Source organism: Mytilus galloprovincialis, chromosome 5 (assembly GCF_965363235.1).
Source record: "Mytilus galloprovincialis chromosome 5, xbMytGall1.hap1.1, whole genome shotgun sequence".
NCBI lineage: Eukaryota > Metazoa > Mollusca > Bivalvia > Mytilida > Mytilidae > Mytilus > Mytilus galloprovincialis.
The window spans coordinates 37,754,819-37,898,997 of record NC_134842.1 but is presented as its reverse complement, the minus strand read 5'-3'; the positions used below and the strand labels follow the sequence as shown (position 1 = coordinate 37,898,997).

Sequence of the window (144,179 nt, the reverse complement as noted above, 5' to 3'; positions counted from 1 at the left end):
ATTCTATATTGAGATTTAACAATCTTTACTGACGAAGACAGCAGTAATTGTCTTGGCACATTTCAATATGTATTATAACTTCCTCAAAGTGGTAAGCATACATACTTCTTGCGAATTTCGGGTAAAAAATTGTTTGAGGTAAAATAAAATATTATCGAATAGATCATAAATGAAAAAAAAACAAGAATGTGTCCATAGTACACGGATGCCCCACTCGTTCTATCTTTTTTCATGTTCAATACTTTAATTTGATTTTAAAATTAGAAAGATCATATCATATAGGGAACATGTGTTCTAAGTTTCAAGTTGATTGGACTTCAACTTCATCAAAAACTACCTTGACCAAAAACTTTAACCTGAAAAACATACGGACGCAAGGACGAACGAACGCACAGAGCATAAAACATAATGCCCCTCTACTATCGTAGGTTGGGCATAAAGAATATACCAGTAAAGCAGACTGCCGATTAAAATTTTCCATTTAAGAAAACATTTGGCAATAAAAGAAATTAAGAATATAAGTTATAGAATAAGTCCGATTTACTGTCTATTCCTGGGATTTACTTGAGAAGAGGCCTATTATCTACTAGGAATTTACACTTATTTGAAAGTTTGCTTACTTGACATCCACCTTAATTAGTAAGAACAAATCTTCAGATGTTATAAAGAATTTATATAACATTTTGTAACATTTTGTAACGCTTTCATTACATTGCTGTACCCAATAATTCGCGATCAAAATTAATCTGACCATCTAATCACATAAGGAAGTATTTTGTAATAGAACAATAATTAAAATAAAAAAATCTTGAACACATTTCATCTAGATTTATGTTTTAATTCGTTGAATACACACGTTTTTCTTGTAATGGGATTGAAAAGTTGATGTTTTTTTAAGTGGTATTTTTATTGATAGATCAAATTTATAGTATTTATGCAAATTAATTGGAAAATGTGTGTGTTTCGTTTGATAAATCTTCAGTTGAGAATCATCAGATAAAAATGAATTGGTACAACAAAAATGAATTTTCAGAATGTAATACTATAGTCCAGGTTACTTATGTAATTAGGGTATGCTCTCATTTTTAAAGCATACAAAAATAAGTATAACACATAAAACTACATAAAAGCTTCATTTCTCATAAGGAAAATGAAGTACATGTGAAATGAAACATACATTTATAAAGTTTACTAAATGATACGTAATTTGCAAAAGACATACCTCCAATAACCACGTGACATATTAGAGCTTCGAAATCCAAGTTGCTTTGCACCTCATTAATAGCCGAAATTTCTTCTGTTGTTTCTGCATTCTTAATTGCAATAAGAGTTTCAGATTTTCTGACATTCCACGGAGTCTTTAAATTTGTCATATGCTCAGTTGCTTTTTCAATGGAGCCGTTTTCAAGTGTCAAAACAGTAACGTCTGGACTGCTTTTCTACGATAAAAGATATATCAAAAAAACATTGTCAAAGTCAATTTCCCGAATTGTGTCTCATTATCAAACGAGTTATCGTCAGGTTTAAACCTTATGACAACATTAATAAAATATGCTTCTAACTTACAAAAATTCTTACTTACATCAGTGATACCATATGAGGCTCTTACTTTACAACTTTGTCTTAAAATTAAGAATAAAATGGGTAATGTGTCAAAGTGACAACTACTAGAAAAAAAGAAGTCGCACTAACATCCGATACATATAAATAGATTAAAAACTATCCTGGTTCCCGGTAGTACGTTCCAGGTAGTAGCTATTAGCCATACTCCCTCATACTGAATATTGCGATCGGTAACCAGTCTAACTGAAAACATAAAAAACTAAACAATGCCAGAAGCTCCTTACTTGAGACACGTGCGAAAATACGGCGAGGTATAACAAAATTTTGTGGAATCTCAGAAAAAATCATGAAAAAAGGTCCGAGTCAAAATTCATAATACTAATATGTCATAGAAGGAACTAAGTAAAATAACAATGATTTATAGACTAACAAGGACTACTAGCAGTTACGTGCATGCCAGCTCCAGACCTCAATTAGACAGAGTTACAGATTATGCCTTCATCATAAAAAAAATCAAGCTCAATCCCTCCTGTTATGGGTTGAGAATCGAACCATCATAAAATTAAGGAAAAAACTTAACCAACGTCGAACTGGTTTCAGAATAAAAGTGTTCATTTCTGATGCAAAACACCTATGAGAAGATCAATATTAATTCCAAACTACACCATCTTTAATGATCTGCTTACAATATCGTGTCTATTTCCTTCTGAATAAGTCTGTTTAAAGGTTTGGTTAGATTTTTCGGTGAATGACGGCATGTGTGTGCTTTGTATAGAATATTACCATAAAGTTTTGATGAAAAATACCTATAATATAAGATGTCTGCATGTTGACTTATATTTACGAATGATGCCTTTGTGACGTCCCGATGATAAAATAAAGTAAATGTTTTGACTTGTTTTTGATATCGAAAACCCTTATGTTATAATTTGTCAGTAAAACAGAGATTTCTTTTTTAACCCTCTTGTTGCCAGGTGTTTTTCAGGGTTGCATTTCATGTGCCAGAAAATACGAACGCTCGACGTTTGTGATGTGAAATGCCAAACAATGACGTCATTCGATATATGATGTCAAGCAATAATGACCGTGACATTGAAAATCATTGTAGAAACACTTTTTAATTTTCGGTTTTTCATTTTTAAAGAGGTACAATATTTATCAAGTTTATAGTTTTAAAATACGCCAGACTCGCGTTTCGTCTACATAAGACTCTTCAGTGAGGCTCAGATCAATATAGTTATAAAGCCAAACAAATAGAAAGTTGAAGGGCATTGGGGACCCAAAATTCAAAAAGGTTGTGCCAAATACGGCTAACATAATCTATTCCTGGAATAAAATAATCCTTAGATTTTCGAAAAATTCAAAGTATTGTAACAGGAAATTTTAAAATTGACCATATATTTGATATTCATGTCAACACTGATATGCTGAATATTGGGCTGGTTATACCCTGGGGGACGAAACGTCCACCAGCAGTGGCATTGTCCCAGTGGTGTAAATCGTTATCAAAGGTACCAGGATTACAATTTAATACGCCAGACGCGCGTTTTGTCTACATAAGACTCATCAGTTACGCAATAATACAGCAATGATGAGAAGTTTGCATAAATTAAAAAAGTCGTGTATTCCTGAAAAATGCATCAACCAAAATCATGTTGTTGCCAGAATTTCGTACCTTCAATCGAATAATCGGTAGTAATAAACTACTAGCACTAACTAATACGTCTTCATTCAATCCTCCATTACGCAAGGATATAATTACTGGTAAAACTTTCTCATGTAACACATCTGCAATGAAAAAGGGTTTGTAATTATAATACAATCATATGAAAATTTAAAGTTATTTTCAATGTTAACTTAAAAAACTGTTGCACAATTGTTGCATGAATAAGCCAGAAATGTTTCTGATCCTAAAGTGGTAGTTTGTATGGCTAATGTGCGGGGATCATGATTGTATATTAGATAAACTGAAACCGTTTCGTAATAAGAAAAAAAAGAAATCATGATAAGAAACGAAGCCCTGGAAAATGACTTGAATATATATACAATCTTAATACAGGCGCTGCTCAAAATTGCTACATAAAAATTGAAAGTTCATAATTAGGAAGCTGAAAGGATCTCTTTTGCTCCATATTGGTTCTATTGGAATACTTACATTCTGCCATTCTAATGAAGTATTTGATTTCAGTTTCTTCTGTGTTTGTATCCCCTCTTTCGAAAATTCGAAATCCTTTCTTCACCAATTCCTTATATTGATAAAAACAAACATATAAGATAATTTTTTTTATATCAAACACTATTAAACAAAACATTTTGATGGGAAGGCAAAACATTATGTTAAAAATTTGAGAATAAGAAATAAAACGCACTCGACAATACAGAACAGAAAACAATAAATGTAGAAAAGAATGCAAAAAAAGACGAAATAAAACACACACACAAACAGCTAAAACTTTGAGCATGGCAACGTATAACAAACATTCTGTATGTATGTGCCTGTCAAGAGCTTATAATTCAGTGGTTGTCGTTTTTTTATGTGTTACATATTTGTTTTCCGTTCACTTTTTGTACATTAATAAGGTCATTAGTTTTCTTGTTTGAAATGTTTTACATTGTCATTTCAGGGCCTTTTATAGCTGACTAAGCGGCATGGCTTTTGCTAATTGTTGAAGGCCGAACGGTGACTTATAGTTGTGTCATTTTGGTCTCTTTTGAAGAGTTGTCTCATTGGCAATAATACCCATCTTCTTTTTGTAATAAAAACGCGTAAGTGATATGATGACAGAGAGTGTTATCAAACATGTTTTTCACCATTAGTTTCTTTGATTTTTAATTAGAAAAAGAGTAAAACAAACTGTGATACCAATTTTCATGGACACGTGTTTAGAATAACCGCCATTATCGATTCATAAAGTGTGCAAAAAAAACCCAACTAAGACGTAAAATATATTTAACCAATGCTTCCTGACGATGGTGAAACTCTACCTTTCGTAACATGGCATAGACAGATCAGGAATGTTCACCATGCGAATTAGAGTAAGTAATGAACCATGTTATATCAATTGCATATGAACACACATTTTGAGGAAGTTTCCTTTCAAAATATGAATATGAATTAAATATGCAAAGTAACATTGTCCGGCGGGTTTAAAGAAAGTCTGTATATAAAAACAACTCGTTTGCTATTTAAAACATGAACTACATATGTACAGTTACCTTGATTGTATGATCACTAGTGGTAGGGTGAATGCATACAACACTCGAAGAACCTTGCAGAAACAGTACCTTCTTTTCGATGACATGGCATGGTATTTTTGTCCTTTCTGTAAGATGATCGTCGAAGAATCGTATCAAAATATTTCATTGATCTGATATAACAGTATCTTCATTTTTCATAGTTAAAATCGTTTTTGAAAAAACAAAGGGGTCAGGTCCAAAAGTGGACTATAAAAATTTATAAGTCGAAGGAAAACAGAAATATCTGTGAATGTGACGGAACGTTATAACATGTAAATGTAACGAAATTGAGGAGCATCTGTAAATGTGATGGAATTAATAACGTATGTAAATGTAATGTAAGAGCGACAATAATATAACGTTCAAGTTCACTGCATCAAACATTTATATTAACAAACAATCTGAGTTCAAAGCTGACATTGGGAACAAAATGTTTTCATTTATCTTTTACCGGGTTTGTATGAACATGAGCAACACGACGGGTGCCACATGTAGAGCAGAATCTGCTTACCCTTCCGGAGCACCTTATATCACCCCCAGGTTCGTGTTGCTCAGTCTTTAGTTTCCCTACGTTGTTTCCTGTGTACTGTTATATGTCTGTTTGTCTTTTTCATTTTAGCCATGGCGTTGTCAGTTTATTTTCGATTTATGAGTCTGACTGTTCCTCTGGTATCTTTCGCTCCTCTTTTATGTCTACTAGTATTACAGTTTTGTCATTTTACTCTTGGAACAGGGTTTTACTTCATATTTATAATAGAGTTAAACTTTTGGAGTATTGTACAGTAGAGAAGTCTATATTTCATGTTAGAAAACAAGTTCATCTTGAGTCGATAATCTTTTTGTAACAAAATCAACAGTCTGAGCAATGGATTCAGTGAGAAGATATCATATATCGAAACGATATAAACAAGTATGTATGCTCATTTTCTTAAATCAAGTCAAGTTCTTTCCAATTCGTTTTATTGATTTAATTGCAATACGTGCGCATTTCAACCATAACCTTTTATAATTCTGTGTTTATTGAGGTCAAAATATGTAAAAGTTCCCTGACGAGTTATTTGAGAGTTGTTAAAAACAACAAAAAGTACAAATTAAAGCCAGAGCGCGAAAATGAATTGAGACACATTCCTCAATTTTGATTATATTAAAATAAATATGTGCATTTTAAAGCCTGAAACAATATAGTGAATTTTGTTAAGTGTTTTTTTTTTTAATAGTATGTCTTTTTTTATCAAATTTGAATCAGTCTCAAAAAATTGGAGTTGTGAACAAATTATTATATCAGACTAATTATCGTTAATGTAAAATGTTAAACATATAATGACTTACTAAAGCTCCAAACAGTTATTATAATTATGGCGTTGCTTTATTATTTAGTACGGGTTGGTGTCTGTTTCTACATAACATAATATCTGTACCAAGTCAGAAATGTGACAGTTATTATCCATTCGTATGATGTGTTTGAGCCTTTGATTTTGCCTTTTGATAACGGACTTTCCAGTTGGAATTTTTCTTCTGAGTTCGGTACTATTGTTATTTTAATTATTGCTCAGTTTTTATAACTCTGTGCTGCATTTGTTTTATTGTTGTGTGACCTTTTTGTCATTTTTCATTCTTTTTTAGCTATGACATTGTAAGTTTGTTTTCGACTTTGGATGTCAATTTAGTATCTGTCGTTTCTCTTTCGTTAATGTTAAAGAAAACGGAATCATATTAAGAAAACATGAGTATAGTCTAGATACAAGAACATGAATTCTTGTAAAACGTCTTGCATGACATAGAGCAGAAATAAGAGTTATAGACACAAAATACCTGTATGCATATTGCAACTTTATATTATGTAAGAGATTTAAAAATACCTACTTGAATATTCAAAGACGTCATCTATCAGTTGACATCTGTCGTCTTTGTAATCTGTGTTTTGTTTATTTGCAAAAATGAGGTACAGCACAGGTTTATATGATTGTTTCTGTTCCTTATCGATATTATACCGAATGTTCACCTGAATCTATAAAATTTAATTTGTATCTTAATTAAACGTTTAAAATCACCTCTAATAATGTAAGTCACATTCGTGAAAAGGAGGAGGGATTGTAGTAACGACATTAAGAACATATCCGCTATCATCTGAAACGGATATTCCATTATTTTGAACTAACTTCGACATTTGTAACTTTTAGTTTAATAGATTTTTTGTGAACAGCAATCGTCTATTTAACTAATTGACTTTCGAATAATATATAATAGAGCCGTTTTCTAAGTTGGTACATACCTTCGTTAGCTAAGAGCATGAAGAGGCTATTCTAAAATGTCACTTTCCTAATTATGTACTCCATTTGAAAAAGTAAAACTCACAAAATTGATTAATCCAAGATGCAGTAAGCTATAGATGTATTTAAAACAGTTCCATAGTGACTGAATTGAAACTACCAAGGCAAAAAATAGTTGAACTCTTGTGGAGAGTTGTCTCATTGGTAATCATACCACATCTTCTTTTTTATATTCATAGCGACTTATATCCAGTGCGGATACGGACCACGAACAGACAATTTTTTTTTTTTTGTGGGGGAGGGGATTTCTGTTTATATCGTTAAAAAATAGGGACGAAAGATACCAGAGGGATAGTCAATATATGTATGAAATTGTATATTTTTTTTCTTTTAATCAAAAAGCTTACAGTGAACATACAAATATCAATTACCTTTTGTTTTGTATTGTTGTGGCTGAAATCAACGTCAAGGTGGCCTAGAGTATCTATTTAAATAATCATAATCAAATGTATTTAAAAGCTATCAAAGTACATATTTGATAGTCAAGTATATTATGGTACGGTCAGTCACGCCACACTTTATTGTATGAGAGTTTATCGATCGTTGATGAGCGTTTTGAACACTTAAAGGTTAAATATGTTTCGAATACCTATATATGTATTCGACTCAAATCGAGTCCAATAAGATACATCTTGATAAATATGCTTGTTCGAAGACCCTTTTGCTCTTTGCGTCAACTAATTGTGCTATTTTACTACCGTCACATTTCTGTACCTTCTGACAGAATTTTTCCTTCAATGGTTAACACTCAGATTAATGGGGAGAAAAAGGACAAAATTTAATATTCCCTGTTTTCCTACTTCTCTTTTACTGATTTTAATTTTAGAATTTGGCATGAGGTCGGACAATACTGAACAAGAACTTAAGCATATACAAGTTGAACCATTGCATGCAGAGAAGTATTTAAACTGTTGTTGAAAGGTTTGGCAATACGGTATTATTTTCTGTTATTCATATATCAAGTATATAATTATCTCATTTACTTTTATAAGAATCGCGCAACAAATCTTTATATAGTAGTATGATATAAAATACCAATGTCTATTAATCTCTATTGGTCTTTCATAAATTTGACCGGGAATTTTTTTTTAACATAATACAGATGCGAGAACTTACTTTTCGATGGGACTTTCAAAAGGAATCATATGTTTAATGTCAAATATTAAGATGTAACTTATTCTTTAATGGTATTTCCAACTTTTCCTTCAATTTTAGCGGTTATACATACAATTTCTATCAATAGTCTGGTGTAGGTCCATAGTGTTATGTTTTGAGGATTCATTGTTAATTTATTTTAGTATAGTCATAACTTTGTATTCTAAGTACATTGTTTGATTGGTAAATTATGGTTACCTTTTCCAAGTATCGGGAGATGTTCAGGATAAAATTGCCGTGCTACTGTGCTCTCGCATTGTAGTTCCAGTATATTGTGTTTACTTGTTTTGTGATTGGCTGACCATTGCACTTGAATTTCGTCATCTTGCATTGCTAGTACTACGCCTAGAATTGAAACATCATTTAGGTAATATTAACAGTAAAACGAGAATGGTGCTTTGTTTTTTTACATCAAGAAATGCAGTGAAAATTTTATCATCAAAATATAATATCGAATGGTTAAATCAACAACGCCTCATGTTATACATAATTTACCTAAATTAAACTTTTATAGCATGTTAAGGTGAAAGAACAGTCAATCTGATTTGATTAACGGGAAAATTTTGCATTCAACTGAAAATCGAAGAAAAAAGCATATTTATCTCTTTATAGTTGTGAAATATTACTGCTTAATTTGAATAGGACGAAAAATGTAAAAAGAATATAAAATGGAAAACAATCGAACTTCCAAGTTCATATTTCTTACAAAAGCTTTCCCTTTTCGGATATATCTTCGATTTCGACATTTTTGTTATACGTTAATGCACACAATTGCAATTCAAAATGGTATTCTAGAGGGAACAAATACCAACAAACTTATAAGAACGGTGGTGAACTTTTTTTTATTATTTTGTTTTATATTATACATGTTTTAGCAAGTTATTGGCAGTTTTTAAGGAAACAAAATTAAACATTTGATTAAGTAATCAATTGTAATCTATACATACAAATGTCGTTTGTTTATGTCTTACATATTTGTTTTTCGTTTATTTTTTTAAATAAATAAGGCCGTTAGTTTTCTCGTTTGAATTATTTTATATTGTCACTTCTGGGCCTTTTATAGCTGACTATGCGGTATGGGCTTTGCTCATTGTTGAAGGTCTTACAATGACCTATAGTCGTTAATTTTTGTGTCATGTTGGTCTCTTGTGGACAGTTGTGTCATTGGCTATCATACCACATCTTCTTTTTTTTATATTAAAGTAATCAAATGACAATCGACTGCACAAAAATACTGCAAGTTTTTGATTTATAATAATCACCTTCTGTGTTCATTCATACTACACGTATCTTTGTAAAACAATTTAATATCCAAAAAGTAAAATCACCAAAAAAAAATGCGAGGATAATTCAAAACGGAAAGTCCCCAATCAATTGACAAAATCAAACTGCCAATTACATCAAACGAAGGGATAACAACTGTCATATTCACGAATTTGTACGGGCATTTTCCTATGTAGAAAATGGTGGATTTATTGATTATCAAAAGCACCAGGCTTAATTTAATACACAAGACGCGCGTTCCGTCTACATTACACTAATCAGTAACGCTCATATAAAAATAAATAGAAATCCAAACAAGTACACCAGTGAAGGGCATTCCAAGTATTAAACTGTTTTAAAGCTAGATAAAAACCTCTCACTTGTATGAAAGTCGTATCAAATTTCTTTTTATCGACAACGATGTGTGAACAAAACAAACAGACAAAATAGGCATAACTGTCACAAATAGGGGTATAATAGCAACACCATATATACTGAAACCTAGAGTGATCATGCATTATCAAATTCATAAAAGTTCTATGATACGAAAATTATTATAGATGAATCATTGTTAGAATTGCGACATCGTAAAGATTTTTCACACATGACTGATTTAATATTTTGAATTTTCCTTTTTTTTGGTATTTTACCTTTTATAGAATTAAATCATTTTCTAAAAAAAAATACACAAGAGAAATAAAGATCGAATTCAAAAACAAAACCTGGCAATCATTCCGTAACTGTGTTACCTCTTTTTCTGTTATCTTTCCGAAGCGACACTTCTGCATTCTCTTGAATACCCCATGCAAATGCATAGCCTGTCAATTTTACATCCATCCGTGCTGTCATTTCTTTACTGAAACGCAAAGAAAATAAAATTCTTATGAAATTCGCTTATGTCTTCATGATTTTGTAGTATTAATTCATAAACAAAACAAACAAATGTCTACAAAACACTTTAAACGGGAAACTAATGATCTCAAGTTATACAACAATTTAGAGTGACCTTAGTTTTCTAGAAAGTGTCAGGAGATTCTTCTCTAAAAGAAGGTTGATAAAGTAAATAAAAAATATGCATATACTTTTGCAGTTACATACAGCGGATAACTCGACAAAAAAATCTTTTTAACAGTATGCTTCTTTTCGAAAATAGTATATTTAACTTTAACTAGACTATTGAGTTTGTCAACTCTGTGCTCTTGGTTTATGAGGCATTAATAAGCCCGGTACCTTTAATAACTATTAAAATTATATTAAATGCGTTCAGAAGTCTTGAATTACTTAAGTACGTTTGGGTGACACAAAATGTATGCCAACAAAAGCAAAGCATTACCCTTTCGAATCCTCACTTTGAATGCGACTGAAAATGTGACTGACATTGTGTTCATCAGCCATATAGCAGACTGAACAAAGGTCGTAGCTGTCACAGCGAAGACATTTCCATCGTATGCCACGCAGAGAATACGCATAACATTCATCACATGTTACGTTAATATGCTTCACTCCTGAAACAAACAGTTAATTAAATTAAAGAAATATATACATTATCCAATAGGCATATATTATGAAGATAAACTAGAGAGAACCTTTTAACACAAGTATTGCGTTTATTTTGCAAAATTTGCTGGTTTTTAACTTCATACACATCATATTATTACACAAGATATCCCTTTGTCTGTGTTTTTTTTTTTTTTTTTTTTTTTTTGTCAAATAAGAATGATATAAAAGAAAATAAAGAATATGTGTCATCCACCTACGACACAAAATCAGTATATAGACAGCAAAATATAACAAGGAGCAAAGATTATTTTTTAAAAGGTTCGGGGGTGTAAAATGTTGATAAAATTCACCTTGCATTTGTTCTTTTTTAAAGTTTATGGTGTTTGCTGCTTTCCTTTGACTGATCAATTTTAATTCCCCTGGAATCTTTCTTTTTTATCTTTATCTGACCTGCCACAAAAGGATATATCTTCCAGATATGTTGAACACAACGCTTTATAAAACGGTTTATAAAATCTAATGTATATAGTTCACATTTTAAAATACGTTAAACAGTATAACTATTCATTACCCGATGGCGCATTGTCATATAAGCGAAGGTCAAGCGGGTTAACTTTTTCTTCAGTCTTGTCCCATTTAACTTGAACTTTTTTCGTGGATTGGTTTATGTTGACTATTGTACCGAAAGGTACTTCTTCTCGAGTTGTCTGTGTCTTTTTAACTACTCTAGAACCTTTTTCTATTTTATCTATAAATTAAAACAAATATTATAAGATGTCACATATGTAGAAGCGGACCGAAAGATACCAGAGGGACAATCAAACTCATAGATGGAAAATAAACTGACAACGCCATGGCTAATATAGAAAAAGACAAAGACAAACTGACAAATCACAGTACACAGACACATCATAGAAAACTAAATACTTAGCAACACGTACTTTACCAAAAACTGGGGGATCTCAGGTGCTCCGGGAGTTTAAGCAGATCCAGCTCCACATTTGGCACCCGTCGTGTTGCTCATGTTATCACAAACCTGGTTAATGTAAGTGGTCTAATAAGATACGTCTCATTCGTCAAAAGGGAAGGGGATTGTAGTTATAACATAAGGAACATAGTATCCGATATCGTCTGTGTAACAGTTATTCCTATCAATTGGGAGATATATACTCCGAATGCAGGCGCTGCCGAAATATTGCTACATATATAGGAATGAAATATTCACATTTGGAAAGCTGAAATCATCTCTTTTGTCGTAAAGTTGTGTTTTCAACCGACCCTCATTGTCAATTTCTAGATGTTACTCAAGATATGACGCAGACTAAACTGTATCTGTTGAATCCTTTATTTCAAGTTCGATGATATAGATACGTTCAACAACATAGTCACCAAAACTTGAGTTATTTAGTGAGGGAAGTTCGGAACATCATCTATATAGTTAGGTCATCCCTCTTGACATGTATACAAAAATGCATAAATTAGGGGCTCATTTTTTAATCGTAAACGATAGTCAATACAGTTCTAATCTTTATTGCGTTCATTAGAGTACCTCAATGACATGAAATATATATATTTTTCGTTTACGTATTTAAAATCTCTCCATATATGCAGCTCTATATTTACATCCACAAATATTCGTAGATAAAATAACTTTAAATCATTTCAGAATTTACTTCGTTTAAATATATTGTGACGGCAAGTTGAATGTTGTTATAGTCATACAATATAAAAAAAAACAGTTACTTAGGTGTTTCGCATATTTAAGAATTAATTGATAGTTTAATGAATATACATATTACCAATATTGGTACTGATATTTGATATATATGGGCGTCTCGCGTACCATAAAGGCAACAGTAGAATACTGACTTTCAATAATCATAAATCCATAGAGCGGAAACAAATCCGGGTCAAAAACTAAAACCGAGGGAAACACATTCTTTATAAGAGTAAAACAACAGAACAGTAGAAACACTGAACTTCAACAAAAACAAACGCCTATATACATGAAAACGAGCTAGTTGAAATCAACTGCTATATTCTTGACTTGAAACAGAACATTTTAAGAAAAAAAACATGACTCATCAAAAGCAGCTTATTAATTCATGTTTACGCTTGCCCAAATACTATAACACTTAAATAGAATGATTTTAAGCTGTGAAATAAATTCGGTGGCTTGTAGTGAGACAGATCCTCATATATATGAATATGTTGAATTGTATGCTGAAGTTTTCCAAAAATGAAGTCATCTTTTTTCCATTCCATTGTTTAAAACATATGAATAGCAGACAGGTAACAGTAAAAAAAATAATTATTGGTATATACCTGTTACATGTGTTAGATAATTGCCGACTAAACGTAGTTTATAAAGCTGCACTTTTTCTACATGTTGCTTGTCCCATCGAACACGAGCTGTTTGTCTTGTTATGTTGACCTTAACTATTGTACCTACATAACTTTTGTCTTCAGATGTCCATGCTATTTTAACTATTCTTGAACCTTCTTCTTTTTCTCTATCAAGTAAACAATTATTCTTAAATGCTAAAGTTGAGTGTAAGTAAAACTGTGAGAGTTTGTTTCTTGACTTTTAAAGTTTATTAATAAGTTATTCCATTCCCATTTGTGCCAAGTGGGAGCCAAATAAATTTCAATCTAAACTAATACAAAATATACTTTTTTTTCAAACAAACATTATGTTTTGACTAGCTGCTACGTTTTCTAATTTTAGGTAGACGTCTTTAACCATTTGATTAGTGACACGACTTGCGGTATTCCCGGCAAAGTTCATTATAGAAATACAGAGTAAAGTTTCTTATTGAAACAGAAAAAAACTAATTCAATTGAATTGCAGTTTAAACGAGCAGTGGCAACATAAATTCTACCTAATGAAACACACAAAAAATGTATAATTAGTTATCAAAGGTACCAGGATTATAATTTAGTACGCCAGACGCGCGTTTCGTCTACATAAGACTCATCAGTGACGCTCATATCAAAATATTTATAAAGCCAAACAGTACAAAGTTGAAGAGCATTGAGGATCCAAAATTCCAAAAAGTTGTGCCAAATACGGCTAAGGTAACCTATGCCTGGGATAAGAAAATCCTTAGTTTTTCGAAAAATTCAAACTTTTGTAAACAGGAAATTTTTAAAATGACCACATTATTGATATTCATGTCAACACCGAAGTGTTGACTACTGGGCTGGTGATACCCTCGGGGACGAAACGTCCACCAGCAGTGGCATCGACCCAGTGGTGTAAATAGTTATCAAAGGTACCAGGATTATAATTTAGTACGCCAGACGCGCGTTTCGTTTGCCAATAAGCTACAGTTTGACAATTACGACCACCAAATTTGGTTAAAAAAGGATAATTTCTTCGTAGTCAATTGTTATATTGTTTACAGACTATCAATATCAATATGAAACACATATGTACGTATTTGAACTAAACCATGACAAATTTGATCAACACCATGACAAATCTCTAACCACTTCACTAAACCTGGTCAATCGCCTAACCAAAACAAATCAATTTCAATATTTTAGTTATCCTGTGTTAATTTTTTAAAAAGAACAATTTCTATTTAGACTATTTGATTTCTATTTCTTAATTTGAAAATATTGGAAGCAATCGTTCCTCGAACCTAACTAAACTATGACCTACTTAACCAAACTATGGCTAAATCAAAATGTACTAAACGCTCCTCGATATGACGACGTCACTACCCGTGATAAATAGTCATTGTCAATTAGACGACATAATGTTCATTGTTATACGCAGACTTAATTATATATTTTTTCATTTTGATCTTTTCGCAAAACTAGAAATCATCATTTTCTCTGAATAACAAATATACAAAAGCCACAATCAAAACATAAATAATTTAGATGAGTAATACCTGTTGGCGCATGGTTGATTAGACTCTAAACGTATATCATGAAGATTAACTTTTTCTTCAATCTGGTCCCATTGGACATACACTTCTCTTCTTAATGTCTTCACCATAGTTATTGTGCCTAAAGGCATTTCTTCTTTGGGAATCCATGATTTTTTTACTACTCTTGAACCTTGTCTTATTTTTTCTATGAATTAAAACATCCGAAAAAGTCAAATATAACCATGTAAAGTTGTATTATGTCAAAGTACAACCGTTTGTTCCTGAAACGTTTTGGCTTAAATATACACACATGATAAAGTATCGTCATGTAACTTCGAAATAAAAGATGGAATTCAATTATAAGTTTACACGAATACAAAATATACTGTGAAAATTTAGTTTTTTTTAGTTTTTTTTTCTTTCAAAGAGTAGATAGGATATATGAGAACGATTTGACAAAAAGAAATCAAATGATAACAAACATTAGCTGAATATACTACAATACGTAAAGTAAAACAACTCTCACCAGTGGCACTTAATTCATAACAATATACTTTTTTTGTAGATGACTAAAATTACAGCCCAAAAAAGTGTGGGTAGATATCACAAATGTGAAAGGGATGTTAAAGTTACCAACTTATATCATAATTTGAATTTGGCCAAGTGACCTTGCAGTGTTTTATAGAGACAAAATAATCGAAAACTGTAAGTGCTAGTTACAACTTTCCTACATTTTATAATTGGTGTAATGTTTATCCTTGGCCATGGATTCTATCTCAAAAAGGATTCTACAGTGATCCAAAGTCCTTAAAGGGGCACTAGCTACGAGATATACAAAAATCTAATATATTATTTTTATTGCTCAATCATTAATCAAATGCAAATAGTGAAATAATGATTCGCTTTTAGCAGCCAGTATTGTTCAATTTTGTCAAAATAAGACATAAAAACATTGATTATGAATTATTAACTTGCAAGTAAATAATTCGACCTCATTAAATCCGTACTCATGTGAACTTCAATTTACCCCCTTAGCTTTGGATGGATAACACGTGAATTGTATGTGTAAAGTTATTTAAAGAAAAAGAATGTTAACATTGAAAGTGAAACAAACGATGATAATATTTATTCTTCATCTATAATATGACATCAAATAGACCTACAAATATCCAACAGCACGCATTTGCTTAATCTATTTATATCTATATTGATGTTTACATCGATTATATGGTCATCGGATTACTGAAAAGATCAACTCGATAGTTAATTGGATGGCGTATAGACTATAATACACACAAAACGCAATCTAATTAAAAACCGATCTCTCATCGCTCCTGTTTCTGATATGTCGCGTGGGAGATCTAACGAAACCGGCTTTGAGGTCACATGTGAGTGAACTAAAAGTCATGAATTTATAAAGATATGCAAATGAGTTGACGACCTATTAATCAGCCAATCAAAAAAGTTTATGAATTATTATGACTGACGATTTCGTCGTAAATAAAATGAGTTACATCCCTTTGCCTTACGTTAAACTTCCAAGATCGTGGAAGACTCAATTTCATTGGTCGAAAAGGACACACCTACGAGGTCACTCACATGTGACCTCAAAGCGGGATTCGTTAGATCTCCCACGCGACATATCAGAAACAGGAGCGATGAGAGATCGGTTTTTAATTAGATTGCACAAAACGAAGCTACATATTGTCATGCCCGTGCCCTGTTAATTGTTTATTTCAGACTTTTAATAGTTTGGATAAATGCATCACATTGTTATAAATTAGATATGAAAATTTGATTACAATCGGTGAACAATAATTTGACAGCTAGTGCCCCTTTACGTTTTCATTCAGTATTACAATTTTCAAAATGTTAAACCTATTGACAAAGTTACAGCTCCTTGTATACGTGAAAACTCTCTGTTTGATATGTAGAACTTCTTTGTATGTTCTTTCTGAAAGGGTACGAATTAGTATTTTGTTTTACCATAAACCAAAGTATTTGAAATCCAAAACTAATTCAAATTTGAAGACCGATCAAACCAGAATGAACATATAGAGTAGTAAAAGACAGACAACGAATAAGAGTGTTGTGAATTAGTTATAGTTACTTTATACTCTTTTATTTGTTTAACGTTTTACCGCCATTTACGTAACAATAGGCCCGCAACGTCGTCACTTGCCGACGTCTCACTAGTAAAGCTTACGAACATTGAAGACGCTTTTGTGTTTACTAATATCGATACGTCCAAAACATTGGTGCCGTGACAAAAACAGAAGAATACGAAAGATGAGTACCGCGAAGATGAAGACCAGACGAGCTGGACATCGGGAAGTTCTTACAAAGTTACTGAAGAAAGTGGAACCGAGTTCCGAGGAACTTTTGCAGGAATATGACGTTAGTGAACTTTCAACCATTCGAGGACTTATTGTGAAGAAGCAGGAAACGATCGATCAACTGAACGAGAAGATTGTGGAGGAACTATCGGAAGAGGAAGTGAGCGAAGAAATAGAGGAAGCCGACAGATACACATATGACATAGAAATGAGTGTAACTAAACTTTCAAAAATCATTAAGGAATCGGAAATCACAGTCAAACAGTCAAGTAAGTCATTGCTAAACCCAAATGCATACGAGTTTATTAATTACACAAATCATCAAGAAAGTCAGCCACAGCCCAGTTTCATGCACGCAAATACATCAGCGTCCGTTTTTTCAAACTCCAGCATGTACCACAAACTTCCCAAATTAAATTTACCAACGTTCGGTGGGAATATGTTAGAATGGCAACCTTTTTGGGATTCGTTTAGTGCTGCCATCCATGATAACCTGTCTTTAAACGATGTACAGAAATTTAATTATTTGAAATCTCAACTGTTCGGAGAAGCCACCCAATGCATAGCAGGTCTACAAATAACTAACACAAATTACGGACAAGCATTACATGTACTGAAACAAAGATTCGGTCAACCACATAAGATAGTACAAACATACATGCAGAGTTTAATCAGCCTTCCTAGTCCAACGTCAAATATTACACATTTGAAAAAATTCTACGACAGTATGGAAAACTACATCCGTGGCCTTGAAAGTATAGGGGAGTCTCACGAGTCGTTCGGGAGCCTTTTAGTGCCCATAATATTAAATAAATTACCTGGGAATATACGAGAAAACATGGTACGTGCCCACGGAGGCGACCACTGGAACTTGCCGTCGTTACGGCAAGCTATTCAACATGAGATAACGATTAAGGAAGCGGGTCAGTCGGTAAACGGTGATGATATAGAGCCAAATTACACACCCACATCAGCATTCTTTACGGGTACAAATCGCAACTACGCAAATCAGAAAGGGAAAAGAGACATAACCAAGAAACCGTGCATCTTTTGTCAAGGAGTTCACGCCCCATTAGCTTGTAAAACTGTTACGGAAATTGAAGCTCGAAAACGCATTGTTAAGGAGAAACAGGCATGTTTCAATTGCTTAGGAAATCACAGAGTTGCCGATTGCAAATCCGATAAAACGTGTAAAAACTGTAATAAACGACACCATACTAGCATTTGTTCAAAGAATGAAACACACTTGTATACCAAGTCTAAAGATAGCATTACATCAAAACCAGATACCGATGCCGCAGTCGCAAGCATGCATTCATCAATATCATCGGTTAGATCGCAGGTATTGTTGAAAACCGCGATAGCACCTATCACGTATGACAAGACACATTTTAACACCGCCAATATACTATTCGACGAAGGAGCCCAGCGAAGCTTTATCACTCAAGAGATGGCCGATTTATTGAACCTGAGACCACACAGGAAAGAAGCGATAACGATATCCGGTTTCGGTGAATCCAACAAGAAGGTTAGAAATTTACAAATTGCTACTATCTATATAAAAGGTCTGACGAATACACTTATCCCTATTGAAGTTCTTATAGTACCACAGATTGCTTATCCGATACATACTTACGCAAGGAACCAGTCGAGTTTTCAGCATTTAAATGGATTGAAGTTAGCCCACCCAGCTTTACAGGACGAGGATTTTGATATATCAGTCTTAGTTGGCGCCGATTATTATTGGGATATAGTTGGAGACAGAGTAATTAGAGGTTCCGGACCAACCGCTGTACAGTCCAAAGTTGGATACTTGCTATCAGGACCTATACAATTGAACACTAACAGTAATAATCAATCAACGTCATCGATTATGAACATGTTGACCCCACACAAACTAGAAGAATGTGAAATACATAAATTTTGGGAAATCGAATCCATAGGAACAGAAACAGACAGCGAAGTGAAAGCGAAAACAGACTTACAAGAAATGACCACTTACCAAGAGAATAACATTCATTTGAAAGACAATAGGTACATCGCCAAGTTTCCATGGAAACCAGAACATCTGGAGTTGCCTAGCAACGAGATGATCGTCAGAAAGAGAGCATACAACGTAATAAACCGACTTGCTAAAGAACCAGAGATGCTTAAGATATACGGTAACATAATCAACGACCAAGAAAATCGAGGTTTTATAGAGAAGGTTGAGACCCCGGATGAGACTACTAATCGAATACATTATATTCCGCACCACCCAGTGAAAAAAGATTCATCGACTACACCGATACGTATAGTATATGATTGCAGTTGTCGTCAAGATTCAGAATCACCCAGCTTAAATGATTGTCTTTCTTCTACACCGCCGCAGCTTAATAAGCTAACAGATATACTTACAAGATTCCGCTACGGGAAATACGCCTTAACAACGGATATTGAGAAAGCATTCCTCCAGATTGGACTAGACGAAGAAGACCGCGATTCCACCCGATTTTTCTTGCTTAGAGATCCAAGCAACCCCAAGAGTGAACTTGAGACTTACAGATTCAAGGTAATTTTATTCGGAGCGACATGTTCGCCATTTATTCTTAACGCTACATTATTGAAACATTTATCAACGGTTAAAAGTGCTACTGCTGAAATACTTAAGCGTGATTTGTATGTAGACAACGTACTTACAAGTGTTAATACGGAAGAAGCCGCCTTAAATTTCTTTGAAGAATCTAGAGAACTCATGACAAATGCAGGATTTAATTTGAGAACATGGAAGTCAAATAGCAATCAACTTAGCAACGAAGCTACAAAGGCAAACGTACTTGATACGGATAGCGAGACGAAAATTCTTGGAATGCGTTGGGATGCGAAGTCAGACATATTGACATTTGCGAAATTAAATGAAGATCGTATAGATATTGATAATTCACAAGCGACAAAGAGAGAAATATTGAGTAAATCATCGTCAATTTACGACCCACTCGGAATTCTTGGACCAGTGACCGTAAGAGCTAAGCTACTGGTACAAACATTATGGAAAGAAGGATATGATTGGGACCAGGTGTTGCCTAGCAACATAGTTAAATCATGGTATGAAATTTTAGATGACATCCGAAATGTAACAGTTAATACGAAAATCGCACGACATTATTTCAACGATCAAAATGAGAACAAAAGCAACGAGAAAATCACATTACATGTCTTTGTTGATGCCAGCCAACGCGCTTATGGAGCCAGTGCCTACTTATGTAAAGGAAACACTTCTTCTCTTGTAATTGCAAAAAACCGGATCGCTCCGCTCACCAAAATGACATTACCAAAGCTTGAATTGATGGCTGCAGTAATAGGAGCTCGAATGGAGTGACAGTCAGATCGTTCTGCACTGGATTTCGTCTTTAAAATCATTTGGAAGATTTGTTCAGAATCGTGTGTTAGAAATTAAAGAAACGACACAAAATTACGACTGGAAATACGTACCAACAGAATCAAATCCAGCCGAACTTCAAACTCGAGGAATATCATCAATGCAATTCAAAGAATCGACTTTGTGGATACAAGGACCATCATGGATATCAGATGAGAACAGTTGGCCTACATGGACCCCACAAGTTAAACAAGAGACTCTTTTGTTAACGACAACAGATGACAACGAAAAGATGAAACCGTGTGTATTAAATGGAATTTCGAAAATAATCGACCTATCAAGATTCTCGTCATTGAAGAAGTTACTACGAGTTACATGCTACGTGTTTAAATTTGTGAATATATGTAAAAGTAAGCGACCGTATAATTTGAGGAAATATGCTAGACACGGAAAAGATATTACGAAAGATGAAATCGACCGCGCAATTTGTACATGGATTACAGATATTCAAAATGAAAAATTCAGTAATGAAAAGCAGCAACTCGCAAACCCGTCACATGACAAGAATCTACCGTTAGTAAGACAACTGCGCTTGTTCATAGATACAGAAGGTGTCATTCGATGCGCCGGGCGCATACACAATTCACAGTTAGACGACTCCGCGAAGTTTCCAGTGTTACTACCGAAGAAGAATCAATTTACGGACTTAGTTATATTGAACGCGCACCTGCAGATGTTACATTCTGGTGCTGGACAGACAATTACGCAAATCCGCCAATCATATTGGATACCTTCCATTAGACAATGCGTTAACCACATCGTACAGAAATGTGTAAAGTGCCGAAAAGTGACCGGGAAAGCATTTCCACAGCAAATTTCGCCTCCGCTACCAAAGGATAGAGTCACCGATATGATACCGTTTACGACAACTGGTGTTGATTTCGCTGGACCATTATTCGTTAAAGATAATGGACTTGTTACAAAATCGTATATTTGCCTATTCACATGTGCTTGTATTCGTGCCGTACACCTTGAACTTGTTACAGATATGACAATCGAATCATTCAAATTAGCGTTTAGACGATTCGTTAGTAGGAGAGGAATTCCGAGTACTGTGTATTCCGATAATGCACCAACCTTTGTTTCCGCCTCACATGACATTCCGAAGGAAATGAACATTCAAATTAATTGGAAATTTATCCCGAAAGCAGCACCGTGGTACGGCGGATGGTGGGAGAGACTAGTTGGAATTACGAAAACAACATTGAAAAAAGTGCTTGGAAAATCACAAGTAAATTCTGACGTATTACGAACAACTTTGATAGAAATTGAACGTGTAATCAACGATCGTCCGATTACATATGTGTCGTCCGACATCCGAGATCCAGAGCCGCTAACGCCGTCACATCTACTGCAGGGAAGAAGATTATCGCAAGACAACAATTCTGATTCAGAGGACAATAATTTTAATTTAGATTTCACAGAGGCAAACAAACGTTTTAATCATAAAGTAACTTTGATTGATCACTTTGCAAAACGATGGAGAATGGAATACCTCACCGGATTAAGAGAATTTCATCGCGTCCCCGGAGACCAAAGCGCACATCTGAAAATCGGTTCCGTCGTACAAATCATGGACAATTCACCGAGAATGATGTGGAAACTAGCAGTTATTGAAGATTTAATCACCGGGAATGATGGAGTAGTGAGAGCAGTGAAACTTCGGACATCAAATGGACTGATTACCACGAGACCAATTGTGAAACTGGTGCCATTGGAAATATGAACTTTAATTGTTTAAAGTGTTTTTTCAATACCCTTTTTATGACCAATACATGAACAGTAATTGCATTTTGCGGCCCCCAGAATGTTGTGAATTAGTTATAGTTACTTTATACTCTTTTATTTGTTTAACGTTTTACCGCCATTTACGTAACAATAGGCCCGCAACGTCGTCACTTGCCGACGTCTCACTAGTAAAGCTTACGAACATTGAAGACGCTTTTGTGTTTACTAATATCGATACGTCCAAAACAAAGAGCTTTGCAAGAGGAGCTACATAATCCTTAACATGAAATAATTTCTTAAATTTTGAAACATCACATTTGAATAACATGTAATCGTGTTTTCATATCCCACTTAATTACCATAGACAAACTGGCTTTGCATTCCTCTATACTGGTCAAAACAACTCACCAAATATACAAGGCTTATCATAAGTCTTTTTGCTTTTCGTCTTAACGCTTATCATCGATGACACTTGAATCGGAACTCAATCTGATTAAAATACAGATTCTAAGTGTATGCTTTGAATACAAGAATCGATCTTACAACGATCTAAACGAATATTCTGTTAAAAAACTTTCGGGATCCTATGATTTTGACCCAGACAGAACCCGCTTTGATAAAAAACTAACAAGTTCTCAATTCGTTTTAATCCTTATTAGTACTGCTATTTTTTATATTTTATATAACCTGATGAAAAGGCAGACCTTCATATTTATTGAATTGTATACTTTACCGTAATAATATAGAATACGCGAAATCATCTATTTCATTTAAGCTCTCTGTTTTACAGCAACGACGAGTTTGCAATCGAAATAGAAAATTAAAGGAAAAAAAGTGCATACTTATTGGCGCATTGTCTAATAAACGTAGGTTAACGTTTTTTCCGTCCTGCATGTCGCTTACTGTACTGCTGGATACGATAGTTCGTGACATCAAAACTACTCCTGCACTCTTTTCTATAAAATAATACTATCATCAGGAAATGCGTAATATAAATTATGTAAAAACAAATCAAACATGCAATTTTATTAAAATGCAGATAAAAAAGACATGTAATTTGAAAATTAAAATTTCATCACTAATTTAAAATATGCTAAAAATATAATTTATGTTTGGATTCATCTGTGTTTGATGACGTATAAAGATTTGATAAAATAGATAGTTATGATATTTTATTTTGTCAAAGATGATTCCACCACAAATCAATCAACATTTTTTTTTTTTTTTTTTTTTAATAATTATTCAGTTTATTGCACTATTGGTTGTTAACAAATACCCTAAAAGGTACAACTATCCCAGATAGGTTTATCCCTGTGTGTGAATTATCAAATGAACCAGGGGATTCACAAGATAAACTTATTATAAGTGGTTAATATATTATTACAATCTATATAGTTTACAAAAACTGCATAGCAATAAAATCCGGAAAACATACGTTCTCTCTGTTTACGTTTTTCTACTTATTTTAATTGTATATCACGTGGTATAGATGTTTATTATGTATCTTGAACACGTGCGTTTTATTCATTCTTGTATGTTGGAATATTCTTAATTAATTTGGTAAGTTTTAAATTTAATGAAATAACTGTTTTGTATTCTTTAACGATTACTTGAATGCGCTACAGAATACTGAGAAACTTGATGCATTAGCCTATTATGAGTATCAAACATTGATGACATTCTGATGGTATAAAGTTAACATGTTCAAAACATGGACATGATGGATAAAGAATGAGACTTTTTTTATACTTTGTATAAAGTATTGACAATCGTTTCGTGTAAACAGAGAAACAGTATACATAAAACATAAATGAAAAACATAATATTGCTCTGCGAGTACATGGAGTATAATGTCTTAACTTTCACATAAACAGACACACACACATGTGCCTACACACAAACTTGGTCACAAAACTAGCACACACACACACACTCTCTGTCACACAACTACTCAATCATAAGTACTTGTACGCCTCAGCTATTTAATTACATTGTGGTGAATTATATATATTTAAATGTTTCTTTCAAAAATTTACTACATTTTCTTTCTAAGAGTATACTATTTTCATACCATTCTAAGAATTCTAATTTAAAAACCCTGTATACATCTATGTACTTGTGTTTTAACTCTGATGCATAATTGCTTTTGTAAACAGCAAATAAAACAATTGTTAACAACACATTAATATCAAAATATGAACTGTCATGAATTTTGTATCCAAGTATTAAATTTTGCATTGATAAAATATGTGTACCTATTTTTATTTTATCTAGTAATGACCCAACTTTAATCCAAAATTCTTGTAAAAATTCACACTCTTTGAAAAAATGATTATAATTGTCTACTTGGTGACATATATGACATTGATTATCCTTCATTATTTTCCATTGATAAAGCAGTTGCTTACATAGCAATATATAATTGATCAATTTCCACCTAAACATTTTTAGTTTGTTATCAATTAACTGGTGAAATGTAAAGTTTAATATATCATGTAATTGATTTGAGGAATTTAGATTGAAATTTTTTTTCCATTTTATGAAACCAATAGGTGTGTCACTCTCTATACCTTTGATATAATTATACATATCTTTAGGTTTTAATTTTTTAATGCAAATTGATTTGGCTTTGTTTTTTGTTTCTAAGTAAAGATTTCTATCTATTTGAACTTTAGTTGAAATTGATTGATTTGATTTTAACATGAGTTTCCATTCCTTTTTAATTGCAGATTTCAGTTTAGAAAGTTCTGCTATCCAGTTTGATTTTTCTTTCAATTTATTTAAGATTACTTTTTGGGAGATATTTCCTTGTTTATCTATGATATCATTAATAAAAAGAATGTCACTTTCTATCCAGTTTGGAAAAACAAGACTTTTACCATTTAATTTAATTGATTGATTACCCCAAATAAATTGCTGTCTTATACATTTGAAATTTAACCCCTTGCTTATCTTTGAACTATTATGTACTTTATACCAACTTTTTAAAATTTCAAAATAAAATTCTGGCATAATTTTTTTTTAAATTTGGTATGTCATATATATTTTCAGGGTTCATGTTAAATAGAGCAAAGTTTGCTCCAAATTTGTTAAAGTAATATAAGGGTATAACCTTCCAATTTGAAAATTCTTCTGTTGTTAACCTTTTAACCCAAGATATATAGATTGATGTTATATAACTATCTATATCAATCATTTTTAAACCTCCATCCTGATAATCATTACATAGAGTAGATCTCTTGATTTTCTCATTTTTGTTTTGCCATATATAGTTAAATATTAATTTTTTAAATTGTGTTAGAAAGTCTCTCGATAAATTAGTTACTGATGCTAAAAAGGTTACGTTTGGTATAATTAATGTTTTTATTACTGTTATTCGTCCAATCATTGTAAGCTTTCTTTTCTTCCAATTTGAAATTGCTTTTTCTGACTTCCTCAAAATATTTTCTGTGTTTAATTTCTGGCATTCAATTTTATTAGTTCCAAAATATACACCTAAACTTTTAATGGGGCTTTTATTCCAACTAATGTTTTCATATTTATCTTTAGAATGTTTTAATTTACCTAGCCATATTCCTTCAGTTTTTGACTTATTAAGTTTTAGACCAGAAAGAGTTCCAAATTCTTCAATTAAATTTAATGCCAGGCTTATTTCTTGTTTTGATTTAAGAAAGAGAGTAGTATCATCTGCAAGTTGTGATATTTTAAGACTATGTGTTTTAGAATCAAGTTTGATTTGAAATCCTTTAATACCTGTATCTTGTCTTATTCTACATGCCAGAATCTCTACAGCTATAACAAAAAATATCGAACTCAAGGGACACCCTTGTCTAATACCACGAAAAATGCTATAGGTTTCAGAAATCCACCCATTATTTAGCATACAACCTTTGACACCATTATATAAAGTTTTAACCCATTTAATAAACGACTGCGGGAGACCAAATTTTAAAAGAGCTTCATACATAAATGACCATTCTAACGAGTCAAAAGCTTTTGAAAAATCTATAAATAACAAAGCACCATCTATATTTAAATCAGCTCTGTACCAACAAAAATTTCATTCTTGTATTTTTTTTTAATTAATTGTTGTATGGATAACTGAACATTACTGCTCAACAAAGAGAGTATAGCTATAAGATGCATATGAGAGATTACATTGAATGTAACAAGATAAGATTTAGCACAACAATAAAGTCAAACTAACTATAACTTTGTACTTATCGTTTTCAAAAAAGAGACACCAGGAAAACAATGTCCTACAGCCAAGCCAAAGTTATAGCAGTTATATAATATAATACCTATATGTCCCAAAACGGTTGTGCACAAGGTAATTGTTTGTTTTTTTAATTTTTTTTCTACATTTTTTAGACATCATTTTAAGAAACAAAGTACAGCATTAGAAGTAAATTTCAATTTTGTATACCTTATGCTGACCTTTGGAAAATAAAAAAAACAAACTTCGTAATATTTACTGTTCATTAAATTAATGACAGAATGCCAAGAGAACAATATAAACCATAGAAGAGACACCATGATGGCGAAATAAACAAATAAAAAGTTGTATAAAACATTAGAGGTGCAAATCACTTCGCAGATAACCAAAGAAAACTATAGATTTAGCATCAAGTAACAAACACGAAACTGTGGTTAACACGGGTGCTTCGGAATGGTCAATACATGTAGGTCCTGCTACTGTTGAAATCTGATATAAACATAGTTCATGATAAAAAGTTAAACAATCTAATTGGTGAATACCTGTTGCTGCAACTAAGCGTAGATCAAGCAGGTTCACTTTTTCTTCAATTTTGTCCCATTGAACATGGACTTCATTTCCTGATCTCTTCACCTTGACTATTGTGCCTAACTGCATATCTTCCTTTGGTGACCATGATGTTTTTACAACTCGTGATTTCGGTTTGATTTTTTCTATAAATGTAAGAAGTTATTCAAATATTCCAATCTTAATTGCAAATATTGTAAACATTTATGTGTTGTTTTTTTTTTTTTGTGTTGTCTTTTTTCTAAGTTGGATACTTTGAAGATATAAATTTTGTGTTAAAATGCGTTTTTCTCTCTAATTAAATAAGTCGATTTTCAGACAAACTTTTAACTTCTTTTCCTTGTAATCTGCAAAAAAAATGCACAAGACAATAGGAAATTCAGAGGAGAGCATGAAAATGTAACGCAATGAATGATTTTGGCCAATAAAGTACTGACATCCCACACGTTAGTAACATAACAATAATCAACAGGTCAAGAAAAGGATCAACCTGATAAGAATTTAAAAATGTTAAACACATGCAATGCCCTGACATATGTTTTTAATCTTAAACGGTACCAGTAACGAAAATAATTCGACAAATTCAAAAACTTGAATTTTGGTAACTTTATATTGAACAGACATGTTATAATTCTGTATTTTGAGACATTCATGATGATTAATTTGATAAAAATCTGATTTCCCCATAGTTCTGCTTTTTTTTTAAATTTAGCAAATATTTATTTAAAGTGATCATGTTAAATTTTACAGAAAAGAAGGTTTTTAATCGATGTCATAGCTGTGTAAGCATAATCTAATCTTATAAACGTTTTAAAGTTTAAAAAAAACACAAAACAAAACACAAAAAAACCGCATCGAATGTCATCTCCATTTCTATATATAAAGTGTACGCTAAACTATTCTGAAAATATGTATAGCCTCAAAGGTTTTGATAACACTCTTTTTAATTTATGATTTTTAGAATTCAAAAACAATCCTTTATTTGTATATATGAATACAAACATTAATTACAAAGACACTTACCTCCAGCATAGCGATCAGTAATTCGTTCACCAGCAAAAGTTAAAAAATGTGATAAATAACCCTGGACTCGTGGTTTATCTTGAATCTCTGTCTATCAAAATATTAACTTCAATTTACATTATTTTCCGATTATCTTAACCATTGCATGCATTAATTTTGAAATATATTAACGTAAATTAAACAGCATTACACAATATCTCTTAACTACCTAACCGTCTTCCCATTCTCAATTCTATTTATGTGCCTGTCCAAAGTCTAGTGTCTGTAATAAAGTGTGTGTAGTTGGTTCAATAATGTCTGTCATATTAGTTCGCTAAGTGAACTTGGTGTACCTATTTGTTATAATTTGCTATCAATGAGCCGATGGCAAGAGCGATAAATCTTTTATATCGAATATTTGAGTCAATTGTTGTTTGCTAGTAGTTTTATTTTGTGTGTTTCGAACTTATCTATTGAGTTAATTAAGCCGTTCACAACTATTTTTAACGATTTATTGTGCTTTCTGAGATTCTGGAAGGATTGAACGCTCAAAACATATATAAAAAATTCCATATTCCTTAAATGCCTACTAAAAGCCAGGAGCTTGTATTGCAGTAGTTTTTGTTGGTTCATGCTACTCAAATATGTTCACAACTTGGCTGTTTTTCGTTATTGAAATGAATATAAATTTTGTAATTTTCTCGTTGCATTTATTTACGTGTTTTTAAAAAATGTGGTGTCTAATTAAGCAAACAATTTTGGTTTATGTAATATTTTCAAGCTGTTCGGTGCACCACATATATTGATCTGGTGTACAATAATTCACCATTTGCAAAATTTACTTTGTATAATGAAAACATCAAAAACGCAATAAGTTGCACACATATATATTTGCAACAGTGTCAAAAGCACAATTCTATAAGAGCTAGTTTATAATTATTTGTACAGTAAGACGTTGTATAAATAATCCTGTCCATGAACAAATCTTAGCAAAACCTACTAAAATTAGTGTCTATATCGAGTTTCTTTAATTATTTTCAATGTTTGAATTCTTTATTAACCAAATGTTTAACAAGATATAGGTACATCGCTGTGTATACGTTATTTGCAATTCTATGTGCATTTAAATGTTTGTCTTAAATTACAGGCTTAGTTTGTTATTGCTTTTCCATGTTTGTTTATGCACGAATGGTGATTCATAAATATATTACATGTTTAGCTTATATATATATTCATTTTAAATTATGCATATTATCTTTAACTGTTATGATTTGACCTTTTCTCGGTAGATTATTCTGTGGTTTATTATTAACTTTTAAACATCTATTTATTTGAAAGGATTTTTTGGAAAGTTATCAATATGTGTCTACCGTGTACCGTATCAAATGCAGTTAAATTTTGGGGGCACTACACCTGGTGAATCTGTAAAAACCTTATTATTTTATGTCCTTTCTTATTTAATTATACTGTTGTCGTTTACTGTGGTTGGTCAAGTACTCCTTACTGTTCTTGTGCTTCCGATAAATAATTATAGGCGGTCTGGGAAATAGGTCTCTAGAAATTGAGTCATTTTCAATCAACTGCCAATCCTTTCTCATTTGTCTTCCCAATTGTTTGAACGATCTTTTATTTCTATAGTCTTTCCTGTACAATTTATTTTATTGTGTAATGGTGTTTGCTGACTCTGTGTGTGGTCATACGAATATAAAATTCTCTATCGTGATTTTAGTAAACACAGGTGTGAATTGATATGCTTGTGAAGATAAGATTCAGATTGATATTGAGTTACTGATAATCTCTCATATATACTGAATTTCTATAAAATATTAATCAATCTCCTTTTTAGGAATTTTTTCCCCATTGCGAAAAAGGTTTTATCACAGATGACATCTATCGGTTTGTCTATTTTGTATATTATGATTGTAAATCAATCTCCTTTTCTAGAAGTTTTTTTTTCTACTAGCGAAAAAAGCAGTCTCATGATATCTTTAAAAATGTCAATCTCCTTTTGGAGGCAAACACATATATGCATATAACTTATACATATCGAGACCTGGAAAGTAGTTATATAATCTATACTAGAACACACCCGTGATTTCGCGGGTCTGTGACTGAATTAAAGTATATAACTATGCGTAAGCCTTATTTTAGTATTGGTATTGTCATCTCATAAAGTCATGCCGATTATAAGATGCACAGTTTTCTCTGCTTTCAACATCTTTCTGTTTGAACCCGTCGACCTGGAACTTATCAATTATTGGTATCATTATTTATTTGGAAAACAAAAGGGCCTGGAAAGGAGTATTTTTTAATCCACATCAATGTCCTTTATGAGTTATAAATAGAGTTGAATTCTTCAATTTGCTGTTTAACGTCATTCCGGCTAACAAATTGAAAACTGTTACGTACCTATACGCCTTATTTTAAGTCCAGACTTTTTATTAATCGTATTGTCATCTTAGAAAGTCATACTGATTAAAATACTACGATCGGGAACAATGTGACAATGATTGAATTAAGTAGTGTCAACCCTGTGATTACGACCCGTGTATATATCAAAATCCTAAATACAGCGTTTGGTGGTGCGCCTGTCAGATGCGGAACGTACAGATAAGGTAATAGGTAACAGGTGAATATACTATTGGTATCGGTATCGGATTCGACCCGGAACTTCTTAATTATTGGCAATATTAATTATGTGGAAAACAAAAGGGTCTGGAGTGGTGTAATTTTTAATCAACAGCATTGTACTATATTAGTTATATATAAAGTTGAATTCTTTGATTCATCGTTTTAACGTGATGAAGGCTGACAAATTGGACCTCGTTATTTTAGTATTATAGATACGGACACGAAATAACATCTCTTATAAACAATGATATTCGAAAGTTTTGCAGTTATTGGTTCATGGACATGATTATTTTTAAAACCTGGATACGATTATGTATGAAATTGGCTTTATTGCTTTTATTTAAATAAACTTTAGCTCAAGCAATGCTATTCAGATTGATACATGCATAGACCGAGTTAAACATGTATATATTTTATTCATATTATGTTACCAAGTATTAAGCTCTAAGAAGAATAAGTAAAGAAACTTAACAAAAATGGATGAAATGATGAACTCGAAAAGAAGTTCAAGGACATACAATATAGAAATTAACATACAGATATAAGGTCATATGTATAGTCGTCTTGTTCTTTTTTGACTGGCTGTGCTTGCAAGATGTCGTCAAACCCGCTTGTTCTCGATGTTTCACCAAGAGAAATATTTGATGTCTCCGTTTTAAAATCATCTTTTGAACTCGAAACTGCTGTCATACCTATAAATTGAATAATCTTTATTCTATTTGAATGTTTCACAAGTACAATATAATCATAGTTAAAAATAAAAGTAATTTGAAACGTAACAACCTGTGTGATACATATATGTGACATATCCAAATCATTAAAATCTTAATAATAATGTTGATCTTTTTAAAGACAATATATTCACAGGTCGTTATTCAAATGAACTTGATTATTATAATAGTAGTACATGTATATGTCTAGATTATGGTAGATTAACTTTTAAAAAGGACACATTATCGTAATTCCATTACCTCAGAGTTGTCGACAGGGTAAAAATCATATTTTTAATTATATACACTTCCTTATATTTGTCATATCCAAGTGACAAGGAACACACTTAGAAAGCCATATATAATTTCAGGTGGACAATATGTGTTGTTTACATAATAAATTATGTATTATTTAGTTATTGTTTATTTTTAACTTCAATAAAAATGCAAGTAGGAATCATCTAAGATTACTACCGAGACTAGACTTTTTTCAAAGATTTCTGTCGTGAATAGTATTTCGGTTTAAGTCAACATTGGACAATGCAGAAGAAACTTAAAAAAATTGACATCATAATTACATTTAGACCAATCAATCGCCATGAGCAGAAATCTCACAAGCGAGAAGAAAGATTTTTCTCACACCGATCAAGAACTGTGAAATTAGCACAACAGTTAGAGAAAGCATTCTTCATATTGACAACTATTCTTATAGATGACCATTTATTTTTGTCTTTCAATAATTTTAGATCTTATCATTTGTGTACTAGTGTCAATTTAAACTTAACCAGTAATGCTGGTCTGACCAGCTTTTAACGACGGAGCAATAAATTATTAAAACGTTTTCTGGTCCATTTTCAGACTGCGGTAAATTCAGTACTGTTTGCTTACGGTGAACGAAGTTCTGTCCTGTCTGTTTTATAAAAAAATGGCAAAGTTGTTATTGTTTACCTATTGTCCGTAAAGCTTCAGAACAGTACATGATTATCTTCAAACAAAATGTCGGATGTGAAACGTGAATATTTTTGCATGCGACATTTAAATTGTTTGAATTTAATTAAAATATGTTCATTAAATTATCAAATTATGTAATTGCGACACATATTTCTGTGTCTCCGTGTTAACAATTTATTAAAAATCATAACATATACAATAAATAGTCTTTGTTTAAAGAGAGAAAACGAAAATTTGTAGTTAGTGTTGTAATCTATTTTTATATTATTCGTTGAGTAGAAGATAGACAACAACTTCACAATTAAATCTTAGATTTTGATCATAAAAAAGTAGTTATTCATAAACAATTGTTTTACGAATTAATAGCATTCTTTAGCAAGGTAAATGTTAGGAATCGTTTCACAAAAATTCGCATGTGTTAATCTTTTGAAACGAACAGTTTAGTTTGTTTGTCCAAAGGATTAAATTGTTCAGCAAACCAAATTTTTAGTAAATGTCTAAAATTCGATCCCATTTATCTTAAAATTTAGCATATACAGGTATTCTCTGTATTATATATTTGAACTGACTAGGTGAACATAGCTTGTATGAAAATTGTTGAAAGTGAATAAATCATCGTGGGAACAAATCTGTACCGTATGCCCTTAAATTCCCTCAATAAAAGTTTACCTTAGATGGGTTTGGGTATTTTTTATGTTGTTTTGATCAAAAAGCTTTTCAACTGTTTCGATTCTTATACACCCTTGGATTTCAAATATTTGGCTTTGATCATTCCTGATGCCTGTTCATCCATTTAAGCGCTTCAAATGTATATAATTTATAATGTGTTGCTTAAGCAAACAGGAAAATTTCATTTAGAAAAAAGGTATTAAAACCAGCTACCAAGATCAGTGTAATGCAGAAATTTTACGTTTGATATAAAAAAAAAAATATGCAACGATTATTTTAAAAATACATTAAAAGTCTCATTATTAAATAGATTATCTAATAAATATCAACCTTGTAAATCGATTCGAAAATGTAAACCAGTTGAGCACATGACTGACTCTTCCTATATTATGTCATAATGGGGTGCTGTATTTAAAGGTTTTATCAGTTATGCACACAATGGCAATATGACGGTTAATTGTAAAGTTGTTTTCTACATTCTACTGACCGAATAATATAGATATAAATAGCACTATGCATTGTAGCTATTAACATTTTCAGGTTCACGAACAAACATGTCAGAAAGTGATAAAGATCTATTCTGTCTAGCTTTTCTTTTCAAACGTTTACTGGTATGCCTTAAATATGCAAAATGCTTTTGGAAAAATAATTTAAAACATTATATCGGTTATCAACTATTTAGTTGATAAAAAAAACATCTATTTAAAGTTTTGAGTATCATATTAAAACTGCTTTTCTTATCTAACTATTTAATCTACAGTATAGAAAATATTTTTATTTTGAAAAGGATGCAACATTTAAATGATATGATTAATGGTACGATATTAAATATGATTATGTATATTTTCGCGTGACACTATAAGAAACTATTCATTTACTTCTTACTGACGCTGGATTGATTTCGTTTTTTTGTTATGTTTTGTACGGGAAACTGTCATAGAAGACAGTACAGTGTCATTGAAAATGAAACTGAAGCTTCATTTACTGCATAATTTACCATTTTACCATTATAGCATAAAGCTTTTAGATAAAATAAATTTATTGAGAAATTTGATTTCATCACAACAAGATATCAACGGACAGATCTTCAAACAAGTCTGATCATAACGTGACATGTCTTTTGTAGACAAAACGCGCATCTAGCGTAAATTCAAATTTAATCCTAGTGTCTATGATGAGTATATTTACAGGACAGGTCAGAAGGCAAACATATTGACAGATGTATATGATATAGTATCTTAATTTTAACTTCATTTCAACTGCTCTGCAACATTCCTAAGAAATTGATGCCTGAATCCGGCATTTGTTGTGTAAAATTAACGGATTGAGCTAATACTTTTCAGCTGTTGTGATTTATTTAACATAATTGATAAGTTATTATGATATCAAAATGACTTATCTATAACCAAAAAACTTTTTGTTTATATTTTTACCACAACAACATGTTTATCATTATCGTCGCAATGCAATGCGCATTCAGGTTGCATTTCTGTAAATATAGACAATGCAATTTATCAAAGGAACTTCCTTTGCGGCTAAACCTGTGTCACTTTTAAGTTTTGTAAAAAAATATATCCTAAAATGGAAAATTGATAGACAATACTACTTTATCAAAAGGTCATAGCATAGGACTTTGAGGCATATTATCAACATGTAAATGCCCGAACGTGTTAGAGTTTAAACTTTAACTAGATATCTCTACTAACCTACTGGTCAACTTCAGAATTTCAATTTTCACCACAATAATTTTTCTAATAATGGTAATATTCTCACTTTATTTCTCTATGAGATGAAACATACAGTACGTAAATAAAGCAAATTATTTATGAGTATTATATGTCTCCACAAAAGAGGCGTGGTTTGTGATATTTACAAAATGCAACATTCCAATCCTTTAAATGTCTTTCTGTTTACATTATTGTCGTTTGCTCAAAAAGTAGAAACAAATAATTCACGTATTCAAAAAAGCATAACTCTAAGACAGGTTGATACGTAAAAATTAAGAACACTTATTTTAGTTACAAAAGCATTAGTGCACCTTCTGTTAGACTTCTTACAGCAACCAAACTGTCTAACAGTTAAAGACTTTGCATAAAGCTGTATTACATTGTACTATTCATTTGTATAAGGTCGATTTCTACCCGACGCAACTCTTATCTCATATCTATAAACCATATATGAGTTGATTTATACTTTGAATATTTCCACAACTGTCACTTCCTTGATGATGCAGAATTCATTATTTTCACAGATCTTTGAGTTCGGGTAATATTCAGTTAAAATGAAAGTATATCACTACAAATTATGAATAAGACCCAGGTTCACAATTTACTCTGCCCTATTTACCTGATGCAGAGCACGCCTGCATCACTTGTGCATACTGAACCATTAACGATCAACAAAATTGATTGATATTTGGATTTTTTAGCTGATATGTACAAATCAGTATATTAAGTTAATATTGCTTTTCGAACAGGGCCATTACGGCTTTTTAGAATAAATTATGAACTAATTCACTTCTGTTACATTGTTAAACCGTATTGACCCGATTGCTATTTCGGGACGTTCACTTCCGGTTAAACTTAAGAATGCCTAACTTTACTCTGGACGTTTACAATATTCATATCATACATTTCAATATTTTGTGATTTTAAATAAAATAAGAAAATATTATTCGACGATTTGAAACGGATTTAAGAGAATTTCATTTGATTAATCCTACTTTACACTTTCTAGATAAAATGAACTGAAATAGCACATATAAAGTACTTGGAGGAGAAATTGGAAATTTCATAGTGCAAGGTAACTGCAAAAAGTTTAAAACTCCATTTTCTATATCTTTTAAATTCTCGGTCATTTGTTTGGGCCCTCTATTCGATAACTCGGTGCCAATCCTGTGAACCTCGAATGTATATCTGGCCAATTACAGAAACAGCATGTTAAAATCACTATATTACCTGCTAGGGAATGCCATGAATATTGTATGTCAAGCATGATGTATTTACATTTTATAAGCAAGCATACATGTACTTATATAACTCCCGTTGTGTGCGTTTGCGTTTGTTCTGTTCGCTAGGTTTAAATGTCTCTTCTTGATTAATTTGTTGTTAACTGTCATCTAGGTTTCGATATAATTGGTTTATAACTTAGATATATAATAGTGTTATTTACTGGCTGTTTCTGTATTATTGTTTCTAGTATAGATTCAATTGAAGCTATAATATCCCCAAGAACCGACGAGATGACGTGAAATACAGCTGAACAAATAACTATAGAAGGGTCAATAAAGAAACAGCTAGTCTAACCCTTCGTACTCACTTGTAATCTTATCGATAGATACATTGTTGGTACAGGAAATTACTTTGAACTTCACCTTTTCTAGTCACAGTGAATTGTTTTTTCAATATTGATAATTTATTTTAGGCACTTCAATTATACCTATGCAATTCATATTATCTAGCACCAATAGTTATTACCTTAGAAGAATAATGAGAATACCCTCGTAACGTATGCATTCTTGTGTTTTTAAATGACGCAAAAGAAACAATGTTGATCAATTTAAAATTCTACTCAGGAAGGTTGTGGAATGTTTTCCCTTCAAATCAAAAACGGATCATTATGATTTAAGTCGTGTCATTTGTAACTAAAAACTGTGTCCGATTTTTTTTATTTAAATTTCAAATAAGTTTTTCCTCGTTATGGATCAATTTTAACTCGTGCATGATTCATATCAACAGGGCGATATCATTTGTACTGAACATGCTGATGTTTCTGTATTTATCTGATTTTTTCATTCACTTTTTAAAATATTATGTTTGTATTGATGTTCTTAGATATAAAATGAATATATTTGAAATACACTTACTGTTTAGAAATCAGTATTCCAATCCGACGAATGGTAATTTTGATGTTGTCTTTTATTCAATTCAAAATTTAAATGTTAGGTAAAATCGTAATGTAACATATTTAAATATTGAATTGACAGATTTTTTTCTCCAAACCATGTGACATATTCAACCTTACCGTATGGGTAAAAACATAATATGCACTTTCTACTTCTTATTGCATTATGAAGTTGGTTGTGTGTTAAACATAAAATCAGATATGATATCAATAGGAATCACTATCCATTTAAACATTCAAGTAACGGAGTAATTCATTGACAAGGCCTTTATATTAAGTGTATAACCAACATCAGGTTTAATATTTGATATTTTAAAAGGACAGATGAAAATGTTTTGCCAGTTCCAGGGAGACAAACAATCTTATAGCCAATGAATTAAAAAGAATATAATAAGGACCCTATGTGCAACTCAGAGTAAAAACATATCTTAACTACGTGCAATAATGATTGTACACAAAATTCTCAGTTTAAACACACCTCTACAAAAACGACCTGAATTACGTGTACTGCGGAGATGCAATTGTTACCAGAAGAAATATTATATACCCTCTAACATAGGGACTGAAGTATGTATGTGACAGAGGGGACATTTCTATGTCCGTTTATTGTCTCCCAAAACCGCCAACTCAAAGCTCTTCGATTTTCCTCATTCATTGCTGAAACTTAAATTTAACGTTTACAGCACTAAGAAATGATGATTTTGATTTTGCCTAATTACTTTACATCTGACACAAATGTTTAAGTCTTTCAAAAACGTTAAAATGTCTTATCATCACTTTATGAACAAGACTAATTGTTTCAGCTGAAAAATACAACAAACATACGCAGCATTTAAATTCACATATTTTGGTATTCAATTTGTACTAATCAATATCTCTGCGATGGATATAAAGGGGGTGATATTTTTTAGGTTTCAGTTAGGTAAATCCAGTAGAAATAAAAGCAGTGAAATTGAGTTAAACCAGTAGAATCATTTTAGTGAATCCAATATAGTATCAAGTTATCTTTTCATTATGTTATGACAGGTTAAAAGATATATCAATGTATGATTAAGTAATATAAGGTAGAACATGATTTTATGACACATTTAATTGTTTTCCACATCCATCTATGTACTGAACTTTTTTTTAATTTCTGGATACAACTTTTTTTTTGTTACTTAAATTAGCGTTTATCATTTATTATTTACTTGCGTGCGTCCCGTTACTTATTTGTTTTAACCGTATATCATGCATGGCCGTCTGATCTGACTGAAATATTTGCTACTAAACCTATATTGATGGAAGTTTGTGTTTCCAAACATTTCATTTTCATGTACTCATGTTATCCAGTCAAAAGTTTGTATGAGTAATCGGTGAATTTGAGCTAAAAGCTATCTTAAATATAGTCTTAACATACCAATGTATTACAGCATTGATCATTCTAATTAATTTTAAGCAAATATGTGTTGCGTCAATTAAGTGAGATGAATTAACTTTTCTTGGTGTAAAAACACAACTTTTTGGTCACTTTTCATGTAAATTAAAAACAGTTATGCTCAATAAAGGTTCATAATGGCTACTTTTCAGTCTGAAAATAGACTGAACGAATCTTCATTGACTGCTTATTAACTATATTGATAATACTATAAGGGCTACGAAAAAAATCATTAATAAAACAAAAACACATAACATAAGTTCAATCTATTTAAACCAAAGAGGGCGTTTAGAAACACAACTTAAACTGAAATAAAAGAGCTTCTCAAGATAGTTTTCACTTTATATTTCAAAATGACTTGAGGGAATTGTGTTTCATTGTGAATATATGAAAAAGTCGATCAGAAGAAATGAAAAATTGGAACCCTTTACAATACCAGCTGTTTACTATTGAATCATCAATTCTTTAAATTAAGGTAATATGGTGTCGATCAAAACATCAAGCCTTCAGATAAAATCATCTTCAATATATTAGTTTTCGGAATCAATGTGGTTTATCACAACGTAAGACTTTTCATGACCTTAAACAGGTATTTTATATTCACTATCACCATTCTTGAAGAAGAAGTACTGTTCATGAAGAGGATGAATTTGATCTTTAATTAAGCAAAGAAGAAGCGTTTTCAAGCGAAGAAAAATAAAAAGTTTTTTGTATTTATGCAAAATTGTAAAGATTGTTATTTAAGACTTTGCAGTATACCGATCAAATGTTTAAAAATGCACAATTGTTTAGTAGCAATAAACAAACAAACTCTGTCAATTGGAAATGCTTTGATACTATATTTGCCCTTGAATTTTTACTAGATAACATTTTTGTTCGCTTTGGGGATTCCGTATATCGTCAGGTTATCGGAATTCCAATGGGGATTAACTGTGCACCACTTATTGCAGACCTGTTCTTGTATTGCTATGAGTAACAATTTATACAAAAGAATCAGCAAAGACCTATAAAAACAACATCTGATACACAAATTAAATAATACTTTTAGATATTTGGATGATGTTTATTAAACCAAGAGTTCCAAATGGTGAAGTTGAAATCATCCCTTCGTAAATTTTACGGACGCCATCACGAGTTGGTTGACCGTTATGGAATAACCGTATCACAAATGATATCGGATATGTTCCTTACGTCGTAACTACAATCCCCTTCCCTTTCCTGAATGTGACCTACCGAATTAGACTATTTACCGGATTTGTTATCACATAAGCAATACGACGGGTGCCGCATGTGGAGCAGGATCTGCTTACCCTTCCGGAGCACCTGAGATCACCCCTAGTTTTTTGGTGGGGTTCGTGTTGTTTATTCTTTAGTTTTCTATGTTGTGTCGTGTGTGCTGTTGTTTGTTTGTCTTTTTCATTTTTAGCCATGGCGTTGTCAGTTTGTTTTAGATTTATGAGTTTGACTGTCCCTTTGGTATCTTTCGTCCCTCTTTTGGCTATCAAAAATGACGACTTCAGCATGTATACTAAAGAAATGTATCCTGTTGAACTTACTTTAAATAAAGCTAATACTAACAATGACCACTGCCCTTTCCTCGATCTTGATTATATCTTTATCATTAACGGAAAGCTTAACACTAAAATTTATGATAAAAGAGATGATTTTTCATTTTCCTATCGTTAATTATCCATTTTTAGAAGGTGAAGTTCCCTTGTCACCATCTTACGGTGTTTACATATCTCAACTTGTACGATTAGCTCGTGTATGTAACAATGTTTTAGATTTTAACGAGAGAAACTTATGTATAACTGAAAAATTATTATACCAAGGTTTTCGATATCACAAACATTTACTAAATGTCATCATCGGTATAAGGACATCATTCGTAAATATAGCTCAACATGCAGACTTTTTATACGTTCAGGTATTTCACATCCATTTTTTTTTTATGGAAATATTCTTTATATAGCACAAAAATGTCAGTATTCCCCTCAGAAGCTAACAAAACCTTTAAATAGACTATTAAAGAAAAGATATAGTTAAGATACTGTTGTCAGGTCATTAAAGATTGTATATTTTGGCGTTAATATTGATTCACTTAAAGGGTCTTTGCATCGGAACTAAATACTTATCAAAGGTACCAGGATTATAATTTAATACGCCAGACGCGCGTTTCGTTTACATAAGACTCATCAGTGACGCTCAGATCAAAACAGTTAAAAAGCAAAACAAATACAAAGTTAAAGAGCATTGAGGACCCAAAATTCCAAAATGTTATTCAAAATACGGCTAAGGTAATCTACTCCTGGGGGTAAGAAAATCCTTAGTTTTTTCGAAAAATTCAAAGTTTTGTAAACAGGAAATTTATAAAAATGACCATATACTAGTAATTGATATTCATGTCAACACCCAAGTGCTGACTACTGGGCTGGTGATACTCTCGGGGACGAAACGTCCACCAGCAGTGGCATCGACCCAGTGGTGTAAATAGTTATCTAAGGTACTAAACACATTTTTTTTAAAAACAGTTGTTGGCATGACGCGGGGTTATGTTCTTCTCATATATGTTATGATGGTATGATACTAAACCCCTAACGGGAAGGATTTGCCTGATATTCATATGATGAAGACATAATCTTTCAGGTTAATGAGAGTCTTGAGCTGGCATGTCAGTTAACTGCTAGTAGTCTGTTGTTATTTATTGTCATTTTGTTTATTTTCTTTGGTTACATTTTCTGACATCAGACTCGGACTTCTCTTGAACTGAATTTTAATGTGCGTACTGTTATGCGTTTACTTTTCTACATTGGCTAGAGATATAGGGGGAGGGTGGAGATCTCATAAACATGTTAAACCCCAACGCATTTTTGCGCCTGTCCCAAGTCAGGAGCCTCTGGCCTTTGTTAGTCTTGTACTATTTTTCATTTAAGTTTCGTGTGTACAATTTGGAGTTAAGTATGGCGTTCATTATCACTTAACTAGAATATCTATTTATTTAGGGTCTAGCTGAAGGACGCCATCGGGTGCGGGAATTTCTCGCTACATTGAAGACCTGTTGGTGACCTTCTGCTGTTGTCTGTTCTATGGTCGGGTTGTTGTCTCTTTGACACATTCCCCATTTCCATTCTCAATTTTACATATGAATAACAATAATGGATGAATTTCTCTATAATTAGCAATAGATTAATAGGAAGAATGGTTGTATGAACTGTTTTAGAAAGAAATTATGTCGATTGTCAATTGTCAATTGGGTTTATAGCGTTAATTATTGTAATGATCTACAAATTGACCCCCCCCTTTTTATTACAAGAGGTTGTGCAAGTTATTAACTTTGCCCATTACTTATACCAAAGTAACATATGTTATAGGTAATGGTATAGTTCATTTACATAAATATTTGGTATATGAGATTGGTAAATGTAAGCACATGTGGAGGAGTCAACATACATTTTGTGTACGAAGTGGGACATCTGGTTTTAGAGGATTTCTTTCGTTTAAGCACATGGCAGCTGTTTCTGAGGTTATGCGTCGGTCGGACTTCTTTTGGTCTTACTTTTTTAGCATGTCAACATTTCATTTTTGTTTCAAATTGTTGTCTTATCGGTCAATGTTTACAAACTCCTGATGTACAAAATTCCATAGAGGATGTGTATTCGAAAGTTGACTTTGCGCATGTGCGTACTTGGATGAAAAAAGAAGGAAACTTTCAGAGGCTCGATATGGGTAAATTTATCCTGATTCTATATTTGGTAATAGTTTTCAATGAAATAAAGTTTATTTGAGGTTTATTTAACGGAAGCTGAATAATATTGATAGTACAAAGAAGTAACATGTTGTTGGGATGCAAATACGAGATTCTTATCGTTACCTAAGAGATGGCGAATTTCGCGCCACTCTTAGCTGTAACTATGGGGACACCATAGGGATAGCTTAATTTTAGCAATTGATATAGCTACATAGCGTCGTCATATAAAAACAAGACCGTTTGGCTTATTCGGGGTTCTGGGATTCGACAGTCAAAGAGGAAAGGACATACGGAAAAAAATACAGATATTCACAAAAAGAAAAGGTACAGAGAAAATTTATTTTATTTAATATAAAAGCAAGATACATGTATATTATATAGCTTATTTAAGCTTTACAATTACTTTACTGAGGTGATTCTCATAATTCGTTGCAAATATTAAGGAGAAACAAGCTATTCAGGACGAAATATTTATAATTTCAACATTAAAGTGAATTCTAGTCGGACATAATTCCGAAAAGAGAACAGTTGCCTATATCCATATACGGGGTTAATCCCGATATATTGATTTGGTATAAGGCTCGAATATTTGGTAAAAGGCAGAGTAACCCGTTTGAAAAGATTGGTCTATGAAGTTAAAGTAAAGAAAAAGACAACTAAAGAACAAATCAACTTTATTGTAACTCTTGGAAATCCTGTCAAAAAAATAGCATTAGAAGTTCAATAAATCATTTATTGTATACATGTATTACATTATTCCTCGATTTGATTAACGTATATTTTCCCCATCCCATGAACAAAAACGTCATTTTTATTAGTAGAGTTAAATGTATCACGTACACGCTACCCAAACCCGTGACATTATAATGGCTTTCGATCATTTGACCTAAGAACAACATGACTTCAATTTTTGTCTTGTGATTTTTCAAGGTTGATGAAGCTTAAGTATTTGATGTTTAAGGTCACATATCTTATTCTTATTAACTTTCTCAAATACATCGCACCATTGTTTCTACTAGTATTATTCTTATTTATATTATTGTCTATTTAAATTTTATCATAACACTTAACATTTACATGTAGCTTTATATCATATTCAATAGATGACCTAAATATATTCTCTTACACATTTTATATTTATGAAATATTTTAGAATGTGATAGACAGTTGTAGATTTAATCGACTCATGCGGTCTTTTTGTGATAACTTTATTTTAACAATACTGCGGTGTCAAATATAACTTAATCTTTACAATCTGTATAAGTTTGCAAGGTTTTGCAACATAAGACAAACAATTTAAATATCTTTAAACTTTATACTATTTTAGAAGTCACTTTAGACATCTACATTTTTTAGCTATTAGGAGTCATGGTTAAAATAATATTTTTTTTATTTAGAGTGATTCAGGATCTGTATAACAAAGTTACAGAAATTAACCATAATATATGTTTCATGTGCTTTGAAGTTATTTTTGTGAAGGGGAATTAGGGGAGGAGTTCATTGTAAATATTCTTATATAAAGACGTCATGAATGCACTAAGTACTGTAAACATTTCAGTTTTGATTAAATAATTCATTTATGTTTGAATTTCCTAATATGAAAATTGCCTAAACCACATATATTTTAGTTTTCTTTTTTGTTCTGGTCTTATCTATTCGGTGAATGATATGATAATTACATAATAGTTCTTGAAAAACTTGTCATTATCGTGATATATGGACTGCCCACAGGAACCATGTTTTTAGAAATTATATTAAATTCAAAATGTCCAAAGCAAACTTGAGTAGCTGTGCGATTTCTATGCCAAAGATTGATGAGTAGTCGTAGTAATACTGCCATTCATTTTAATGCAATTTTTCAGTATATGAATACTGAATCAAGGTCTCTATAATTTTATAATTTACGAAAACATATGGCAAGCAATTCAACAACTTAAATATTATTTTGAAAACAGGAAAATGTTTTATTAAAGAGACATCTCTCTAAACAGAGAAACCACGCCCCAACGGTCATTAACAGACGGAAACTATGCCCACCGGTCATTATCATGTAAAAATCCGTTAACGACCAGTTTTCTGGACCGTTTTTTTCTGTTAACGACCGATGGAATTTATTACCAAAGAATAATGTGGTCCCTTTTTATCCAATAAGAGAAGCTTATTCTTAACCGATATGAAATAAAACACAATATTACTTAATCTATAACTTCACCATTTGGGACTCTTGGTTAAATAGCTTCCTTGTGAGCAGCAATCCTCTATCAAAGAAATCAGGATAGGTTATAAAAGAGGGACGAAAGAAACCAAAGGGACAGTCAAACTCACAAATCCAAAACAAACTGACAACGCCATGGCTAAAAATGAAAAAGACAAACAGAAAAACAATAGTAAACATGACACAACATAGAAAACTAAAGAATAAACAACACGAACCCCACCAAAAACTAGGGGTGATCTCAGGAAAATTTTATAATGTATGCGATGTTTAATACATTGACTACGGTTTACGTTTACGTTTACCATGAGACCTTTTATTTATAAGACGTTTATCGACAATATTAATGACATCAATAGAAAGTTAAGTTATGTTCCCCTGTCCTAATATTTGTCATTAAGACCGAGAAGAAGGTTTGATGTATTTCTATCCAAAATAATTGCTGAACTTCACGGGATATTTTACATTGCTTCTGGGATAGTCCTGGCTGTTTCTGAACGGTTTCAAGTGATTGCAATTTTATTAATTGTAAATTGTGATAATGCTAATCCAAATGTTGGTAAATCAAACTTTATCTTTTTTAGGTTCAAGAAAGCGGTGAAGATGTTCTTGATTTCTTCTGTAATTACCTCGTCTCGTCTATCCCACAAGTTACTTCTTATATAAGGTTGAAAAATGTTCATGTTATGTCACATAAAAAGAGATTTAAACAGCTCTTCCGTTCACTGTTGACATTACAGTTTTTTGTGAAGTTAATCTAAACAGGTTAGCCACATTTTGCCATAGGATGGAAAAAATTTGTAGATATCCACGTGCGATCAAGCAACCGTACAAGCAGCTACGTAACTAGTATCAGAAAACACCAGCACTTGACGAAACAATAAACAGCTTAAAAAAATTCTGTTTAACTCTTCTGTTGCTTAATTTTAGCTCAAATGTGAGTTAACTTTAAATCTAATTTCAGTCTGATCTCTATTAACAAGTATAAATTACAGGTTATTAACAGTTTTATGTTACCAATGACTGTACATATTGAAACTATGCATCTTGGCACCTCAGCTAATTTCAGCGCTGTTAATTGTGTAAAGTTATTAAAAGTATCAATCAATGATATAAGTGTAAATTAAAATTGAGAAATCATACACACCTTAAACTTAATTGAACTATTCTACATATTGTACTGGTTAGACAGTAGATTTGCCTATGCTAATTTGAAACACATGCTTGTAATGCATGGGTTTGTTCAAAGATGGATATTTCGCAGTTTCTAGTTAATTTTTACCTACTCGAAGTTCATCATCTAAGTAATATATAATATCAACGTCATTTCCACGCCAATATTTTCGATTGGTTGTTAAAATGATAAAATGATAAACGAAACGGCAACATAGTAAAGCAGTCAAATGTATGTTCCATCATAATCCTGAATATATTTGTTGATTAATACATACACCATAAACATGATAAAGGAAATGTCCAGACTAATAATAAAATGCATATTTATAGCAACCTTTTTTTTTTAATAATTTCACATTCCAAACTTAAAATTTTTATCCTTCAATTAACAAATTCATTTCACTTAAACCTAATATCAAAATGTTTTGCCTGAACTTTGAACAACAACACTTAGTTGATTGATATTAAACATGTTCAACGGTTTAAATGGAATTTCAATAACACCTACGAAATTCAGTTATTCTCAAAGTGCATCACCTTCATATTTTCAATTTTAATGATTATTTTTAGATTTGTTATTCTAAAATTCTCAAATGTAGAAGTTTCCTAAAATGAAAACACGGAACCACTGAAGAGGTTATATTAAATTCGACAGTGATCAAACTTGGTGCAGTTGTAATAGATGCCATCAGATAAGGTTTCCATTATCCGCTGGTCCAAATGAAGGGCTACTGTAGATTTCGTGATGTTGTGAATTAAAAACTGAAACAGTAAGAGCAGCGGTTTTATAAGGAAGAGATAGTTTCCTCTCCTGAAAACTCATGATAGCACGGGTTGTTTGCTAAACTTGTGCGTTTCTGGTTTTTGGATCGGCCGCAAGACGGTTTTTAAGCTTACGGAATACTTTTTGTTCGATGCGGATGAGTTTATTCTGCTTCTTAACGTTGAGGATAGCACCGAATAGAAATTTACGACCTGCTGTATCTTCTGTCGGGTTTCACATCAACCACTTAACAAGGTCGCTCATGATATCACATACAATTGAAACTATACTGTTTTTTTTCATCTTAAAGATTGACTGAAACTTCTTGCCTAAGTTTAGTTGCAACATTCCAATAATAAATGCCTTTTTATTTGGCTATAGGAAATGTACAAGTCTTTTCGTCAATCTATGTCTTAATCCCAATGAGGTATACACCAAGTCGCTATCAACAGTGTGAAGAATTAACCACAGACAACGTATTCATGGTTGGAATCAATTGATTTCCCGCAGTCAAAAATGCCACAATAACGAAATGCTGCTTTATCACCATAGAAAAACTTCAAATAACCTGAATTACTCAAACAAACCCCTTAAATTATAGGTTTACCATAATGCTTGTCACGAGTCTGATGAGCTGCATACACTCATTTAATCCACATTATACATCGTCGAATCATGACAAACATTAACACAAACCATGTGTTTAGTAAAACCAAAAACACGTGTTTCTGGTGTTCATTTTTTTTATATAAATAAGGCCGTTGGTTTTCTCGTGTGAATTGTTTTACATTGTCATATCGGGGCCTTTTATAGCTGACTAAGCGATATGGGCTTTGCTCATTGTTGAAGGCCGTACGATGACCTATAGTTGTCAATGTCTGCGTCATTTTGGTCTCTTGATGACAGTCTCATTGGTAATCATACCGCATCTTCTTTTTTATAATCACAAAACAGTTACTTCACCAAGTGATCCATTTCTTTGATAAACATTTTTCTAATGACTAGTATAAGAAAACGAAAATTTTGGCTTTTTTTTTTTTGGACTATGGTTTTATTTTCGATCTATGATTTTGACTGTCCCTTTGGTATCTTTCGCCCCTCTTTTACTTGACATTTTTTAGCTTTGAACAAATACAGTTTATACATTTATGTTAACTAATATGTACATGTATATAACAAGTAAATGAAAACAAAAAATACTCCTAGCTGGATGGATACTCAAATACTCCATTAGTCGATGACATCCTTATGATAAAAATACATTGAAGAAATATGTATCGAGATCACATTATTTTAAACAAAACTTTATCAATCGATGAGAATTCACAATTCCTCTACACTACAGTAACACACAAAAACAAACAAAAACAAATCAAAACTAAACTAAACAAAGCCGCCTCCTCCCCCGCCACCTTTTTCAATAAAACAACTAAGATAATTAAAAAAAAAAAACAGTTTATTGTACAAAAATCATTAAATGTAAGACACATGATTTAAAATGAAAACACATTACATATATAAATGCAGACATATTTTACATATAAATTGATCATGTATAACGTGACATAATGTCTGAACAAATTGTTTTTATTTCTTCTTTGTCATTATCTCCTCTTTAAATCTTCTTGATCTACAGAAACATTGTTTTCATTATCATCATTACTATTGTTATATTATAGTACTATTTGACATCTTTTTTAAATGTTTATAGAAAGTGACTTTGTAGATTGGTACTATAAGGATGACGCTGTTCAAATCACTTTTAAAAATATTGTGGTCCTTTACGGATATACTGCTGTTATCGAAGCAAAGACTGATATAATCAATTGTTTGTGGTTTATTTAAATGATATTTCTGTATTCTTGTATTTCGGTTTAGTAAAAGTGTTTTGTCTGTGTGCCTTTTTGTGTTTCGTTCTTTCATATGATTCGGCCCTTATTACTTATACATCCCGTCATTGTGCTATTGTGTCAAGGTAAATGTTTGTTTATATATCTGTTTGTTTTTTAGTGATTGAGATAATACAACAACGTTGACTGCGGTACCTTATTGACAATCAAGGTTTTTTTATATTTTATTTTAGAATTCAATTAAAAACAAAGAAATCCTTTTTTTTGCAAATTTAACTAAACATACTCACTGAAATATTATTTAGAATCATTAACATCTATCTTATCTGAAAATGAAAAAAATTACTTCGAATTTCTTACCTTAAAACATTAAAAATACTTAAAATGCTGATTCCATGTTGCTTTTTGATTTGATAACCTATTATCGTTTAACCATTTTGTGCATTGGATTTCCAGTCATGCTACCTTTCTTCAATACACATTATAAACGCTTTCTTCAAGATATAAATATCAGATATAATTTACAAACCTTTTACTGATTTTAACTTCTTTAATTCATTTATGAAGTTTGAATCTAGAAATCCTAGTTTGAGAAATAAATTATGAAAACACACATTTAAAGCTACCAATTAAAGTCAATATAATATTATTCATAAAATGAATAACTTTAAACTGCAATGTAAACAACCTTAGACTTTATCCATATAGAATATATCTTTCGACGTGTGATGTGTTTCATTAACGGCTGAATATAGGCAAATTACATGATGTATAGTGTTTGTTAACCACATACGCTGGGTTCATTATCATGAAGGATAACAGTGTCTTACTTTTACAATTGCGTTGATGCAGGCTGGCCTTCTTGTTCATTGTTGTGCTTGAACTGTGCCTTTATCTGTAGCAATACATTGATGTCTTTCATAAATAATATTTTAGAAACAATCATAATTTGAAAGTCGCTATTAATATTGATATTATATGAAATATCGGGTGCTGATATTAAATGTAAATGACAAGCGTCAATTGATTAAGTAGCTTGTGTGTGTTTACCCTTTAAAAAGAAATATCAATCAGAGTAATGCAGATTTTGATATATGTAAATTTTTAAAAAAAAACAGATAAATACATGAATTTTAATTTATAAATGGTGGTAACTTCTCAACAATTTGAAAATGAAATATAAAGAAATATGGTTCTCTTTTTAAACTTTTTTTCAAAATGTCCGATGTTATCGACGCGTGACTGTTTGTAATTTAAAGGTAGTACAATGCGTATTTCATGATAACTTTCTGTCTATATATGTAACATTGCTTATGTCAGTGTGATATCAGACAATTGTGCAAATCTTAGTGCATCATTTTACGGAGTATATATCTCCCAAATGATACGATATTCCCGGGCTTGTATTTCCTATCATGATTTCCTTGATAGAAGGTTACTGCTCACAAGGACGCTATTAAACCAGGAGTTCTAAATGGTGAAGTTGAAATCATTCCTCCGTAAATTTTACAGACGCCATAAGGAGTTGGTTGACCCTTTGGAATAACTGTTTAGCATATGATATAGGATATGTTCCTCATGTCGTAAGTACAACCCCTTCCCTTTCCATAAATTTGACCTACCGAATAAGACTATTTACCGGGGTTGAAATAACATGAGCAACACAACGGGTGCCACATATTAAACATGATCTACTAACCCATCATGATCACCTGAGATCTACCCCATTTAATGGTGAGAAACGTATTGCTCAGTCTTTAGTTTTCTATGTTCTATGTTTCTATGGTGTGTCCTGTGTCTGTTTGTCTTTTTCATTTTAAGCCATGGCGTTGTCAATTTATCTTCGATCTATAAGTTTGATTGTCTCTATGGTATCTTTCGCTCCTCTTTTAGGGGCTATGTACATGTTTGTTACAAAAATATTTTAGATGGCAAGTTTATTTATGCTGTTTTTCTAGAATTCATGAATTTGAAAGTTGAATAAAGTCGATTTGATAATACAGTTTAACATTGTTCCTAGGATTTATCAAATAGTGCCGATTTTACTTCGAAGTTTCTTAATAACTTAGTTGAAGATATTGTGGCAGAAAATTTTGGTCATAGAGACAAAATAAACAACAATACGTCCCGTACGGCCTTCAACAACGAACAAAGCCCATACCACATAGTCAGCTATAAAAGTCCCGAAATGACAAATGTAAAATATTTCAAACGAGAAAACTAACGGCATAACAAATGTACAAGAAAATAACGAAAAACAAATATGTAACACATCAATAAACGACAACCACTAAATTACAGGCTCTGACTTGGGATGGGCACATGTATACAGAATGTGGCGGGGTTAAACATTCGGGATCCCAACCCTCCTTTAACATGGGATAGTGGTTTACCATTACAACATAAGAAAATTTCGAACTAAATTAAAAATACTCCGGTTATATTAATAACAAATGCTTGACTAATGTTATTATTTGTATGCGTGCTTGCAAGAAGATAACAAACCATAGATTTTATCTCTTTCAAATTGTCGTGGTTTATCTTCAATATCTCATTTTTGATCGTCTTCAACATGTCTTCTTTCATCGTCTTTAACATCTTTTCATTAAAAAAAAATACAATGACTTTTTTAATTAAACATATGCAAGTAGTTCTCTTAATGTACAAATGTCAAACAACAAACTAACATGTCTTCAATAACAAAGTAAAACATACAATACAATTAAAAGCATCGTAACAACTTTCTTTATTTTTTATAGGTTAGACCGTTGGGTTTCCCGTTTGAATGGTTCTACGCTAGTAATTGTATTGGGCCCTTAATAGCTTACTGTTCGGTGTGAGACAAGGCTCCGTGCTGGAGACCGTACCCTGACCTATAATTATTTACTTTTATAAATTGTGACTTGGATAGAGAGTTGTCTCATTTGCACTAATACCACATGTTACTATATCTATATAGCATAGTTGTCTGTTTTATAGTTGAGAGAAAGAATAATTTCCAACACTAAATTGTTGTTCTTGTATTTTTTCATTTGTTTTGGCAGGAATTTAATGATGGAATGATCTTAAATACTTCATTGAATAATTAAAGAAATGAATGAATAATTTGAAACCAATTACACCAATAAACTGAATAAAAAAACAAACTTAATTAAAAACCAATTGTTCAGAGAACAATTGAAGGTCTTTCCACCAGTCAATATCTATTTTGTTATCAAAATATTAAAAATCAGTTTTAAATGTCATTTCCTATGGCTTTATGGTGTATAAATATGAATTTAAAGCAAAGGTCAAAACCTAGAATCTGCAAATTACCTATGACCTTGACCTCAATTTCAAGGTCATAAACCAAGGATCTCAAATCAAAAGACCCTAGGTCTTTATAATGTATGGTAAATGAGTTATATCACTTTACGCATAATTCTAAATATAAGATGGGCGAAAACTCCTATTTATTGTTTACGCACCCTGTCAACCAAAATTGATAAGTAACGGCATGTCTCAACTTACAATTTAGTGAAAATAAGATGTTGATATGTTATAAGGTTTTGAAAACTAGTAAAAATAAGCCAAAATAAAAAATTTAGAATATGACCTTGACCTTTAACCTTGACCTTATTATTTTTTTTTTTTTGGACCAAGGATCTCAAATCAAAAGACCCTAGGTCTCTATCACTTATGGTTTACCAGTTAGAAATGCATTTCACTTATATCAAATACAAAAGGGGGAATAACTCTCATATGGAGTCTCCAGATAGCTTCGGTCAAAACTAAACGCCTAATCCTGAAGATGTAACGAGCAATTTGGTAAAATAAATTTGTCGTAATCTTTTACGGTTGCGAAGGAGTAGTGGCCACAAGAAAAACAGTGTTTGGGGAGATAACTCTTACAACGTAAAGTATTTGGTTAAGCGGTTGTCAGTTTTTAAAGCACATAAACTTTATGATATCATATTTTAAATATCTAAGCGACATCTTGTGAAACAACAATACTACGAAAGAAAAAAATTAGGCGGAAGAAAAAAAAAAATAATTAAAAACCAATTGTTCAGAGAACAATTGAAGGTCTTTCCACAAGTTAAGATCTATTTTGATATTAAAATATTAAAAATCAGTCCAAAATGTCAGTTTCTATGGCTTTATTGTGTTTAAATATGAATTTAAAGCAAAGGTCAAAATCTAGAACGTCCTATTAACCTTTGACCTTGACCTCAATTTCAAAGTCACAAGCTAAGGACGTCGAATCAAAAGACCATAGGTCTTAAATATGTATGGTTAATGAGTAATATCACTTTACGCATAATTCTAAATATAGGAGGGGCGAAAACTCCCATTTATTGTCTACGCAACCTTTTAACCAAAATTTATAAGTTACTACATGTCCCAACTAACAATTTTTTAAAAACAATTTGTCGATATCTTATAAGATTAATGAAAATGAGTGAAAATAAGCCAAAATCAAATTTCAAATATGACCTTGACCTTTGACCTTGACCTTAATTTTCATTTTTTTTTAACCAAGGACCTCAAATCTAAAGACCCTAGGTCTCTGTTACTTATGGTTTACCATTTAGAAATGCATATCACTTACTTCAAATGAAAAAGGGGAATAACTCTCATATGGAGTCTCCGTAAAGCTTCGGTCCAAATGAATATCCTAATCCTTAAGATGTAACGAGCAATTTGGTAAAATAAATTTGTCGTCATCTTTTATGGTTGCGAAGGAGTAGTGGCCACAAGAAAAACAGTGTTTGGGGAGATAACTCTTACAACGTAAAGTATTTGGTTACGCAGTGGTCAGTTTTAAAAGCGCATATACTTTACGATATCATATTCCAAATATCTAAGCGACATCTTTTGAAACATCAACAATACGCAAGAAAAAAATTAGGCGGAAGAATAAAAAAAAAAAATAATAATTAAAATGTCAATTGTTCTTGAACAATTGAGAGGTCTTTCCTTTTCGAAATGTAAGGTACATGTTCTAATAGGCGTAGAATGCATTGAAAAGTTCTCAAACACACACAAAACCGTTAAAAAATGACAAAAACAACAAATTCGATAATTTGGACATGACCTTGGCTTTTGACCTTGTAACCTTTGTGAAGGTCATTGGTCAACAATGTCATTGTAAAAGACCCCATGGGTCTAGGACTTTTCGTTCAAGGGTTAAAGCTAATTTTACCTTTTCAGAAACCGTTAACGGGGGTTATGCCCCTTAAGAATATTTCAAATCCTTTTGGTCAAAATGTAAAAAAGTTGTTCCTCAGTCACTTAAACATTTTTCACTGTTTACTATTTCTGTAAGAGTAACCGTTTTTGAGATATCGACTAACAAGTTGAAAGGTCAAAGGTCAAGGTCAACCTTAAAAACATTTAAAACACACTAAAAATCATCAAAATAAGGTCAAAAACACATAATTCGCTATCTGGGACATGACCTTGACCTTTGACCTTGTGACCTTTGTCAAGGTCATTAGTCCCCAATGTCATTGCTGAAGACCCCATGGGTCTAGGACCTTTGGTTATGTAGTAAAAGCTGATTTTGTCTGTTCAGAAACCTAAATCAGGGGTTATGCCCCTTACAGAAAGGTCAAATTTCTTCGGTCAAAATGTAACAAAGTTGCGCCATAATGACCCAAACATTTTCCACTATTTAAAATTTCTGTAAGTATAATGGTTTCTGAGATTATCCCATAACAAGGTGTAAGGTCAAAGGTCAAGGTCAACATACAAATTTGACCTTGAGGTATTTTTCAAAGATACATGAATTGATGATGATTGGTGAAGATCCTAGGTGTCTACGACTTACGGTTTCTGAGTTTTGGTGGCCAACCGACACCGGTTAATTTTCAGAGGGGCATAACCCTACCAATGAGTCGTTGAATCCTTTCGATCCAAATGTAACGAAGAACCGGGGTCTGGTCCTGAACAAATTTCACCCTTCGGTTTTTTTCTACCTATTACGGTTACGGTGTTGGAACGATAACAAGGTTTTTGGGTTTCGGAGGGATTACTCCGAACCGACAAAATATTTCGACTCACAGGGTGAGTTCCGGATAGGTATTCATGACACAGATACAAAGTGTGAATATGAAAGCGACACGTCTTACGGTTAACGCGGATAAATTTGTCAAAGTTTGGCGGAAGAATAATAATAATAATTAAAATGTCAATTGTTCTTGAACAATTGAGAGGTCTTTCCTTTTGTAATGTAAAATACATGTTCCAATAGACGTCGAATGTACTGAAAAGCTTTAAAATACACTGAAAATCCTTTAAATTAGGTCAAAAATACATAATTCGCTATATAGGACATGACCTTGACCTTTGACCTTGTGACCTTTGTCAAGGTTATTAGTCCCCAATGTCATTGTAAAAGACCCCATGGGTCTAGGACTTTTTGTTCAAGAGTTTAGGCTAATTTTACCTTTTCAGAAACCGTTAACGGGGGTTATGCCCCTTAAGAATATGTCAAATACTTTCGGTCAAAATGTAAAAAAGATGTGCCTCAGTCACCTAAACATTTTTCACTGTTTATTATTTCTGTAAGTACAATCGTTTTTGAGATATCGACTAAAAAGTGGTAAGGTCAAAGTTCAAGGTCAACCTTAAAAAGCTTTAAAACACACTGAAAATGTTTAAAACACACTGAAAATCCTTTAAATTAGGTCAGAAACACATAATTCGCTATATAGGACATGACCTTGACCTTTGACCTTTTGACCTTTGTCAAGGTCATTAGTCCCCAATGTCATTGCTGAAGACCCCATGGGTCTAGGACCTTTGGTTATATAGTAAAAGCTGATTTTGTCTTTTCAGAAACCTAAATCAGGGGTTATGCCCCTTACAGAAAGGTCAAACCTCTTTGGTCAAAATGTAACAAAGTTGCGCCTAAATAACCCAAACATTTTCCACTATTCAAAACTTCTGTAAGTATAATGGTTTCTGAGATTATCCCATAACAAGGTGTTAGGTCAAAGGTCAAGGTCAACATACACATTTGACCTTGAGGTATTTTTCAAAGTCACATGAATTGATGATGAATGGTGAAGATCCTAGGTGTCTACGACTTACGGTTTCTGAGTTTTGGTGGCCAACCGACACCGGTTAATTTTCATAGGGGCATAACCCTACCAATGAGTCGTTGAATCTTTTCGATCCAAATGTAACGAAGAACCGGGGTCTGGTCCTGAACAAATTTCACCCTTTGTTTTTTTTCTACCTATTACGGTTACGGTGTTGGAACGATAACAAGGTTTTGGGGTTTCGGAGGGATTACTCCGAACCGACAAAATATTTCGACTAACAGGGTGAGTTCTGGATAGGTATTCATGACACCGATACAAAGTGTGAACATGAAAGCGACACGTCTTACGGTTAACGCGGCTAAATTTGTCAAAGTTTGGCGGAAAAAGAATAATAATAATTAAACTGTCAATTGTTCTTGAACAATTGAGAGGTCTTTCCTTTAGTAATGTAAAATACATGCTCCAATAGACGTAGAATGTATTGAAAAGCTTTAAAACACACTGAAAATCCTTTAAATAAGGTTAAAAACACTAAATTCGCTATATGGGACATGACCTTGACCTTTGACCTTTTGACCTTTGTCAAGGTCATTAGTCCCAAATGTCATTGCCGAAGACCCCATGGGTCTAGGACCTTTGGTTATAAAGTAAAAGCTGATTTTGTCTTTCCAGAAACCTAAAACAGGTGTTATGCCCCTTAAAAAAATGTCAAATCTCTTCGGTCAAAATGTAACAAAGTTGCGCCATACTGACCCAAACATTTTCCACTATTTAAAACTTCTGTAAGTATAATGGTTTCTGAGATTATTCCATAACAAGGTGTTAGGTCAAAGGTCAAGGTCAACATACAAATTTGACCTTGAGATATTTTAAAAAGATACATGAATTGATGATGAATGGTGAAGATCCTAGATGTCTACGACTTACGGTTTCTGAGTTTTGGTGGTCAACCGACATCGGTTAATTTTCATAGGGGCATAACCCTACCAATGAGTCGTTGAATCTTTTCGATCCAAATGTAACGAAGAACCGGGGTCTGGTCCTGAAGAAATTTCACCCTTTGTTTTTTTTCTACCTATTACGGTTACGTTGTTGGAACGATAACAAGGTTTTTGGGTTGCGAAGGGATAACTCCGAACCGACAAAATATTTCGACTAACAGGGTGAGTTCCAGATAGGTATTCATGACACCGATACATAGTGTGAACATGAAAGCAACACGTCTTACGGTTAACGCGGCTAAATTTGTCAAAGTTTGGCGGAAAAAGAATAATAATAATAAATATAAATCAATTGCTTTAAAAAAGCAATTGTAGGGGGTCTTTCCCCCTGTAAAATTAATTGAATTGGGGGGTGTTTGTTTGTTTGTTTGTTTGTTTGTTTGTTTGTTTGTTTCTGTATGGGGTCTATATTATTGTTACCGGAGAAGTTTCATGTTTAGTTTGGAAAGTTTTTCTTTTATTTTAGGTACAGCGCGCGCGCCACATCACGTGACACGGGTTTATAATAACGAAAAGATAGTCTTTTTATTTCTTTTTAGGTGGGGACGTTAAACAGACAACATCTATAGAGATGGAATGTACACAATGTAATTTCTTTTGTCATTGTAGGAAATTGACATTTTGATGACAGTTCACAAGTAGTGCATGTTTTGGATTTAATTGATCCGGTGTAACTTTAACACACATTTATTGATTATTTTCTGATAATGTACATTTTTCAGCACCTGTTTGTAACACAGATTAGTATTTCAAACTCGGAGCGGACATTTTATTGTAGGTTTTTACTGAGATTTACGGACCTAGCAAGCTATTTTTACGGCATTGCCATTTCTTTTCTCTAGGAAAAGCTTTGAGAGATATCTGCACCAAGTTTTTTTATAAACGTTTAGTACATGTATGCCCTGCTGACTGCAAATTTTGAGGTCGATTGTACTTGTAGTTTCAGAGAACATGTGGATTTTTTTTTCAGAAGTGACGTAAGAACAATATTAAATTTCAATTTTTCTTGAATAATTGAGAGTTTGTTCCTTCAATAAACTGTCATGATTAAACAGTCATACAGATTGATTGATTGATTGATTGATTGATTGATAAGTTGGTTAGTTGGTTGGTTGGTTGGTTGATTGGTTGGTTGGTTAAACACGTTGGATAGGGTCAATTGAAACACGGAAAAAGAAACAAAGAAGATCTTGGACCCTATATTAAACACATGAGACGGAAACATGATTGATTGATCATGATCATGATTGATTGATTAGTTGATTGATTGATTAATTGATTAGTTGGTTGGTTGGTTGGTTAAACACGTTGGATAGGGTCAATTGAAACACGGAAAAAGAAACAAAGAAGATCTTGGACCCTATATTAAACACATGAGACGGAAACATGATTGATTGATCATGATCATGATTGATTGATTGGTTGATTGATTGATTAATTGATTAGTTGGCTGGTTGGTTGGTTGGTTGGTTGGTTAAACACGTTGGATAGGGTCAATTGAAACACGGAAAAAGAAACAAAGAAGATCTTGGACCCTATATTAAACACATGAGACGGAAACATGATTGATTGATTGATTGATTAGTTGGTTGGTTGGTTGGTTGGTTGGTTGGTTAAACACATTGGATAGGGTCAATTGAAACACGGAAAAAGACACAAAGAAGATCTTGGACCCTATATTAAACACATGAGACGGAAACATGATTGGTTGATCATGATCATGATTGATTGATTGATTGATTGGTTGATTGGTTGGTTGGTTGAACCCTATAAGAAACACATGAGACGGAAACATGATTGATTGATTGATCATGATCATTATTGGTTGATTGATCATGATCATGATTGATTGATTGATTGATTGATTGATTGATTGGTTGGTTGGTTGGTTGGTTGGTTGGTATGTTGGTTGGTTGAAATTCAAACACACATAAAACTGTTTAAATAGTGCCAAAACCACATAATTTGATGACCTTGACCTTTGACCTTGTAACCTTCGTCAAGGTCATTGCTCCACAAGGTCATTGCAAAAGACCCTATGGGTCAAGGACCTTTTGTTTAAGAGTTTTGCCTTAAAAATGGCCTTTTAAAAACCATCGATGGGAGTTATGTCCCTTACATGATGGAAAAATCAATATAGTCATAATGTAAAAAAAGTTGCCCCTTGAAGTACCAAGCATTTTTCACTGCTTAATTTTTTTGTATCTATAACCGTTCAAGAGTTATAGGGAAATCAAAGACATATGAAAATCTAAAATATGACCTTGACCTTTGACCTTGACCTAATTTTCTAAGTTAGGAATCAGGGGACTCAAATAAAAACATTCCAGGGTTATACGGTTAACGGTTTATGAGTTAAAAAAACATACCGACAAATTTATTCCGAAAAGATAGATAACTCCTATAAAATTTCTTCGAATCGCTTCGATCCAAATACGCCAAAAATTACTGAGGATGTAACGAACAATTTTGTAAAATAAATTTGTCATAATCTTTAACGGTTGCGAAGGAGATGCCATAACAAGGAAAACAGTGTTTGGGGAGATAACTCCTACAAAGAAAAGTATTCGTTTACGCAGGGTAAATTTCAAAAGCGCATAAACTGTTCGATATCATATACAAAATATCTAAGCGACATATTGCGAAACAAATGTTTATCGCAAGAACAAAATTAGGCGGAAGAAAAAAAAAAAAATAATCAGAAGAAAAACAATAGGTCTTTCCACAGAAAAGTGGAAAGACCTAATAATAATAATAATAATTAAAATGTCAATTGTTCTTGAACAATTGAGAGGTCTTTCCTTTTATAATGTAAAATATATGTTCCAATAGACGTAGAATGTATTGAAAAGCTTTAAAACACACTGAAAATCCTTTAAATAAGGTCAAAAACACATAATTCGCTATATGGGACATGACCTTGACCTTTGACCTTTGACCTTTGTCAAGGTCATTAGTCCCCAAAGTCATTGCTGAAGACCCCATGGGTCTAGGACCTTTGGTTATATAGTAAAAGCTGATTTTGTCTTTTCAGAAACCTAAATCAGGGGTTATGCCCCTTACAGAAAGGTCAAATCTCTTCGGTCAAAATGTAACAAAGATGCGCCTTAATGATCCAAACATTTTCCACTATTCAAAACTTCTATAAGTATAATGGTTTCTGAGATTATCCCATAACAAGGTGTAAGGTCAAAGGTCAAGGTCAACATACACATTTGACCTTGAGGTATTTTTCAAAGTCACATGAATTGATGATGAATGGTGAAGATCCTAGGTGTCTACGACTTACGGTTTCTGAGTTTTGGTGGTCAACCGACACCGGTTAATTTTCATAGGGGCATAACCCTACCAATGAGTCGTTGAATCCTTTCGATCCAAATGTAACGAAGAACCGGGGTCTGGTCCTGAACAAATTTCACCCTTCGCTTTTTTTCTACCTCTTACGGTTACGGTGTTGGAACGATAACAAGGTTTTTTGGTTTCGGAGGGATTACTCCGAACCGACAAAATATTTCGACTCACAGGGTGAGTTCCGGATAGGTATTCATGACACCGATACAAAGTGTGAACATGAAAGCGACACGTCTTACGGTTACGGAGGCTAACTTCGTCAAAGTTTGGCGGAACAAAAAGAATAATAATAATAATAATAATAATAATAATAATAATAATAATAATAATAATCAGAAGAAATACAGTAAGGTCTTTCCCTTTAGTAAAAGGAAAGACCTTAATAATAATAAACAGAAGAAATACAGTAAGGTCTTTCCCTTTTGTAAAAGGAAAGACCTTAATTAAAATGTCAATTGTTCTTGAACAATTGAGAGGTCTTTCCTTTTCGAAATGTAAAGTACATGTTACAATAGGCGTAGAATGCATTGAAAAGCTCTCAAACACACATAAAACTGCTAAAAAATGACAAAAACAATAAATTCGATAATTTGGACATGACCTTGACTTTTGACCTTGTGACCTTTGTGAAGGTCATTGGTCCACAATGTCATTGTAAAAGACCCCATGGGTCTAGGACTTTTCGTTCAAGAGTTAAAGCTAATTTTACCTTTTCAGAAACCGTTAACGGCGGTTATGCCCCTTAAGAATATGTCAAATCCTTTCGGTCAAAATGTAAAAAAGTTGTGCCTCAGTCACCTTAACATTTTTCACTGTTTACTATTTCTGTAAGATTAACCGTTTTTGAGATATCGACTAAAAAGTTGAAAGGTCAAAGGTCAAGGTCAACCTTAAAAACACTTAAAACACACTCAAAATGCTTAAAATAAGGTCAAAAACACATAATTCGCTATCTGGGACATGACCTTGACCTTTGACCTTGTGACCTTTGTCAAGGTCATTAGTCCCCAATGTCATTGGTGAAGACCCCACGGGTCTAGGACCTTTGGTTATATAGTAAAAGCTGATTTTGTCTTTTCAGAAACCTAAATCAGGGGTTATGCCCCTTACAGAAAGGTCAAATCTCTTCGGTCAAAATGTAACAAAGTTGCGCCATAATGACCCAAACATTTTCCACTATTTAAAACTTCTGTAAGTATAATGGTTTCTGAGATTATCCCATAACAAGGTGTTAGGTCAAAGGTCAAGGTCAACATACAAATTTGACCTTGAGGTATTTTTCAAAGATACATGAATTGATGATGAATGGTGAAGATCCTAGGTGTCTACGACTTACGGTTTCTGAGTTTTGGTGGCCAACCGACACCGGTTAATTTTCAGAGGGGCATAACCCTACCAATGAGTCGTTGAATCTTTTCGATCCAAATGTAACGAAGAACCGGGGTCTGGTCCTGAACAAATTTCACCCTTCGTTTTTTTTTTACCTATTACGGTTACGTTGTTGGAACGATAACAAGGTTTTTGGGTTTCGGAGGGATTACTCCGAACCGACAAAATATTTCGACTCACAGGGTGAGTTCCGGATAGGTATTCATGACACAGATACAAAGTGTGAATATGAAAGCGACACGTCTTACGGTTAACGCGGATAAATTTGTGAAAGTTTGGCGGAAGAATAATAATAATAATTAAACTGTCAATTGTTCTTGAACAATTGAGAGGTCTTTCCTTTTGTAATGTAAAATACATGTTCTAATAGACGTAGAATGTATTGAAAAGGTCAAGGTCAACCGTACAAAGCTTGAAAACCCACTAAAAATCCATTATATGAGGTTAAAAACACTTAATTCGCTATCTGGGACATGACCTTGACCTTTGACCTTTTGACCTTTGTCAAGGTCATTAGTCCCCAATGTCATTGCTGAAGACCCCATGGGTCTAGGACCTTTGGTTACATAGTAAAAGCTGATTTTGTCTTTTCAGAAACCTAAAACAGGGGTTATGCCCCTTATTAAAAGGTCAAATCTCTTTGGTCAAAATGTAACAAAGTTGCGCCGTAATAACCCAAACATTTTCCACTATTTAAAACTTCTGTAAGTATAATGGTTTCTGAGATTATCCCATAACAAGGTGTTAGGTCAAAGGTCAAGGTCAACATACAAATTTGACCTTGAGGTATTTTTCAAAGATACATGAATTGATGATGAATGGTGAAGATCCTAGGTGTCTACGACTTACGGTTTCTGAGTTTTGGTGGCCAACCGACACCGGTTAATTTTCATAGGGGCAAAACCCTACCAATGAGTCGTTGAATCTTTTCGATCCAAATGTAACGAAGAACTGGGGTCTGGTCCTGAACAAATTTCACCCTTCGTTTTTTTCCTACCTATTACGGTTACGGTGTTGGAACGATAACAAGGTTTTTGGGTTTCGGAGGAATTACTCCGAACCGACAAAATATTTCGACTAACAGGGTGAGTTCCAGATAGATATTCATGACACCGATACAAAGTGTGAACATGAAAGCGACACGTCTTACGGTTAAGGCTGCTAACTTCGTCAAAGTTTGGCGGAAGAATAATAATAATAATAATAATAATAATAATAATAATAATAATAATAAACAGAAGAAATACAGTAAGGTCTTTCCTTATAGAAAAAGGAAAGACCTTAATAAACAGAAGAAATACAGTAAGGTCTTTCCCTTTAGTAAAAGGAAAGACCTTAATAATAATAATAATAATTAAAAACCAATTGTTCAGAGAACAATTGAAGGTCTTTCCATCAAAACAATGTATTTTGATATGAAAAGTTGTGAAACTAAGTTTAAAATGTCATTTTAATCGTCAAATGATAGCTCCTAGTAAACTGATTCCAAAAATATATTGTTTCCATACATTTTTTTTTAAATAAGGGAGATAATTTGTTACTTCCGGTTTGAAAAATGTTACTTCCGATTATATTTGAATATTTACTTGACACTGATTCCAAAAATATCTGGTTCTATATACTTTTATATTAGTAAAGTACAAAAAAATAGCTACTTCCGGTTTACAAAAGTCACTTCCGGTTTTGTTTTTTTCAAGGTTAAATGGTTTGATACCTTTTTCTAAAAGTTGTATATCTTTATCATGTATACATATAGAATAAAAGCAAAGGTCAAAATCTAGAACGTCAAATTAAGCTATGACCTTGAGATCAATTTCAAGGTCATAAACCAAGGACCTCAAATCAAAAGACCATAGGTCTTAATTATATTTAGTTAATGAGTTATATCACCAAACGCATATTTTTATCTACAAGAGGGGAGAAAACTCCCTTTTACATTCAACGTACGCTTGCAATCAAAATTTACATCTTACGACATGTCGCAACTAACAATTTAGTATAAATAATTTGTTGATATCTTATACAGTCTTTGAATATAAGTGAAAATAAGCCAAATTCAAATATCAGAATATGACCTTGACCTTTGACCTTGACCTAATTTTCATTTTTTGGGACCAAGGACCTCAAATCAAAAGATCCTAGGTCTCTATCACTTATGATTTATAAGATAGAAATTCATATCACTTATATCAGATGCATAAGGGGAAATAACTCTCATATGGAGCGGTCATATCGCTTCGGTCAAAATAGGACAAATCATGCGAAGGATATAACGAGCAATTTTGTAAAATAAATTTGTCATAATCTTTTACGGTTGCGAAGGAGATGCGCTAACAAGGAAAACAGTGTTTGGGGAGATAACTCCTACAAAGAAAAGTATTCGTTTACGCAGGGTAAATTTCAAAAGCGCATAAACTGTTCGATATCATATACAAAATATCTAAGCGACATATTGCGAAACAAATGTTTATCGCAAGAACAAAATTAGGCGGAAGAAAAAAAAAAAAAAAAAAAAATAATCAGAAGAAAAACAATAGGTCTTTCCACAGAAAAGTGGAAAGACCTAATAAACAGAAGAAATACAGTAAGGTCTTTCCCTTTAGTAAAAGGAAAGACCTTAATAATAATAATCAGAAGAAATCCAATAGGTCTTTCCACGGAAAGGTGGAAAGACCTAATAATATCTTTTAATTTCTGATTGTTACCTCGTCACTTCTTTTATGCTTGTCCTTAAGCTCTCTGTTCATAATGTCCATCTGATTTTGAAGTTTCTACGAGAGAAATATAAAAATTGTTAAAGAGTCTGGGTACATCAATATTGAATTTTTAACTTAGATAAGGTAAATAACTTATTATGTTAGATACTGAATAAAGGCCACAGTAGTATACCGCTGTTCAAAATTCATAAAACGAGAGAGAAAAAAACAAATCCGGGTTACAAACTAAAACTGAGGGAAACGTATCAAATATGAGAGAACTACGACACAACAGAGACACAACGCCGAAACGTAACACACAAAGAAACGAACTATAATGTAACAATGGAAATTTTCCTGACTTAATACAGTGCATTTTATGAAAAAAAGGTGGGTTGAACCTGGTTTTGTGGCATGCCAAACCTTCTGCTTTAATGGCAGTGTTAACTATAACAACTGAGAAGTTAATACCGATACATTGTATGTGTAATACGATATGATCAATCGAATGTTTGTATCAATTATGACTTTCCATATTTTGCTTGCGAGCAATAACCAGGGATATTTCCTAACATATTTTCCTCGCATGTAACTGGATATAATATGTATGTATTACAACATATACAAAGTTTTCGTAAAGTTACATCACTAACCTAGAAAACGTCATATGTATTTATATGTATGTCATAATTTGTTTTCAATCATAATAACTCGTTTTTTGTCTAAAGGGATTAATCAGTGCAAAATTGTCAACCTCATCATTGATGTCAAATTGGGTTGATTATATGTGATCATTTATTCTATTTCTATCTTTAAAAAACTGTGAATGGTTGATAACAATTTTTCTCTCAGCAATGTTTTGTTAAATATGGCACACACATAGTTTATGTAACCTGTTGGAATTTAAACTTTCAGTCTTTATTTTTTTATGTTGTGTTTTCAATATAATTGTTGTTTCTGGTTTGTTGTCGTTATCTTCTTTCGACATGTAGCTGTGAGTTTATTTTCGACTTAAGAGTTTAAATGTCCCCGTTGTATCTTTTGCCTATCTTTTTGATTTAATATCAAATTCTTACCGTTATTTTATCCTCTTCTGTGATCTCAATTTTCCTATTATAACCAAACACAAACAAAATTTAGTTTATTCGTTCAATAATACGACTTATGAGAAACAAGCCATATAAAAAAACATGACATATTTATAAACCACATGATAATGATGATATTTATTAAGATTATAATTATAAATATAATTCTACTTTCCCGACTATCAAACGGAAACGATCGGTTTATTCAGGTATAAAAATGCGGTTTTTTTTTTAAACATAGTTCCATCATCAAGAATACAGCGTTTAAATGACAGTTAAGTCTCGCGAACTACGGAATTGACTCTCACTTCAGACTATTTAACTCGTACGAGCTTTTACAAATATACAGAGTACTACGGTCGTTGAAAAAAATATTTTAGAATTAAGTCAATAGTAAAACAGATTTTCAAAGATTCTACATTCAATGCAAAACGTATTTTTTATTCAAATACACTGCTAGCTTTTACTATACACGAAAATTGCATACAACTAAAAGTTTATTACCCCTTTGACCTAGCAGCTCAGATTGCATGCAACTGAAAGTGTATCACCCTGTGACCTGGCAGCTCAGATAGCATACAACTAAAAGTTAATTACCCCTTTGACCTAGCAGCTCCAATTCTCTCCGCTTCTTCTGTAGACTTCAGTTTCAGATCATAGTCTGCGTTGTACAAAAACACTAAGGTAAAAGAAAAGGAAATTCTATATTTTACTTAATATACAAAATGGTTTGGAGTTTAAGGTTAATGTTAATGTCTTACGTTATCAAATTGTAATCCTGGTACCTTTGATAACTATTTAATGGTGTATAATTACTCTGCTACGTCTACTTTATGTCGATATGATGAATTTAGCTCTTTTCAACTGATTATAAGTGTGTTTTTACGTGTACCTACACAACACTATACCAGTTTATGAGAAGGGTTGAATATTGCAAAACATGTTTAACCCTGCCACATTGTTTATGTGCCTGTCACAAGTCAGGAGCCTGAAGTTTATCGTTGGTTCGTGTCTCTCATATTTGTTTTTCGTTAATAATTTTGTTATGGATTCGGCGGTTGGTTTTCTCAATTGTTTAGATTCAAATATTTTCATGTTTGTGCCTATCATACGTTATCGGTTTTATCTTTGTGTACCATGCCATGATTTTGATTTATACGTTTGACCATAACATGGATTCACCATGAAAATAAAAGTAATATCACAAAAATACTGAACTCCGAAGAAAATTCAAAATAAAGTGCCTACTCTAATGGAAAAATCAAAGGATAAAACACACCAAACGAATGGGAAACAACTGTCATATTCCTGACTTTGTACAGGCATTTTCAAATGTAGAAAATAGTTGTTTTTCATCTATCGAAATAAAGGCAACAGTAGTTTACCGATGTTCAAAATTCATAAATCGATAGGAAAAAAACAAATCTGGGTCACAAACTAAAACCGAGTGAAACGCATTACATATAGGAGAATGACAACGTTAACACAACATTAAAATGTAATACACACAGAGAAACGAACTAAGCATTAGACAAAATCCGATGAGAATAACAAATATAACATCAAAACTAAATACATGAATTTCGAATAGAAAAGTACCGTGATACGTCTTATAATAATGTGAATTCACACTCAAATATAAGAGGAAACAAACGACACAAATGAAACACAACGTTAAAATGTAACATACATAGAAACGAACTATGATATAACAATGACCATATTCCTGACTTGGTACAGAACATGTTTTAACATGTTTTAAAGAACAAAATGGTGGATTGAACCTGGTTTTGTAGCATATGTTAAATATAACATTAAAATCACAACACAACATTACAGGACTAATACAAATAAATAGAACACCATTGACAAAGAAACACGCGAAAAATAGCTACCAAAAGGCACCAGGTTTAAAATGTAATAATCTATGAATTTATATTTATTAAACAAAAAATGCAAATCTTTTTCTCTATTTGTTTTTAAATTTTCAATTTGACTATCGGATTTCAAACTGAAGTAATATATAAATAATACTAAAAATAAAAGAAATGCATTACTCTGTTATAATGTTAAAACAAAACGTAATAATATTTTTTTTCAATATCTGTATACGTTATTTTTATTGAAGTCCTGTCATGTTAAGTTGTCAGTTTTGTGTTATTCTTACCATTGCCATAAAAACGGATGGTTTGGTTAGCCACCAAAAAAAAGGTTCAACATAACATTTTTTTTTCTTAAAATGTCCTGTTCCAAGTCAGGAAATGGCAATCGTTATCTTATAGTTCGTTTCTGTTTGTGTTGCATTGTCGTTTGGTACTTTTGTTGCACTGAAGTATTTCTGTTGGTTCGTTGTTTTTCTCTTATATTTGATTTGTCGATCAGTTTTAGTTTGTAACCCGGATTTATTTTCTCAATAGATTTTTTACTTTCAAACAGCGGTATACTACTATTGCCTTTATTTATAAGGTATGAATATATATAATCTTAATGTTATTGGAATTCATTTTACCTCGTACAAACATTGGATTTTCCTTCCACTTGTCCCTTTCACTGTCATAAGAATATAAACTGTCATGTTGATCTTCGTGTTCAATTTTATTCAATCTTCGATCTTTTATTTTGAAGCAGCAATATTGAGTTAACCAAACGAGGACGTGGACAAGACCAAAAGGTAACATAAGAAGCTTCAAATGTATCGGGAAAATTGTCTCTATGCTGTACTCTTCAAGGAAATCCGTCTGAATCTGTGACCAATGGAATTTGCATTCATCATTCACTTTTTTATATGTATCACTGAAATTATTTGTTTAGTATCAGCATCACACTATATACACATGATTTGCAACTAGATGTTCACATATTTTCATTTCATATTTAAAAAGAGTTACAGATGTAAAACTACCAAATCATAGTACGTCACATCCGGTTGCTTACCAAAAAAAGGTCGAAATAGAATATTCCCCAGCCTATAGGAAATTAATTCTACATAACATTGCAGTAAAACATTACTGGGTCATAAACATATGTATCTTATTGTTTTAAATACCCATCATTTTTCATCGGGTGTTTCTATATAATATTTCTGAATTATAAGGTAAGTTCTAAAATTTGTACACGGGTAAAAAGGTGGTGACAATTGGATTGGTTAACTTCTAGTGACGGGTATTTTGTCTTATAGAATGAATTATTATGTGAAATTGTGTATATAGTACTGGACAGGAAAAACATGTCAAATATTTCTATATTTGAAATAAAGATAAATTCTGGACAATATTTTGAAAAGTGAATATTTTACAAAGACTAATAGGGGAATATAAGTTGTGGTTTTGCACCTACATAGTTCATTACAGTTAACATGGCTATTACTTTTGTTGGAAAAAATAGTATTTGTAACATTCAATCAGCATGATCAGTGAGTTAAACATGTAACCGCTGATATTATGTTTTTAAACAAATATACTACTAAACTGCTGGTTTTGTTCTAATCAACAAATACAATACCAATGGATTCTATCTGTCAATATCACCTGTTTAAAATCTTACCTGTAGATTGCTATGAGCAAATTCAGAAGTATAATCACTGCAATCAATCCATAGAGGGCTTTTAAATATGGTGAAATGTGTATTCCCAAATGCGTAGGACATCTATCCCTTTTCACTGTATGGTTACGACTGGTATAAATGGTTTCATCGTCAGTACAATCAGAGACTAACAAATAATTAAGATAGAATTAAAGTAATTATCCCTGGCTCTTTTTTTACTAAAAAAGAAACAAACAGATCATTGCCATTTCATTGTGAATCTAAACTTTATGTATATGTTAAACGAAAACTCTGTGATAAATACATGTATGTATGACAATTAAATAGCATTTTTTTATGTATTATTCTATAAGTTCAACGTAACTTACTTTCTTAAGTGTGTAATGTTGAATATCATATCAACATCTAATACAAAACATTTTACATAAATTTAATTCTGATTTTCCGTGTTTTAACGCCATATCGAACCAGCGTTTTGTGCTATTTCGTAACGGCTAGTTTTAAATTTTATGGAAAAAGCCATAAATTCCCGGAGACATTCGCCGACCTTCGACAGAAAATATTGATAATTCTAGTCAATCAATATTGGAGTCGAAACCATTCACATAAAGGTAACTTAAAGCAAAAACTAAAAGCCGACGCATTACTTAATTAAGAATTACTGTTGCATTGTCAAATATTTTTATATATTTCTTAATCTCGAAAAATAAAGATATGTAAGGTAAACCCTGGTATCAAGCTAAACTGGTGTATTCGACAGATTGTCAAAAATATGTACGATCGTCATCAATTGGGTTTGAATAACGAACGCATCTTAAATGAGAAAAAATAAACATAATAGAAAAGACACAATTGAGAGATGATCTTAACAGTTTATTAGTTAACCCACGTGTTTCGCTGTCTATTAACCCAACTTCTCCAAAAAGCGTCCAATAACCATTCTGCATTACTTTCTCTATCTCTTGCCAGCTAAGTTCAGAGTTTGGATAGAGCAAGGAATGATAAGAGACATTGTAGCTCATCATGATAACTGTTAAGATAACGAGAAAGACAAACGTGTCCTTGAACTGTAAAAAAGAGAAAACGTTTATGAATTAAACGGAAAAAATGTATAAAAATGTTCTTATGATATACAGTACTTCATAATATTTATATATTAAGTTTTGTGTCTTAATTTCTGTATGCATATTGTTGATTTAAATAATAAAACCTTAAAACAGGAAAAAAGCACTATTCATATTGCTAAACAGATATTTATGTTTACATATTGATATCAACTGGAGGAAACTGTATAATTGTATCGGTGTAGCTGTATTATCTTAATTATAAGTATAACACATGTTCATATAAAACAAATATTGACTGTTTCTATTTTTTGTCGTTTTTTTACAGGGAGTTTCCTGTAAGTCTTCTCCTGAGTTTACATATCACTTTTGCATCGTCCGTCTCTCCTTTTGTAGACTCTGTTAACAATGTCCTTTATTGCGTCGAAATTTGCCATGTCTGCTTATCAATGTCAAAAATGAGTTTCTCGACAAATACATGTACATTCATAATGTTACCATTGCTAGATTCAAACCAAAGCTTGTAATAAAATAACTGTTTCGATGTCTTACTGTGCTGAGCGCAACTGACAACCGTGCATTTAAGGCAAAATACGGGTTATTCGTTGTCATCAAAACTTATCACAGATACAAGTTTATATAATTTGGTGCCGCGGACAAGTGGTTCGTCTGCCGAAGACTCACAAGGGACGCCGCGGTCAAATTGAAAAGTTTCCAATGTATCAAACATAATGACGTTCAAGTCGTTTAACTACCAAACATTCTTAAAAGTTGTGCGGCTTTGATAATCTATAAATAGGATTAGAATAATCTGTTGAATCGAATATTGCAAGATTGTATTAACTGTAAATTTACAAAAAAAAAAGAACATATATATTTCAAGTCAACAAAAAAGTGCTTATATCTGGGCTAGTTTATAGCAATTAATCAGCATTTTATTAAATGAAATAATTGTCAAATTATAATGAAGTGTCCTTTTTGGGGAGTACAGTTGTTTTAATGCCGTCAATATGTTAAATTATTCTTACCATTTTCTGAATTATAACAAGTTTTGGTCCAAGATATTCAGATATACTAAACATGTTTAATATGCGAATGCTGAGTAGAATGAAAGTTAAAACCAATAATATTTTTGTCGAGTCTTCATATGTTACATCTTTTCCCAATTTTAAAAACATTCCACTTGCGTACACAAACATCAGTGTCCAATCTAGGAGGTTCCATACATTACACATATACCGTTTAAATCTATGTCTAATAGCTGAAACAATTGCCTTTGAAAAGAAATCGTTAACTTAAAACTAAACCATTAATTTATGTTTAAATGAATATAATTATGTGAAATGAAATAACGATTGCTCTTACTGTCAATTTTGATGTTGCTATTTTTAGCCATGGCGTTCTCAGTTTGTTTTAGATTTATGAGTTTGACCCTAACCCTAACCCCTAACCCTAACCTTTGGTATCTTTCGTCCCTCTTTGATTACTATGAATGTGTATGTCTTACTTAAAAATATGTCTAGAGCCTGAAAAATTCATCTGACAGTTATCGTGTTTTCTTCCCAATCGGGATTTCACTTCGAGAAGAAAGAAACAAAACCGCATACTTTATACATGAAGGAGGTTATAATATTTAATTTCGATTCCCTTTTTAGACATTTAGAATCATTTTCCTGGCAAAAGATATAATACAATCCTTCCTTCTAGGTAGCGTTTATACGACAGAAATATCAGGTAAAGCACATATTATACCCCTTATAATATACAAAAAGAGTTTTATATTTCATGCACCAAAGCAATTTATTGGTGACTTTTTTTTTTTTTTTTTTTGCAATTGCAGTACATTTTTATTGCAATTTAGACGTTTTTTATCCTGATTCATTACTATTGTGTTCAAAGTATAAATAAGCCGTAGATCGAAAACAAACCTAAATGCATTTGGAAACAATATCTCACTTAAGACTCATTTATGACATTGAATGGAAAAATATATAGAAAAAATATTTGTTTACGGTATGTAGGCCAAATAATGCATATAGTAAAGTGATTCTTGCCGTATGACACCTGGCGTGGTGTCAGAATAACAAGAAATGTTGCACGGCGACTCATATATATTTTTTGGTTCAAATATACGTAAGATTCTATCGAAATGACGCATAGCTTGGTGTCAGAATTACTAGAAATGTTTCACGGAGACTCATATACTTTTTGGTTCAAATGTACGTAAGATTTTATCGAAACTATCAAGTCAAAGCAGACCCTTTTTTCTTTAAAAATGGATTAAAGTACAATACAACTATTTTGTATACCTGCTTAATTTCATTAAGCAAAAAACTTATCATCCATCCTACTATTATTCCATCTGTCCAAGAAAAGTCTTTATGTATGTAGTTAAAGAGCAACATGTACGCATATGTCATCAGCAAAGCCAAGTATCCAAGCTAAAATGTAAAGAGATAAACTTTGACGGTTACAAAAAGAAAATGCTCTATAATTTGATAATGATATACGTCTGAACAAGTATAATCACAAAAAAACTGAATTCCATGGGAAATTCCAAAAGAAACGTCCCTTAACGAATGACAACATCAAAGCTGAAACACATCAAACGAATGATTAAAACTTACATATTCCGGAAATGCTACAGATATTCTCTTATGTAGAAAATTTCGGATTATATTATAGCTAGCTAAACCTCTCACTTGTATGAGATTGAATTGATCTTTCTTTTAGAAATTAGGTATTAGAATATTCATATTTAAATCATGAATAAGAGGCAAACCTCCCATACCAAATTAATCAAATTATAGTCGCCGTCAGCTGAAATTCGTAGTGGTTATCGGTAAATATAATCTAAACTATTAATCGCGTTCACTCGATATATAGTTTTTCACATTCCATTCACGGCGACTATAAGCTGTTATCACGAGAAAAAAGCTATTCAAATACCACTTTTTAAAAAAATTGTATGGAAGGTTTCAATATATCGTCTGATTTGGAGCTTTAAAGGGGCACTAGCTACGAGATATAAAAAAATCCAAAGTTTGATTTTTTTGTTCAATCAATAATGAAAGTAAAATGGTGAAATAACAATTCGCTTTTTGCAGCCAAAAAGCTTCAATTTTGTCAAATTACGCTAAGAAACATTGATAATTCGTTATTCACTTGCAAGTGAATGAGTCGACCTCTTTAAATCTGTATTCATGTGAACTTCAATTTAACCCCTAGCTAGAGATTGACAACGCATGCATTGTACGTGTACTGCATGTACTGGTTATTTAAAGAAAAAGAACGTCAACAATGAAATTGAAACTACGGTAAATCACTCGATTACTAATTCGATGCACATAAAATCATTCTTATACGGTAAAAAACAATGAGAAACATCTACTTTTAATCTATAAAATAAAATTAAACAGACCTATAAAAATTGCACGTGTTGGTTTAATCTTTATTTATGTTTACATCGCTTATATGGTCATCTGAGGTCAAATCGATAGTTAATTAGATTGTGTCTGGACTAAAATACACACGAAACGAACCTATATATTATCTACCCCATGCTCTGTATACTGTTTATTTTAGACTTAGACTTTTAGACATTTTGGATAAATGTTTTACATTGTTATAAATCACCTATGAGAATTTGAGTCAAACCATGAACTTGACAGCTAGTGCTCCTTTAACAATCTTCCTTTTTCTGAATTTTCATTCAGTTAGCGAGATGGTAGTATATCGTATCTTTTCTTAAAGGAAATAAATTTATCTTACCATTTGAATCAAGGCTTTCATAAAAGGAAGATTGTATTTCCGGTAGAACCTACAACATAAACACTGCATTATATTTCTATTTCCTTGATACGGCGTGGATTCTTTTTAACTCATCTAATATAAGCTTCACGCAAGAAAAAAAACACATAGGAATCGTCAAACATCACAAAGTGACACTAGAATAAGTTAAACTGTTATATGTTAAACCAGACACTTGTATTTGAAAACATGCATGTAGTATTTGAAGTAAACATAAATTTAGAATGGAAATTGGGATATGTCACAGAAATAAAAACTCGACCATAGAGCAGGTATGGTACTTGATACCATTATTTAAATAGGTTGTTCACATTTTGAAGTCAAAATCAAAATATAATATGGCAGCTACAATTGTAATTATGGTAATTACATTAATGTCATATCCAACCAAACTGTATTGTATATGATGTCATAACTACCCCAAACGCAAAATTAATTTAAAAAAAATTAAAAGTGAAAGCCGTAGATTTTTTTGAAATTTACACATGGCCTGGGCCGTGATATACAAATGTTATCCAGAGCGTTAGCTTCCATGAATGATTTCGATTCTAATAGGACAAATACAGTCATTAAAAAAATAAAGCAAAAGTGGGTATGCCGTATGTTGGGTCCGTTCGTTTTTTACTCCCTTTTACATAAAGTTAAAACATTCTAAGAATTCTGTTGTATGCATATATAAATTATTTCGTAAATAACAGCTTGAAACATAGTTTTTAATTCTTATAATTTTCAAACCCAACATTTGCAATTTTTTGCTTTACATATTTTTCTCGTAAGATACCATTAAATCCAAAGTTGACATTTCGTAATTAAGGAGCCGCAATGTTGACTTGCTGAAATCAGTGAATACTAGAACACACCCGTGATATCGCGGGTCCCTGACTCAATTAATGTATACTAGAACACAACCGCGAAATCGCGGGCATATATAGCTTATGTACTGTTGTAGGATGATTTTTCGTAAAAGATAATATAAATGACATCAAAAGCCCTCTCCCTTTTTCCAAAGTCGGATATTTGTTTCCTTTCTGTTATATTCATCTATTTTCGTGTTTCTGGCCTCAGACCACAATTATTCTTCTCCTTTGATACAATGGCAACTACTTATATAAAGACCATTATTAGTCTAATAAAATATGCTTCTAAGACAATCCATTTTCTTTTACGAGCCTTATTAATATGCCAATGGTAGGATATGAATCTTGTATAAATGATTAAGACCGACTAAGGCTAATTTGAGGGGTGGTCGGAGGGGTCCTTATCCCGAAATCCCGGGCTTAAAAACATGAAACCCGAGATGCAGAATTTAAAGAAATTCATATCCAGAAATCCCGTAAGGATCCATCCCCAAATCCTGAGCTTTAAAACAATCAATCCCGCCGTCCCGAAAAAGGTCCTGCCTCCCTCTAATCTCTACCCTGCTTTCATTTTTGCCAAATCACTACTTTCACTTTCAACAATAAATTTGTATGCCCCATTTATTGGCATTATGTTTTCTAGTCTGTGCATCCGTGCGTTCGTTCGTTTGTTCGTTCGTCCATCAGTCTGTCCCGCTTCAGGTGAAAGTTTTTGGTCGAGATAGTTTTTGATGAAGTTGAAGTCCAATCAACTCGAAACTCAGTAAATATAGTGCCGATGTAGCATCCGTGTACTACGGACACATTCTTGTTTCCACATGTTTTACTTATTTCAATTATATGCAACTGGTATGACCCCTTTTAAATAGTAAACATTTCAAAGAAAACAGTAGACAGAATACAGATAGTCTCTATATATTAAAGTAGTATAATCGTAGTTTACGTGTAGATAAACGCGAAAAATAATTGTCCTGTCTAAGGAGATTTAATAGTTGTGGTTCTTGAGATCATGATATGGAGAACGCTCTGATTGGCTTATCAATTTTTCATTTTTGTTATCTATCATACGATTTGTTGTACTTGTGGATGTTTCAAAGTCTTATCTATGACTAAAAGTCAGTATGATGTCGGAATCAATATCCGGAATCCTTTTTTGTCGTTTTTCTCCAAATATATCTCAATCTGAACAATCATAAGAAAGGATGACAAATGCGACTATGCATGTTACCTATAGAACACAGAGGCATGATGATTAATTTATCGCGGAAGGAAGAGAAGCGACACACAAAATGAGGTCTTCTCGTTTAATAGTATAGATGCGAATAATGCAATAAAATAGAAAAAAAAAAAAAAAAAACCTACCTCAAAAATGCGTTTAAATGCAAAAGTATACGAATTTTGAAGCTTCGAGTAACGGAAAACAACTTCATCTTTAGCGTTTCCATTTGTTTGACGTCATGATTTAAAAGACCTTCAATGACCAAAACCATTAATGGACTTAAGATTTCGCCAAGCACTAGTATCTCTGAGTCTGCGCTAAGTATAGATATATCGAGAATTTCACGGTATTGTTTACAAAACGAAAGAAACATGTCATATCAGAATGAGTTTTTAATGTTAAAAAAAAATATGTTTTATAATTCATATTAGAATGAAAAATTGAAGAGTTGATGGAATCAAAAAGGACCTTCTAAATAGATAAACCGGGAACTTTCAATAGATTACGATACAAACTTTTATTAACTTTTTAATCTATTTATACATGTTGTCATATTTGGAAATCTTAACAGACATGCATTTAGTACTTACCATTTTAAAGGAGGAGCTGTAATGTTGATCATTAACACTGGCATCACAATTAAGTGTATCAGGGCTAACAGGATGAAAATGCCAACCTATAAAGAGTTAAATATTAACAGTTTAGATCATGTGTTGTTCGTCATACCTTGTCCTTGTAAAACGTTAAAAAGATGCTATTTGAGGATCCGGAGTATGTGAACTCATTCACATGGTTGTTTATGTATCGTAACCTTTCGGTGTGTGTATCTGTGTTCTTTTTCGTTATGACATGGTGTTAGTTTAAAATTTGCAACTTCGTGGTTTTAATTATGCCTTTAATAAATCACCTGTTGTATACACGTATTATTAATATACAAATTACTGCAGATCTTTATATATGTGTGTTTGTGTCGTGATATGTAGAACATATTGTATATTTTGTCTTTGAAAAAAAAAATCATCATCCAAAAATAACCGTTCCTGATACATTTCAAGTAACTAATAAAATTGAAAATGGAAATGTGAAATGTGTCAAAAAGACAACAATACGACCAAAAATCGGAAAACAGCTGAAATTCATCAATGATTCTTCAATACATCGGGGAAATCCCGCACCCGGAGGCGTTTTTCAGCAGGTCCCTTAGCTAAAATATGTTCTAGTTCAGTGATAATGGACGTCATAGATTCTTCTTAAGCACTTTTGACACTGTGTTCAATTTGCACAAAATTTTTACTCATGTATTGTTAATTCAAACACGGAGAGACGTCCATACAGTTTTTGTTTATATCAATCACATGAAAACCAGTATTATGTCTTTGCAGGAAGTTGCACATTCCGTACATTAATGAGTTTGCTCTAGCAAATTACGATGGTAAATTATTACTGCCTTATAAACCATATTAATACAACACATAAATGCAAAACGTTAATTATATAAACGTAGTTAATTCTTTAAAACTATCAAACAGTCAACTGCTAAGCTTTATAGACTTTTAAACGTCGAAATATATAACCAAAATGTAAACAAATATAAAGTACGTATTGTAAGTACTATTTAAAACAGATTCCTTAGCAAACAAAATATCTTATTACCCTCATCATTTATCCACCCTATAAATGAATTATCAGCGATACTGATAGTTCTGCACAATTCTCATTCTCTTTTTATGTTTACAAGTATATTATATGAAAGAGGGAAACTTTGGTTTAATCAATATCACTACCTACTACTATAAAAGATAAAACATACTAAACAAATAAAGTACGACGTTTCAGAAAAAAATGAAAGCAACATTCGAATTGTATTCAAATGACTGCCAAGCCATTTAATATTAAGTATGCATAATTATTACATACCTGACGAAATAAAGATTCCTCTTCTCCGTACCACATTTTATGCAGGATATCGGTAACGATTTTGTTTTCAAGAAATGACTTGTTTTGTGTCCTAATTGCATCTTCTAAGTACCCGTGGTTCACCAAAAGACGACCAGCATGATTAACCGGTTCATCAAGTTCATTTTCAACTAAATCGTTGTTTGAAGTGGCCTCGTAAATAAAACTCGTAATCAGGGTTGCACGCTCCGTGAAATATCTATAATACAGAAACATTTTCTGAAAATCTAACATGGACCGAACCTATCGATGGCTAATCTTTAAACCATTTTATAGTCTTTAGTTATTATCATTTTCAAATCATGTTTACAATGATGTAGATGAATCTTTTTCGTATTGTGGAAAGGGTAAAACTACAACATATTTTAAACTCATATGTATATGTAGTGTTTGTATGTGCAGTTCCAAAACATAATAGTTTTTAGGTTATGATTTTGAATAGTAAAACAACATTGATATTGATACAAATTTTGTTTAATCACATCAATAATCTTCAATTTAAACAATAACTCATTGTTCTCAATCAAATACTTAGTTTTTGAGTTTAAATCAACACATGGTTTTGTTTTTCAGTAAACCGGATATACAATAATTATTGTGTATTATACAGTGATGCTTATCAGGTAAAATCAATATGATTCTTTTTGTCGGTTCAAATTCGATAACGAAAGAGGTTTAATAAATTATTCACATGCAAATGAATACTTCGATCTAATTGAATCCGTATTCATATGAATTTTAATTGGTTTTAATAGCTAGAGATGGGTTATGGAATAATCATTTTTATTTATTAAATTAAAAAGTTGTAAACTTTGGAAGTGACAACGATTTGTACAAGAAAAACTCATTCTTATACAAGTAAAGGTGGTACCTAACACTACAGGGAGTTAACTCTGTAAAATCAGCTAAACGTTTTAATTGCGTTGTGTTGTTAAAGGAATACTAAGCTTCTCGATGATCAAAATAAGTGTTTGTCAAACTGCTATATAACCAGTGTAATTTTTCTGATAAATTGGTTAGTTCATTTTTTTTTAAATTTCATATTTTTGTCAAAGGGTCAAAGTAAATATTTTGTCAAAATTTTATGAAAATTAAACGAGCCAAATAAATTTTAGTCAAGGTGTAGGGTACCACCTTAAAACGATTATAAACATGTTTTTGACCTGTTTTTATGAACTCAAACAAACTCAGAAAAATCAAAGTGCAGGAGTTTGTAATCAGTATGCCTGTGATTAAATCGGATAATATGACAGTCGGCAATCTGCCAATTTCACCTTGATGGTTAAGTGGCGTTTCAATTGAAATACACACGACATGCTAAAACATAATATCGAATCTTTGAATTTTATTTTGGACTTTTTATAATATGGATATGCGTTTTAGTATGTTATTAGTCGAATATAAGAATTAGAGTCAAATTGGGGAATTAGTATTCATTTAAAAATAACAGTTTATATAACATTCACATTAATAGGATATATGAATATTTAAACTCATTTAAAAAAAATTACAGACGGCCTCTCAATCTTTTAAACATTCTATATTGCATCTGCTATGGTATTTGCCTTACAGTTTTAATCTTGTGGATGTCTCCCTATGTATTTGCTCATTCTTCTTATCATCACTAGCATCTCGTAGAATTTTGCAACCGACTAAAATATGACTAATGCGAACCTTCAAAATAGATGAAGATACCAAAATTATGAATGTTTTAATATTTGAAAATAAATGCATCTTTTCCTTTCAATAAAAGTTTAAATATAAGACATATTTCATGTCTTTCAAATAGTTATGCGCCATTTCTTGGATACCTGTTTCTGTCATTAAATGAAGACACGCTATACAAACTTCAATTTTCCTATTTAAACAAGAGTAAACCAAATATTATGATCAAATCTTAAATTTCACTATACATATTTTGTTACAATGTTCTTTTTGTTAATCTTGTTTTGTTCAGGTACTAAACATTAACATTAATAACAGAAAACATTGTTTGCATTTTTAACTTTCAAATTGACATAACCAAGTTAAAAAAAAAAAATACTGAGAATATTCTTCCGTTAGGAAAATATCTATATCATTTACAAAAAGCTTAATACTAGAATTTATGATAAAAGGGATGATTTTTCATTTTGTATTGTTAATTATTCACTTTTAGATGGTGGCATTCCCTTGACACCATCTTTTGTTGTTTATATATCTCAACTAGACTAAGTATGATTCGCTCGTGTATGTAATACCGCAGTCTCACTAGTCCCACTAGGCCACGATCACACTACGATCTGTGAAAAAAAATGCAAATTTTGACGATCGTAGTGCGCTCGTGTAGATCGCAGTAAGGTCGTATCACGGTTGTGATGAGGTCGTCAAGATCTTGATGAGCGTGGCCAACTTTGAACATGTTCAAAACAATAGTGGTGCGGTCGTAGCGAAATCAGATCGTAGTAGAAGGGTAGTGAGAGCGCAATAAGGTCGTGGTAAGATCGCAAATGTTGCTATACTATCGTAGCGAGAGCTTAGCGAAAGCGTGATTCTATTCGGAGATACTGCGCTACGATCTCACAGTGAGGTCATTACGACCTCACTACGATCGTCACGTTATCACCGCTACGCAACTACGATTCCACTACGACTATACCACGTTTACACAACAAAGACCATGGTACAATTCTAATACGCCCTTGCCGTCCTCATCACTCTCTTCTTACGACCTGACTACGTTCATACTACGACCATCATTCTCATTGTCATTTTCACAGAAAATATATTAAATCTTTCCAGGTTTTTGTTTGTCTATATGTAATAAGGACTTCATGTTCATTTTCTCTAACGGCTCAACCATGCTTGACAAATCTGTGTCATCTCTGCTAACGTTCACTTAAATATAGTTATTTGAGCAATAGGTTGTAACTAAGGTTGGATTGGTCGGTCCAACATCTCTATATCTACCCTACAGCCACGTCTTCGTGTTCTAGTAGATTTTGGTGGCATGACTGTATTGTTTCCAAGAAATCTACGTATTAATCAGAAAAAGAAGGAATGGAATAGTATTGACATGGAAAACGATGTTGACGTTATTGCTGAGAACGTAGTAAGATCGCGGTATGAACGTAGTATAATCGGGGTAAGAACTTGCTATAATCGCAGCAGAAGCGTGGTAAGATCGTGTTTCCATCGGATAACTCATATTATAGTCGTAGTGAGAACGTGATGAGCGTAGTAAAATCATGATAATCGTAGAAAAAGCATGGCGAGAACGTGGTATAATCGGGATCGTTGTAGAAGCGTAATGAGGACGTAGTATCATCGTGAAAATAACGAAAATTAACATTTTAATGCCGCTCATTTCGCGACCTCACCACGATCTGAATTAATTTTAGATCCCGGTGAGCGTTGTGCGATCGTGGTCTAGTGGGACAGGGGCTTAACAACATCTAAGATTTCAGCGAAAGAAATATACGTATTACTGAAAAACTATTACGCCAGGATTTTCGAAATCACAAACTAGATAAAACATTTACTTAATGTTATCATCGGTACAAGAACATCATTCGTAAATACAAATCAACATGCAACATCTTATACGTTCAGGTTTATCACATCCAATCTTCTATGGTGATATTCTTTACAAAGCAATAAAGTGTCGGCAATCACTTCAAAAGATAACAAAACCTTTAATAGAATTATTAGAAATGGATATAGTTACGTTACAGTTGTCGGGTAATTATACATGTAAAAGATGACATATGTTGACTTTTATATTGATTCATTCGTAAGTCTTTGCATTGGAAATAAACACATTTATTCAAACCGATTTTGGTATGGTACGGGTTGGGTTCGTCTCATAAACACTGTATGATGGTACGGTACTGATACTTAACCCCTAACAGGAGGGATTGTGCTAGATATGCATATGATGACGACATAATCTTTCAATCAATATAATTGAGGTCTGGAGATGGCATGTAAATGACTGCTAATAGACCTTTGTAAATTGATTGATCATTGTCATTCTGTTTAGTTTCCTTTGTAACATAACATATTCTGACATCGGACTCTGACTACTTCTAAACTGAGTTTTAATGCGGTTTTGTCTGGCTATATTGCAGACCCATTTGTTGCCTTTGGCTGCGTTTGCTCTTTGGTCGGGTTGTTGTCTCGATCTTTGACACATTCCCAATTTTCATCTCAACTTTCCCTTATATGTATCTGAAAAAAAAAACGCTTTGAACTATTGGCAACTGATTTGCTCACTAGCTTCTTAATTTGTTTGGCACATTCAAACTGTTTTGCTCTGGCACCCCTTGTGAGTTTGTTGTAGCTTAGACATTATTTTTCCTTGTATGCATGATGAGTTCGTTTAAAATCAAAACATATAAACTAGCACCTTAGAAATGTTTATTTCGAAATTAAAATTTAAAGAAGCTCAATTGGATTACATCATTTTTCAACAATGCTCTTAATGTAACTATGTTAACAACATACATAAAACTTAATCATTTTCCTAATAAACAAGCATAAATAATGCCTACACACATATAACAACAATAAACCAACAATGATATTCCTTGTGGTTAAAGTTTTAAAAAAACGCTTAATAGATCAGTATACGATATATGTTATGTTGCTTGCACGGCTACTTATCTACGGCTTTTGTTCTCATGTAGAAAGTCGTCTCATTGGCAATAACAAAAACAATGTATTTTGTTATGAAACAGTCATACACATTTTTACAAGTGTAACATGCAATAATTCCATATTTTCTTATATTCATATGGACATTCGTATAGCGCATATCATGTAAATTAACCTATGTGAAAGGTGCGTACCACAAAAAATGATACTAATTTCAAACTTTATGCAACCTTTCAATGTATTGATGTTGACAAACAAATTATTCATTTAAAGCTGAACTTTAAAATTGACTTACAAATCCTGTGTCTACAAGCTGAGTTGCCCCAGAATAAAACTGTTTCCGCAGTAATGTCAAAAATATGAGGCCGATTACATCAGAATTTGTGATTGCCCTCTCAATATCTAATAAATATATCAGGTTTTAAACGATTAAAGTAAAACGAAATGTATTTTGTAGTGAAAACAGTGCACATCAAGACTTTGTACGTGTATACTTTGGCATTAAATGATTCGTTTAAATATTTTTTACTGAGTAATCGATACATCTTTAGTATCTTTAAAGTACTGCAAATCATCTAGTAGATGAATTTTATAACAGCTAGAATAGTTGTCCGAGAAATATAAATTCGATTTTATGACATGTATTTTTTATGTGTGAACAAATCTCATATACAGGTTTTAAACCAAGTGTATAGTTGTGAACACATTTAATGTGAAACCAGTGTACATTACATTTAACTATTTGTAAACATGTTTTCTGTATATGGCGATTGGTCTGAACACGGCCGTCTAATATATTTATGAAACATGCATAGGATATATATTGACTAATGCTGAACTGTAAATGTTGGAATTGTGTGCAATATCAATAAGCATTTTCCATACTTTATGCATTTCCTTTGATAAGTAACGTATAAGGTTTTTAGAAACTTGTTTCTGATACTCCTACATTGTTACTAAGATTATCTATTAATGTTTAAAGCATTATCAATAAAAAATATATTCACCTTTTTCCTTCCAATCTGTTGGCAAATCCGATAACCTCGACAAAGCTTCCAAATCAGTCCGTAATCCACTACCGAATGCAGTTGTCAAATCCTTTAAGTGTTATACATTAATGTAGATAATTTTACATTTATTTTCGATATAATATATTGAAACCCTTATATCAAATAAGTTGTTCTTGAATAATGAAACGTAAAATCACAAAAAAAACTGAACTCCGAGGAAAATTCAAAACGGAAAGTCCCGAATAAAATGGCAAAGTCAAAAGCTCAAACTAATTAAACGAATGTACATCAACTGTCATATTCTTGGGACAGGCAGTTTCTTATGTAGAAAATTGTGGACTGAACCTGGTTTTATAGCTACATGTAGCTTAACAATTAACTTGTATGACAGTCGCATCAAAGTTTTGACAACGAGGCGTGAACAAACCAAACAGGCATAATTAGTACAAATGTCAAATATACAGCAGTCAACATTCTGTTATAATCTTAATAACTATAAAAAACAGACAAATATGTAACAAAGATGCAAAAGCATATTATCAAAAATTAAAGACAAGAATACACAAACTTACCATATCACAATAACAAAATGACGGGATGTATACATTTGTAAGTACTGAGCCAAGTCATATATGTAACAAAGAGACATAAAAATGCGTATAGACAAAGCACAAAGCAAAAATGAATTTCAAGCAACAAACAAGTTTTACAATAGCATAATAATGGGATGTATAAGTACACAGCCACGCTATATTATTGGGAAAAAAGAATCTAAACAGAATAAATAAAGAGATATAGATAACGAATAGGTCGAGGCTGATAGGACTTGGTCGAGAATGGTTCAACTTAATCAAATACAGTTCAGCTTTGGTCAAATATGGTTCAGATTTGGTAGAGTATGGTTAAGATTTAAGAAATAATTGATGCAAGCTATTCTTTGTTGTAGTTTTATGGTAAGGCATTATATTCATGATTATTTTTTACGTAGCGATAACTTGCATCAACTATTTGGATTCTGATAAGGACAGTTACGGTAATTTTCTATGTCTGATATGTATAAATGTAGAGCGTTTTTGTAGGGTCTTCGATGAACCTTCCTTTTTTGTAGGTAAACAAGCATACTACAAGCAATGTGTTTTTCAGAGGGAGGGAATTTGAACAGCCAACATGAACGTTGTCGTATCTTGGTAAAATATGTCGATTGCGAATTGTAATACATTGAACTCATTAATTATCTTTTCTTAACAACGTGTGCATCATTTAAAAGTTTGAAAGTATTTAAAGTGAATAGAATATATTAAATTCATTTTTCTGTAGTAGTCAAAATACGCATGTGCAAACAAAGTTTATTGGTTTTCGAGCATGGGTTTGTTTACAAAGTGAAAGAAGCACTTCATATAATAATTTAAGATTAAAGCTCCACACCAAGAATGGAACGTGTATAAACAGTTCTTTAAATCATAAATCAGTGTAATCGAATTATAATGTCATAAACTATTTCTTGAACTGATCTTATGGGTTACTGTTGTGGCTTTTCAATCCTCAATGCTCTTCAACTTTGAACTTGTTTGGCAATATAAATATGTCAATTTGAACGTCACTGATGAGTTTTATGTAGACGAAACGCGCATCTGGCGTACTAAATTATAATCCTGGTACTTTTGATATTTATTCGTTTTTATCGATCAATAAAAACATATATTAACACGATGAAAAGGCTTGCAAAACAACTAAATGTTCGATTGGCACCAGTATTGAACTTCTCTTCTAAATACGTCATATTACATTTTTTTTTAATTGCAAAAATAGGTTTGATAAGTGAAGTCAGAACTGATAATTAATGATGTACAAATGTGTCTTGTGTCGTCTTATAATGTAGATGAATATATTCCATTACTTTCATTACCTTTTCATATATGTATTCAATAGATCGATGATCAAATGCCATTTTGATTGCGTCCTCTGGAATTCTCCATTTCTCAATCTTCAAAAGGTACATCGATAATACGTTTGCGTAAACGTCTTTATCTGTGCCCTAAAATAGTTTGTATTTTTATTGAAAAAAGTAAAAATCATACTGATACTGAACTCCGAGGAAAATTCAAAACTGCAAGTCCCCAATGAAATTGCAAAATCAAATGATAAAACACATCAAACGAATGGACAACAACTGTCATATTCCTGACTTGGTACAAATGTAGAAAATGGTATATTGAGTCAGGTTTTATAGCGCTAAACCTCTAATTGGTATGACAGTCGCATCAAATTGCATTATATTTACAACGATGCGTTAATTAAGTAACATTTCCGAAAATTATAGGGTTTTGTATAAAGTGCGTGTTTCTGTCGATGATCGGGGGTTCTTCCCCGACAATGTGGCTTTCTTCACAAATAGTGCTTAAGTTGGTGTTTAAAACCAACCAATAAATCAATATCAAGTTGCTGTTTAGTTTATAGAACCATTGATACGTGGTATTGTTTATAAACATATCTTTAAAAAAGATCAATTTTTACGTTGAAATTTTGATGTGTTGGGAACATTCGATTGGCTACCGTTGTGAAGATTTTAAATTGTCTTATTATTGGAAAAGACACATTTATCAAATCTAAATGGCGTGAATCCCTATATTACAACTTGTTTGCCAGTTCTCATTTACAGTGGAGGACCTTTTTCTCGGACGCAACTTAAGTTTGGAGCAAAGCGTTGTGAAAAACAGGGTCGAAAAATACAAGAGGGACAGTCAAACTTAGAGATCGAAAGGTCTAGATCGTTTGTAAACCATAGTTTTATTGTTTTTATTCAATCAATTACTGTGATTCTGGTTATGATTTTTTTTTTTTCAATTGAGTCTCTATTTTGTCTTGGAGAAAGTCGTACTCTGTTCCGATTAATCTGCTTCAAAGGTTATTTAAAATTGGTTTCCAAGCAGTTTTTGTTTCTCAAGTGTACTATTGTGATGAAGAGCAACTCGATGGATATAACCATTGGACTAGGATGTGCCTACTCTTCAAAAGCACATGAGACCACTCGAGAGTTTGTTGTTTATTTGAGTTGCACAGTCTTTGGTATATCACATGTGCTGTTTCTTTTAAGAAAGTAAATAAAAATAGTTGTTAATTAGCATGGTAAATTTGAACTTACGTATATCTTTTGCTTGTTCGCCATGAAAACTGCAAAAAAGGAAACATGATTTCAAGATAGATATAAACATCACATAAGTTAAGATTATATGCCTATATATCATAAAATACATAAAACGTCTTCATTTGGTAGTTTATACGCCAAATCGATAAATCGTTTATTTGGAATAAAAAATTGCTGTTAATGCATATCAAATTCACAAACAATGTATGCATAGTTTCTTTTGAATTTCGTTAATATCTATACATATAACATCTAATATAAAAAAGAAGATGTGATATGATTGCCAATGAGACAACTGTCCACAACCATACCAAAATGACACAGAAATTAACAATTATAGGTCACTGTACGGCCTTCAACAATGAGCAATGTCCATACCGCACCCATACCGCATAGTCAGCTATAAAAGGCCCTGACATGACAATGTAAATCTATTCAAACGAGAAAACTGACGTTCTAAATTATAATCTTGGTACCTTTGATAACTACTAATGATGTACTATTTGAAACGGGCATACCTCCAATAACGACATGACATATCAAAGCTCCGAAATCCAAATTACTTTGCACATCATTTATAGCTGATATTTCTTCTGCTGTTTCTGCATTCTTTATTACAATAGGGGATTCTGATTTTCTGACAGTCCACGGAGTCTTTAAATTTGTGATATGTTCAGTTGCTTGTTCAGTAGACCCGTCATTTGCAAGCGTTAAAATTGTTGCGTCTGGACTGTTTTTCTACAAAAGCAGATTATTAGAAATGCACAGATATTGTCTCGAATAGTGTCCCTTAAAGTAATCGAATGGATTATCTTAAGGGTTTTATTTGATAATAACATGTATCTTACTTACTAAAACTATAGCCATTTTTTTTTATCAATGAAGGATACCTATGAGAGGCCCATCCTGAACAATTTCATAAAGTATTGTATCACTTTGAAAAATACCTTTAACAAATAACATGTTGTTAAATTAATTTGGTACCTTAAATCGAATAATCGGGAGTAATAAACTGCTAGCACTGACTAAAACGTCTTTATGCAATCCACCATTGCGCAATGAAATAATTACTGGTAGAACTTTCTCATCTAACACATCTGAAAATGTAAAAGTAATATCATAATGCAAATATTATAAAAAAAATAACATATACCTTTTAATAGAGAGGAGACAGATACCAAAGGGACATTCAAGCTTATAAGTAAAAAAAAATAAACTGACATGGCAAATACAAAGAAAAAGTCAAAAAAGACAGCATACGAATCAAAACATAGAAAACAAACAAATGAGTAACAAGGAGTTTATAACATAATGTCAAATTCAAAAAACACGTGTCCCGGATTGTGGTTACAACAAATATTGGAATATATATTGCATCATCTATGAAAAAGACATGTCATACCTATCATCAAATTCGTGATGTCGTCCGTAAAATTTGTAAATAAATCAATGTGACTTCAACATTTGAAAATGTTGGTGGTTATTGCATGTAGGATCCTTATGATTCGCAAGCAACTATCTTTCGAGGAAAGCATACTAAATAAACATAAGCACTGGAGTATTATTTAAACTAGGATGTAAACATCTCAATATGCAGGTGCTACAAAGAAATTGCAGTTCATAGGACTTGAAAATCATCACTTTTGTTGTAAATTTAATAATATTTTTGGAATACTTACATTCTGCCATTCTGATGAAGTATTTGATTTCAGTTTCCTTTGTGTTTGTATCGCCTTTTTCGAAAATCCGGAATCCTTTCTTTACTAATTCCTTTATTTGATTAAAACAACAATGTATATCAATTCATTCCGTCAAATTACTGTTTAACAAACAATTCGACTCAAAAGCAAAACATACACTAAAAAAGTCCAAAAGTCCGAAAAAAACACTTTTTGTATTAGTTTGCATGGGCTATTACTCGACATTCTAAAAAAAAGTATGACTTGTGTCTTAATTTTTTCTTAACAACCTGTATGATTAGTATAGTGTTTTTGTAATTTTTTTAAGAGCTGGAATGTTATGCAATTTATATTATATGAATCATATATGCAAAGAGTCAGATGCTAGTTGAAATCAAAAATATGTAATATGTGTACTATGTTTGCTATATGATACATAAATGTTATCTACAATTACCTTGATTGTATGATTACTGGTGGTATGGTGAATACATACAACTCGTGAAGAACCATGCAGAAATAATACCTTCTTTCCGATGACATGGCATGGTAATTTTGTCTTTTCTGTAACATGATCGTTGCAGAATAATATTGAAATACGATAACATTAATATAATCCAAAAGGATCTCTGTATTTGATAATTTTATTAAATATCAGCCTGTATAAAACAGAAGAGGCCAACATATAACAATACAATCTGTCAGGTTTATTATTACGTTCGTGAAATATGAAACATAAATTACATACTTAATTTCTTAATAAAAGTAATAGTTTTCTATCATAATATGATTAATTCATTTATATGACCAAACAATCGGAATTATATCAAGAAACGAAAAAATTAAGCTTAAAAAATAAGTCGTGTAATACGTTTTATACAACAGAGACGCGAAATAAAGATAAATAAATATTAAAAACGTATGATGTATGCATAATTACTATAACTTTAATAGTTTATAGTTACCTACTTGAATATTCAAAGACTTCATCCATTAGGAGACATTTGTCTTTTTTGTGATCTGTGTCTTGATTATTCGCAAAAATGAGATACAACACAGGTTTGTATGAGCGTTTCAGTTCCTTTTCAATCCGATACCGTATGTTCACCTGAATCTGTATAATTTAATTGGTATTTAAAAAAGTAAAGCAAATATACCAAGTCAAATTTCAATGGGAAGTCCAGTAAAACAAAAAAATTAAATGCAACGAATTAACACAACCAGTGAAAAAACCTGCCATAGTCCTTTCTCCTTGACATGGTACAGACTTTTTTCTGAAGAAAATGATTATTTCAAATTGGTTATATAGCTTACTTAATTGAACATGTTTATGATGTGCACCATTTTATACAAACAAATCCTTTTACCAACATAATATATGGCTAAATCAGATACCTTTCTAAAACATATCATCTGAACTACATTTATCTTTTTTATTCCATCATCATATATTGAAATGATGCAAGTCACGATCAAAGCTCAAAAACGGACAATATTAATTTTTTTTTTTTTTTTGCATCTTGTATGTTTTTAATAATACCGCAATTTAAGACATAAAAAAAAGGTTCGCTCAACACATGCCATTTGAAACAAGACGTATTTAAAGAAAAAATATTTTAATAAAAAAAAAACTCACAGTGTACGTACAAAAATCAATTACCTTTTCTGTTATGTTGTTGTGGTTGAATTCAACGTCAACATGGCCCAGAGTATCTATTCAAATAATTACAATTAAGAGGTTTTATAAAGTATTTGAAGCACGTCTTATTTAGCAAAATGAAACATGTTACGACCAAGTAGCCTGTAACTAATTGTATGTACGTTTATCAATCTTTGACGAGCGTATTATACTCTATACAGGTCTATCAATATGTTTTAATATGTGTGTATAAATTCGACTAAGATTCACATTTGGTCTCACATTGAAGTGAAATAAAGCACGTAATAATAAATTTCAATGGTCGAATCGAAGACCCTGTGTGCTCATTTACGTCTCTTTTTTATGTACATACCGACAGAATTTCTCGTTCGTTCAATTGTGAACGTTATCAAAGTTAATGGAAAGAAGTGGTGACAAATAAATGACCTCGTCTATTGCAAAAGTCTTTATCACATAATTACCAATACTTCATTTTTTCAACCTCTCTCTTGGTTACGTTTCATTGACGACATTTGTATAAAATCGGATAAAATTGATTCTTTAGTATGAATGTGTCTTATATGTCATTGTCAATCTTCCTTTTAACTTGATCAATTTCGTAAATTGTATTATTGCATATGGAAAAGTTGTTGATACTGACAAAGGCCATTTGTTATGCAGAAATATGAGGATATACGATATCATATTTTGTTATTCCTATATTATTTACTTTTACCTTTTTTCGTTCCACAAACATAAGTTATATAAATGTACTATACAATTCCGATATCTAATGATTTGTTTTTTTCTCGGACCGTTCACCGTAAACAAATATATAATAAAAGATGTGTTTAGCAACAACGATACATGTATTTGTAATTTTTTCCGGTATGTGAAGAAACAAGATTAAATTTCAAGAAAAACATAATTTTTCAGTAGTTTTGATATTGAGCCATATAGTCTGGTGAAGATCCTTGCTCGTTATGTTTTATGCATGTTCAACATTACATTGTACCTTTATTATTTCAACACAGACGTTATTATGTCTTAAAGATACTTGATTTAAAGAGTAAATAATTGTAACCTTTTCCCAGTATCGGAAGATGGTCCGGATAAAACTGCCGTGCTTCTGCAACCTCGCATTGTAGTTCCAAAATATTGTGTCGACTTCTTTTATGATTAGTCAACCATTGTACGTCAACTAAATCCTCACGTATTGCTAGTACTACACCTTGAATTGAAACATCAGTTCGGTAATATATCAGTAAAAAGTTCATTGTGTTTTCTATTTTTACGGTTACGTGTTAAAATCTATTAATACGAACAGAATATCTATATCTTTATCAACAACGACTGTTTGATTATCATAAGTAATGTATTTACGGAAGTGACGAATGAAATCATACCCAATCCCTGCCACATAAAAATGCAATGATTTTGAACGTTTTAAATTAAACTTCCACATGTTCCATAGATGACCCGCCGTGGTATAGTGGTTAGTGCATCGGACTTCTAACACAAAGGTTCCTGGTTCGATTCCCGTCTGGGATGAAAATTTCAGGGACTGAATTTTCGGCGCTCCCTTAATACCATTTGCGAGTATGGTCTTGAGGAAACGATGATAGTCCGTCGGAAGTAGTAAGCCATATCTCTTGCACGTTAAAGGCACCCTTGTAGATTTCGATAAAGAGCAGGCTAATGCCGCTACAAGGCAGCACTCGCACCCGCAAAGTGGAAAGGGATTAATATAAGTTGCAAAACTTGTTTCCCAACCCACTATAATTAAATATGTTTAAAGTAAAATTAAAAATTAGGTGCAATACATGCAATCGTTTAGCTTTACAGTTTAAAGGTGACAAAAGAGGGATGAAAGATATCAGAGGGACAGTTAAACTCATAGATTGAAAATAAACTGACAACGCCATGACTTAAAATAAAAAGACAAACAGACACATAATAGTACAGAAGACACAATGCATTGCATTTTTTCTGCAATATATGCAGTTCTCATTGATCACTACAAACATTATTATTTATTTTGAAAGTGAATGAAAATTTCTCAAATGCCCTTTTCTCTTCACTGATCACATTTGATCAATGACGTGCATAATTTGTTTTGATTTCGATTATGTCTAATTATATTAATGAAATGTGCAATTACTATCGTATTGCCTTCGGTAATTACTTTTACTCCTTTTTAAACCTGTTGTTAAGGAGTTTATCTTAAGTAAACATATACATTTATACATCATATTAATATTTTCATTTAAAGTTTCCATCTGAATAAGTTAGACGAATTGATTTACCCTTTCAGATATATATATTTCAGAGAAAAGAACGCAAAAATATAGTTGCTTTTAAGTCTATAAATCAAAGTGCAAAATGTGGGGCAAATAACCTAAATAAAAGTATCTGTTTGATGGTTCTAGTCACTACACATTTTCACCACTCTCTTTTGCTTTTTATAACAAAACCGTACAAATGTTTGTAGATATTTCGATCCCTCATAAGACCATCTAAGTGATTGCATTGGGATGTTTTAAAATGTCATGTAGTCATGTTTATCAAATATATTCTATCAAAAACTACCACATAGGGGGAAAATTAATTTTTAGTATGACAATTAACTGTAATGTATGTACCTCTTTTTCTGTTATCTTTTCGAAGCGACACTTCTGCATTCTCGAGTATGCCACATGCAAATGCATAACCAGTCAGTTTGACATCAAACCGAGCTGGCAGTTCTTTTCTGTAACACAGAGATGAAATGGTTGTTTTTATGAAATGAGCTTTCATCGTGCAAATACGTTTTGCTGTTGTAGAATTTGTATATAAAAAAGGTATATTTCTTTCCCTTACTCTTTTAGTATTATGGAGCTTGCAACTGTTACTCTTGGTTATGTCAAATAACGTCTATTAATTTCTGAAAACAAAACTTGTTTACAGATACCCGTATCAGCTTTACAAATGATACATATTGATCTTGAAGTATCAATTCTAGGAACTGATATTATTTGTCATCTTATTTACGTCGTTATGTGTTGTTTTTTTTTTTTATCTTCGTATATTTTTAATTAGTTGATAATTATTGTTGTAATATCCCTTCGGTGTTGCTCAGTATTTATAAATCCCTACATTGTGCTATTGTCTCATTTATTTGTTGACATAATCTTGATAATTGATTGTTTCTTTAGTAACTGATTCAGATTATACCAATGTTGATAGCTGTATCCCAATTTTTGATATGTTTACTATCATGTCTAATTGCTTTGCTCACACTTTGTTGTCAATACAGAGATATTTTGTGCGACTGCTTTACAAGATGGGGTTTTCGTTAGCTATCAACATGATCAAACCAGGTTTAATTCATAATTTTCTATAAAATTAATACGGTATGCTTAAAAACAAACAACATTGAACATTTTTTTTTCTCAAAAACAACTCAAAAAAATATTTATGTGTTTAAAGGTGTGTATCGCCTCTTTAAGAATTGATGTCTGTTTTGTGATAGCCATGTTGTACTACCTGAGAACGCTGTGGTGCTCATAAAGAACTATCGGAGGTTAAGAAGCAGGTAATTCTAGTGGAGATGATTATAATCGAACTCACAACAATGTTAGCAGGCTGGAAATACATAAATAGGGCTTCTTATCCCATTCAGCCACCAACGTCCCAAAACAAAGAATAAAGGATAAAAGAGGGGAAATAATTGAGATTCAAATAGTCGATTATTACCCTTTTGAATCCTCACTTTGAATGCGACTGAAGATATGATTGACATTGTGCTCATCAACCATATAGCAGACTGTGCAAAGATCATAGCTGTCGCAGTGAAGACATTTCCATCGTATGCCATGTAGAGGATACGTATAACATTCATCACATGTTACATTAGTATGTTTTACTCCTGGAACAAACAGTAAAATACAGGTTGGAATAATATATACTGCAATATAGTAGGCAGAGCTGATAAAATTAAGAAACATCTCTCAAATGAATAGTGTTAGTTTCTATTTTCATCAAGATCGCTGAAACCTAAACATTTAAAATCAAGCATATTAACATTGACTATATGATTTTTACGTATTTTGCAATGATAGACGTTAAAAAGAAAGAAGCTCCCTCATAATAAATAATAAAAATAAGAAGATATTTTATATTTGATATTTATATATTTTATATATGTTAAGGATATGACAATCAACCAGATAACAACTTGAGGTCACCGTGTGGATTACGTTTCTGGTTTTACCATCAATGCAGAATCTTTGAAAGCCAAGGATTTATAAGAAACAAGGCAGTTTAAGAGTAATATGATAACAAAGAACAAGAACATAATATACAAATATATCTGAATTGAATTTTGCCGAGGGAGTTGGAGATAGTTACATAGTAACAAAGTCAATGATGTCTTCTTTATTGGAAAATCTAGTATATAATTGATCAAATACACTGTTTGTACGGTTTTGTAAACTTGTGTTACTTGAAAACCTTCTACCACTTCCAATAAAATAAACGGAAAGTACCAAAGAGACATTGAAGGCGACGTCAAGATAACAAAAGCTTCTCATGATTCCAGTTATACTGGATATGATGCTTTACTGTTTACAAGATGAAGTTAAAAAAAATCCCACATACATGTTACAGAGTTACACATACTAACTATTTACTACCTGATGGTGCGTTGTCATATAGGCGAAGGTCAAGCGAGTCAATTTTTTCTTCCGGCTTGTCCCATTTAACATGAACTTCGTTTTTTAATTGATTTATGTTGACTATTGTACCAAAAGGTATTTCTTCTCTAGTTTTCTGTGATCTTTTAACTACTCTACAACCTTCCTCTATTCTTTCTATAAATGAAAACAATGATTCGAAAATGTCAAATTTAGGTGTAATCTATGTACATATGTATCATATCATTTCTTGAAAGTCTATGTTATCGATTGTGACATACACTATATTATATTTGAGTTTATAAGAGTAACATAACGGACATAAGTTTTCACTTACATCTATGAATTTACCGCATATGTTCCGCTGTATTGTTAAGACACAAAAAAAAAATTTGAAGATCATTAAAAATATGTTGACCTGACAAAATGACCACCTGACATCACATGATGGAATGAAAGAGCGAAATAAAACGGAGAAAATATTAACATGTGTTAAGTGGAACTATAAGTTTTCAAGTAGTGGAATCCATTTTATAATCAAATAGTTATTAAAGGAACCAGGCTTATAATTTAATACGCCAGACGCGCGTTTCATCTACATAAGACTCATCTGTGAAGGTGATGCAGATCTCCATAAACAGTTTGAATTGTGTTCTGACCTGTTCGAACAACCCGAGATCACATTTTATTCTTTCGTTTTGATAAAGACAAATATATAGACTAAGCAATTACAAATTTTAAAGATATCATTAGTTAATACCTGTAAGATAATTGCCGACTAAACGTAATTTAACCAGCTTCACTTTTTCTTCAGGTTGGATGTCCCATTGAACACGAGCTGTTTGTTTTGTTTTGTTGATCTTAACTATTGTGCCTAGATAATTTTCTTCGTTGGAAGTCGACAGTACTTTTACAACTCTTGAACCTTCCTTTTTTTCACTACAAATAAAACAAATACTCAAAAATGTAAAACCTAAGCATGCATTCTGTTAACATGTAAACATTTGTTAAATGCATTTCATTTTTAAAAGAGAGGAAATTATTAAAATTATTGTTCTAAATGTTATGCCAATTCAAACCAGTTATATTCAAAAAAAAAATAATACAATGTATTTATTAGAATTGAGAAATTTCATTTTGACAAAAATTTGGTAATATCAATTAGACTGTGAGCTACATTTTCTAATTCGATTTAAACGCGCTACAACTTGTTCGGTTATGTCAAGACAGTCAAACAAAATAATAAGAGCTGTAAAAAAAAAAGAGGCATACGTTTTCAAAAGATAATCGAATAAAGGCAACATTAGTTTACCGTTGTTCAAATATGAAACTCATAAGTAAAAAATAAACTGACAATGTCCAGGAAACTGTGCTGCTGCTATTAAATAATTTATAGCAGAACAGAAGCAGTATCATATGTATTTGGTCCCTATTTGTTAAGAACGTTTACTTACTGAATTCTTAATATATCATTAAACCTATTTCTGATTGTAAATTACCAGACCTTACATTAGGCGCCAACTTCCACATTTATCTTGAAAAGGATGTTTAAATTCACTTTTTCGAAAACCCGATATCAAATCTGATACATTCTGTTTAATCAAATATATACAACAGCCACGTGCACATTCTTAATAATTTTTATACAAAATACAATACAGTAATACCTGTTAGTGCAATGAAGATCAGACGCTAAACGTATATCATGCAGGTTAACTTTTTCTTCAATCTGGTCCCATTGAACATAAAGTTCCTTTCTAGCTTTCTTAACCATAACTATTGTGCCTAAAGGCATTTCTTCCTTAGGTGTCCATGATTTTTTTACTACTTTTGCTCCCTGTTCTATTTTGTCTATGAATACAAAAATATCAAAATGTCAAAACTTGTCCACTGGAATATTTGGATTAAAATATAACATTGACATGTAACTTCGGAATTTGAAATGAACGCAAATCAAATTAAGTCGGATACAAAAAATAACGAACATGTATTTTTTTTACATGGGATTGATAAGATATGTTTTTATTAATAGAATACATTCACATTCGTTATATCGACTACAGTATTTTTCTGGAAAACCTGTCCGACATTGTATCAGTGGTATAATATATATGCCATAGACTGAGAGATTAAAACATTTTAGAGTGTAAAATGTCACAAAAGAGGGACAAAATATACCAGAGGGAGAGTCAAACTAACAAATCGAAAATAAATTATGTTTGTCCATCTGATAAGTTAAGCCTTTTCCAACTGATTTTATAGTTCGTTTTTTATGTTGTACTGTTATACCACTGTCCCAGGTTAGGGGAGGGTTGGGATCCCGCTAACATGTTTAAACCCGCCACAATATGTATGTATGTGCCTGTCCAAAGTCAGGAGCCTGTAATTCAGTGGTTGTCGTTTGTTTATGTGTTACATATTTGTTTTTCGTTCATTTTGTTTTACATAAATAAGGCCGTTAGTTTTCTCGTTTGATTTTTTATATTGTCATTTCTGGGACTTTTATAGCTGACTATGCGACCTGGACTTTGCTCATTGTTCAAGGCCATACGTTAACCTATGGTTGTTAATTTCTGTGTCATTTTGGTCTCTTGTGGACAGTCGTCTCATTTGCCATCATACCACATCTTCTTTTTGTATATACAACGCCATGGCTAACAGACAAACAGTAGTGCACATGACACAACATAGAAAACTAAAGAATAAGCAGCACAAACCCTACTCAAACTGGGAGGGATCTCAAGTGTTCCGGAAGGGTAATCAGATCCTGCTCCACATGTTGCACCCGTCGTGTTGCTCATATTATAACATATCCGGTAAATTGTCTAATTAGGTAGGTCACATTCATGAACAGGAAGGGGATCGAAGTTACGACGTAAAGAACATATCCGATATCATCTGTAAAACGGTTATTTAGTTTTATGTTATATTTGTTATTCTCATCAGATTTTGTCTAATGCTTTGTTCGTTATTGTGTGTGTTACATTTTAATTTTTGTTTCTGTTGTGTCGATGTTCTCCTTTTATGTTTGATGCATTTCCTTCAGTTTTGGTTTGTAACCCGGATTTGTTTTTTTTTTCTATCGATTTATAAGTTTCTAACAGTGGTATACTACTGTTACCTTTAATTATTTAATAACGGTCAACCAACTCGTGATGGCGTCCGTAAAATTTACGAAGGGATGATTTCAACTTAACCATTTGAAAGTCTTGCTTTAATAACTTCCTTGTGAGCAGCAACCCTCTATCAAGAAAATCATGATAGTAAATACAAGCAAGGGAAATCGTTTCAATTGGGAGATATATACACCGTATGCAGGAGCTACATTTGTACTGGAATGTTGCTACTGAGAAATTGAAAATTCACAATTGGAAAGCTGAAATCATCTCTTTTGTCGTAAAGTTTTGTTTTCAACCGACCCTCATTGTCAATTTCTAGATGTAAGTCCAAATATGAGGCTGACTTAACTATACCTGTTGTTTCCTTTATCTCTAGTTCGATGGGATAGATACGGTCAACATAGTCACAAAATTTTTAAATTTTGAATTATTCAGTGAGAGAACATCATCTATATAGCGGAACGTAAAGTTAAAGAATATTGCTAGCTTCTTATCTTTCTTCCTAAGAAGTTCCTGTATGAAGTCAGCCTCATGATGATTATAAAGAAACAAATCGGAAAAAAGAGGGATTCAATTGGTTCCCAATGTAATGCCGGCAATTCTGTATTCAATCCCAATTGAGGATGTAGCAACCATGAAATATTATATGTGTTTGTTTAAGCGTTGTAAAAACCTAAATTGATTTAAATATTTGCCAAAGATTTGATGAAAAAATATTACATATACATTTTTGATACACTGGTTTCAAAACAGGCAGACATCAATTATTGGCTGTGCTTTTTAATACTTACAATTTCTTAATTCTTAATCAATCATCATCCTGTTTCTTTTTTGTATATTTTATCACTTGATATTAAAGGCAAAGCTTCATACATGTTCAGCCGTATGCATTACATTGACCTTTATGAATACCCAAAATCATATAGTTAAGATAGGCTTAGCTTAGTTCAAAAGAAAACAAGAGTTCACAATCAAAACTGAAAATATGAAAAGTGCGTACCAATGGGTGCATTGTCTAATAAACGTAGGTTTGATTTTCTTTCAGCATGTATGCCGCTTACTGTGCTGTTGTTTATAGTTGTTCGAGATATCAATACTACTCTTGAACTTTTTTCTTTTTTCTCTATAGAAAATACAATCATTCATAAATTCTTATATAATTCATGTAAAAACATGTGTTTCTTCAAATTGTTTTGTCAAGGTACACTTATAAAGATATGAAATGTAACTTGAATATTTCAACTTTTAGTCAAAGGCAAACAAAAACATCACTCATTTAGATAATGCTAAACTCCTCAGCTAAATATACTTAAAGCCGTAAGGGAGGTAAAAAAAATCGTATCTAGTTAAGATCTAAAACATAAATGAAGTGAATTTACTTTAACTTTTACGTTTTTGTAGTTTTCAAAAGCGTGACAACAATTAAATTATTATTTGTTAGAGTCCACAGTACAATAACAAAATACTGAACCTCGAGGAAAATTCCAAATGGAAAATTCCTAAGCATCTATGATTGCGTTAGTTATTGTGTTTTCTACAACATGGTTTGAACTTTAAAAAATCCATTTGTCGGACAAAAGCTGGTTTCTGTCGAATGTAGCAAATGTACGATTGAGTGTCTGAGATCATACGAGAAAATATTAAAGGTGATGAATACATCAGGTGAGTTTGTCAACCGATTGTTTTTTCCAAATTTTGACAATCACCACATAACTGAAAGACCTGTTATCGTCGATGACAGCGGTCAATGGATGTATTACCTACCTTCAACGTGAAACCGTGACTTCTTCTCTAATATAGCCCAATAGAGCATGTTTATGATAAATAGGGCGGTTTTCAACGCCAGTCTAAATTTCCCGACAAAATACACGTCGGTTTGGAGCAGAATCGCACCTCAAATTAAAGCATCTTCCACAGTCGAGATGCAAGGTTAAATATGTCATTCATGCAAATGGTGGTTTAATTCCATTTTACACTTTGAACTATGCAAGTCGTTAAATGACTTTCAATTGACCTTCTTTCTCACTGAAATCTTTTCTGTAATTATGAACTCAGAAGGTCAATACTTAAATGGTCATGTTAACTGGGTTTGTGATTTAGTGAAAAGCCATTGATCAATAGTTATCAAAGGTACCAGGCTTATAATTTAGAACGCCAGGCGCTCGTTTCGTCTACACAAGACTCATCAGTGATGCTCATATCACAATCTTTAAAAAGCCAAACAAGTACGAAGTTGAAGAGCATTGAAGATCCAAAATTCCAAAAAGTTGTGCCAAATACAATTATCATTTAATTTGCGTGTTCTTTATTTTCGTGCAACGACCAAATATGCCAGATTGTATTGTTTTTTTTTGTTTGGTTTTTTTTTGCGAATTCTGATTCGTAATTCTTTTCGATTAAAGAATTCGTTAAGTAGAAATGATAAATAACAGAAACTAAAGATTAAAGACCTAGGGCCCCACAAACGTGACGTTGGTTAAAATGAGTGACCCATTCAAGATAAAAAAAAAGTTTTAAAAAATACAATTTGATCATACCTCTTGGCGCATCGTCAAGTAAGCGGAGGTCTAACAGGTTAACTTTCTCTTCAAGCTTGTCCCATTGCACATGGACTTCTTTTCCTGATTTCTTCACCTTGACTATTGTGCCTAACTGCATATCTTCCTTGGGTGTCCATGATGTTTTGATTACTCTTGACCGTTCTTTGATTTTTTCTTTAAATATATATATTCCAGGTTTAAGAGCATGTAAACAGATTTTTTTCACGATTTTATATCAGCTCAAAAAACACAGCCTTAATCTAAAATATTGCTTCAAGTGAACATTTAAATAAATTTGAATGGTTTTTTCACCTTTACTAACATGATTATCAGTAGGTTGCTTGGTTAGTAAATTGTGTGCATTACATGAACTAGCATTAAACATGTTCAATTCTTCATTACATTTGGTGTATTGAAAAATATAAATTTAGCATACTGTTAAATTTGACAAATTTTGTATTCATTTAGAAATACTTCCATATATCGGCTTGGTTTGTTTGATTCATTGAAAACTGTCTTGAATATACGCTTGATGACACATAGGTTATTGTTGTACCCCTTTTTTGACATTTTCACCTATTGTTTTGTTAGTTCAAACCTTGCTTTTAACATTGTGAAATTTTATTGACTGCCATACAATTAAGAGGTTTAATTAGCATTAAACACATGGAAATGCTTCTACGCATTCAGGAAATAAACATTTGTTTTTAATTCGCTGGATGTGTTCAGCATTAATTTTCCTTTTGACAAGGGACTTCAGATTTCAATTTTCGTTGTAATCGGTATTTTCGTTATTTTACTTTTTACATTGCATGTTGATAGATATCGAGTGTAGTCACTATTATTATTCAAATACTGTGGATTCATTTTTATTCGTTGGAAACAAATTTTCGTTGGTTTCGTGGGAAGAGGTGAACCACGAATTCAAATATTCAACGAATACCATATTTTCAATAGGCTTTGCATACAGAGATTGGCAAAACCACGAAATCAAATATCCACGAAAACGCAAGTTTTCAGCAATCCACGAAAATTGATACCCACGAAAATAAATGAATCCACAGTATGCTTAAATGCGAAGGTGATGATAACATTCTCTTTAATATTATGATTTTAGCATCCGAATAACATATCTACTAGTATATATGTATATAAACACTTCTTGCAACGACACAAACCTCCAGCATAGCGATCAGTAATTTTTTCTCCAGCGAAAGTAGAAAAATAAGATAAATAACCCTGGACTCGTGGTTCATCTTGAATTTCTGTCTATAAAAAAGTATTTATTTCAATATAAATAATTATTCAAATTATCTGAACATTCAAATGCTTTGAAATGCATAGTTATGAATAAACAATCATTACACCATGTCTATTTAATGTCTCCTCGACTGCTTTTCCAAAATTTTCGAAAATGTCAATTCATCAAAATATAGTCCATCCAATCGTTAAACATATACAAATATAAACAGTTCAGAAACTGCCAAAAAATAAACAAACATTTATCTTTACATATCAATAAACTGATACATACCTGTAGAGTCAAATTCACCGAAGATACCAACGTTATTTTGACACAGATTTTTATAAATGTATAAAACGTTATAAAGAAGAAAAAAACAAACATCTATGATCTTAATTGGAATTTGATCGTCTGAATTTTAATGTTTTAAATTTAAACAAGCCTTTGTGTTAGATCGAGAGTGTCTGAAAGTATTAATGTTTAGTTGAAAAGCTCTACCTTTTGATTATGTCGGGTTTTTTTCAATTTCCCTCATGGAATTTACCAAAGCCAGAGGGTTCCGTATTTTTGTTATACTGCTTTTGAGTAGTTTACCAGAATATTTGTTTGAAAACCGCATATAGTCTGAAATTCGAACGTCAAAAATACACCTTTTAATTTTGTGGTGGCACTTACAGATATATTTCAACTAGACACATTCCTAGGTCAGGGTCCTTTACTGATACTGTTTTTTATTTTATTTATTTTTTTTTTTGGGGGGGGGGGTAAGAACATCTGATTTGTCATATTTTTATATAGATTCTCTGGTTCAAATTAGGACCATGGGTAGCGTATAAAGAAACAATAGATGTGTTGGTATGATAAGAGGACCATGGGTAGCGTATAAAGAAACAATAGATGTGTTGGTATGATAAGAGGACCATGGGTAGCGTATAAAAAAACAAAAGATGTGTTGGTATGATAAGAGGACCATGGGTACCGTATAAAGAAACAATAGATGTGTTGGTATGATAAGAGGACCATGGGTACCGTATAAAGAAACAATAGATGTGTTGGTATGATAACAGGACCATGGGTACCGTATAAAGAAACAATAGATGTGTTGGTATGATAAGAGGACCATGGGTACCGTATAAAGAAACAATAGATGTGTTGGTATGATAAGAGGACCATGGGTACCGTATAAAGAAACAATAACAATAGATGTGTTGGTATGATAAGAGGACCATGGGTAGCGTATAAAGAAACAATAGATGTGTTGATATGATAAGAGGACCATGGGTAGCGTATAAAGAAACAATAGATGTGTTGGTATGATAAGAGGACCATTGGTACCGTATAAAAAAAACAATAGATGTGTTGGTATGATAAGAGGACCATGGGTACCGTATAAAGAAACAATAGATTTGTTGGTATGATAAGAGGACCATGGGTAGCGTATAAAGAAACAATAGATGTGTTGGTATAATAAGTGGACCATTAGTACCGTATAAAAAAACAATAGATGTGTTGGTATGATAACAGGACCATGGGTAGCGTATAAAGAAAAAATAGATGTGTTGGTATGATAAGTTGACCATGGGTAGCGTATAAAGAAACAATAGATGTGTTGTTATGATAAGAGGACCATTGGTACCGTATAAAGAAACAATAGATGTGTTGGTATGATAAGAGGACCATGGGTAGCGTATAAAGAAAAAATAGATGTGTTGGTATGATAAGAGGACCATGGGTAGCGTATAAAGAAACAATAGATGTGTTGGTATGATAAGAGGACCATGGAAAGCGTATAAAGAAACAATAGATGTGTTGGTATGATAAGAGGACCATTGGTACCGTATAAAGAAACAATAGATGTGTTGGTATGATAAGAGGACCATGGGTACCGTATAAAGAACAATAGATGTGTTGGTATGATAAGAGGACCATGGGTAGCGTATCAAGAAACAATAGATGTGTTGGTATGATAAGAGGACCATGGAAAGCGTATAAAGAAACAATAGATGTGTTGGTATGATAAGGGGACCATTGGTACCGTATAAAGAAACAATAGATGTGTTGGTATGATAAGAGGACCATGGGTACCGTATAAAGAACAATAGATGTGTTGGTATGATAAGAGGACCATGGGTACCGTATCAAGAAACAATAGATGTGTTGGTATGATAAGTATTATCAAAAAGTCGACTATTGGACAGAAGAAGTATAATAATAAAAAAGAGTTTGAAAAATCATTTTTATCATAACTGGGAGAATCGCATCAACTCTTAAGAAAGTCAAACGATTTAAAGAAAAATATAAAATGCATACAGATATAAGGTCATAATTATTGTTGTCGTGCTCTTCTGTGATTGGCTGTGCTGGCCTTATGTCATCAAATACGTCTTTTCTTGAAATATCACCTAGAGTCTCCATCTTAAAACCATCTTTTGTAGAAGAAACCGCTGTCATACCTATAAATCATAATTGATAAATCCTACCTTTATATTTTACAAATGATTCGTCATTAAATAGAAGAAAACAGGTAATCTGAAACGCAATAACTTCTGTAATACATATATGAATCGTTTATGTATTGAAAATATTGATATTTGTTATAGGCAATATATTCTCAGGTTGTTACAAATTATTTATTGAAATTTATTATCATAAAAGTATAAGTCTAAATTCAAATATATAAAATTGGAAGGGCAATATATCAAAGTAAAATAAACTAAGAGTTGTGAACAGGGAAAAACCTTTAGGTGGTGGGAGGGCAAGCGTCTTACATATTACACATGTAGTCATATTAAGTGGACCGAAATTGAAACCATGGGTTAAAGCATCATTATAAAGAACGTTTCTTTAGCAAAGCTGAATTAATGTTATAAATTTATGTTCTTAGTTTCTAGATATTCATCCACCTTTTAACCTTTCTGATGTTAAACATATAGTACCGTCCAGAAAATTAAGAGATGTTCAGATTAAAATTGTCATTTTGGATCAAACTTTATTGACTTGGAAACCAAATGTGTGTTAAGTATTTACCCAATGAATTTTTATAATTTCCTGTTTAATATATTTTTATAATAATTGTTAATAAGAACTATTTAGCCGTAACAAGCAATGGTTATATATTTGTTGAGTATTCATATGTTTGTAAATTATATCAACCACAACAATTTTTTTATTGTATTTTATTTGATCCTCATATCCTACACAAAAAGCAAATCAGTGGCATAAGAAAATGCAGTTATAAAATTGCAAAACACAATAATTTGTCCATAGTATACGGATGACCCATCCGCACAATCATTTTCTATGTTCAGTGGACATGTTAATCAATGTTAAAGTAACGATGTTGATCTAATAGACTCAATGTAAAAGAAAACATCCCTACCCTGGATTTTTTTCAGCATGTGACAGTGAACACATACTTTTTTATTTGGCCTTAGCTCGCGACCAATTATCACTGTATGAAATATGATATATCAAAACTTCGTAGCAGATTTGTAACATTTAAATACTAAGTTTGATATTTATGCATGTATTGATTCAAACATTTCAATAACGTTATAATTACACTGTACAACTAATTTGTTGTATGTGACTTTAATTAAATAGTTGATAGCATATAGAAATTTATATCACATATTATATATATAGTTATGTCAAAAGTTTTCAAAGACACTCACTGAGAGTTGTGTTCATTTATAAATGCATACAGATTTATATTTCACAATTAATGTCACTGAGGAATTTTTAAAGTGTTGAATCGTATTTCGTGTCGATATTTAAAATTCATTTACCAGGAATAGTTCTTTTATAGATAAAATTTAAACTTTAAAAAAGGTAATGAATAAAAAGAAACAAAAAACAAACTACAAATAACCTTGATATGTATTTTTAAATTTGTTTAAAGGAAAAATCTATAATTATATATTGTATTCAAAGTGGGTACAATACTAATTAGAAAAGCAGTGGATAAATAACCAATTTGTAATTTTAATATGGAACTTGGATATGAAAAATAAAACCATATGCCCTTTGTTGGCTGTCGTCGAACGATTACGGTTAATGTAATCAAGGTGATTGAAAGTAAAACAAAACATGATAGAATTTTGATTGAATTAAGCCATTTCAATTTATAATTTATATTATTCCACTGCATGTTGATTTTGATGGTGAAATCAACATTTGATTGGTTGAAACTATCACACGTGACGTCGAACAAAACTTCATATTCCCCTCTGAGTATCATATTCCCCTCTGAACATCATATTCCCCTCTGTAGATCGGGACCTCGTAATATGACGTTACGCGCGGTTAATGTGCATACCATTTTGAAAGTCGTTTAATTAAAATAGCGTTAGATAAGTCATTACTGTGTTTAAATTTATTCAAGCGTTAAAATAAAAAGACTATTAATTTACTTTTGATCCGCACTGTTTATGCCGTGTTTAGCTATTAAAACAAGCAGATAAGAAAACAAACGTATACAAATTAATATAGTATATTCAGTAAGTAAACGAAGCATAGACAGTGGAATAAAACATTCATTTCCCTAAGCTTCGAGAGATATGAAGATTTGTTCACCCAAGAAGATTCATATTTCACGAGGGCTTTCTATATTTTACTACAAATATCTTAATGTTCTTAATTTAAAATACAAAAAAAAACGCGTTTCTCTCTTTTCTTCATGTAAAGCAAACAGCCATAGACGACATTAATGTGTTATTAATTTTTGAAGAAAAACACTTATTAACGGTAACTTTATTTTTTAACAAATAAACATATTTTGTTTAAAAAGTGAGAAGAACTAATTTTCGAAATTATAACTTAAGAGGGATTGATATTTACGGATTAATAACAATTTATTAGTCCATAATTGCAGCCTTTGTTATTTCTCTGTGTGTGGTCATCAAACAACATATTCGTTACGGGATAAATGGCATTTTCTCTTTCCCAAGGCTCGACGAATTGACGTCATATACATTTGATCGAGAATTTATACCCGGACGATTACACAAATTGACATTTCTTAACACTTTTTAATGATTCTAACCCTTCATGCTATATTAAAAGCTAACCGTAAATTGTAGTGTCCATATTTGAAATTGTATTTAAACTTGGCCTTTCTCAGTCATGGCAAATTGTTTCGTCAATATTGGTGATAGTTCCATTCTAGGTTTCTAATGTAAGCAAATTCACTGTTTATTATCTAGCACAAAAACAATAGTTAGGGACAATAAGACAATAACAATCAAAACTAAGGAGTAATCAAATACTCAAAAAACCAAAGGACATTTACATCAACGGGTATAAATAATAAATAATGATGGCGACCGTAAAATGTCTTGCGTGATGACCTTAATTTGATTGAATCATAGCCATGTCTTAGCAACTTTTAAGAAAGCAGTATTCCTCGATCAACAAAATCAACGAACTTTGGGATAGCTTTAGAGTAACGTGTCAAATAAATCAGGCATTCCAGTATAGGAACGGACTAAAAAGAAATAAAAAATCATGACTTAAGTATCAATACACAGTGAGAAGTTTAAATTCACATTTTGCTTCATATGAAGTTTTTTAGTATGAAAACTGGTTTTGGAATTATTTTGTTTTCTTAACTGCGTATTGCTACCTTATATCTACAGAAAGGCGTCATCAGTATAACAGGCTAATTTATCCGTTTTAGAGCTGATTTCATATCATTTAATATTTATTATTAACGTAGTAAAACATAAAATAATACTTACTTTATCAAAGTTGTCATAGCAATCCAACAAATGATAACATTAACATGTCTATAACCAAGTTCAGTCACATTTTCAGAATTCTAGGTAAAGATCGTCATTTAAGGCATATTTGTAATGAAAAGATTTAATATGTTCGCGGAACCATGTGATATTTTAAAATTAAATATATGGGTAAAAATACAATATGCACTGTATGATAATCTGTATTTATTTAATGAAAAGAATACGTTTCAACGTATATGTTGAATACGAGATCAGATATGATACCAAAATGAATGACAGTCTATTTAAACATTTGTGTACAAATTAGAATTAATTGGTAAATATAGTATTGATGTACCTGTAGTTAAAGTATTTGACATTACTACTATATAAACCAAATTATCTCTTAGTTTCTGATTTTATGTATCGAATGCTGCAAACATTGATGAAAAGCCAAAAACAAAATCAAAGAAAGACTCAAATCAGGCGGTGATAGCGTAGTAAATGCCATTATTTTTTTTAAATAATTTTGCTTTTAAAAATTCTCAATAAACTGATAATATAGGTATTTCTTCGAGTGTTTAAGTGAGTAAAAACATGCAGAAATAAAAGAATAGTGAACTTGTGTAAAACCTGAAGTCATATTTAGTGCACCGAAAAAATTGTATGTTGTCTTTCTTTTATTAGGGTCAAAACAATTTTACAAGGAACGCGTTTTTTACATATCAATTAAAAAGTGATTTTTCCTATTTCTATATAAAACAATCTAATATCACTTGCTATGAAGTTGATATTAACGGATGTTTGCTTGTCCTGTTTTTGATTTTTTGACAGATTTTCGAAATACTTTGGTTTTATCCCTTTGAATGCGTTTAAATGTTTTGCTCATGACCCCCATTTTTTTATGAAATCTTTTACATGTATAATTATAAGCCATTTGTAACAGTCTTAAAAAATCTTATTTATTCTTAGATACTTTTTGAAAAACTTAAACTGGTCAATGATAAAGCTATGAAAAATCAAGACAGAACATTTTCCCGTAAATATTCCAATGGCTAATATCTCGAAAACAAACACATTGACCCCTGTATTTTTTTTTCTTTTTCTTTTTTCCTTAATTAATCCCCTTTCAATATAAACTAGTGTTATAGAAAACTATTTATTTTAAAACTGACCAGCAAACTTCTTTAACCTGCGTTTTCGCTAATTTTAAATAACATAATAACTGTAAATTTCATCATTTTATTGACGCCACTGTGACTCTACTGATATTTTTAGTTTTACTTTGTCTTTGTCGCAAATAATCGAATTTGGATTTCGTCGCATTTTTCATACCTTTTTTCATCCGGATATGGTCCTTTGTTTGCTCTTAAAACTTCTGACCAGTATGAATCATTTTTAAAAGAACGTTTTAATTGGATGTAACAAGAATATATAGGAGTACAACCACTGATTGATAGTCCCATTTTGATTTGAAAAAAAGGCTACTTTGTCTTCAGTTGAAATATAGTGTCGGTCATTTCATGTCCAAATTAATGAGCCTAGGTTTCGTATTGCAGACCGTACCTTAACCTATAATGGTTTGCTATAAATTATGACTTGGATGGAGGGTTGTCTCATTGTCACTTATACTACATCTTCCCATATCTATATATCTTATTCTGACTTGTGTTAAGCATATACGTTTAATTGCAGACATGTATAAAACCACAATGGTTACCGGTTTGATAATACATTAAAAGATACTTCTGTTCTAAAATAAAGCATTTTTGTAAAGTGTGCAATCCTTTTATAAATTCAAACATATTTTATATTTTTCAACAGTAACTTTCATCAAGGGGACTACAGTGATCCAAAGTATGCATCTTGAAACAAATTTACTAAAACGTTTTACTAATTGATAAAATTCCTGTCTTTACTCTTCATCGGAAGCAATTTTTAAATGAGGAGGACACCTTACTAACAAAATTTAAGTGATATAAACAATTTCGAGCTTAAAGTATTGAATGAGATTTGGAAACCGCAAGCGATTGTTACCATATGCATGTTTTGTTTATTTTGATGTTAAATCATAACATTTAACAGAACATCAGCACTTCCGTTGAAATACGTTTTTATATTAGTTGGCCTAGTATCCCTGTAAATTAGTCACTTGATAAAAAGGGAGGGTCATATTAATAGGTAGTTAGTTAGTTTTACAATTCAAAATTATTACAAACATTTTGCAAAATATATTGTCTCATGATTACGGAAAGCGTACAGTTTTGTCCGGCTCTGTTTTTTAAGGATTAAAACTATGTGATCATTGATCTTAACCTTTTGTTGAAACCTGTTAAAGCTGGTTGATCAGATGTCCTAAATAATTATGGGCTTTATTTTATACGTTCTACAGATGTATTATATTAGAAAATACTTTGTCAAGGGTTCATTTTGTTACTCAATGAATGAGTGGATGAATGTCGTACTATAAACATAATCTACATTTAGTTTGACCTTGTAACCAATAGAGGACATTTTTATATAAATACAATTTGATATTGATAAAAGATTTTTAAAGGCCGATTGACAGTTGTAAATAAGTTAACCGATTTGCAGGTTTTTTTATTTTAACAATAAGGTGGTGTCAATTATAATTTAATCTTCACAATCTGTGCTAGTGTGGAAGGTTTTGCAACCTTGTGTAAACAATTTAAATGCCTTTAATGTTAATTGTCACTCTAACAATATAGCTAAAGGTTATGAAGATATTATTGTTCTGCAATCGAAATATTCAGTGTATGTATTAGCAAGTTACAAAAAGTAAAAAAAAACAACATATATTACAAATGATCGGAAGTTAAGACTGCAGTAAAGAGATTATCCAAGAGGTTAAATATTCTAACATAATTTGTTTTCTGACTTTACGAAGGCTTAAATTACAATACAATTTCGTTTCAGTGTCGTGTGAAATTAAACACTTTGTATGAAGAAAGTGTTAAAATGTACTTTTTTGTATATAAGGTTTCCCTTGATCATAATCAGAGTAGGGAATAGGATGTGTTCGTTTACTTAAACATCCCGTTATTTTGTTATTGTGCTATGGTAACGTTTTGTATTCTTGTCTATATCTTTGATGATTTGCTTTCTCTTTATGCCTTTTTGTGCTTCTTTAATACATATTTGTTTGTTTTTACAGTGATTAAGATTATAGCACAATGCTGACTGCTATACCCCTATTTTTGACATGTCTGTTTGTTTTGTTCACACATACGTGTCCATATATTGGAATAAGATGCGACTGTTATACAAAAAAGGGACGAAAGATACCAAAGGGACAGTCAAACTCATAAATCTAAAACAAACTGACAACGCCATGGCTAAAAATGAAAAAGACAAACAAACAACATCACACTTCACAACATGGAACAACACGAACCCCACCAGAAAACTAGGGGTGATCTAGTGAAAGAACATCATCTTTATAGCGGAAAGTAGAGTTAAAGGATTTTGCTAACTTCTTATCTTTCTTTCTAAGAAGTTCCTGCATGAAGTCAGCCTCAAAAAAGAAATAAGTCAGCAAGTCGAGGGGCACAGTTTGTTCCTATTGGAATGCCGACAAGTGAGATGGTCAGCTACCTATTAAATCATGTTCAACCCTCCATTTTCAACATAGGAATATGCTTGTACCAATGCAGGAATATGACAGTTGATCAGTATTTATGTGACTGCTTTTTGCAATAATTATTTTCATTCAACAAATTCATTACATGTTTGGGGTGAAAAGGCTAAAAACACACATCAATAATCAGTTCCATTGTTTTGCTTTGAACTCTTATTATATATTTATCGTCTGTCTTCATAGTGTTTTTTTTTTATTTTCATCTAAATGTGTAGTAATCTGAAATAAAAGTATTATGAAATCCAATGATGTCATTGAGTCTCTCTTGTTTCATATAAAGAAAAAAAGTTTACACAATATCTATAGTAATACGTCGTCTTTTACTATACACATACACTTTAAACCGTCTTGGTCCATTTTATTATGTTTAAGAGCACCATGGTAATTTCAACATGTCAACATTTCCACCACATAATATAACTCCGATTTTCTTTATACCAGGATCCATCTGTTTTAACTTCTCTGACATGGCAGCAGCTACTGTAGCTCCAGCAGCGGCTTCTATTACCATCTTAAATAAAAATACATATTTCACTATGTATTATGACTATCATAAATTTTGTTTTAATGTTTTACGTTTTAGTTTCAATTTTCATCTCATTTTTATGGAATAACAACACTTGATATAAGCCCGATTTCTCTCTTAGTAAAATACTTCAAATTCAAGCAATATTAATTAAAAAAAAATGTGTTTAGAAAAAGACAGACAGACATTTCAAGTCAAAATAACATCTTATCCTAGTTCGTACAAAAAATGAACACATCTTTACATTTGTAATTTCATTTAAATTGAAATTTTGTATTTGCTCCAGACGCACGTTACGTCAACAAAAGACACATCAGTTACGCTCGAATACAAAAAAGTTAAAAAGGCCAAATCAAGAGCAAAGTTGAAAATTATTGAGATCCAAACATTCCTAAACGTATTGCCAAAATACAGGTAAGGTTATCCATTCCTGAGGTAGAAAAGCCTTAGTATTTCAAATATTCGTCAACAAAAGACACATCAGTGACGCTCGATTACAAAAAAGTTGAAAAGGTCAAATAAAGTGAAAAGCTGAAGAGTATTGAGAACCACATATTCCTAAACGTATTGTCAACGACAGCAAAGGTTATCCATTCCTGAGGTAGACTTAGTATTTAAAAAATTCAAAGTTTTGTAAACAGTTTACTTATAATTATAACCATTTCAATGGTAATACATGTCAACACAGAAATGCTGACTACCGGGATGGTGATACCCTCCGAGAATAAAACAAAACATCCAGCAGTGGCATGGACCCATTAGTTTTAAATAAACTAATCATAGATACTTAGATTGAAATTTTGTAAATGTCAACCTTTTGTATCTTATTTGCATTTTCTTGTTACATAACGGGAACTTTTAATAACTGTTATACAGTGATCTAAAGTCATCAAGCTTTCATTTGATATCAATATTACCCAAATGTTTTACGTGTTTACAAAATAACAGTTATGCAAATTAGGAACTAATTTGTGTAAAATGTTATAAATTCTTTCTAACAACTCCCCAAAAAGGGATTCTACATGTATAGATATTTTTAAACATCATATTTTATCAAGCGTTCTTCAACACAATGACAAAAATTGATTGACACATTTAAATGTATGGTTTTTCAAGAGTTGCATGATTAATATAAGTGTCGATAACAATTTTAGTACTTTGAAACTCATGACATTCAAACTCATAAATCGAAAATAAACTGAGAACGCTATTGCTAAAAAGAAAAAGACAAACAACAATATACTAAACACAACAACGAAAACATAAGACTGAGCATTACGAACTCAACCAAACACTGGGGTTGATTTCATATGCCCCCCGAAGAGTGGCAGATCCTGTTCCATAAGACAGGATACTTCTATCTACGTCTATCATTCTTTTTTTTCAAACGAAGCAAGACCGACACTTCCCAATTTAAATTGTGCTGTTTATTTTATTCTTTTCTTACATGTTTACGCGTGTCTAGCTTATGATTGCAAATATAACAGAGTAAGTTATCACAAGAGTGTTGAGTATATAATTTTACCTTCATATACCGGAAAGAGAACACCATTCCATTAATAATATCTTCATTTCCCTAAATAAAATAATCTATCAAATAAGAAAAGTAAGACCATGTCAGTGCAATATATTATGCATAAAACTTCACTTGCATTATATCACTTACGTGGATATTCAGTTGAAAAGAAGTAAAACCAAAGTGAATCGAAAGCTAATAAACTGTTTGTTAATGGCTTTCATTTATTGGGAGAAGGGAATACACAGATTGAGCTTACTATCACACCGACGCTTGCACTCATTATATTTCATTGTACTAATTTGTATGCTATATTAAGCTAAGTACATTACACAGACACTAGATTACTCTCGAAGTTGGATGTCGACTGAATGTTGTGTTGATGGTTTATGTATCCTTAACCTCTCGTCTACTTTCAAACCATATGATGACTCTTTAAATGCAGTTATATATAAAGTTTCTTTAATATATATTGCAACTGTTTTGACAAATAAATAAAGTCTTTTCTATAAAATTCAATAATTTTCAATTCTACACTTTTCTTGCCATTATAAATTATGAAATTAGCAAAAATATTTAACCAATGTTGGTGCATGCAGAAATGTAAAACGTCAACTATTTTATTATTGTTGCAAACAGTAAGTTTCAACTATTTTGGATTACTCATAAATTTCTTAACCCTTATTTTATATCAATATTAGTGTTATAACAGTTTTTTCTTACCTTTTATCTTAGAACGAATTTAATTATATATTGTAAAATGTGATGTTATGAATTTTGTATGATATATTTAGACGAAAACTCTACATTTTACTCTTATGTTTTGTGTGTGATCTTTTTTCATAATAATAAATATCACCTAGTCCAATTTAAAAACTTGTTAAATACTTTTAAAAATGCAAAATTTAAAGAGTATCTGTTTTAAAAACTAGGCATTAATGTTTTTCCTAAAGAACCTGTATGTGGGGAGGGGTAGTCTAGTTTGGAGACAAATGTTTCAATGATTTCTTCTGTTACATTGAACAGTTGAACTTGCTAAACTGCTAAATTTCAATCGGACGTTGCTATGCATATATACATGCAAATCACGTACAATCAATCCGATTCCTTCATTAAGCTTACTCTTAACTGATGGATGGGGAAAGTTTTCTATATCCCTTATTAACATTGACATTATTTTAATTGTGCCATTCTTTTTTCTAAAGCTTTAAATAGCTAAACTTACAACAGTGAAAACCTCCTTTTCTACTAATCTACAGATGATTGGGAAGGTGAGATTGCCTAATTGTTGACTCATTAGTCCTTCTGCAATAGTATCTATAAACTGTGGGGGATTGGGCCACAATCTCTTGCCTATAACAAAATCATAATATACATGTACAACAAACCGACATTTACTATACAATCCAGTTAAAATGTAAAACATTTATATTTAAAACAGAAAAAGAGGTGATATAATAAACAATGAGACAGCCATCCACAACAGATCAGATAACGTATGAATAAACAATTGTAGATCACCGAAGAGTTATATCAATGAACAAAATTGTGGTTTGTTTTTATACTCGTGTTTGCGCTTGAATTTGTCTGCTAAAAGAGGGACAAAAGATACCAAAGGGACCGTCAAACTCATAAATCCAAAACAACTGACAATGCCATGGCTAAAAACGAAAATGACAAACAAACAACAGCACACACGTTACAACATAGAAAACCAAAGAATAAACAACACGAACCCTACCAAAAAACTAGGGGTGATCTCAGGTGCTCCGGAAGAGTAAGCAGATCCTGCTCCACATGTGGCACCCGTCGTGTTGCTTATGTGATAACAAGTCCGGTAAATAGTCTAATTCGGTAGGTCACATTCATGAAAGGGAAGGGGATTGAAGTTACGACGTAAGGAACATGTCCGATATCATTTGTGAAACGGTTATTCCATAATGGTCAACCAACTTGTGATGGCGTTCGTAAAATTTACGAAGGGATGATTTCAACTTCACCATTTGGAACTCTTGGTTTAATAGCTTCCTTGTGAGCAGCAACCCTCTATCAAGAAAATCATGATAGGAAATGCAAGCACGGGAATATTGTATCAATTGGGAGATATATACCCCGTATGCAGGTGCTGCTGGAATGTTGCTACTTAGAAATGGAAAGTTCACAATTGGAAAGCTGAAATCATCTCTTTTGACGTAAAGTTTTGTTTTCAACCGACCCTCAGTGTCAATTTCTAGATGTAAGTCGAGATATGAGGCCGACTTAAGTGTATCTGTAGTATCCTTTATCTCTAACTCGATTGGATAGATGCACTCCACATAGTCACCAAATTTTGAATTATTTAGTAAAAGAACATCATCTTTATAGCGAAAAGTGGAGTTAAAGGATAATGCTAACTTCTTATCTTTCTTCCTAAGAAGTTTCTGCAAGAAGTCAGCCTCATAATAATAAAGAAACAAGTCGGCAAGTAGAAGGGCACAGTTTGTTCCCATGGGAATGCTGACAGTCTGTTGAAAAACACGTCCTCCGAACGTAACAAATATATTGTCAATCAAGAAATCAAGCATCTTGATAATATCAATTTCAGAGAATTTTTTGTTGGAATCAGAGTGATCCTTTACAAAGTAGGATGTATCCCTTCCTAAAACAAGATACTTGTATCTACGTTGGCCATTCTTTTTTACGAAGCAAAGCAATATCAACTCTTTCAATTTGTCTTTTAATTTGAAATATGGAATACTAGTATAAAGAGTAGAAAAGTCAAATGTCTTAATACTGTTACAAGATGAAAGAGAGTTAGATTGTATGTACTCTAAAAGATCTTTGGAATTTTTAAGTATCCACATCTGATTCACGCACTCTCTAGAATAGGCATTTTCACAATAACTTTGAAGCCCGTTTTTGATTGCTGATAACATAGATGTTAATAATATAGAAAGAGGTTCCGTGGAGCACTTGGAAGACCCAGCAATATACCGTTGTTTGTAAGGACATTTATGTAGTTTAGGTATCCAATACAGTGATGGCAGATCCAGTTCTTCATCTTTGGTTGAAATTCCAAAGGAACACAGAACAGACCTATGATTATCCAGGATTTCCTCTTTGGTAAGTGTCGTGAGGGTATATGTTGAGTTTCCAAGTGAATTGTCAATATCTAATTCGTTTATCAAGCAGTTAATGTAATGAGTTTTACACACAAAAACGATGTTATCTGCGGGGACAACAACATATTTGTCATGGAGGTAGGATAGGTGTTTTGCAACATTTGGGTCTTTAAAGCTTGACGTAGCATGGGCATTGATAGACCCATTCAGTTTCTTAATTCTGATTTGTATCAACGACCTCACTGCCTTAATCCATTCGGAAAGAGTGTCTACGTCTTCCTTCTCGCGCTTAGCCCGTTGCCTGGCATAATCCTCAACTGAATCCATCAAAATTTTAAAGTTGTATTTCCAATTGATGGATTTAGGCTCACGATATTTCGGACCTTTCAATAACACATTTCGTAGAGAAGTGTTATTAACAATGTTGAGGTCACCGGTAATAATGTGGCCAGCAGGATTATATGTAAATTGGGAACTAGCACAAGTGCAATCAGGAGGTTTTGACTTGAAGTCGTCAATATAGATCCTGCAAAACGTGGTTGTAATTGAAAATGTTAGTTGCAATAGGTTTGGTATAGGTATAAGAAATGATTGGTACAGACTAGTCTTTGAAATAAGGAGGTATTTTCGATTGAACTAATTTATGATGGATATTGCCTAAATTAACGCCATCGATACCTTTGTTGGCAAAGGAAAGATTAAGGAAAGATCTTTTCTCTTTTTCATCTTTGCCAATGCGGACTAGCTTAAAAAGTCTGTGACTTGTAATATCCGAAATTGTAGCTGTAATTTCGTATTGGTTTGAATGAGGGTTTGTAACAGTGGATTCCAAACATAAATTGAACAGAGAATGAAGTTTTAAAAGGGGTAATGAATAAAGTTTCGTGCAAATGTGATGAATACCTAACGGCTTTTGTATAAATGGCAGCAAGTCATTAATAGATACATCATGCAGAGAAGGTGGTGTATAATGACGATGACCATGACTGCGTCTACGTCGAGGAGTCGAGTTGAAAATATTCATTCACCGAGTTACACGAAGGACTAGATAGAATACCTATACCATCAATTTTGTCATTGCAACCATAAGGTGTCGCAGTTCCCAATTGTCTAATCCAGTAGTCCTCTTTTTGTCTACGGAGAGTCGTTGAAAGATTAGAATTGTTAGAGCTATGGTATATCTTTTCGATAATTCGAACTGTCATGGAAACGATGGAATGATCGGGCTGATTGAAATGCTGGTATAGAATGTCGTTCGCATTGAGGTTAATGTCTGATCTATGACCGCACATATGTTTGTTTAGCCTTCCTTTCGTTTCACCGACGTATACCAATCCGCAAAGATTGCACTCTAATCCGTAGACGACATTTGTCGATTTACAATTCAGATTATCGTAACTTCTGGTAAAATATGATTTATGGTCAAATTGCTAGTGAATTCAGCATCTGTAATTAAAATTGCACAAGTTTTGCAGCTTTTGGTCTCACATTTAGAAATGCGACAGTGTTGTACTGTGTCATCAAAAACCAAAATGTCTTTAAGGAGCACTGAACATGGCTGTGTATGTGTAATATTGCTGTTTTCACTAGGACGATGATCTGAATGAGTCATGTTTGTGATATTTGTCATGTTTGGTGATGAGGGGACACCTGCCGTATCAGACGAAACCGTGTCCATGGTGACGTCTGTTTCGGACCTGTTTTATACTGGGCGACGTCGGAGCCAGTTTCCTGTTAGATCTTCGTAAATTCATACGATTGTAGTTTTGCTACTGGGCGGATGATGTCCTCGGGGACAAAATGTCCACCAGCAGAGACATCGACCCAGTGATTATAAAAGAGGGACCAAAGATACCAAAGGGACAGTCAAACTCGTAAATCCAAAACAACTGACAACGCCATGGCTAAAAACGAAAAAGACAAACAAACAACAGCACACACGACACAACATAGAAAACCAAAGAATAAACAACACGAACCCCACCAAAAAACTAGGGGTGATCTAAGGTGCCCCGGAAGGGTAAGCAGATCCTGCTCCACTAATAGTCTATTAATAACTATTTGTGATATATAAATTATCTTCAGTTGTATTCCAAAAAAAAAGGCCGGGATCAGCAATTTCAAACATGAAATAAAAGAATTGTGAATTCAAAGATGGTATAAACTTTTCTTGTTCTTGCAAAACATATTCTTTTTAATAACTGTTATCACAATTATAATTAATGAATATCATTTTAATAGCCATTTATTGAAATAAAGACGGATGATAACAAGCACTACCTAGGTAACTAAAAACTTAGCAAAACGAAACATACAAAATGTCCAAAAAAAGTCGGCGATGAAAGGTGATTCAGCAGATTACGCAGACAAATTAACGATATGTTGTCAGCCCATTTTTGTAATATTAGATTGAAATATTTACCTGACCTTAAGCTCTCCTCAGCCATTTTACCTTGGGGTTCTACCATAAAAACTGAAACAGAAATAATATCATTTTATTGACAAAACATGGTTGGCCTCTCACTTTCATAGATTGCTAACAACCAGGGTCTGCGTAGGAACGACATTTCATTGATATTAGTAATATTGTATACATTTTCATTCTAGTATTTTACAATGTTTCACTGCATTTTGAATCATTATGTAGTTATTCATTCCAATTGAAAAGTAACATCATATAAACGCAAATATTAATGCTAAAACTGACTTTTTTTTAAATAAGTTATGGACGATTATTTTAAGGTGTCAGTAAAGTTTTGAATGTCGTTTTCTGAGGATCTGCTACTCTTTACAAACTAGTTCAGATATAACAAACTCATGAAAATAGTACAATCATAAATATTACTTTTTATATTTTTGTTAATGGCTTTAGCAGCAATAGATATACCAGATATCATTCCGCCTCCACTAGCTGATACCAATATCGCATCTAAATCTGGTACGTCCTGTAATAACTCCAAGGCGATTGTTCCCTGAATGATTGAAATTTAATAAATTAGTCTTCATTATTTATTCAGTAATGGACATTTCAAGATATGAATGTTTTTATTCAGAAATTTGTTATAGATGATTAAAAAAAACAGCTTGTTCATGCTTGGAAAACACGAATTGAATGGTAAAAATTATTTAGGTACTTATTTTGCCGGTAAATATTTAAAATGCTACACTTTTGGTGCGAGATTTTCTTTAGCACATCAAGGTCCACGTTTCCATTATTAATCATTGAGTACTGCATTTTTTATGTGTAAAAAACTTCGTTTATTTACATACAAATATACTGATAAACCCTCAAGGTTATACGGGTTTACTCCTGTACAGCACACAATTACACGTCTGGTATCTCTGTTGCGTTTTATTTTTTTTTTAGTAATGCTGTTATTGAAAATGATATACAGTTCTATGTATCCAAAGAAAAGTTTCACCTTTCAAGGAAAACAATAAAATCAGTGAACAATAGTGTCATTAATGATAAGTCACTGTAATGGTGTTCTCATTTACTATAGAAGGAAAGCCTGTACCAAATCTAAAATATGACATTTGTTTTCCATTCATTTGATGTGTTTGAGCTTTGATTTAGCATTTGATAAGGGGATTTCCAATCTAAATTTTCCTGGGAGTTTTTTTTTTTTTTTTTTAATATCTTTAATATGCATAGATGTGCGTGCCGTATAAGTTTAGATATGACAATTGAAATAAAAGTTGTGTTTGTGCTGTTTTATTGTTTATTACCCGTATGTATTTTTACTTATATTACATGTATTGTTTACCTGTCCATGTATAACGTCATAATGATCAGAAGTATGGATTATTTCATATCCTTCATTTGCTGCTATAAATTCACAGGCTTTTAATCTAATTGTAGGTTAAAAAATATAACAAATTATTGCTAATAGCTATGACCGTCCAGTTCTTATTACGAATTAAGACAATTTAATAGTTTTTTTTTTACATATTTCATTCAGTGCTGACTGTATTTTCATGACTGAATTTCTGTATGATCACTGCCTAATGATAAAAGTTTAATAATAAAACAAAAAATGTCTCCAACAGTTTGGATGATGTTCAGTGTAACGCCAACCGTTTTAATATTGTTGAACATTTTCTTGCATATATTGATGACCATTCAATTTATTATCATTGAAATGAGCTAACGTTGCCTATTAACTCTTGTATCGTTTATTCTTAGGTAAACCAAAGTATGAGATTATTGTAGCAGAACAATAGATGTATGTAAAAATTTGAACAACCTCAAGTTAAAAAATATTGGAACTTAAAAACTACACACTGATTAAAAGAAAAAAAGTGCAAACAATCATAGCTAAAACACTGAAGTGAGTTCTGTTCCAAAAGTTGCAATCGTCTGTATGCCCTTTTCAAGTAACTAATCACGTTTGGTTGATGTTAAAAGCAATAAGAGAAATAAAGACAGTATCATGGCTGCAAAAAATGGGTACATATCCTTGTTCAATTGCGAAACAGATAGTCCATAACAATCGTGATACTTGCTTGTGAAAAGATGACGTCAACAAGAAGCTTGATTCGTTTAATTGACAACATAATCGTTCATGTATTATTTTTCCCACAGAAAAAAATCTGTTCTTTCGTGAGAACCAAATGAATTGCAACCGTTATCTCTGTTGATCGAAATGAACTGCGATTACAAATAATAAAAACAAACCGATCGATCTTCTCAATTTTAATTTGCTTCCAGAAACTTAAAAGATCGCTGTATCTAAACTTTAAGACTAAATAAGAATGATGTAACTGCCATGTAATATCAATATAAAAAATTAATGCAATAACACTTCAGTTTTTTTTTTTAATTGTTATCATCAACCGTTATGTTATAGCAGTGCATGCATTTGGTGTATATTAGCATATATGTCCTAGAAAACAAACCTAGATATCGGATCATATTCACATGTTACTACTTTTGCTCCATAACCTTGTATTGCTGTGACCTTGCATTCAGATGTCGTTTTTGGTATAATTACTGAACACTTTATCCCTACCAAACGAGATGCCCATGCTGTAGCTAGACCATGATTGCCACTACTGTATGCTACCTTTAAAACATGTTTTCAATTTAGTGCTTTAAATTCAATTGATATATATTGACAATGTCTACCAGAAACTTTACGTGCGTATTTACAAGGCATTTAAAATAAAGTGTCTACTGTATGCTACCTTTAAAACATGTTTTCAATTTAGTGCTTTAAATTCAATTGATACATATTGACAATATCTTCAAGAAACTTTACGTGCGTATTTACAATTCTGTTTCCCCTGAGTAGAACATTTATTCTAACATCACTTGTTCTATGGAATAATACAGGTTTATACTTGTATTACAAATAATCAGTTTCGTGTTTTCTTTGTTACACTATTATGGATTATTTCATAAAGCTTTGATTTTTTTATAAACCATACATGTACTAAACAATGAAAAATGACAGTAAATACTTACTACTCCTTTTAAATTAGGATTACTCTCTTTGAGTTTCAATATCTAAAATGCAATGTGAATTGAATTAGACCTAATTTTCAATTTTTTAGTCAAGTTCGTAAGAAGGGCTTTGTTATTTTGATTGCGAGATGTTTTTCAGACCACTTTTCCCAGACCTTACAGATAGTTACATAGTGGAGATGTTAACCAACATGAAATTTAAATATAACAGATATGAAAATAAGGAGATGTGGTATGAGTGCCAATTATAGGCAATCGTAAGACCTTCAACAATAAGAAAAACGGATACCATATAGCCAAGTACATTTAATTTGCATCACATCTTTGCTACATGATTGAATTCAAATAGTCATATGTAAGTCCAGAAATGCAACACATCGCGTTTGGTCATATATTCAGATAGTCATATGTAAGTCAAGAAATGCAACACATCGCGTTTGGTCATATATTCAGCTAGTCATATGTAAGTCAAGAAATGCAACACATCGCGTTAGGACATATTTTCAGATAGTCATATGTAAGTCAAGAAATGCAACACATCGCTTTTGGTCATATATTTAGATAGTCATATGTAAGTCCAGAAATGCAACACATCGCGTTTGGTCATATATTCAGATAGTCATATGTAAGTCAAGAAATGCAACACATCGCGTTAGGACATATTTTCAGATAGTCATATGTAAGTCAAGAAATGCAACACATCGCTTTTGGTCATATATTTAGATAGTCATATGTAAGTCAAGAAATGCAACACATCGCGTTTGGTCATATATTCAGATAAAACCAAAATCAGATCAAAAAATTGTGTATGTGTATCACTGCCTGAACCAAAGATCTAGAGGTCATAAAATAAGTTTTTTTTATCATTAACAAAATGTAGGAATCACGTTTTAAGTTTGAATATGATACGGAAGCTTTATCAGATTTGCAAAATGGAGATGACTTCAATTTTTTTTGTATCAGAACTCTCCATTTTTAATTTTACCGCTGAAATATTTCAAAAGGGCCTGTATATAGAATATAAACCTTACAGTTGATACGACATCCTCAGGATTTCAGAAAGTTTGCTTGATAGAGGGTTTCTGTTATTATATGACTACGCATGTTGCAAAACTCTCGTTACTTCTGACTACGCATGTTGCAAAACTCTCGTTACTTCTGACTACGCATGTTGCAAAACTCTCGTTTCTTCTGGTTTTAATTACTATCATTGCATCGCGTACACACCTCTAATATGCCAATATGTTCTTTAGGACAAATTGTGATAGTGAATCAATTACAAGTCATCATGCATGCACTTACAGTATTTAATGCTCCTCTTGCTTTAAAAGATCCAGTTTTCTGCAAATTTTCACACTTGAAAAAAGCTTCTTTTCCAATCAGATTGTTAAATGTTGAATTAGAATAAATTGGTGTTCTATTAACAAACGGTTTTATCCGTTCGTGTGCTTTTTGTATACAATCGATAGCTCCCCTAGACATTTTTACAGACAGAAAAAGATAACATTTTAGTTTGTGACCTTGTACATAGTTTCAATATAGACATTTTATGACAATATTACAGTTGACGACCTTGGACCAAGAAACATCCTTCCTATAGATGTATGTACAAGTATATACGTATATATAAATTCATGGAGTAAAATTGTATTCACCTTACAAACTATGAGGAGCGTTTTCAAATCATTCATAAAACATGATAATTGTACGTAGTCATTACACTTCACGATAAAATGCCAACTTTTAATTGGTTAATATATATGAGGGATACAATTGGCTATATCTCTTTGTTCAGCCGCTGAATTCCTTTTATTCTTTAGAGTGTCGCACCTCGTGCAGACCAATCACAAATCAACAATCAACTAAATTTACGTCAATAATCTTCAAGACAAGAACTGCGTTACGACCTCAAACCTTTCTATAGGCTGTCTAAATAAAAAAGAAAATCTTGCTTCACTTTTGTTAAATTCTAATGAATTAGATATTAGAATAAAAATATCCAAGGAAAATTTAAAGCGGAAAGTCCTTTCTCAAATGGCAAAATTAAATTTTAAAGCTTACAGGCATCAAACGGATGGAAAACAACTCTCATATTCCTATTTTGATACAGGCATTTTCTTATGCAGAAAATGACGGATTAAACCTGGTTTTCTAACTAGACTAATCTGTCACTTGTGTGAGAACTCTATTACTCAGTGTGTTAGCAAAAGGAACCAGATATAAAAATGTTAATAATAATCGGGTACAGCAGTCCACCTTGTGTTATAATCTTAATCACTATATAAAAAAATAACTATTTCAACAAAGAAGAACAATAAGAACAAAATACACTCTATACACAAAACAAAGTAGATACGCAAAAACGAAAGAAATTATCACAAAAAATGACCATAGCACAATAAAACAATAGCGAGATGTATAAATACCGAGCCACGTCAAAGGGATATTTTTCTAAAAATGAACAAAACAGTAAAAATCATAAAGTCATGGTATATCATTCCAAATTTAAAATTTAAATGGCAATAATGCCAGAACGTTCACTATATTAAATGATATATTGCCAAGAAGGTAGTAGAGCAGACTCGGAGTGTTTCCCACAAAAACCTGTCAACAGTGGCGAATGTTTTCAAGGGGTAAAAAACTCCTGTATCCCACTGTCAGTTATTAGTTTTTATACATTGTTTTTGATTTTGTTAGTTTAAATGTTGCATATGTATATGCATATCGATCTTTTACATTAAAGATGCGGGTTTTTGGTTAAACGTAGATACATTTACTTCTAAAATCACGTATCCGGCCAATGTGTACACTTATTTCACTGATACTTCATATTGATAATACACTGAACCATTAAAATAATCAATTATACATGTAGAATACAAATGAGATTCTTAATTTTAGTTTCTTTTATATATTTCGGAGATTTGTATGACTTCCATTATCACTGAACTAGTACACTGACATTTTCGTTTATGTGCCAGCTGAAGCACGTCTCCGGAGCGGGAGTTTCTCAATGTACTGTAGACCCATTTCTGGGCTTCTGCTGTTTTCCGCTCTTTGGTCGGTTTGTTGTCTCTTTGACACATTCCTCATTTCAATTCTCAATTTTATAGTAAGAAAAAAAATGGGTCTCCTATTTCGAAGCGAGAACAATGTTTACACTGACATTAGTATAGATTTTTTTAAATCTCAAGAGTTGAATTTGGATCTTATATAAGTGATATCAACCCAGCCTAAAACGCAAATACTTTTGTATTTATATATAAATGTTTCGTAGTTTGAATTTCAAGCGGGAATTAACTATTATAACATATAATAAATTTAAAAGAAGTGATTTTTCTTTTAATAGGAATAGATTACATGTGTATGAATAAATGAAATATGTATGAAAAATAAAGCAATGTGATGCAAAGAGTGTTATGAAATGATGCTTACATACACATAAACATACATACATACCTACGTGTATTATATCATAGCAAACAGTGTAAATTTTGTATAAAAAAAAAATCTAAGGAAAGAGTCTTCCTGTTACTGTTTATTAGGTGGTTTTCTCAACCGGTTGTACTTTAACCACGCATTAGACAGATTTCCTTGTAATTACACACAAATATTACATATTGACCGTAAATAAACAACAGAAGTAGAATACAGATTTTGCTGAAGAGTTACTTATACAATTTTTCTTCAAATGAAACTTCATATATTTATAGTAAATGTTTTTTTGTTAATAGGAATGTTACAAGCAGCCCCAATTAGACCATTTCCGGACGAAACATCATTTAGAGAAGCTATCCAGGCTAAGAATGCGGATGTAAGTATTTGTTCAGTCATTCCTTTTCCATTTCATATTGTAACAAATATCTGTTTACATCATAATAACCATAATATTTATAAATCGGTACGTAATATTACAGTTTAAGTAATCAGTATAAGGTGTCAGACCACCGATTCAAAATCCTCATCTTTTAAACTAATTTGAATTGTACATATTACATGTTCATTGCATCACATTTTCTTATGTGCCACTTGTGGTCAATGTTTAAGCTCTTGTAATGAAACATCACCGTTCAGAATACAACTATTAAGAATAACGCTTCTTTTCTTTTGGAAATCGTATGTTAGAATGCAAAGTCATAGACAAGGCTAAAAATGGTCAAAATACATTATTTTTTTAACAAAAATTTCAATTCTCTAAATTTGTTGGTAAATTTAAGGAAATAATGACATTAAAAAAGTAAGATTTTGGTCAAGAAAGAACTAGATTTTAATTAAAGTGGTTGAATTGTCGGTCTGACGTCTATAAAGGTGGGTATAAAGGTTATTTTTTTTTTGTAATTTTAAGTATGTGTTGAGCATCTTCAATATATAGAAATCCTAAATTGGAAGATATCATATGATTTCTGTATTGTCCTAGACGAATTTTTAGTAAATGTCACATAACAGGACAGAAATGTTCAGCGTCGTCAAACTCCTCCTTTCTCGAATCCTGCTAGAGCTTATCATGGTATAATTTAATTGTTTATTTGCTTCGTTTTATATTTTAGGAATTTTTCATGCAGTTTGGTTATATGAAACACATAACTACAAGAACAAGACATGTGAACAAAGCTGTCAAAAGAAAAGAAGCAATTAGGTTTATTCTATATTTGTTAAATTAGCCTTTAGTTGAAAATTGGCAATTGAAATATTTATAGTCACCATTTAGTTATGGACTAATATTGCAGACTCTAAATTTCGCTTCCAAAAAAGTTATATGTAAAAAAAAAAAAAAGGATGTGTCGTGATCACTATAGGCTTACACTATATAGAGACAATAAATTCAAAAACTGGCCAAAAATGTTCAATTCGAGATTTCATTATACGATTCAACGTTTAAGACTGATATGTTTGATATGTTTTTGGTAATTGAAAAACTACTCTAAATTTAAAATGTTCGATTACAAATACATCATAATTTACGTAGATCAGATGCATCCGCTTCTCCGATTGCCTCTTCTTTAAATTGACATAAAAAACAATGAACAGAAAACAAAATAGTTACAACGATTTAATATAGACAAGTCAAACTTGGTTTGTTTTCAATTACTTTTCCCTTTTCCTTTTCTTAAAAAGAAAATTCCAACAATTTAACGGAATGAATATTACGGGAGAGCTAGACGAAGAAACCATAGAGAAAATAAAACAGCCTCGTTGTGGAGTTGCAGACTTCAACGAGTCTGCTCGGGACAGGCCGTTGCAGTTCTTTGCGCCAGGTAAAGAACTATAGATTCGCTGTTTCACACACAATACTTGTCTCTTTAAACCTTTGGAAGTGCCATTACTTTATTTCGTTTGGAGTATTGACTTGAGTTCTCTTGCGGAGTTCATTGGCATGGCAAAATACTAAATCTTCAAACCTACATCTTGATTTCATTTGTGAATACAAATGTTCATCGCAACAAGCATACTTATATACAAAATATTGGTGTATAAATACGCTTTTGCGATTATATTGTAATACCGTCTTTAGAATTGGCCCTTATTTTGACATGTTTACCTTTTGTGTCTGTTTTGTTCACGAATCTTTGTCAATATAATGGAATTTGATGTAATTATCATACAAATGAGACAATAAGCTTGCCATAATACCAGGTTCAACACACCATTTTCCACATAAGAAAATGCTTGTTCCAAGTCAGGAATATGACAGTTGTTATCCATTCGTTTGATTTGTTTTAGCTTTTTATTTTGCCTTTCAATTGGGGCCTTCCTTTTTTAATTTTCCTCGGAGTTCCGTGTTTATTTATATTTACGTTTTGGTACATTATTGTATTTTTTCTATTGTGTAAACGAATAATAATTTTCAAATATCAGTAAACGTGACAGTTCTTTTTGGTGTCGATCTCCCTGACAGTGTCAAAGCAATATCCTTTCTTTGAATACAGTGTCCAAATTTATCATATTCAACTGTTTTCCGAATGCATATCATTCTATTCTGTACATTAATGTGTTTGTGACGTCGCAAAAGATTTGACATGCGATTGTGAACTTTGGGATGCAGTAATTAAAGATGCCTTGTTTTGACTTGACAATCTTCAATATGACCAACTTTATATCAGCAGGCAGTAACAACTTAATAACAAAAATACTGAATGTGTGAAAAGCTTCGAATAAATACCATTAACAAAGATTCATTTTATGTTCGTATACAAACAATACAAGATATCAGCAGCTTATCACAATAAAACGTTTATGGCGTTTTCTCTGTGCCTTTTTGTGTTTCTTGATACATATGATGTGGCTATGTACTTAAACATTCCGTCATTGTCTATTTGTTCTATGATAACTTTTATATTCTTGTCTTTCATTTTTGCTAAAAATCCTTTTCTCTATATACTTTTGTTGTGTTTCTTTGATACATATGAAATGACACATCTCGTCATTGTGTTATGGTCATTTTTTTTCTTTTTTGTATTCTTGTCTTTCACTTTTTGCGAATGTGTTTTGTCTGTGTGCCTTTTAATACTTCTTTTTCACGTGTCTGTTTGTTTTTATAGTTATTAAAATTAAAACACAATGTTGACTGTTGTATCCCTTTTTTTTTATTTTTACATAATAAGATGTGTTTGAGGTTTTAATGTTTGTGATTTTTACTTTTGACACCAAAAAAAGTAACAATGTAATTTGGTGCTGATGATATGTAGAAATAATTCAGCTGGTCTAACTAAAATATATGTCCATTGTTAGAAGACATTTGTAATCACAATGGAACTAAAAAATATATGATATAAAAGTATTACTAATATTTGTTTATATTATATGTTTTAAGGATATAAATGGAATAAGAAAAGGATAACATGGAAACTTACAGGATATACCAATCAGCTTCCAAACTCTACACAAAGGTAATCGAAGTATCAAGTAAAATTAAAAATCTTATATGTTTACCAAGTGTAAGAACAGATTATTTGCCTAATTAAAAACACAATGTGCTCGAGATTATTCTTTAAATATATAATTTTGTGCAAACCAAGATGTCGTCAGCAATCTAAAATACTCAAGATATTATAAAAAAATGACATTGTTTTAATTTATTTTGATGCCACCTACATGCTTGATCAACTAGCTAACACAAAAGATATTTAACATTCAGATAAGACACAATACTCTTCAATTAAACATACTGCTTTATAAACCAATAACAAAATCAGAAAGACTATATACTGGAGGAAACGTTGATTTCTCTCGAAACCTGACAAGGAAAACAGTTAAACACTGACCTGAGATTTCACAATTCTTGTTGATCAATCAGTGACGTCCTCTGTAAAGCTTCGCTTCATATTTCATACTCTATGCTCATTTCTTTGTGGGTGCTACATACCAACAGTTTTACATTGGTAAGCTTTATACTTGTATTTGTAAACATCTTTAACCTTTGATAACTATTTACACCACTGGGTCGATGACATAACTGGTGGACGTTTCGTCCCCGAGGCTATCCCCAGCCCAGTAGTCAGCACTTCGGTGTTGACATGAATATCAATTATTTGGTATTTTTTATAAATTTCCTGTTACAAACTTTGAATTTTTCAAAAGAGTAATGATTGTCTTATCCCAGAAATAGATTACCTTAGCCGTAGTTGGCACAACCTTTTCGAATTTGGGAACCTCAATGCTCTTCAACTTTGTACTTGTTTGGCTTTATAACTATTTTAATCTGAACGTCACTCATGAGTCTTATGTAGACGAAACGCGTGTCTGGAGTATTGAATCATGATCCTGTTACCTTTGAAAACTATTTAACCAACCGTTGGACAGACGTAAAATTTTGACTAATATAGTGCCTTCACCTTTATTAACATGCATAAATTTCGTGCGTACTAACCTTTCTCGCCCTTAAATAAATTCTGTTATTGTCTTTATGTCCCTTTTGTTCATTAATTTCTAACGTTTTTCCATTTTTTTGGTTTAAGTATTGGCTTTCAGGATGAGATCAATCCAGAAAAACGCCTCATAAAAAAGCAATTTATAGAGAGCTATTTCATTTAACAATAGATAGGTATAATCGCTACAATGTATAACTCTTAAGAGCTCTAAAATTTCACATGACTTTAAAATGTGATAAACGAATCAAATATAAGCCATCAAATATTTGACAACAAAATAAAAAAAAAACAGTTTTCATGAACTCCCTACGTCTATTACCATGTGTACCCTTTTTAATATCGATAAGTGGATTAACAAAATATGCGAAGTCTTTTTCACTTTAGTCAAATACACATTCGTTTAATCTCTCCTCCGTATGTGTGCAAAAATATTCCATCATTTTGTTTTAATTAATCGCTACTTCCCATACGACTCTACTACTAGCATTAATGTGTATTGTATAATAATGTATATGACATCATTTATATCTTTTAGATTAGCTTTAGAGCATGCGTTAAAGAAATGGTCCAATGTGACGCCATTGGTATTTGAACAAACAGAAGGCTTTCCAGATATAGAAATTCTATTTGCCAAGGGTAACCACGGTGACGGATCGTATAACGCTTTTGATGGTCCAGGTATTTAATGCAGTTTGAATATATAACACATAACTAATTTGTATTTTTTGGACAATACGTGTACAGTCTAGGTAACTCGTACGAAAAACACACGGTTTCATGAACTATGACTGTTGTTTCATGGACGAAAAGGTTGAAAGGTTAAATATGTCAAAGCCAAGGGATTTTAGTTTGTATCATGTGCAGATTTTGATTCGGAGAACGAGCGAAGTGTTGATGCGAATGATTCAGAATATATTAGATAATTAAATAAGCAGCTATAAAAATAACTAGAGTTCTTCATTCTTCACTATTCAAGTCAAATCTAAAGAACAGACATATATATTTAATTTCTTATCCCTCGTAATTGTTAAAACTTTTCGGAATACTATGGATTTTCTACCCCTAGGATAGATAACTTAAGTTATATTTTTCATAACCTTTCGAAAATTTAGGTCTTCCATGCTCTTCACAGAACCGTACTTTAATTAGCCTTTTTATTTTTTTGTATTCTAGTATCATTGGTCAGCCTTAAGATAAGTCGATTAAACGACCCTATTTAGTACATAATTTAATCGTTGTATCTATGATTAACTTACCAAAATGACAATAAAATGGTTCAATAGGAAAAACATAAATAAGACATAATAGTCTTCTCCTGTTGGTTCTTCTCTTTTTGTACTAATAATCAGATAACTCAATGACTTATCATGCGTGATCCAAAACTTACGTAAGATTGCATGTATTTTAGGGAGAGTTTTAGCGCATGCATTTTATCCAACCGATGGCGACACCCATTTTGATGACGATGAAACCTGGATTTTTAGATCAGGATCGGGAACTGATCTTGAAGTTGTAGCTGCACATGAATTTGGACATGCATTAGGACTTGGTCATTCGCAAAACACTGCTTCTTTGATGGCGCCATTTTATAAAAGAATGGACCGAGGTTGGCAACTTCACCAGGACGACATCACAGGAATACAATCACTCTATGGTAATACTTGAAAGTTATTTCTACTTTTGCGTGTATTAACGAGGGCCCTCATGGGGTTTTTGATTATGTGATTACTTGGCCGTTTTTTTAATGATTATTTGATTATTAAGCCAAATATTTCATGATTATTTGATTACCTAGGACTGTATTTTTAGTTTATGATTATTTGATTACTAAAGATAAGCAAATATTTAATGATTATGTGATTATATTGGCAAAAAATGGTGATTATGTGATTACTAGGACCCCCCCCCCATGAGGGGCCTCATTAACGATCATTTACAACCCCACTTAATTTTAGCCTTTTGTACGTTCCGCTTATGGCTTCGTTTTTATTGTATGCATCAACTTAAGATACATGTCCTAACGACATGAACGATATGTAAAGCGTTAGATAGCCCTCGTCTAGAACATGTGAGAAAAAACATTAAGACACAAACATATATCTAATAACGTGCTAATTTACATCGTCATACTTAGCAGACAATAGTAAATAAGCTCCCAGGAAAATTCAAAACGGAAAATCCGTAAACAAATGGCAAAATCAAATGCACAATCACATCAAATGAATGAATAACTATCATATTCCTGGTACAGTCATTCTTTTCTGTAGAAAATGGTAGATTAAACCTGGTTTTATAGTAAGCTAGTTGTTGACGGCCGCTTCCGAATTAGAGTAACTGTCCCATATAGTTTTAACCTGATTTTTAGTAATTTGTATTGTATTCTTATATGATGAGACTTACAAATACTAAACATCCAGGCTAAAAACAAGGCGTAGTTACTTTAATTAAGTCACGGACCCGTAATATTGCTGGTGTGTTCTGGTAAATATATTTATATAAGCAGCTTTCATTTCGCAGGCAAAAACTCTTTATTTATTTGCTTTTATATTTAAAAACTTTCACCTTTTAAGTGAAAGTTGTACTGTATGAGTAAATTGATGAACCCTTTATTTGTAAGGTGTTCCAGAAGGTGAGCTATCAGCGCCGTTACCTTCACCATCGGCCACTTCATCCGGGATCAACAATAAACTTATTTGTAATATTAAGTATATTATTACAGCTTGTAAGTACTTGTAATCTGTTATTATTTCAATTATATCATCTATCATCAGTAACGTCTAAAGGTAGATGTAGATAAAAAAAATGCCAACATTTCTTCATTTCAGAACTATATGTATCACGTACATGTATGTTCAATTTCTATCTTTTTACCTAAAAAAGTCATTAAAGATACCAAGCTGATAATTTTGTCTCGTCTTCAAAAGATTTATTCGCGATGCCCGAAATAGGAAATTAACAAGGTCAATTAGAGTACGAAGTTTAAGTGTATTGAGAAGCCAAAAAGACGAAAATTAACTGTAATGACGTTAAAAAACTAACCAAGGAGGCCCATTAAGAATCCTTTTTGCCCCAATATAAAGCAGTTTTACAAAATTGCTAATATGTAGACTTTAAGCTATTTATTGGACAGAAGAATACTTTTGTTACATAAATATAGGCTTATTTTGACAATTCAATGCACATGTATCGGGTACTAGCATCATTAAGTCATGCTAAATAGCTGAAATCTTTGAAATTTTAGCATTTTGGTTAATTTTTTAGAAGGATTCCATCTAAAATGAGAGTGGTCGCATTCTTGTTCATTCCTAATATGTAAATGTAAGTTGCATTTCATGCAAATACATAATGTAAATAAAGTTTGAGAATGAACACGGATGCGGCCACTTTATTTTTGATAAAAAAAAAATCTGAAAAGAGACATAGTATGGCATATTTGATAGATTTGGCATATTCAAGGTTGAATTTGAGCGTCTTTAATGACCAAATTAGTTCAAATCTTTCACTTAAACTAATTGAATCGACTGAAAGTTTCCAAAATATTTCATCAGACGAACCTTAACATTGAGGCCAAAATCGGCCTTTACCGGACCTATTCCCTTTTAAAAAAATAACTAGTAGCTTTTTGTCTAAACGAGCATAACAAACTGGGATACAGGATAATTTGTCGGGAAATGGGTAAAATGTCCTCCGGTTGACTGAGTACCATGTGAACTATCCTTAAAATCTGGCTTTCCGTGTCGGTCTAGTTCACAGCAAGGGGCTTCTTTAATGTACATTTTCTACTTTTGAGATATGTATGAGATATTACCCCCAATCCCAATCAAGTTCACAAACAGTCATACAATGTATTATATGTCATAACAAGTTATTTACCAGCTCGAAACCGAGTTAACCGAAAAATAAATATATTGTTTTTTGTTATTCTGGGGTATGTTGTGTTTTGTGTAATATATTTATTGTAATATTTGAGATGAAAAAGAACCAGTACTGAACAAGCAATGAACAGGTTATAACACTTTCATCAGACAATTTTAAGAATCAGGTCAGGATAAAACCTCCTTTTATTGATCGACTCTTATCACATTCTTATATCTTCAATCTCGATTGAAATATGCGTCTGTAACTAACCAAACTGTCAATTTCCCAATGTAAAAGAGAGACAAAAACTACCAAAGTGAATTTATTCTAATACGTCGAATAATAAACTGACAACGCCAAGTGAGGGAAGGGGGGGGGGGGGCGGAGAAAAAGACCAAAAGGCAAACAACAATATACAAACCATAACATAGAAAACTAAATACTAAGGGATACACCGGGGTGATCTCACGTGATCCGGAAGGGTAAGCAGACTTGCTCCACATGTGGCATAATCAAGTTGCTTATAGCTGTTGTTGTTATGTCTATTTTTCACACATGTCATTGTTTCAATTTTATGTTTCAGTTATAGTTTACAGATATATTTTGGGAATGCTGTAAATTATGGTTTGACTTTATGTTCAATGGATATTAACGGGAATTGTGCAATATATTAATTAGTAAATTTCATGCATGAAATAAACTTAATTCATGTCCCGAGATTATGAAAAGCGAGCTGGTTGATATATATGCAGTCAAAACATTAAACTGAAGAGATATATTTGAGGCATCAAAAAAGAAAATATTGACTATAAGACCTGATGAAACATGACGAGGATGAAAAAGGCATTCTTTTATTTTCTCTTGAAACTTATGTTAACAGTTAAATGGTAAACATGCAAAATTATTTTGATTGTTGTAAAACACACATGTCGTTCATTTGATATTATATCCGGATATTTATATTTTTGGTTCTACATGCAATTTGACACAAGTTAAACCTTTCTAAAAAGGTATGGATTGCTTCATAGTAATATATATGTCATCTTCAGAGAATCACGACAAAACGTGAAAATGTCAAAGGAAGTGCAACTTTTAACTAAGATTTTGAGATTTTTTGACGTTTGGATTGTAGATACGCTGTTCCGATTATATAAATATCATTGCATTGTGTACATGTGCTTATTCAAGCCGTCTTTATCGAGAGTCTCGTTGATGGGTGTCTTTTTTTTTTTGTATTCTGCTACAAAATGAGTATTCAAATAAGACATGTTTATGCATTAACCTTTGCCCAAGCTTTCATTTACTGCGGATACTCTATGTCGATACTTTGTGCCATTGGCTTCTATTTGTTATGGTACCCTCAACGGAGTTTGGGTGACATACTGTTAATCTACGTTTCTTTTTTTTTTCTTGCAACACATTTTGTCCAGGTGATTTCTTGAAATCCAATGGACCAATGTTGATGGAACCTACTATAGTGAGGACCCCCATGTCAAGTTGTGCACGAAGCATGGAATTGTTTTAGATGGCTGCCGTTAACATGGAAACGGAACAAATGTGAAAAAAAATCCTGTTTTTTGTTTTGGTGAACTGTTATGATATGCTTTAACTCAGAATCATTATATTTTAATACAATGTAGGTGCCCACTGTATACAGGTGTTGGATGATTTTGGCAATCATTGGAATTACTATGTCATGGAAACTACACCAAAAATTTCAAAAAAATCAAAATGCTCCAAACTTAATGAAACTTCATTGTAATGATGAGCAACATTGGTAGATGTGGCATTTGGAGTTGGAATTTCCAAAATGTCTGTAGTCACCATGAAAACAATATGCGAAAAGGTCAAAAACTTTTTTTAAAAAAATTGCTGCAAACTGGATGAAACTTTACCGAAATGGTAATTGGCATAGGCAGAGTTGCATTTTGAAGTTGGAATTTTCAAAATGGCCGCCGTAACAATGGAAACAGCAAAAATTTCAAAATGCTCCAAACTTAATGATACTTTACAAAAATGGTTATTTGCATGTGTAGATACGCTCTTTTATTTTGGAAATTTCAAAATGGCTGCCGTTATCCTGGCAATTGGGGGACGAGGGTGTCATCCGTTATTGCTAGCAATTACAAATCTAGTTGTTGTTGTGTTTAGTATCGATCTGGTAAGATAAGCCCTTTCAAATAATTATAATATTGTGTTGTGTTGTAACATCGCAGTGTCAAGTGAAGGGAGTAAGTGAAGACAGAAATTGTAGGAGCTCGCTGCTGTTGTTGTGTGTGTATCTGTTCCGGACCATATGCGTATTTGAACCATACGCGTATGGTAATGACCGTATATACTCATATGGTCGGGGTAATTAAAAAATTTACAGTTAATACTAAACCTTCATAAGGTATGACCCTTCTCAGTTGGCACGTCATTGAAAAGACAACATCAAGGGTCATTTATTATATCAAAATGATAAAAAGATTAACTAAATAAAAATAAACAGGTGTACGCATTTTGTTATAACTAGTGAATGGCAATATGTTGACTTGAGAAGATATTTTCCAAAATTTCTTAATGAACTGTTTTAATTTAAATGAGGCCGTTACACTACAAACTGCTCAGAGTCTGAATTGACCAGTTTTTGTGCTCGACCAGTAAAATCGAGCACACATTTTACTCGACCAGTCTCGACATTGTCTCGACTGTACTTAACTGTACTTAAATGTACTCGACTAGGTCTCGACTTTACTTAATTAGTCTGATTCAGTACTTGATGATCTTTGTGTAGTCTGAAATGGTCTTGACCAAGGCTCGACCTGTCTCGACCTGTCTTGACTAGTCTCGACCTGCCTCGACTAGTCTCAACTCAGTCTCAACCAGTCTCGACCTGTCTCAACTAGTCTTGACCTTCAAATTTAGTTTTGACTGGTGTAAATCAGCTAATCTAACTAAAATTAAATATTGATCTTACAAAATTAAAGCTCATTAGGTAGTTTGATTTATTGCTGTGAAATGAAAGAATTTTATTTTACAATAGGTAAAAATAAAAATTATTATATAAATTCAGATCTATAGGCATCTTTAATTTTTTTTTCATAACTTTTTCAAATCAACTTGGATTTTCATCAAACTATGCAGCTATCTTAGATATATCTTAAGCTTACTGAATCCCATGTCATTTAGTTTTTTGTTGTATTGCTGTAAAATTTAAGAATTTAATTAATCTTGGTAAAAAAAAACTAGGATTTGCAATTCGGACAAAATAGAGATAGTACACTTTAATTCTTTTTATAAATTTTTCAAATCAACTTGGATTTTCATCAAGCTATGCAGCTGTCTTACATATATATTAAGCTTACTGAATCCCAGGTCATTTTGTTTTTTGTTGTATTGCTGTCAAATTCAAGAATTAAATTAATCTATGTCAAAAAAGCTAGAATTTGCAGTTCGAACAAAATAGAGATAGTACACTTTAATTTTTTTTTATAACTTTTTCAAATCAACTTGGATTTTCTTCAAACTATATAGCCACCTTGGTGATGTATTAATCTTACTGAATCCGAGGTTGTAATGAAATTTAGTGTATTGCTGTCACATAGTTTTGTGCCAAAGAAAGAAAAAATTCTCAAACTGAAAATTTGACCTTCTTTCAAAGCAATGTTTGTCGATTAAATGACTCAACAATCTTAACTCAATCACGACATACTAAAACACAACATGTAAACAAGCACACCTTTATTGAGTTCGATAGAGTGCACCCTTTCAGAACGCAAAAAAAATAACTTGTATTTGTCATTTTTTCATAAATATTTTTTTACACATTTACTTTATAAAATAATTTGTCTCACAAAAACAACATACTCGTCAATTTAATGTTTGTTTTCAGTTGCAAATTAATAAGCTTAAGTGCTTATGTGTGCACTCAGGTATGCATATATTATCGACTGAATCGAAGACGGTAATGTGATGATTTCCGGTATTTCACGAGTATCTGCACGTACATATGTTTTATTAAATAATACATATTTAAGACGATAAATAAATTTTAAATTTTGATTCACAAAAACGGATAATTGCATTACGAATTTCTTTATGCCCGCGTCACACTGTCCCGATTTTTATATACGATGGACACCCGAAAGCGAAAATTGTAAGTTCGTACGAAGTTGGTCCCGATCTCGTTAAAATACCAAAAAGTGACCGAAGTAAGTACGATGAATAACGAAGTCTATACGATGGTGCCGAAATTATATACGATAGCAAAAGATGGACATACGAAGGTTAACCGAAGACGGGTATTTAAGATTCATATCTCAGCCGAAGCCTACACGATGGATCACGAAGGCTACACGATGGATTACGAAGGCTACACGATGGATTACGATGATGGCGCGATGGCCATACGATGTCTAAAAGACGTCGTGTACAGCTTACGATGCATTTAAATTATATGCCGAAGGCATCACGCGTTTTAAATTATTTGATCAATATTGAATATATAAAATATTGTACATTTAATTTCTGGTTTAATCATAAGACGGAAGACCGTGGGCTTGAAGGGTAAAACTTGACTCTGAGTCTCTGCATATAATGCCACCAAAATCAGGGAGAGGGAGAGAAAGAGGAAGAGGGAGGGGTATGAGTCTAGCAGGAAAGTACAAGACCAACAGAAAAATAGATATAGAAGTGGAAAGTTCGGAATCGGATACCCATAGCACAGAGAAAAAGAGACAAAGAACTGGAAGCATAATACACAGGAAATTGGTTGCTCATTTCTTTACCTGCTGGTTTTAAAGACAATATAAAGGTTTTTCCAGTTACTGTATGTTTTGGTTGATTTCTAAAAAAAAAGTTTATGTATCAAATATGCATATTCAATTTACCATTTTCTGCATGTGTCATATACAAATATAGTGTCCATATTTGTCCCCAATATGTTATATACGAGGGGATTCCACGCTCGGCATTGCTTTGTTTGAACTGTAAAATGTGTGCACTAGTCTGAATAATCACCCATTATTATGCCCATGTTTACTGATCTATCTTAAAGGTAAGGTAATGGGTTCGTTGATCCCTTTTATTCAAAAAGAGCTCTTTCCAGGAGAATATCATGATAATATAGACAAAAGGAAGGATGTGGGGAAAGGAACAAATGTGGCAAAATATGACTTATAGAAAACAAAATGGTTATGAAGTAAACATTCGTGTGACAACAACTCAGACGATACATAAAAAATCAGAATAATGAAGAAAAAGTTGGTTTCCCTATATACGTGTACCTGCAGTGTTGGTGTACGAGGCGCGTTTATGATTTTCATTATGTTACTTGATATGAAAAATTGACAAAAAATAATATTTTACTTGTAAAAGTAAATCCTGAGCCTGTAATAGTTGCTTGTTACATTTGAATTAATAGAAAAAACGCTGCCGTCTTTCTTTTTCTCATAGAATCATATGATATGAGCTCCATGTTTTGTGAACGTCTTTCTTAACTGTCGTATTAGACTGACCAGTGCATATCGCGCATGGCACTTTAAATGTACTTTAGCGCGAAAATTAACTTACATTTAGCTGGATTTATTGCCGTCGTAGTTCCATCTTGTCGCCTTCGTATTTTTATTCGAATGCAACACGACGGGATTACGAGGTCTTCACGAAGTCGTGTTGCCATCGTAAGACCTTCGGGTAGCTTCGTGATTCATTCGTGTAGACATCGTAATGTCAAAACTGCCCGATGAAAACGATGGAAACACGAATGCAATACGATGTTCAAAGATGCATTCCCGGTGACATTACGATGGTGAGGATGGTGATACGAACTCAATACGAACCCTCAACATCGGACGCACCTTCGGGGATTTTTTAACAAGTTAAAAAATTTAGAACCCTTCCCGAAGTTTTCCCCGAAGGCTAGAAAAAGTGGCCGATGGTTCTACGATGGTTAAAGATGGCACTACGAATAGCCTGATCTGGATACGATCAGTCCCGATTTTAAAACTTTACATAATCGTGTTGTCATCGGCGTAAAAATCGGGACAGTGTGACGCGGGCATTATGAAATGAGAAAATATGCCTTAATTTTAACCCAAAAAATCGGATTGTTTGTAATGTAAACTAACATTTTTTTAAAACAAATAATCTTCAGAGTTACATTAAATATGATAGTTATATATCTGTTTTAGTTGTTTAAACCTATAATTTATTTTTTTTTAATCGCTTTATATTTAAAATTTTAATTAAAAATTACTTAGTCGTGATAGCTAAATGAGGGGACCATTGAAAGGGACGTTTTTAAACCTCTTTTGGACACTTTTTTTTTAGTCTAACACCTTGTATTTTATCAATAAGATAATGAAGTTGAATTCTATCAAAAAAAATTGCGGTACCCTGGGGTGTAACACAAACTCCTTAACTAGAGCGCTTTTGAAAACTAGCTGATGGACTACCAATAATTCAAGGGTTTTTTGTGTTGCATAATTGTTTTCGTTTTTTGTTTTTACTTTTAATAAGGCCAGTGTTATTCTTTATTTTTTTTTTTACATTTACATTCCTATGCCTTTTATAACGTACTAAATTTGTGGGGTTTGTTCGTTCTTGAGGATCGCACGAGGACATGTGGTAAAAAACGTCTTTGTCGTTTGACTTTTGATGGAAAGTTTTAACGTTTTTTGTATTTAATTGATAAGCTACTGACAATAACTTTATACGTCTATCTAAATTTATTTAATGCTAGTTGCTAGTACTTGGATTTTTGATCTAAGCATATAGTGACTTTTGACGTATTATCATTTATGCATGCTCTATGGTTGTATTTCTGGCAATGGTGCAGTACCGTACAACTGAAAAATACAAATTTCAAATTAAATCAAATGACTTTTATCCTTCTCTAGATCTGTGTTGAAGCACTTCATTTCAAAATATTTGAAATTCGTTTGTTACGCTTAGTCAAAGTTTTAAAATAGTTCCAGTTCATATTTACTTCTAGAGGTTAAATGCAGTGATAATTCATTGGAGAATTGATCTTTAATATTGTCAGATAGTAAAATGTATCACACAGAAAGAAAACAAGATTGATGAATAGAAGTTATGTATACTTACATATGACATTAATGCAGCATACTCGTTGTGTTCCAAACAGTGGTTAACTGAAGACAAAAAAAAACTTTTAACAGGATTATAAAAATGGACAATTTACGGACGCTATAACGTTTTGGTTGGCCGTTATGGAATACTTAGTATCCGTTTTACAGATGATAGGGGATATGTTCCAAATATCGCAACTACAACCCCGCTCCCTTTTCCCCGAATATAACCTACCGAATTAAACTTATAACCGGGTTTGTACTAACACGAGCAGAATGGCGGGTGCCATATGTAGAGAAGGATATTCTTACCCTTCTGGAGCACCTGAGATCACCCCAGTTTTTGTTAGGGTTCGTTCGTGCTGATCACTTTTTAGCTTTCTATGTTGTATTTTGTGAACTGTTGTTTGGTTTGTCTGTTTGTCTTTTTTTTTTGTTGGCAGTTTATTTTCAACTTACGAGTTTGCATGTCCCTTTGATATCTTTCACATATCTTTTATCATGATTTAATATCAACACAAAATAAACCCCCAGAGTGATTTATGACTGGCTAGATTACAAGTGGCGGTTGATGCACTCATCTCAGGAGACGATAAAACGTGTTGCAGCCCATCTATCACATTTTTTAGTTCATGCTATACCCTCAACCTCGTACAATGAAATCATCTACCTTCATCATTTTTAATGAAATTGAACTCTATGCAACAAAAGATTAAAAAATTCCCCTTTCGATTCTTATTTATTTCTCAATTGGTTTATTCTATTATACAAAACGGAGACAGTTTGCCATTCAGACAAAGAATCAGACTTCCTTTGCATTTTTTACTCAATGTCAGACCTGCGAGAAGAAATATCCTACGGAACTCGGACAGATGTCGGAATTGCTGTCTGGAGTTAGCAAGAAATAAATTGTGATGAAAATGGGGGTCAATTTCGGGAATCTTGTATTCATTTCACCTTGTAAGGGTTCTGAAGGTCTATTGCTGCCTTTTGATGTTTTAAACTGTTTCGAATAAAACAAAAACCAGTTGGATAGTTTGAATATGTGTCATTTAAATAAAACAAGCTCTAATGATTCTAGATTTTTTATGTTACTACCGTTATTGTCCAAGCGGTGGAAGAGGTCATTAAGGTCGGTACTAGACAAAACACCGTCTTTATCCATGTCAAAATGTTGGAAGATGTGGACAACAATCTGGTGGTGCTCCTTATAGTTATGTTGCCATTGGTGAACAAACTCGTGCTCTGCTACAGATCCAGAATCTAATAAAAAAAATATTATTTGCAAATTCTGGACAGTGTTGATGCAAATTATTGTTTACATGTTTATCTGATATGACGTGTGATGACGTCATGTAATAATGAAAGTGAAACGTTTTTTTTTTTATAACAATTCAAACAAAACTTAAATTAAAACACATCTTCCATTAAGTTCGATGCCTTTTTTACAGGTAAACATTTTCAAAGACAACGACACAACATTAAACTGTAACACACACAGAAATGGACTAAGCATTAGACAAAATCCGATGAGAATAACAAATTTAACACCAAAACCACAAACTTGAATTTGGGATAGAAAAGTATCGTGACACGTCTTATAGCAATGTGAATTTCACACTCAAATATAAAAGAAAACAAACGACACAACAGAAACACAACGTTAAAATGTGACACACACAGAAACGAACTATAATATAACAATGCCCATATTCCTGACTTGGTACAGGACATTTTTTACTGACAATGCGGTATGAGTTAGCTCATTCTTGAAGGCCATACGATGACCTATAGTAAACTTAAATGAAATTTGGTTTCTGGTGGAGAGTTGTCTCATTGGCAATCACACCTCATCCTCTTATTTTTATATTTACTGACATACTTAGAAATCGGACATACATTGTTCTTATGAAATAGAAGCCAGATAACACTATTGATTAAAAGAAGAAGAAAATATACACAAATGCTAAGCATGGTTTCGGATCGAAAGGTTAAATGTCAATTCTCATCTATATTTTAACAAAGCATACACATTTTGCTTATCACAATGGAAGTAGTAACAATAAGAGTAATTACAGTATTGATAATAATAGTCAGATGGTTGACTTAAATAGTAACCATTGTATCTATAATGAAATGATGTGGTGACAAACAAAACTTCAATGTACAGTTGAAATAAACAAAATATACGTGTTCTTACCCCAGCAAACACACTGAATGCCATATGGGCTTTGTTCATTGTTGTGAACTGTACGCTGACCTATAATTGTTAGTTTCTGTGTTATTTGGTCTCTTGTAAAGACTTGTCCCATTGGCAATCATACAACACCTTCTTTTTCATATGAAATACCACATTTTTTTATGTTGAATCGACGACATTAATATTTACTCACGGTCATGGTCGAATGAAGTAATAAATTCTGCCTGAAATTCTGTCAGTGACAAACAGTTACTGTTGTCTAAATCTGCTAGTTGCCATAGTTTTTCAATAACTTCCGGAACCGTTAAACCACCATGTGGATGGGCGCTGTAAGAATAAACAAAGAATGGTTTCAACATTTATTTTGATCTGAGCGTCACTGATAAGTCTTATGTAGACACAAAGCGCGTCTGGCGTTAAATTATAAACCTGGTACCTTGATGACTATTATTTCGTTCAAACATATTTTACATATGAAACTGTTTTTTTAATTATGTAATAAGATTGATCTTTTTCATTAAGTTGGAAAATTTTAAAAATTCTAAGTTACATTCTGTATCAAAATAAAGATGCAAAAATCATTTCCTATATTTCAAACAACTATGGTACTTTCATCAATCTGCAAATAGATACATTGTGCATCATAAAATACGTCTTTTTAGGAAATGTTCATTGTTTAAGAAGAAAAGCACATACCACAAAATAGAACTTATTCCAAACAGAAATGTGAAAACAAATAAATGCATAATGACGGTTTGAATTCCAGATATGAAGATAAACGGAACTTACACGATCTTAACCTTATCTTGTAATTGACAACTACGTAAGCATAATGTACCTATAAACCTTTTCTACTGCTTCCTGATTTTGTCATTGAATTGAGTATATCTGTACCGTAAATGCAAGAAGTTTCAAAACAAATAAAAGTAAGGAAGGAGCATGCGCAAGTCTGCCAAACGAAATGCTATACCCACCTTTGACCTTCAACGACAGCTGGTGGTTGTACTTAATTGATAAATATAGTAACGGTTTACATGTATATCTTATCATTTGAATAGGACACGTTCTTCCTTTTAGAATAATATAATGCAGTTCGTTTTACAGTTGTGCGTTCTTGTATTATGTTTAGGGGTAAGTAATTGGGATGGTTCCTAAAATGCAGATTCAAGATAAGACTTGCTCTTGTATTTCTTAAGACGAAATTGTGCAATATGTTTTATGAAAACTGCCGGGTTCCCCCAAGATAATGATTACCTTTTGACGTGTCAGTAAAGTGGCAATCAACTTTTGTGAAGATAGATTAAGAGAAAAGAGATTAGAAATGAACGAAAAACAAATCTAATGTAATGAATATGAGCCGAACATTTCAAATTTAATAAGACATAAATTATATCTTCTTCTTCTTTCTGTAACTTCCTTCTGTGGTTAGGAGAATATCAATTGACCTATATTTTTTAATCAAATGATATAAATATATAATCATATTCAGCTTTTTTTTTTAATTAGTAGGATTATGCGATACATTAAGGGTTATTGTAATTAGTCGACAAATAGATTACATTTTTTATACGTTTAACATATTTGTTTTAGTTTATTTTGGGCACAGTCGCACCAAGAAACTGTAATTTACAAAAAGACTGTCATCACAATGAATGTTGTTTAAGCAACAACCCTCCAAGAGGAAAACGACTAAACAGCTATGGACATTGTGTACCATTAGGACATCACGGTGCTTGTAAGATATATTTATTACAGTTGTTTTCTTTGGTTATAGTTGTCAAATTAGGGTGTAAACACAATATTAAAGTTTGCCAGCGAATAGAGAAGGGTTAATAAGTATGTTTTGTACATGACGTAATTCGCTTAATGTAAACGAACGATGAGAGAGGCAAAATATACCAAAGGGTCATTCAAATTTATAAATAGAAAACAAAACTAAACTGAGCAACACTTACGTTACCATTTGTGCTTCCAAACATTTATTTACCTTTACCTTTGGGTATATTATGCTGTTGCCTTTATGTTTTTGTTTTTTTTTTTTATCCAAGATAATTAATTTGTGCTATTTACTTATTAAGCATGTTTGGTTGTTAAAAACCTTTTACCATTCTGGTGTGTATTTTAAATTTGTAGCATGCTTCAAAGATAGAAATACGAAACTAAATATTCCTTTTTCAGCATGTTATGTAGGATACGGATCAGCCTCTACTCCTCCTGATGCGGTAACATATGCATGTCCATGTCAAAGTCCACTAAAATGTATTGGTAAACAATTGAT

The 144,179-nt window shown here is 32.2% G+C and overlaps 5 protein-coding genes and 3 long non-coding RNA genes across 11 annotated transcripts; 1 reads left to right on the top strand and 7 right to left on the bottom strand.

Annotated features, from left to right (window-relative positions):
• Positions 1-3,238: 3,238 nt before the first annotated feature.
• On the bottom strand, positions 3,239-4,889 carry LOC143075762 (uncharacterized). Its single transcript, XR_012978407.1, has 3 exons — positions 4,780-4,889; positions 3,719-3,809; positions 3,239-3,351 (listed from the first exon to the last, which is right to left on the bottom strand). It is a non-coding gene; the product is annotated as an uncharacterized LOC143075762 (long non-coding RNA).
• Positions 4,890-6,686: 1,797 nt separating this feature from the next.
• LOC143075761 (uncharacterized) lies at positions 6,687-8,626 on the bottom strand. Its single transcript, XR_012978406.1, has 3 exons — positions 8,484-8,626; positions 7,502-7,554; positions 6,687-6,808 (listed from the first exon to the last, which is right to left on the bottom strand). It is a non-coding gene; the product is annotated as an uncharacterized LOC143075761 (long non-coding RNA).
• An 18,543-nt stretch (positions 8,627-27,169) lies between these two features.
• LOC143075760 (uncharacterized) lies at positions 27,170-37,149 on the bottom strand. The gene is made up of 4 exons (XR_012978405.1): positions 37,023-37,149; positions 31,365-31,519; positions 28,218-28,308; positions 27,170-27,340 (listed from the first exon to the last, which is right to left on the bottom strand). It is a non-coding gene; the product is annotated as an uncharacterized LOC143075760 (long non-coding RNA).
• A 10,684-nt stretch (positions 37,150-47,833) lies between these two features.
• LOC143075759 (transient receptor potential cation channel subfamily M member 8-like) lies at positions 47,834-84,911 on the bottom strand. Of its 2 annotated transcripts, XM_076251324.1 has the most exons (19): positions 84,786-84,911; positions 82,877-82,967; positions 82,165-82,271; positions 78,805-78,908; positions 77,196-77,433; positions 75,869-75,954; positions 73,164-73,212; positions 71,702-71,833; positions 70,421-70,666; positions 69,218-69,395; positions 68,329-68,494; positions 67,295-67,578; positions 65,383-65,464; positions 64,774-64,807; positions 63,707-63,772; positions 50,735-50,827; positions 49,060-49,124; positions 48,520-48,555; positions 47,834-48,009 (listed from the first exon to the last, which is right to left on the bottom strand). In XM_076251324.1, exons 1-17 carry the CDS (start codon positions 84,876-84,878, stop codon positions 49,062-49,064), a joined length of 2,112 nt encoding a protein of 703 aa, XP_076107439.1. In that variant the 5' UTR covers positions 84,879-84,911; the 3' UTR covers positions 47,834-48,009; positions 48,520-48,555; positions 49,060-49,061. The 2 variants fall into 2 exon arrangements, with proteins under 2 accessions (XP_076107439.1, XP_076107437.1); XM_076251322.1 differs by lacking the exons at positions 47,834-48,009; positions 48,520-48,555 and having other exon boundaries at positions 48,571-49,124.
• Positions 84,912-85,997: 1,086 nt separating this feature from the next.
• Positions 85,998-106,790, bottom strand: LOC143077064 (uncharacterized). Its single transcript, XM_076252948.1, has 18 exons — positions 106,656-106,790; positions 103,228-103,370; positions 100,853-100,943; positions 99,672-99,848; positions 98,135-98,257; positions 95,683-95,866; positions 94,776-94,954; positions 94,016-94,192; positions 93,078-93,249; positions 91,985-92,091; positions 90,427-90,573; positions 89,364-89,416; positions 88,673-88,817; positions 88,161-88,267; positions 87,704-87,794; positions 87,009-87,121; positions 86,543-86,762; positions 85,998-86,050 (listed from the first exon to the last, which is right to left on the bottom strand). Exons 2-18 carry the CDS (start codon positions 103,366-103,368, stop codon positions 85,998-86,000), a joined length of 2,280 nt encoding a protein of 759 aa, XP_076109063.1. The 5' UTR covers positions 103,369-103,370; positions 106,656-106,790.
• A 3,850-nt stretch (positions 106,791-110,640) lies between these two features.
• LOC143074477 (serine racemase-like) lies at positions 110,641-122,454 on the bottom strand. Of its 3 annotated transcripts, none has more exons than XM_076249920.1 (9): positions 122,208-122,454; positions 120,906-120,947; positions 120,338-120,504; positions 119,206-119,290; positions 118,284-118,410; positions 117,861-117,911; positions 113,563-113,690; positions 112,347-112,397; positions 110,641-110,806 (listed from the first exon to the last, which is right to left on the bottom strand). In XM_076249920.1, the coding sequence occupies exons 1-9, from the start codon at positions 122,385-122,387 to the stop codon at positions 110,663-110,665; spliced, it is 975 nt and encodes a 324-aa protein (XP_076106035.1). In that variant the 5' UTR covers positions 122,388-122,454; the 3' UTR covers positions 110,641-110,662. The 3 variants fall into 3 exon arrangements, with proteins under 3 accessions (XP_076106035.1, XP_076106036.1, XP_076106037.1); XM_076249921.1 differs by having other exon boundaries at positions 118,326-118,410; XM_076249922.1 differs by lacking the exon at positions 120,906-120,947 and having other exon boundaries at positions 122,208-122,448.
• Positions 122,455-124,507: 2,053 nt separating this feature from the next.
• Positions 124,508-133,801, top strand: LOC143075758 (stromelysin-1-like). Its single transcript, XM_076251321.1, has 8 exons — positions 124,508-124,719; positions 125,453-125,541; positions 126,021-126,160; positions 127,717-127,792; positions 129,309-129,451; positions 130,182-130,427; positions 131,391-131,495; positions 133,215-133,801. Exons 1-8 carry the CDS (start codon positions 124,597-124,599, stop codon positions 133,247-133,249), a joined length of 957 nt encoding a protein of 318 aa, XP_076107436.1. The 5' UTR covers positions 124,508-124,596; the 3' UTR covers positions 133,250-133,801.
• Positions 133,802-139,319: 5,518 nt separating this feature from the next.
• On the bottom strand, positions 139,320-142,733 carry LOC143075757 (uncharacterized). The gene is made up of 5 exons (XM_076251320.1): positions 142,598-142,733; positions 142,095-142,228; positions 140,800-140,964; positions 139,718-139,764; positions 139,320-139,458 (listed from the first exon to the last, which is right to left on the bottom strand). The coding sequence occupies exons 1-5, from the start codon at positions 142,645-142,647 to the stop codon at positions 139,420-139,422; spliced, it is 435 nt and encodes a 144-aa protein (XP_076107435.1). The 5' UTR covers positions 142,648-142,733; the 3' UTR covers positions 139,320-139,419.
• Between the last annotated feature and the right edge of the window lie 1,446 nt (positions 142,734-144,179).

Coding starts and splice junctions, on each gene's coding strand:
- LOC143075758 (XM_076251321.1), top strand. CDS start 124,597: ATGAAACTTCATATATTTATAGTAAATGTTTTTTTGTTAATAGGAATG. Junction 130,428..131,390: donor AGGAATACAATCACTCTATG/GTAATACTTGAA, acceptor TTTATTTGTAAG/GTGTTCCAGAAGGTGAGCTA. Junction 131,496..133,214: donor TAAGTATATTATTACAGCTT/GTAAGTACTTGT, acceptor TTTATGTTTCAG/TTATAGTTTACAGATATATT.
- LOC143077064 (XM_076252948.1), bottom strand. CDS start 103,368: ATGACAGCGGTTTCTTCTACAAAAGATGGTTTTAAGATGGAGACTCTA. Junction 88,268..88,672: donor TGAAGTCTTTGAATATTCAA/GTAGGTAACTAT, acceptor ATCATGTTACAG/AAAAGACAAAATTACCATGC. Junction 87,122..87,703: donor CTTCATCAGAATGGCAGAAT/GTAAGTATTCCA, acceptor TTACATTTTCAG/ATGTGTTAGATGAGAAAGTT.
- LOC143075759 (XM_076251324.1), bottom strand. CDS start 84,878: ATGTACCTTTTGAAGATTGAGAAATGGAGAATTCCAGAGGACGCAATC. Junction 82,272..82,876: donor AACAGATTGGAAGGAAAAAG/GTGAATATATTT, acceptor TATATTTATTAG/ATATTGAGAGGGCAATCACA. Junction 75,955..77,195: donor AGGAATCTTTATTTCGTCAG/GTATGTAATAAT, acceptor AACTCTTTATAG/GTTGGCATTTTCATCCTGTT.
- LOC143075757 (XM_076251320.1), bottom strand. CDS start 142,647: ATGCATTTATTTGTTTTCACATTTCTGTTTGGAATAAGTTCTATTTTG. Junction 139,765..140,799: donor CCACCGCTTGGACAATAACG/GTAGTAACATAA, acceptor TTTTGTCTTCAG/TTAACCACTGTTTGGAACAC. Junction 139,459..139,717: donor ATGCTGCATTAATGTCATAT/GTAAGTATACAT, acceptor TGTATTTTTCAG/TTGTACGGTACTGCACCATT.
- LOC143074477 (XM_076249920.1), bottom strand. CDS start 122,387: ATGTCTAGGGGAGCTATCGATTGTATACAAAAAGCACACGAACGGATA. Junction 120,948..122,207: donor CAAGAGGAGCATTAAATACT/GTAAGTGCATGC, acceptor ATTGCATTTTAG/ATATTGAAACTCAAAGAGAG. Junction 113,691..117,860: donor TGAGGAGAGCTTAAGGTCAG/GTAAATATTTCA, acceptor ATTTTGTTATAG/GCAAGAGATTGTGGCCCAAT.